This window comes from Oncorhynchus kisutch, linkage group LG27 (assembly GCF_002021735.2).
Source record: "Oncorhynchus kisutch isolate 150728-3 linkage group LG27, Okis_V2, whole genome shotgun sequence".
Lineage (NCBI taxonomy): Eukaryota > Metazoa > Chordata > Actinopteri > Salmoniformes > Salmonidae > Oncorhynchus > Oncorhynchus kisutch.
In genome coordinates this window covers 9,434,957-9,540,315 of record NC_034200.2, presented here as the reverse complement: position 1 = coordinate 9,540,315, position 105,359 = coordinate 9,434,957, and the positions used below count along the sequence as shown (strand labels likewise).

Below are 105,359 nucleotides of genomic sequence, written 5' to 3'. Positions count from 1 at the left end.
GTGTTTGTAGAGAGAGTTAGTGTTTGTAGAGAGAGTTAGTGTTTGTAGAGAGAGTTAGTGTTTGTAGAGAGAGTTGGTGTTTGTAGAGAGAGTTAGTGTTTGTAGAGAGAGTTAGTGTTTGTAGAGAGAGTTGGTGTTTGTAGAGAGAGTTAGTGTTTGTAGAGAGAGTTAGTGTTTGTAGAGAGAGTTAGTGTTTGTAGAGAGAGTTGGTGTTTGTAGAGAGAGTTGGTGTTTGTAGAAAGAGTTAGTGTTTGTAGAGAGAGTTGGTGTTTGTAGAGAGAGTTAGTGTTTGTAGAGAGAGTTAGTGTTTGTAGAGAGAGTTGGTTTTTTTGCATTTTTAAATGTAGAGTTGGTATTTAAATGAACAAAATGTGGTTCTGAGCAGAAAATGAACTATTTGGCTAATTGTGTGATGTTGATGTGTTGCTGTGTTATGAGTTTAGAAAAAGCATCTTAAAGTATAGCTAAACACTTGTTAGCAATTGTAAAATAAAAAATCTAATAAAAACTAAGACACTTTTATGTTGGTGTTTCCTTAATTTTGGCAGATAAATGTGCTTTTTGATCGTCTGTCGCTAAATGATGCTCTCTGGTGCATTTTGAATATTGAGAGCAGGCTCCTGTAGTTGTATTTAAAAAATATATATACATTTTTAAAAAATGGCTATTATTGGATTACTGCTTCAGGGTTTCCAGTCTACCAGGTTGAGTGAGTTTCAGTCTCAGAGAGAGCCTACAGGTCTTTAAATAATTGGTTGATGTATAGCCTATAGGTCTATGCATGCAGAATACACCTGGTTTATTATTCTTTTTCCCAAACTCAAAATGATGTGTGGCCAGGTTCATTGGTCAAATGATCTGGATTGTGGTTAGTGAGTTGGTCTGTTTTCAGGCTCCGATTTCAAACCTGTGCAAAAAGACGTATCCTTACAACATCTACGGAATGCTCAAACCATGGAATGTTGGCACCCGATTACTACAGCTAACACACCTTTTTTTAACAAAAAAAAGACAGATGGGACACACTGCACTAGACTAGCGGGTTTGTTGCAATCGTCTCAAATTGCACCGGAGCTCGCTTTTTGAAATGATTTGGAATTCTCCAGTGAAAGCGTTTGCGCCAGCGACTATACGTGACGTCAAAACCACTATGGCGTTCGAGGTGACTTCGGCATTGCTTGCTTTACGTTTATAGAAATAGTTTTTAATGTAGTCTACGTGCTTTATCTGTTTCGTTGTACATAGTTTCTGGGATAATTTGACTGCGCTAACGCCCGGTCTCTGGCCTTGAATGAACAGCCACAAACCAGTTGGCGATAGGGCTAGCAGCTGTATCTTTTGATTATCATTGCAATATTACAGCTAACTGGCAATATTGGGCAATAATGACAACCGCATCACTCAACTGCCCACTCGTCTGATCTATTCTTTGCGGTTTTAAACCCAACGAGTCATTGGAATGGTTTGTGTCTTCATCGGAGTGGAGTAGATAGCTATAAGAATAGCAACACAACTTGGAAACAGTTAACTACTGTCGTTAGTTAGAAACACTGTTTTTCATGGTCAACTCGCCTACACAGTAATAGCTTGTGTGATGTTTTTTTTCTCCATTAGCATTCGTTTTGACAAGTAATTGTCGGTCTCGTATTATCGCAATCTTTCAAGTCCTCTGCCTGCTTTTGAAATATTTTAATTTGTTATTTCTAATTGCAAGGACACAACCTCAAGGCATTCCAGTTTTATCCAATTGTCACCAGCTAGATAATATTTATTACTGATAACGTTAGTTGTCATCAACCAAAACTGCTGATCTGTTTGCATTCAGCTATATAAATACGTTCACTGTGTTTTCGCTGCACAACGTCATATGATGCGTTAATACAGCGTTTCCCAAACTCGGTGCATGTTTTATTTATTTCCTTAACACTACACAGCTGATTCAAATGATCAAAGCTAGATGATTCGTTGATTATTTCAATCTGCTGTGTGGCAAGAACCAAAACGTGCACCGAGTTTGGGAAACGTTACCTTAACGTTATACTATTATTCGTATTGCTTGGCAGGTGCAATCCACCAAACGAGCGGACCCGAACGAGCTGAATGTTATTTTTCAGAAGGTAAGAACATCTCTGGTTGTCCTTCACCTTTACGCCTGCTGTAGAGTTCATTTCATTGTGGAAAGATTTTGGGCTAGGGTCAACTAATTAGAGGTCTGACATCATTTAGCTTGCGGGTGTCATGTGAGGTACTGTGTGACTGAATCCCCTACCACGCACTGTGCTTGATTTGGGCAGAAGTTCGCTGGATTTGAATACCGGAATCTCACAATGTTCTGCTGCTTGAACTCCTGATCTTCTTACAGAATTATTAGCTCAAAAGTATTGTGGAGCGCCTAAACCTAACTATAAACCCACAATGAGTACCGACACCCATTTCAGTCCAAGTCGAGCACCGCACACACACACACTACAGTGCCACACACTTAATTCAATGGTTACTTATTTAGACTATTTTCTACATTGTAGAATAATAGTGAAGACAAACTATGAAATGACACATGGAATCATGTAGTAACCTGGAAATATTTTAGATTTATCAGAGTAGCCACCCTTTGCACAATCTTGGCATTCTCTCAACTAGCTTCATCAGGAATGCTTGAGAATGCCAAGTGTGTGCAACAGCTTTCAAGGTGGCTATTTTGAAGGATCTCAAATATTATTTTCATTTGTCTAACAATTTTTTGGGGTTACTACATGAGTCCATATGTGTTATTTTGTTGTTGTTTTTTTACCCTGGAATGAGGTAGGTGTGTCCAAACTGTATGTCTCACCTTGCAAGATGAGTGTGGGGCAGCAGATTGTACATTAGGCTCTACAGTGAGGTCCTGAGCGGGAACCTGAGCGAAGACTCTTCTATAGTGTATTCTCTGTTGTGTACTGTAGTTTCATGATGATGTGCTTCAACGACACGCCCTCGCACTTTTGATAGCACACAGTGCCTCGTGTGGGTTAACAAAGCTGGTGAAGACAGGTGGGCTTTACACAAATGTCTAAATATGTCTCTCAATGTGTTGGAGAGGTTACATAAAGAGACGAGACAAATATTCTGCAAAATTCCTTGTCTGAGGGATTGGACACGGAACCCTTTATAAATAACAATCCACCGTGAGCTGTCAGCAGGACCAGTCATTCATAATTACCTTTTTTTTTGGGGGGGGGGGGTTATATTTAGAATGATGGCCTATTTTATTGATTGTTCATGGCTTGTTTGTAGATACAAAATCAATGCCACATTACCTCATCACACTCAACCACTTTAGCATGCCAGTGTGATGGGTGAGGTCAAGGACCCTTTCTGTCCTAATCCACCTTTTAGTATGTCAGTGTTTAGCAGGAAACCCAAAGTGACACTATTTCTGTTTTAACCCCCCCCCCCCCCCCCCCCACCCCCAGCATGCCAGTGTTGTGGATGCAGATGGCGAGAAGTTGATGACCCCAGGGGACTTTGTGCAGAAGTACCTGGGCCTGCACACACAGATCCACCACAACCCCAAAACTGTCCAGCTCATCGCCGGTGTAGCCGACACAACCAAGGACGGGTGAAGAGCTGCCTACGTTGACCCTCTCTCTCATCCGTCTCTTTCGCCATCTTTCTCTCTCCCTTATCCTGTCTCCACCAAGTACATGGTTAACAGTTGATTATGCTTCGACTGCTGTCTCCCTCCTTCTATTTGTCTCCTGTTGTGCTCCCTCTCCACATCAACCATGGGAGATTGTTTTCATTGTGCAGAAGGCTCCTGCAGTATTGAATGATAGAGGTTTCATACCCACACATATACAATGGTGATGCTTAGATCAGTTAATTAGGATGTTATTTGGTCTAAGAACAGAAGCTGCCTTAATGGGTGCTTATAGATTAGATTATACACACTGCACAAGCCCTTTCAATACACTTAATCCACTCTTATGAGAGAGGCTTAAATGGTTCATGATTCTGACAACATTTACTCCTTCAAGGTCAAATGTCTCAAAGTAACAGGTGTGCCTTTTTTAATGGTTAGGATTCAGCGCTCTCACCGCCGCGGCCTGGGTTTGATTCCTGGTCAGGGAACTAATGTTTTGAGTGGCAGGTAGCCTAGTGGTTAGAGCATTGGGCCAGTAACCAAAAGGTTGCCGGATCGAATCCCCGAGCTGACAAGGTAAAAATCTGTCGTTCTGACCCTGAACAAGGCCTACCGGGGAACAGTGGGGTACCTGCCAACATTGTAAATAAGAATTTGTTCTTAACTGACTTGCCTAGCTAAATAAAGGTTAAAAATACTAAGTAAAGTTTGTAACCTAGGTCAGTCATGTAATGGATACAAGTGTGTGTGTCTTGCAGGGGGATGAAGCACATGTCTGTCATTCAGCGCTGTTTTAAAAGTAACAACCTACAAGCAGCGAGTCTTTTCACTTAAGTCTCTAGAGAAATGACCTGAAATCCATTACAATTGGTTTACACTATTTGAAATGCATGGAGTCATTTTGAAGAAGTAGTGCATGGCCTAATTTCTCCCTACATCACTGCTGACATTTTATTATGTTTCAGTAAAAACTGAACCTTTCTCCCTCTGATTCGATCTGTATCTGAAGCGTTGTCCTTCATGGCATCGTGCATAGTTTTAATGTTGATTCTCTCTCTTTCTCTTTTGCTCTCTCTCTTTCTCTCAACACACAGACTGATCTCATTCCAGGAGTTCTTGGCATTTGAGTCAGCGCTGTGTGTTCCAGACGCTCTCTTTATCGTAGTCTTCCAGTTGTTTAACAAGACCGGCACTGGAGACATATCCTTTGGTACGTATGTGACTGTTGGTGGTGGCGTTACCTGCTTTCAACTGTTTTCAGCCCCCAAAAGAATGCACATATGTGACGTAGTATGCAAATTTCGGGGACCACTGTTGGCTCATGAGCAGCGCTTCTTTCAGAACTACTGGCTAAAAAGTAGACAAGTACCAGAGAATCTTTATCTGACTTTTTTTTTTTTATAGGATTATTCTTTGAGACTTGGCACACTCATATGCTCTCTTATATACACTCACATTCAAACACTTTTTAGTGCGCGTACGCATATGGCACGCCTAATTAAAGGGAACCAATTATGGTTCGTTAGTACAGTCACTCAGCCTGAAGGCCACTGTTTTAATCTGATGTCTGAATATAGGTTAACGCTGGTCTGTCATAGACTGAGCAGAACCGATTATTGTCCCGGTGTTCACAGATGAACAGAAAGAAAGTGCGAGATGATGCGAAGACGTTTTTAAAATGGCACAACTAATATGGCCGCCATTCCTCCCCGTCACATAATGTTGCATTGAATGGGAATGTCCATTCTGCTCATTCTAATTCTATGGTTCTCTCGATCTGTCCATCCCTCAAACAGAGAATGTGCGGGACATCTTCAGCCAGACCACTGTGCACCACCACATCCCCTTTAACTGGGACTGTGAGTTCATCTGCCTGCACTTTGGACACGACCGCAAGAAATGCCTCGGCTACCTCGAGTTCACCCAGTTTCTACAGGTATACACTCGCACACTCAGTCATGCATGCACACGCTCCATGGCGCTCACGCGGTGACATATTGCACGTGTGAAATTCCCATAGCATAACAACACGGCATGAACGTGTGTAATTGCAAGAAATTTGCTTTAAAACTGTGTTCTCTCCGCCCTGTGGCAAATGTGTAGAAAATGTAGCCCCGTTTTGTCTCCGGGCCAAGAGGAGGGCATCTAAAACTATGCCAGTGGCCTCGCCCGCTACCACAGCCCACGTGAACTTTGCCACCACTGTTGAAAAATATCCTAGGGGAAGCACTGCACACTCTTCTCTACCTACAGGAGTTGCAGTTGGAGCATGCGCGCCAGGCCTTTGCCCAGAAGGACAAGAACAAGAGCGGCACCATCTCTGCCATGGACTTCAGTGACATCATGGCCACAATCCGACACCACATGCTTACAGTGTTTGTGGAGGAAAACCTGGTTTCGGTAAGAGCGAGTGTATGATTGTGTGTGTGATAAGAGAGTCTGCGTGTTAACAGGGGGAGTAATGGAGAGGGCGTCCCTGTTCTAACGCCTTCCTCTGTGCGATTGTCCTCCCAGGCTGCGGGGGGCAGCACCTCTCACATGGTCAGCTTCTCCTACTTCAACGCCTTCAACGCTCTGCTCAACAACATGGAGCTGATCCGCAAGATCTATAGCACGCTGGCCGGGACCCGCAAGGACACACAGGTCACTCAAGGTAACATGCGTGCACCTTAAGCTATACAGGCCCTTGCGTAAACCCACACACACATTCCCATCGTATACCCCCCCCCCTCCCACACACAGACGTGTGAGAGGAGTAGCGTGATCCCACTTTGCCAGTCTGTCAGCAGGAGAACTGTCATTGGCAAGCTCTCTCAATCTCTCTGCAGTATGTGTGGATGCACAGCGTGTGTTATGCAGACTATTAACCCATCTCTCTCTAGAGGAGTTTGCCCATGCTGCAAACAAGTTTGGCCAGGTCTCTCCCATGGAGATTGACATCCTGTACCAGCTTTCAGGCCTACACTCCCACTCTGGGTAAACATGCACTGCTCTAAAAGCCTCGTACTGTATACACACCTGTTCAGAGTGTTGTGGTATTGACGCGGTGTTGTCTCAGGCGCCTGAACTTTGCTGACATTGAGAGGATAGCCCCGCTGGAGGAGGGAGCGCTGCCCTATCACCTGGCCGAGTTACAGAAACGGGTAAGAGACATGCATTTGTGTGTGACTGCGCGTGAGTGAGTGTGCATGTGAGTAAAACTCTCCTCTCTCTGTGTAGCAGAGCCAGGGTGATGGTTCTAGGTCCGTACTGCTGCAGGCCGCAGAGTCGGCCTACCGGTTCAGCTTGGGCTCCATTGCTGGAGGTGAGGGACTGGGGGTGAGGTGAGGGACTGGGGGTGAGGTGAGGGACTGGGGGTGAGGTGAGGGACTGGGGGTGAGGTGAGGTAAGGAATATATCCACCTCCACCCCCCAAATACAAATTGACTTGGTTAAAAAATATTTTAAAAAATTGCCTAGTTTCAATAGCACTTAGGTGTGTGTCTCCTAGCTATGGGAGCTACGGCAGTGTATCCGATAGACTTGGTGAAGACCAGGATGCAGAACCAGAGGAGTACAGGCTCGTTCTTAGGAGAACTGATGTACAAGAACAGTTTTGACTGTGCCAAGAAGGTGCTGCGCTATGAAGGCTTCTTTGGATTCTACAGAGGTACGGACGGACACTGCATTCTTGGTTGCTCTCCTGCTCGCTTTTCCTCCCCTCTTGGCTGCTGGTTTCCTCCCCTCTTGGCTGCTGGTTTCCTCCCCTCTTGGCTGCTGGTTTCCTCCCCTCTTGGCTGCTGGTTTTCTCCCCATCCTTCTTCTGCGCTTTACCTCTCTTTCCATCCTTCCCGTCGCTATTTTTTTAAATGTATTTCTCCTGGTCCTCTTTTTAAAAAGAATTGCCTGCTATTTTGCCTTTCTGCACTGCCCTTGTGTTTCTGCTGTCTCTTCTGTTGATGGAAAAGGGACTGCAAGACTGCCATTTATTGTTGGCTCACCCACACTGCATCACTCAACCGGCCTCCATCCATTCACTTCTTCCTTTGTTCTTTAATTCTTACCTTTTCCTTCATTACTCGTACTCTTTTTCTCCTCCCTTTCTCCCCTAAGAAACTGTTGTCGTCATGACGACGTGGTTCATGTCACATGTGGACTTAATCTCCCATGCTGCCCTGCAGGTCTTCTTCCCCAGCTCATAGGCGTGGCTCCAGAGAAGGCAATCAAACTGACGGTGAGTCTCAGTCCTCCCCCTCCACTCAGCCAATCATGATGGACGTGCACCTTAAGATAACGCAACACGTATTTTGTTGAAGACATGCCTGACTGCTCTCTCTGTAGTACTTATTTGCTCATTTATCCCTTCGCTCTCTGTTCTCCCTGTAGATGAATGACTTTGTGAGAGATAAGTTCACTGGTAAAGACGACACCATTCCCTTCGCTGCTGAGGTGCTGGCCGGAGCCTGTGTGAGTATGACCCGACGACCAAACCTGTTCCTGTCAAACTTCCCAACTCTAAACGCGTCCCATTCTGTTCTACCTGAATGGGAAGCTGTGGTAGCCTCCCCTCCCTCCATGTCTTTCGCACTCATTTCACCTTATGTCTCTCTCTCTGCAGGCAGGGGGTTCCCAAGTGGTCTTTACGAACCCGCTGGAGATTGTCAAGATCAGACTGCAGGTGGCAGGAGAGATCACGACAGGACCCAGAATTGGCGCCCTCAGTGTCATCCGAGACCTTGGCTTGTTCGGCCTCTACAAGGTAGGCGTGTGTGGCCATTACGTCTGGTGCCATTGTTCTTGTATTTTGGTAAACGAAAGCCCTTTTGATTGAATGCAATGTCTTTTTATTTACTTGTGTATGTAGGGTGCTAAAGCATGTTTATTGCGAGACATCCCGTTCTCAGCCATCTTCTTTCCAGTGTATGCCCACACCAAGGCTCAGTTTGCCGACGAGCAGGGTAGACTAGGCCCGTTACAGCTGCTAGCTTCTGGAGCCATCGGAGGTACACACGCTTCACAGACCTATTCACACTTTCTATTCTACTTGATTTGATTGTCAAAAACAGTCATGGCCTCAAGTGACACCCTTTCTAACTCCATTTCCCAGGTATCCCTGCTGCCTCCCTGGTGACACCTGCTGATGTCATCAAGACACGCCTGCAGGTAGCGGCGAGGGCGGGACATACCACCTACACTGGAGTCATGGACTGTTTCAGGAAAATCACGCAGGAGGAGGGATTCGGAGCACTGTGGAAGGGAGCTGGAGGTGTGTGTTGTGGTGTTTGTCTGTCAAAGTGACTACACAAATAGGAATTCACTTTCTCTGTCTCGCTCTCTTTCTCCCCCCCCCCCCCCCCCCAGCTCGTATATGTCGATCCTCTCCTCAGTTTGGAGTAACTCTGGTGACCTATGAGCTTCTACAGCGGTGGTTATATGTGGACTTCGGAGGACAGTGAGTACATTGCGCGCACACACACTGTTATAACCCAAGATACCACTGTTAGTTAAGCTCCAATGTCTCATTTCCTTCTATCTTTCCCCAGTCGTCCGGCGGGGTCTGAGCCCACTCCTAAATCTCGTGTCTCTGAGCTTCCTCCGGTCAGTGCTGACCACGTGGGAGGCTACCGTCTGGCCGTGGCCACCTTCGCTGGCGTGGAGAACAAGTTTGGCCTGCCCAAGTTGAAGTCCTCTGGAGTGCTCGCCATTCACCCTGACCCCTCTTCTGCCCCCCCCCCTCAAGAGGGGGCTGCCGCCCCCCTAAAGACTAGCCTCTAACTGCCTGCCACCACCACTCCACTAAGGGCTATGCACTTAGACAGACATGCATACTGATCAACACACACATTTTGAGGGGCCATGTACACCGATATGCACACACGTACAGTCCTAGGGGCCATGTGCACAGCTATAAACACCAACACCCCAGGGTCTAGTCTACTCTAGTGCTCTAACCCTGGTTCTGGAGACATGACTGTAGGTCCATTGTTGAAGCAGGCATTAACCTGAACACTACTGTTGGATCTCCAGTGGCTCTCCTTTTCTTTCCATTCTGCTTTTCATATGAAATCAGTGGTTTGAAAGGAGCATTCTCTTTCTCTCTTATGAATAACTGATTATATTTTTTTTTGGGGGGGGGGCTACTATGATTGGACAGTGTGTGGGAGATATTTGATTGGACGGCATGTGGAAGGCTTTACTCTGAGTGGGCCTTGCACAGGAAGTTGCTGTACAGAGATGTGACACAGCTGGAAAGGAACATTACTGATGTTAGAGCAATATTAATGTAACATTGGAGAACAATTATGGTAATGTTAGCGCAGCGTTTCGGTTACAGAAATGTTGCGGTAATGTTAAAAAGCAACATAACTCCAACATGAGTCATGTTAGATTGACGTTGGGCCTCTTGAGAATCACTCTTACTGATCTACAGACCTTTTCAAACTGTTTGAGAATCATCGGCAAAGGATTAGGTAACTTAAATTCATTTGTATTTTATTGAAATAAACAATTGATTTAATTTCACACCTGAAAATATTTTATATCGAGGAGAATGAACAGCAAAAATGGCCAAGCAAAAGCTAACCAATAGTTTTGGTGGAAAACTAGATAAAAAGTAATTAGATGCACAACATATCTATACAGAGTTTGGTAAACTCCAACAAAGAATTATAATGGACAATGTTGTGACAAAAGTCTTGTTGGAATACTAACTAGAATTTGGTACCCAACGTGGAGGATAGTTTCAGAAGGCACTGTACATGGAGTTTGGCAAAGTGTTCATACCCCTTATGTTATAGCCTTATTCTAAAATTGTTAAATAGTCACCCCACCCCCCTCAATCTACACACAATACCTCCATGACAAAGCAAAAATGAATTTGAATACATTTTTGCTAATTTATTAATGAAAATATGACATTTACATAAGTATTCAGACCCTTTGTAGAAGCACCTTTGGCAGTGATTACAGCATCAAGTCTTTGGTATCACGCTACAAGTTTGGCACATCTGTATTCGGAGTCTATTCCATTTTTCTCTGCAGATCCTCTCAAGCTCTGTCAGGTTGGATGGGGAGCACAGCTATTTTCAGGTCTCTCCATAGATGCTCTGGCTGGGCCACTCAAGGACATTCAGAGACTTGTTCCGAAGCCACTTCTACATTGTCTTGGCTGTGTGCTTAGGGTTGTTGTCCTGTTGGTTGGTGAACCTTCGCCCCTGTCTGAGGTCCCTGAGTGCTCTGGAGCAGGTTTTCGTTAAGGATCTCTCTGTACTTTGCTCAGTTCATCTTTCCCTTGATCTTCCTGTCACTGAAAAACATCCCAACAGGATGATGCTGCCACCCACATGCTTCACCGTAGGGATGATGCCAAGTTTCCTCCAGACATTCCTCCAGTGCTTGGCATTCAGGCAAAAGAGTTCAATCTTGGTTTTATCAGACCAGAGAATCTGCTCCCCCCAATTGCTCAGTTTGGCCGGGTGGCCAGCTCTAGGAAGAGTCTTGGTGGTTCCAAACATCCATTTAAGAATGACGGAGGCCACTGTGTTTTTGGGGACCTTCAATGCTGCAGACATTTTTTTTGGTACTCTTTCCCCAGATCTGTACCTCGATTACAATCCTGTCTCGGCGCTCTACGGACAATTCCTTCGAGCTCCATGGCTTGGTCAACCGTGGGACGTTTATATAGACAGGCGTGTGCCTTTCCAAATCATTTTCCAATCAATTGAATTTACCACAGGTGGACTTCAAGTTGTAGAAGCATCTCAAGGATGATAAATGGAAACAGGATGCACCTGAGCTCAATTTCGAGTCTCATAGGAAAGGGTCTGAATACTAATGTAATTTAAGGTATTTCTGTTTTATTTTTGCAACAATATCTAAACCTGTTTTTGCTTGTCGCTTGCTGAGGATATGCATTTATTTAATGTTTTAAAATAATGCTGTAACAAAATGTAGATAAAGTCAAGGGGTCTGAATACTTTCCGGAGGCACTGTACTGTATCTATGGCTCTGCTTGGGTCCACATCTTCGTATGAGGGAAGACTTCATTATTCATGCTTTCAGGAAGGAGACCGAAACTGTTTTCCTATTAAGAGATCTACAGGTACATTACATTTTCAAAGAAAAAGTAAAACTTTGGTTCATAACTTGCCATGAAGAATATTTTTAGTTAATTTAAAAAGCCTTTTTTTTTTGTCTTGGATATTAGTAACGCTATCTGCAGAAATATGTAATATGTGCAACCGAATGTGATAAAATTGTTGCTATTAAAAGCATGGATAAATAAAATTGTTGCTAAAATCTGAGGACATGGCTGTCCTTGTCTATGAAGGTTGGAATGCGCATAGCATGGGTGATATTCTTCTGTTCTTCACCATCAGTTAAACACACATCGTCAACCCATAGGGAACATACATACGTCTGGAAAATGTACAAATACAAAGTAGTGAAAAGGTACGTTTTTGCATATTTAGAAAAGGACTGGAGTTGGAAGAGCTGTGGCCAGAACTGTCGACGTTCTAGAACCCTGAGGGATAGACATCACGCCTGCTCCAACCAGAGGAAGGATTTGGAAGCAACAGGGGCGTGGTCCCCAAAGTAACCCTGTTACCATGGTGATCAGGCGAGTAGGCGCTGCGCGGCGAGTTCATCTCCTTCGTCTCGGTTCTCGTTGATCTCCACGAGCGTGCGCACAAAACGGGTCCACTCATCTGCCTTGGGCACACAGATTTGCTGTGGAAACGAGAGAATATACACACACATGAGTTACACATATAGGTATGACATGTACAGTATATCAAGAGCTGTAGTATAAGGGATGAATCTCTCGCCTCTCCTACGTCGTAGACCAGCACCTGCCCGTCTGAGTCTCCTGTAGCGATTTCTCTCCCTGAGTGAGCCCACCGCACACGGTTCAGAGCAGGAGACCCATCCAAAACCACACTGGCACTGGGCACCTAGGACACGCACAATGTTGCATTGCTCATATGCATATCTGTTGTTTTGCACCGTGTGTAGAAATGTGTGTGTACCTCTGTGTCGTTGTTGAGGTTCCACAGGTCCAGCCGTCCTGATCCATCCACACAGGCGAAGAGGGCGGGGTGAATGGGAGACCACATGACATCATACACATAGTCACAGCTGTCCTCAAACAAATACAGAGGACGGGTACTCTACAGAGAGACAATTGGGAGAAAGGGTAAGTGTGTGTCGCCGCAAAGCACAGTAACCGGTGCCAGTAACAACACAGAACGAACCATTCCTGCCCCCACTGCCACAGAAGCTGCAGATCACGGCTCAACCTGCCCAGCCACCCCCGGGCCCATGGTCAGCCAGACCCACACAACAACCGGGACCCGCGACACCTGGAGGGAGATCATACTCCACTACGAGGGCTCCCAGAAGAAGACGTGTGTGTGTTACCTTGGTGGTCCACAGCTTAACGGTCCAGTCGAAGGAAGCAGAGATGAAGAGATGGGAGAAATCCACGGGACCCCCGGCACTGTGACAGCTCAGTCCAGTGACTGGACCGTGGTGTCCCTCAAACACATCACTGATGCCTGCCTTACTGTAGCCCACACAGACACACAAACACAATGTTAGAACACACACACACATATTGGTGTTGGCCACAAAGCAAAGTTCTGAACACACACACCTCCCGTGGCGGCAGGCGGTGTAGACTGATCCATCTTCACTCCCAACCACAAAGTTGTTGACATCGCCCAGAGGGAATGCCATGGAGGTCACTGATACTGCCTTAGACTGCTTAAACACCAGCTCCAGACTGTCCTGTATCTCTCACACACACACACACACACACACAGCAATAAGACTGCCAAAACACGAACTTCGCAATGTCCTAGAACACAAACGCACACTTGCAGTCGTACCTGTGGTTGAGACAGCATGTCTAGGTTCCAAGAGCACATCTTTCCGTCAGTAGAGATGCTGATGAGGTTGTGAGCGTTTTGGGTCCCGACCACGTTCACACAGTACACCGGGTGCTGAATATCACAGGACACCGTTAGAAATGGGTGAAATTAGCTGATAGTAGCTTGTACCCGTAAAAGAATATCTAAACATTTTCACAATTTGAAAGCTATTGAGCACTCAATGTTGATTACGTGGCCAAAAGTATATGAACATCTCCTTCCAAAATCATGGGCATTAGTATGGAGTTGATCCACCCTTTACTGCTGTAACAGCCTCCACTCTTCTGGGAAGGCTTTCCACTAGATGTTGGAACATCACTGCGGGGACTTGCTTCCATTCAGCCACAAGAGCATTAGTGAGGTTGGGCACTGATGTTTGGCGATTAGGCTCGCAGTCGGCGTTCCAGTTCATCCCAAAGGTGTTTGATGGGGTTGAGGTCAGGGCTCTGTGCAGACCAGTTAAGTTCTTCCACACCAATATCTGGCCACTTTAGTTGTGATACAAACCTTATCAAAACATATAGGCCTATGGGCTAGGCTACATGAGGTGTGATACTAACCTTATTAAAACATATAGGCCTATGGGCTAGGATACATGAGGTGTGATACTAACCTTATTAAAACATATAGGCCTATGGGCTAGGATACATGAGGTGTGATACTAACCTTATTAAAACATATAGGCCTATGGGCTAGGCTACATGAGGTGTGATACTAACCTTATTAAAACATATAGGCCTATGGGCTAGGCTACATGAGGTGTGATACTAACCTTATTAAAACATATAGGCCTATGGGCTAGGCTACATGAGGTGTGCGACTATGATTAAACAAAAGGCCTTGATTCTTGCCTTAAACAGGACATCATTCACAAGTGATATATCATTCAGAAGTGATAGGCTAATATTGTCACCCATAAGACTATTCTTGATTTAATCTCGTCTTTGCATGTACTAAATAATATGTGTGTGAAATTTGCTTTGATTTAGAATGGACCATTATATTGTCTCAACAGGGGCAGGGGGAAAAATACATGTAATCTCTACACTTAAATAGGGAATGGAGGAAGCTTTTCCTGTGGTTAATTGTCATGCCAGGTAGGCTATACTCCTGTTGTAAAGATAAGCAATGTGCTAAATATTATGAAAGTTGAGAAAAATATATAATAGGCCTAGTCTATAGAAAACTGATAGAATCCTCTTTTTAATAGAGGCCATCACTCTCTTTTTTTAGCCTTTAGAAATGTGTGCAACATGAGCTCATGGGTTCTCATGAAGTGTTTGATTTGATTTTCGAACACATTTGCATTGATGTCAGAGTGATTAGAGGGACAATAGAGGGCTGAGTACCAGGCAGTTAGCACGTTTTGTAGGCTACTGATGACCATCAGAGCTTGGAGGAGACTAAATTGTCATGTGTAATTTGACTGCCTTCATGATTCGTGACCGCTGGTGTAGCAGTAATACGGTCACCACGACAGCCCTCGGTGCAACCGAGGACAGATGATTTTTACACACTTTGTCCTTTAGCACTGGCTGGTCTCGTTCTGTGAGCTTGTGTGGCTTACTACTTTGCAGCTGAGCCGTTGTTGCTCCTAGACGTTTCCACTTCACAATAACAGCACTTACAGTTGACTGGGGCAACACTAGCAGGGCCGAAATTTGACGAACTGACTTGTTTGCAAGGTGGCATCCTATGAAGGTGCCATGTTGAAAGTCACTGAGTTCTTCAGTAAGGTTATTCTACTGCCAATGTTTGTCTATGGAGATTGCACGGCGGTGTACTTGATTTTATACACCTGTCAGCAACGTTCCTTTGTAGTGTATATGAGTTACCGTGTGAGCGGATGCAGACAGGGGAGTTCTCTGTACAGATGTTCTTTTGTTGCTCCTGTTGTCCCATAGGACGATCTGGCCTGAGTAAGTCCCACCCACAATCAGGTTAGGATGGAACCTGGCGAACGCCGCTGACATCACCGCAGACTGGGGAAGAGACACAGAGAAGAGAATTATATTCACAGAGAGGTGGTGTGTGTGTGTGTGTGTGTGTGTGTGTGTGTGTGTGTGTGTGTGTGTGTGTGTGTGTGTGTGTGTGTGTGTGTGTGTGTGTGTGTGTGTGTGTGTGTGTGTGTGTGTGTGTGTGTGTGTGTGTGTGTGTGTGTGTACCTGGCAGTGGAAGGTGTATTCAGGTGTGGTCTTCTTATACTTCATATTCCAGACCAGAGCCACTCCGTCCGGCTCATGAGGAGCATCTTCATTGTTGTTGTAGGAGGCCAGCAGCAGCTCAGGGTACTGAAACAGACAACAGTCAACAGGGGTAAAACAGAATTGTATCAGGAATCAAATACACAGATTTGCATGACTCTAACAGAGTCCAACACAAGAGATTATGTAACTCTTTAAAAGATAGGCCCTAATCCGAATCATCACACACACACTCCTACCTGAGGAGACCAGTCCAGACAGGTGACCACTCTGTTCTTGGACCAGCGCTCGTCAGAGAACACCCTACTCAGAGACATCTTAGCCCCCGCCTGCATCTCACTGGAAAGGAAGAAAGAAATATTGAGAGAGAGACAGAAATAAGAACACACACCCGAACACACAACTATAGAGAGTGTGTGTCTCACCCCTCCTTGTCCTCCAGGTCTCGGCCACTGTAGTCGAAGCAGACGTCCACTCGCTCAGAGAGAACCCGCTCTACAATCCTGCTCCCTCGATCGAAGAAGGCCATGAACTCCTCAGTGTTGAGCAGGTGCATCTTCTCCTCTTCAGTCAGCTCCTTGGGAGGGACTACACACACACACACACACACACACACGCACGAATATCAGAAGTGGTGTAGGCCAGGGATAGTCAACTTACAGAGGCAGAAGGGTAAAGTCAAGCTCACCTTCTTCCTGCTTCTCCTCCTCATCAGCTTTCTCCTCCTGGGAGTCCTCTGCTGGCTTGGGATCGACCATTTCCTCCTCTTCTTCCTCCTCCTCCTCCTCTGCTACACACGCACGCACACACACCCACAACATCATGCTCACAACAACACAACGTACATTAAAACATTCAAATTGCCCGCTAACCCATAAAACACAAAGTTTACCTGGTTTAGCCTGGGTGTGTGTTTGTGTATCGGCGGGGGTCTGTGTCTCCTTGGAGTAGGACACCATCTCTTTTGGAGGGAAATCCACCTGGGTCACCTTTGCCATGCCAAGCCTAAAACCTCGCCTGGACAGGAGACACACACATAGTCAGAGAGACTAAAAACACAGCCACACCATTATACAAACACTCACACTCCACATCCAAACACACCATTACAAACACAAACACTCTACATGTGCTAGCAGACAGCAATGTGTATGATGCTAACAAGGGCCATTCAGGCACACCAAAGAAATGACCAAGAGGAACAGAAGAGAGGAGCAAAACCACAGCCCAAGTAGGGGAATGTGTCTTATAGAGTAAGAAAGAGAAGAACCCCAGTAGTTCAGAGTCAGAGTACAGCTGCAGAGTAGAGGGGTCAGGATCCCAGGGTAATGTCCTGATACAGCCACAACACACCACCAGGGGGCAGCAGAGAGAGAGAGAGAGAGAGAGAGAGAGAGAGAGAGAGAGAGAGAGAGAGAGAGAGAGAGAGAGAGAGAGAGAGAGAGAGAGAGAGAGAGAGAGAGAGAGAGAGAGAGAGAGAGAGAGAGAGAGAGAGCAGGAAGAGAGAGTGAGTAACACAGAAGAAAGAGAGAAAGCTGGCAGGTTAATAATATACACTGAGCATACAAGTACTTCATCACAAATACACAAACACACATACAGACCTAGAGTTTCCATCTCCAGAGTCCTGGCTTCCAGACTCGCTGCCCACTGACTTGGCTGAGGGAGACATAAGGGTAGTGACTAGATAGTGAAACAGACACGTTATTACCCTCAGAGGCTGGGCTGTGTGTGGTGGGGGTCAAATAATGAGGGAGTGAATAATTGAGTGAATGAGTGTGTGAATGAGAGAGTCAGTTGGTTAGTAGTAAATGATGGGAGAGAAGAAAAGAGAAGAAAAAGTAGGGGACAAGTGGCACGCTGAGGCTTCATGCAAAAATGCTTGTTAAAAAACAGAAGAGTGTGTACGTGTACGTGAGTGTGTGTACGTGTGTGTGTGTGCATGTGTGTGTCTTTACTGTTGGGTATATCAGGGGTGATCCCCATGCTCTGCAGCAGAGCCTCAGCCTCTCTCCTCTTCTTCTCCAGGTCAGAAGAGTCATCTGCTGCACCCCCTTCCCGCTTCGAGTCAGACCCCTACAGGGGGAGAGAGTGGAAGCAGGGAAGAGGGAGAATGGGTAGAAAAGGAGAGGCAGCGTGAGAGGGATCCGTTGAATTGGAGAGACAGGGAAAAAGATCACGTAATAAATACAATATAACCATGTATAAATACTGCATAGGCTATTACATGACACTAATAATAATAATATACTATTTATTTTACTTGTATTTATTCAGGGGAGCCCAATTGAGGGTCTCATTCTCAATAGTGCCCTGAGAACAAACAATTCACAAATCAACATGATGATACAATTGTCACGCCCTGGTCTAAGTATTTTGTGTTTTTCTTCATGTATTGGGCAGGCCAGGGTGTGGCATGGAGTTTTTGTATTGTGGTGTGTTTTGTCTCGGGGTTTTGGTGTGTATGTATTCGGGATTGTAGCTAGTGGGGTTATCTAGCAAAGTCTATGGCTGTCTGGAGTGGTTCTCAATCAGAGGCAGGTGCTTATCGTTGTCTCTGATTGGGAACCATATTTAGGCAGCCATATTCTTTGAGTTTGTCGTGGGTGATTGTCCTTAGTGTCCTTGTTCCTGGCTCTATGTTAGTTTACACTAGTATAGGCTGTTTTGGTTTTCATTACGTTAAGTTTGTTGTTTTGTAGTGCATTTGTATTGATTCGAGTTTTACGTTTTCATTAAACATGGATCGCAATCTACACGCTGCGTTTTGGTCCGACTCTCCTTCACCACACTTAGAAAACCGTTACAACAATAAAAGAGCGCCAAGATACAGAAGATACAGTACGTTTCACAACACAAAAATGATTACAATCAACCAAAAAAAACGTGCAAACGTCAGTGGATTTATTCCTCATCAGCGTTCTAAAGTGCCCTATTGTCACCAGGGATTCAAGACGTAACGTGGATTGTAAATTATTCCAAACATAGGGGGTGTTAAAACTAAATGCTGATTTTCCTAGGTTAGTAGAGACACGAGGGACTTCAAGTGTTAACTAACCCTGTAAGTGGGATTGGGGACTCTTGTTTTTATACATTACCAGAGAAGTGAGATTAATTAGAAGCTTGTGCAGCAGAGCTTATGTAAACAAAAAGGGGGAAATTAAGTTACAGTGCCTTGCGAAAGTATTCGGCCCCCTTGAACTTTGCGACCTTTTGCCACATTTCAGGCTTCAAACATAGAGATATAAAACTGTATTTTTTTGTGAAGAATCAACAACAAGTGGGACACAATCATGAAGTGGAACGACATTTATTGGATATTTCAAACTTTTTTAACAAATCAAAAACTGGAAAATTGGGCGTGCAAAATTATTCAGCCCCTTTACTTTCAGTGCAGCAAACTCTCTCCAGAAGTTCAGTGAGGATCTCTGAATGATCCAATGTTGACCTAAATTACTAATGATGATAAATACAATCCACCTGTGTGTAATCAAGTCTCCGTATAAATGCACCTGCACTGTGATAGTCTCAGAGGTCCGTTAAAAGCGCAGAGAGCATCATGAAGAACAAGGAACACACCAGGCAGGTCCGAGATACTGTTGTGAAGAAGTTTAAAGCCGGATTTGGATACAAAAAGATTTCCCAAGCTTTAAACATCCCAAGGAGCACTGTGCAAGCGATAATATTGAAATGGAAGGAGTATCAGACCACTGCAAATCTACCAAGACCTGGCCGTCCCTCTAAACTTTCAGCTCATACAAGGAGAAGACTGATCAGAGATGCAGCCAAGAGGCCCATGATCACTCTGGATGAACTGCAGAGATCTACAGCTGAGGTGGGAGACTCTGTCCATAGGACAACAATCAGTCGTATATTGCACAAATCTGGCCATTTCTTAAAGATATCCATAAAAAGTGTTGTTTAAAGTTTGCCACAAGCCACCTGGGAGACACACCAAACATGTGGAAGAAGGTGCTCTGGTCAGATGAAACCAAAATTGAACTTTTTGGCAACAATGCAAAACGTTATGTTTGGCGTAAAAGCAACACAGCTCATCACCCTGAACACACCATCCCCACTGTCAAACATGGTGGTGGCAGCATCATGGTTTGGGCCTGCTTTTCTTCAGCAGGGACAGGGAAGATGGTTAAAATTGATGGGAAGATGGATGGAGCCAAATACAGGACCATTCTGGAAGAAAACCTGATGGAGTCTGCAAAAGACCTGAGACTGGGACGGAGATTTGTCTTCCAACAAGACAATGATCCAAAACATAAAGCAAAATCTACAATGGAATGGTTCAAAAATAAACATATCCAGGTGTTAGAATGGCCAAGTCAAAGTCCAGACCTGAATCCAATCGAGAATCTGTGGAAAGAACTGAAAACTGCTGTTCACAAATGCTCTCCATCCAACCTCACTGAGCTCGAGCTGTTTTGCAAGGAGGAATGGGAAAAAATGTCAGTCTCTCGATGTGCAAAACTGATAGAGACATACCCCAAGCGACATACAGCTGTAATCGCAGCAAAAGGTGGCGCTACAAAGTATTAACTTAAGGGGGCTGAATAATTTTGCACGCCCAATTTTTCAGTTTTTGATTTGTTAAAAAAGTTTGAAATATCCAATAAATGTCGTTCCACTTCATGATGGTGTCCCACTTGTTGTTGATTCTTCACAAAAAAATACAGTTTTATATCTTTATGTTTGAAGCCTGAAATGTGGCAAAAGGTCGCAAAGTTCAAGGGGGCCGAATACTTTCGCAAGGCACTGTATCTATGGGAATTTAGAGAGGTCCAGCTGACCTTCTGATCAAGGACGTGGCGGTGATTATTAAACCTGTCAACTGTGGTTTAAAGCGATGCACGCTACACTGCACCCAAGGGTTTTAGAGTAGTGGCTGCTGCATTCGGATGAATGGTGTCACCATAATCAAGAACTGGCAGGAAGGTTGCCTGTACAACCTGCTTCCTGCTGTTTAAGGAGAGGCATGATCTAAACTCAACAAAAAAAGAAACGTCCCCTTTTCAGGACCCTGTCTTTCAAAGATAATTTGTAAAAATCCAAATAACTTCACAGATCTTCATTGTAAACACTTTTTCCCATGCTTGTTCAATGAACCTTAAACAATTAATGAACATGCACCTGTGGAACGGTCGTTAAGACACTAACAGCTTACAGACGGTAGGCAATTAAGGTCACAGTTATGAAAACTTAGGACACTAAAGAGGCATTTCTACTGACTCTGAAAAACACCAAAAGAAAGATGCCCAGAGTCCCTGCTCATCTGTGTAAATGTGTCTTAGGCATGCTGCAAGGAGGCATAAGGACTGCAGATGTGGCCAGGGCAATAAATTGCAATGTCCGTACTGTGAGACGCCTAAGACAACGCTACAGGGAGACAGGACGGATCATCCTCGCAGTGGCAGACCCAGTGTAACAACACCAGCACAGGATCGGTACATCCGAACCTCAAACTTGCAGGACAGGTACAGGATGGCAACAACAACTACCCGAGTTACACCAGGAACGCACAATCCCTCCATCAGTGCTCAGACTTTCCGCAATAGGCTGAGAGAGGCTGGACTGAGGGCTTGTAGGCCTGTTGTAAGGCAGGTCCTCATCAGACATCACTGGCAACAACGTCGCCTATTGGCACAAACCCACCGTCACTGAACCAGACAGGACTGGCAAAAAGTGCTCTTCACTGACGAGTCGCGGTTTTGTCTCATCAGGGGTGATGGTCCGATTTGCGTTTATCGTCGAAGGATTGAGCGTTATACCGAGGCCTGTACTGGAGCGAGATCGATTTGGAGGTGGAGGGTCCGTCATGGTCTGGAGCGGTGTGCCACAGCATCATTGGACTGAACTTGTTGTCATTGCAGGCAATCTCAACACTGTGCATGACAGGGAAAACATCCTCCTACCTCATGTGGTACCCTTCCTGCAGGCTCATCCTGACATGATCCTCCAGCATGACAATGCCACCAGCCACACTCCTTGTTCTGTGAGTGATTTCCTGCAAGAAAGCAATGTCAGTGTTCTGCCATGGCCAGCGAAGAGCCCGGATCTCAATCCCATTGAGCACGTCTGGGACCTGTTGGATCAGAGGGTGAGGTCTAGGGCTATTCCCCCAGAAATGTCTGGGAACTTGCAGGTGCCTTGGTGGAAGAGTGGGGTAACATCTCACAGCAAGAACTGGCAAATCTGGTGCAGTCCATGAGGAGGAGATGCACTGCAGTACTTAATGCAGCTGGTGGCCACACCGGATACTGACTGTTACTTTTGATTTTGACCCTCCCCTTTGTTCATGGACACATTATTCAATTTCTGTTAGTCACATGTCTGTGGAACTTGTTCAGTTTATGTCTCAGTTGTTGAATCTTGTTATGTTCATACAAATATTTACACATGTTAGGTTTGCTGAAAATAAACGCAGTTGACAGTGAGAGGACGTTTCTTTTTTTGATGAGTTTATTTCTATAAAAGAAGTCTACTTTAAATCTCAGCTTCTTAACTACCCACTAGGTACAAACGTCAATTCAACATCAATTTCATGTTGGTTCAAAGTAATTTCATTGAAATGACATTGATTCAACCAATGTGTGCGCCCAGTGGGTAGCTAGCTCATCCATATGTTTTTTAACATAACATTTGTGGAAATCCAAATACCCTGATATTTATAGGCGGCAACCTGCTCGACGAGAGAACCATCCAATGCATAAATGTGTAAACCATCTGAAATATTCCTATGAGAATTAGAAAACAACACACATTTAGTTTTTGCAGCAATAACTAACCATTTGAAATCAACAAGGGCTTTCTGCAAGGCGACTAAATCAGACTGAATCTCTAGCATAGCCTGGTCAGCAGTAGGGGCAATAGAATACATGCATTTAATCTACATACAGAGGAATGTTACAGGGATGTGAGCCCCCACAACTCCTCCGCATCAAGCCAGCCATTAGCATGTTCTACTTCTCTTCTCTCTACTTACATCCTTCTTCTTGTTCTTCTCCTCCTCCTTTCTCTTCTTTTCCTCTCTGATTTGGGCCAGGCGTTGTTTCTTCCTCTCTAGCTCTGCTTTCAGCTCACTCTTATCCTGTTTATCCGCCATGCTACAAGAGAGAGGGAACAAGAGAAGTCAATATGAGTTTTGAAGATATAACTGCTAGCGTGTGTGTGTGATGGTAGCTGCTGGTGGTATCACACTGTAATCATGTGAACACAATGAGATAACTGTTCATGACAATGTGTCCTTTATCTGAGTGTGACATGGAAAATAATATGCTACGCCTATGTTTAGCTGGGTTGTTATGTTGAACAAACGATTTCGGTCAGATCTTATCATGGGCACAGCGCGGGATAGAAATAACCCATACATTTCATATTGATTAATGTAGGCCTACTTTTTGTCTGTTGATTCATGCAGCAGATAGAATCATGAAATTACAACATTAATCAACGGTTTGTTATTAACAGTTCACTGAACACCAAATTAATTAGGTGGTTTATCGGAAACGGGTTGAGTGGGACGTTGAATGATTGGTCACATCACATTTCAGTATGACCATCTGATTCTGCGAGAGCAGGGGCTTGGTCTCTGGCAAACAGTCGTCATCTGAGTCCTGATCGATGCCAAGCTAGCCAGCAACAGAGCACACTGACTGTATTGAAAGACGTCGCTACATTGTACAATAGTAATCTATTTATCCACAAGGCAATGATCTCCTTGTCATTGTTGCAAGGGAATGGCGTTACAGCTAACTGGCGATAAATCTGAGAGTGACACTGACAGCTAACCGTAGCAGGGTTGGGTAGGTTACTTTCTAAATGTAATCTGTTACGTTTACTAGTTACCTGTCCAAAACTGTAATCAGTAACGTAACTTTTGGATTACCCAAACTCAGTAACGTAATCTCATTACATTCAGTTACTTTCAGATTACTTTCCCCTTAAAGAGGCATTAGAAAAATACAAAAAATGTATGTTACCAATTGAACGACATCTATTGCAGGATAAATATGACTTATAAATCTGGAAGTATAGATTAGCCAAATGGCTTTACCTTACCATAACCCTAAAACTAAGGACTTATTAGCCAGCCCTACTCTGTTGTTTATGATTTTGTTGTCATGGAGGACTGATTGGGCTCGTTGAATCGAGATGAAAAAAAAATGCTGCACTCATGGAATGGCATGTTTTGAGCACTACTGAAAAGTGCTATTTACATGTGAAAGATAGTTTTTTTGCTATAGGCCTATTGTTTAACTTTTGTTGGTGACACTTTGATATTTTGATAATATACAGCTGTTTAAAGGGCAAATCCACAGATGAAACAAATACAAAACGGCTGCCTGGAGAAATGTAACCACTCTCAGATTAATAGACAGCTATGGATGCAAGGACTGACCATCCATGATATCAACACTATTGCTTTAACCATGTTATGAGGCTATAGAGTGTTTGTTTACATTTACAAACATTGGAAAAAAACAAGTTGACATTTTGGGTTCTTGTGGAGTTGAACTAAGTTCATGAGGCATTTATAAGTTATATTCTTCAAGAATCAATGGATATATATATCTTAGCACAGCTGAAAAATGTTGTCCTAATTGAAGAAGCAATAAAACTGGCCTTCTTTAGACTAGTTGAGTGTCTGGAGCATCAGCATTTGTGGGTTCGATTACAGGCTCAAAATGTCCAGAAACAAAGTACTTTCTTCTGAAACTTAAATTCTCACATGGAATACCCTTCAATTCTCAGAACAAAAATAGACAGGAGTTTCAGAAGAAAGTACTTTGTTTCTGGACATTTTGAGCCTGTAATCATATATATATATACCACCGTATATATTGTAATGACCTGACTACTAGATCATAAAGGAACAAGGGGAACCACTACTTCAAGGTCTCAGAGCAAAGAGCAAGTGACGTCACCGATTGAAATGCCAATATCGCGCACCACCGCTAACTAGCTAGCATTTTCACATCGGCTACATTGACACGGGCTACTGTTTGGCCGTAGCCCATAAACCAATCGTGACCTTCTCTTGTGAAGCCCATAAGTAGAGAGAACAAAGGCTAAACCTGGTCTTAACTTCCAATGCTCCACCCCCTGCCCAACCCCCTTCCACGCCTCTCCGCCAACCGCCAGGATGCGCGGCATCAGAACATTCCAGGCATTCCCGTGATTGGCAGAGGGCAGGTTGATTGGCATGTCGGACCCCGCGAACACTGGGTACTGGTAAGTACAACACAACCACCTACTAGCCTAACACATAACACACAGCTGTCTGTGCGGGTCGCTACTTTATATGTATAATTTCCAAAAATGAATGCAACTACCGATTTCCCCTTTAAATCTATCAAAAGTGTGCGAGTTTGAGCATGTGTCCATTAGGCCAATGGATTATTTATTTTTTATCAGCATGAATGAGATTGTGCAATAAAATACTAATTTTTAGGCTGGGATCCGCACTATGCTGCTGTTGCAAGATAGCATTTTTCACTGGCTGTCCACTGGTTTCAAAAACAACAATTGATAGGCAGTTTAAACTTCTTGAATTCATCCATTATTGGTTTCAAATACACATTTAGATTTGTGAACAGCCATCCACATCAACCACAATCCGTAAGGCGCAAAAAGTTAAATGAGAGAGCAGCAGTGTGATTCACATCAATGCGCGATGTAGATATCAATAATAAGTGATATCCTTATTGCCGTGGACAACACCACCATTGTCATCCTTACCTCCAAGCGTTCATTCAAATTGGATAATCTTTGGATGCCAACATCAGTCGCTCCATTGGAAGACATAGCTTGGACAGTAGCCTATAAAAGCCTATTCCTGCACTTTTCCCGCGATCCATCAAACACATTAGTTGTGTCATTATAGTGGTCGCCACACATGAGTTGTGGTCAGACTCGCTCACGTTGAACAAATTTAAAACGGTGCCTTTTTTCGATGCTGATTTGAATGTCATTGAGAAAACAAAGAAGTGTCAAATATTTTTTCCTTTATTTGTTCCTTTCTGAATTTAAAATGTATCCTCAAAGTAATAATGTAATTTTTCAAAAGTATCTGTAATCTGATTACAATATATTTGCTGGTAATGTAACAGATTACAATTACAGTTTTTTGTCTCCCATTACTCCCCAACCCTGCTAGCAAGCTAGCTAAATGCGAACAAACAGTCAGTATGTTTTAAGGTGACCATCAAACATGATCAACTCGCGTATCACGTTTTTAAACCAATAAAACATGAAAGTAGCTAGTATTGCATAAACTTTATATAAACAATGCTTTAAATGAACTCCAAATCGCGTGGTTACAGTAGATCGCTAGCTAACAGTACAGTACTAGGTAGGTGGAACTGACAGCTCCCCAGGTCCAAACAATGATGATGAATGGATGATGTCAACATACTATAACGACCCTGGGTCGTTACTAATAAGTAAGGAATACTTTCCACACAGACGCTAATCTAAGGTCAGTTTTGTGTTTATCCCATCCTGGTTGAATTTGGAATTCGGGTGGATAATCTGATTCTAGATCTGTGAACAACTTCCACACATATTAGTGCTACCCTAGGATCATAACCAAATCCGCCTTAACACTAACCGTAACCATTTTTAAGGGACGTCCCAAAGACCCATAATAGCAAGAACCATTTAGCTACAAGGATGGAAAACTTGCATTTGAATAGCCTCATGTACCGCTAGATGGAGCCAATGGTTAATATAAAATAGCAGATTGACCCTGGCTTTGTCTCATCAAGGAGTTAAGAGAGTCATTCCCTGTAAACCCTGGCTCTCATCAACATTAAACGTCTGGGATAAACATTATATTCCAAGGTAGATCAGGTTACAGACATCTGTACTTTGGGGTCATCATGCTCTCTTTCTGATGTTACATGTCTTTGAGTTTGTGTACATTTGTTATAACACGTGATTGATATGTAAAATAAGGAATTAGTGGATACACATTGGACCTCAACTGTTGTTCAGTTCATTGCTTTGTACTTCTGCTAGAATGGCTAAACTGTTATATCAAGAGAACTGTTGAGCAAGTATATGAGCTATTTGTTTACAGTTAAGGGTAGTGGGTTGGGGTAAGAGTTAAAGGTTGAAATTATGTTGGTTTGAAAGCGTTGTACTTTGATCTTCCACTCAAGCGTGGCCAGATACTGATGACCCCACGTTCCCTATTCACTTGCTCAATGCAGCTGCTTTTCAAAATGGCTGCCACCTCTCTCTATGCCTTTCTTATAGACTGGCGGATATTTGATGCTCTTGGAATGCCCTGGCTCTGGTTCTCATCACATGGCAGCAAGCAGTAGTCTAGGATCTCTCTCTCTCTCTCTCTCTCTCTCTCTCTCTCTCTCTCTCTCTCTCTCTCTCTCTCTCTCTCTCTCTCTCTCTCTTGATCTCTCAACATTAGTGAGCTAAATTTCTATAGGGAATGACTGTCATGTTTATACAGCATAAACTGTAATGTTCTTTCGGGCTCTTTGTGTGTGGATGGGAAGAGAAAGAGCGTGTGCGCTTCTGTTCAATATACTGTATTTATTCAATCTTCCTCTGTAACAATGACTGTAAAGGGTTATCATTCTGTTACCATGGAAACTCATCTCATGATTTAAAAATCAGGTTACCATGACTGAGCAGGTGCATATCGGTTGTGTGTGTGTGTGTGTGTGTGTGTGTGTGTGTGTGTGTGTGTGTGTGTGTGTGTGTGTGTGTGTGTGTGTGTGTGTGTGTGTGTGTGTGTGTGTGTGTGTGTGTGTGTGTGTGTGTGCATATGTGTGTGTGCATATGTGTGTCTGTGCCTCACTCACTTTCTCCACCAAATATAACCCGTTTCAATATGTAACTTGCAACTGAAACAAGTGGTAAAATACCCGCCCCCCCAACATACACACTCTCTCCCCCAAACTTAAAAAACAAGCTCTCATTCAGAGGAAAAAAAACATGAAATATTCACACGTTTCATTCAAGCCTGTTGATATGTATTCACAGATAGAAAACAGTGAGTTCAGTGAGTGTGAATCTTGTGCTTTTCCTCTACTCCCAGACCTACTGTAGGCTCTCACACACTAACACACACCACCACAAGAGTGAGTCTTTAGTTAGGCAGGTGTGTGTGTGCATGTGTGTGATGATCCTTTCTCTATGATAACTTTGTGCTGTCAGAATCAGAAACGGCCCGTCTGTTTTTGTTACAGAGACAGACCTCGGCAGCGGAACCCACTGTGAGTTTCTTATTGTTCAGTCAGTGCCATTGATCTGCCTTCACCTGGTCGGCTCCATTAGGGTGTAAAGGATTCAGTCATTCACCCAGTAAACAACACAAACAAGTCCAAAGATAATGTGTGTGTGCATGTGTCCCTTTGTGCGTGAATTCCACAGTGATGTCACAAAAGCTTCACCACAACATAACATATAGGCCTAGCTGCAGGCTGATGCATTGCACCAGATTTGGAACAAAGCATTTTCTCCATCGAGATCATATCATTGTCTTCCTGCTACATTCATGTTCACCTCTTTCATTTTATAGGATGCCTTAGAACATGTTTCAATACAACACAACTCATGTTTTCAACTCACCATGTGTAGTAGCAGAATTCAAGCATCGACACACACACACACACACACAGCCATTTTGCTACACCCCGCAATAACATCTGCTAAACACGTGTATGTGACCAATAAAATTTGATTTGACACACACACACACACACACACACACACAAAGCGATTGAATATTTATAAATGGTGTAATACACATGGTAAGAATCATGTAAGAAACAATACATTTCTAGCTATTCATTCAAATACTGCTTTATCTCTGACAGCCTGTGTAGCTAAACAAATGCTAACATCTGAAAATGCATTCATGCCTTAATACTTAATGTGTAGCCTATACTTAAAGGCATTCATCTATCTCTATGTATAAAATAATAAGGAAAACCTATTGTGGTCATATTGAATTTAGTTTTTAGCCTATACTATTTAATTATATATTCTGTATGTGGGAGGAGGAGAGAAACTTGTGACTTTCGGCCATTTTTGGGGTGTCGTTTCATTGTTTCGCATCATCACATCCACAGCACGAGCTAGGTGTGCGCCAATCATAGATATAGGTTTAGAAGAACTTTTGTCCCACACAGTTTTGGGTGGTGCACTTTTGTTAGCTGATCAACTCATATCTGTATATTTATATAATATGACCAATATAAATTGTCATTTAAATACACATAATTCAACATATGGCACAGAATATTCAGATAATGGCTATACATACATTCTTCAAACGTTCTAACTGGAATTCTATATTCCACCATGGAGCATTGCTTTGAGCATATCAGTTCTACTAATTGTAATTCTATGCTGCTAACCTCGCGATAGCCACTTCAATGACTGGAGAGTTACCGTTCTCTTAGCAGCAGGATATTATGCTGGCACCACGATCACAGATTTCTTTGTTTTCAAAATAAGAGTTCCCCTACAAAGACATGCCAGACTTTGGGAATATAGATTTTTTTAAAGCACTAAGTGCAGTACAACTGTTTTTCAAAGCATTGCAACCACCTTTTAAAAAAGTATTTTATTACAATAATATTGTATTATTTATACCAGAATTTATTTTGAAAGTTTACACAAATACTGGTAGGTTGAAAGCTACGGTGTAGGCTATATATATATATATATATATATATATATATATATATATGATACAATATTGAAATTGGGGGGGGGGGGGGGAAGGGGGTAAAATACACAAAGAAATACACTTTTAATATATATATATAATTTTCTCCCCAATTTCGAAGCACTGTTAGGCATGTCATGTTTTGGAGGACGCATGACTCGACCTTCGCCTCTCGAGCCCGTTGGGGAGTTGTAGCAAAATGTTTGCTGCAACTCCCCAACGGGCTTGGGAGGCGAAGGTCGAGTCATGCGCTCTCCAAAACATGACATGCCTAACAGTGCTTCTTAACACCTGTCCACTTAACCTGGTTGCCAGCCGCACCAATATGTCGGAGGAAACACCGTTCAACTGACGACTGAGCTCAGCCTGCAAGCGCCCGGCCCGCTACAAGGAGTCGCTCGAGTTGCTAGAGCGTGATGAGCCAAGTAAATCCCCCCCGGCCAAACCCTCCCCTAACCTGGACGATGCTGGGACAATTGTACGTCGCTCTATGGGACTCCCGATCACGGCTGGTTGTGATACAGACCGTAGCACCACTCGGGGCGCCAAGAAATAACATTTTGATAAAATACAAATATATTGTCATGACTGTCCTGTGAGAATCCAAATAGGTCAGATCAGGTTTACAATTAATGACTTCAATCAGACCCCCTCTCACCCGCAGAGGGGGGAGGAAAGAACTGGTGGTGGTTAACAACTCACACCCTGTTGTTAATCAGGGACAGAACATTCAGCTCTCTCTCTTCAATGTTCACAAGAGGAATGTATTTTGTTTCCACAGACTTTTCCCGCTGAAACTCTAACACATTCTAATGCAACTACTGGAACAATATTTCTAACATAGAATGTGGGGAATGGTTAGAGGGGATCTAAAGAACACTAATGTTGTTTTGTTTGTTATTTTGTGATGTCATTAAACATGTTATAAAGGAAACTCTAACTTTACAAAGTACAAAGTTTCCATCCTATGCGTTAAGCATGAAATATGACAAATTATGAAAGTGGTTTTGTTAAGAGAGGGTTGATTTTAGGAGCCATAAGAGATAATTGTTTTACATGAACTTTGCACAGTGACATGTCCCGGCCCTGAGAAGTGGTGTAAAGTACTTAAGTAAAAATACTTTAAAGCACTACTTAAGTATCAGACCTCAGAATAAGACCCAGATGCAGACAGTTCGAAGTAACACAAGTATATTACAAAAACAGGGGGCAGGCAAATGACAGGTCAAGGGCAGGCAGAAGTCAGTAATCCAGAGCAGAGTCCGAAAGTTACAGAACGGCAGGCAGGCTCAGGGTCAGGGCAGGCAGAGGTCAGTAATCCAGGGCAGTGTCACAAGGTACAGAACGACTGGCAGGGTCAGGGCAGGCAGAATGGTAAAAACCGGGAAAACTAGAAAACAGGGACTAGAGAGAAAAACAGGAGTATGGTAAAAACACTGGTAGGCTTGACGAGACAAGACGAACTGGCAACAGACCAACAGAAAACACAGGTATAAATGCACAGGGGTAATGGGGGAAATGGGCAACACCTGAAGCACAAGACACGTGAAACAGATCAGTGTGTGACACAATAGGGTCTCTACAAACCAAATATGTATTGTTTCGGAGTTGTCGTACATACCCAGAGGCACTTCATTCTCCACCCCTTCCTTAGCCCCTGATGCAATACATTGTAATAGACTGTACATGGGATACATATTGTCTTGTAGAGAGAACCTTTCTACCCATCTCAGCTAAAGTGAGGTGGGAAATAGGGATTTATATTTTCCCAAAAACCAACCAAGTTTCAATAGCGGGAATAATTAATATATTTATCCAGAGAGTCCCGGGAATAACCGCAAAAATCACAAGTACCCATTTAAAGGTTTAAAACCAAGATATGGTCACTATTCCAGGGTTCTCCCAAAATAAGATTGTCGCTGCGACACATTGTAAAGATTTCACAGCAAGTCAAATGAACATTTAGTAATGATCAACTAACTTTGATCGCCAATGACATGGTTGTGAATTGTGAAACAGGCCGTTCTTAAATTCGAAGCGTTATCATGATCCTCAATTCATTCAGCGCATTTCAGCAGTAGGCCTAGTCTAATCTCTCATGGACGGATTCACGTGTAAATGGCGAGGATCTGTCAAAAGGGTCATGTAGAATTATGTGATTACGAGCTAGAGTAGTTCCTGGTTTTGGGTTCTCTTCATTGATTATTTGAACAGATCAGGAATAGGCGAAGGTGGTGCTGTAGTTATTGTACTCCCTGGGAAACACTAAAGACGGACCATTCGTTCCACATTAACATTTTCATTAAATGCAATGTTTCACATTGGCACCCGCCAAACAATTGTCTCATGCAGGAATTCCCAAACTGGGGTACGCATACCCCTGGCCGTTTGGGGTATGCCAAATAAAAAAAGTGATTCACAATTTTTTTTTAAATAATAAATAACTACAAAAAATATATATATATATTTGTATTTATTTATTATTATTTATTATTTATTACTGTGAATGATTAATTTCTTTCATACAAATCCTAACCTTCTGACCCATTCCACACATCTGCTGTTTGTCATGTAGACTAAGAGGGTGTATCTTTACTATAAAATATCTTTCTATTCTTTGTATGTCAGAGCTCTCAGCCCAACTCGACCAGCCTCATTATCAAATCAAATCAAATCACATTTTATTTGTCACATACACATGGTTAGCAGATGTTAATGCGAGTGTAGCGAAATGCAGAGCACTCACTCTATTCACTTGTGTGTGTGGTGTGACCTGCTCCTTATTAATATGTTTTGAATAAAGTAATATCTCAACTACATTTTTGACGACGAGGATGGGATTTGCAACTTCACCTGTTGACTGCTCCTGAAGATCTAGATAAACTGTGCACAGGGGATCTGAAATTGGGCTCTCAGGGAAACCACGATCATGAAAGAGCAGCTGGGCCCGCCTAAGATCTGAGAGGAAGTGGGCGCCGGTGGATGCCAGATCCCGAACATAGTACTGAGAGAGTTGAGCTTGGACAATCTACCAATAGGTTAAGAAGCCCCTTTTGAGGGTACGCTCAGAGCGAGGTCTTCCTCAGAGGGCCACAGCTGAGGTGACTAGCAGGACTGAGTTGAGTTGAGTTGATAAGAGTGTTCTTAAGTGAGGTATCCTTGGGCATAATTGTTAATTAGCCAGTTACGGGCAACCAAAAGTCCAGATCCGTGATACTGGTTTGATCACAGTAGGACTGGTGAGGTTAATGTGTAGAGCAAGGGACTAAAGCGTGACGCCTTACAAGGGCACCTGGCTTGGTGAAGTTCAAATTATAACGTGCAATGTTTTGATGAAATGTTTTGATAAATGAGGTAAACAGGTATGCCCTGGGTTACTATTTTTTTATGCTATTGTGAGTGTTTGGTTATTCCTGGTACTTCACCTGAGGTGGAGGTCAAATATACGAGGAAAGATTGGATTTTTGGGACAGTGTTACGCAATTAGATAGAAGACATGGGTACTCTGTTGGTAGTTCTGCACATTTGGATAGACATAAGATAATCTATACCACAGTAATCGCAGTAGGCAATATCCTAGTGTGGAGACTACACCCCATTTTACGACCACCAATTAGGAAATATTTTGGTATGGGTTTCCCTGCTCAGGGATTGAAATCTCAAAAAAGCGTTAACCGGTTTTCCTCTCATTTGTCTCATTCCCCTGTGTGTCCTGTGTTTGTGAATGTAATGTGAGAGTTGTGTGAGTGTAGAAATAAGTGTTCTTCTGAAGTTTGGATAATAACATATAGAAATATGTATAATAAGCTGATTTAAATTGGGTTAATAAGTTTCGATATAAAGTTATCTTGGGGATCTGTCCATCACTGCCCATCATAGAATATCACAGGGTGGTATTGAGCGCGGGACCTTATTTTAGATAGTAGCGGCAAGTCTATAATTTCTGGAAGTCTAGAAAACCATTGAGGTGTCACGTCTTGACCTTAGTTCCTTTTTATGTCTCTATTTTGGTTTGGTCAGGGTGTGAGTTGCGGTGGGCATTCTATGTTTTTCATTCTATGTTTTGTTCTGTGTGTTGTATTTCTATGTGTATGGCCTGGCATGGTTCCCAATCAGAGGCAGCTGTCAGTCGTTGTCTCTGATTGAGTACCATACTTAGGTAGCCTGTTCCCACCTGTGTTTGTGGGTAGTTGTTTTCGGTTTTGTACCTTGAGGAACTGTTCGTGGGTTGTTTTTTGTTCTTGTCTTTGTATTTAAAAAAAAATGTATTATGAATACTTACCACGCTGCACCTTGGTCCTCCACTCCTTCCAACAGCCGTTACATGAGGATACGTGTGGAGCATTATTTCCATGACCGACTGGGCAGTGTCCGGGAAACCAACATTTTTTGGTTCTGCTGGGAGAATGTTTGAAGAGCTGCTTTCTAGCGATGGAGAGTACATGGAGTGGTGGCTGTGAGTACCTAAGATTTCTAACGTTATATATTGATTCTGTGAATATATGAAAATTTGACAAATTGTGTGTGTATAATCAGATTTGATGAAGTCATAATGGAATGAATAATGATAATATACCAACTTGTGCACCCATACGTAGACATATGTAAGTAAAGGGTGTACAAAGTATTCTGAGGTTCAGAGTGGTCTGTTTTTAAAGATAGAGATTGCTTGGCGTATGTCCACTTGGTTGAAGTATGGGAAATTGACTTACCCTAACCGGTGTAACTATAAAATGCTTATGGGATTTTCTTTTTGCAGTATGAGAGGAGTTGCTATATTTATCGAATAATCCCTATTTCCACACATTTACAGCGAATTAAGATGGAATCTCAATGTAACTTGTAATGTGGTACATAGCCAAATGAATCTTTGCAAAGAAACACTTGGATGAATTGTAAGGCTATTTTCTGTTAATTGTGTCTTATGTGCCAGATGTTAAGAATTCAAACCATTATAATTGGGTTATTTGTGGGATTTACTTGTCATTTCAATAGGCATAGGTTCTATGTTACTGACTAAAATCTGGGATTCTGATTGTAATTCAACTATTGGTATGTTTTGCTTAGATATAGAAGCCAGTGTTTGTTTTTAAGATGTCAACTGGACGTTTTAGAAGCTTGCTTAGTTCAAATTGAAACACATTTATTCAACACGAATGGAGAAACCGACTGAGAATTTTGTTAAGTTCAATCACTAAATTGAATATTAATACTATGGATATGAATTGAATATATACTTGTCAGCAACACCCAGTGTTTTATTACCTGTGGTCTAATCAGAAGGGACTGTTAGCTAAATCTAATGCATTATAATAATAACGGATGGGCAATTGCGCTAGAGCTGTGACCATGATCTTAATTGATAACTAAACATGGGTATTAATTATTGCATGATAAAACAAGGCTACAACAGCAAGTTGTGGGCAGAAAGAGGCTCTAGTATTGCGAACTATTTGGATGTATTTTGTGGATTTGGCACATTGTGTGTTAATCTTAAAATAATAGACATTTTAATACGTGTAAAGCAGACAGAGAAGAGGAAGTTGTTAAGTTTGTTTTTAACCTTAACATATACTGGTAAGAATAGAAGAGTTTCCATGTTAGTCTGTGGGTGTACGCGACTGGTGCTCGCTGAAATTTTAGCGGACTGTAAGGGACGAAGTGGGTTAAGTTTGGTGTAGAGATATGACTAAGTTGAATGCGGAGATGTTCTTTGACTATTTCTAATTGTTATTACTCAATTCTATAGTTTTGGTAACACCAGTGATTTATTAAGCAACCAGTTCCTGTATTCTCCAATAATAATCTGTTTCCATTACGTGGAACAGTGTCAAGTAATTGAAGTGGATTGCAGTTTTGACTATTATGCTGATGAGACGGCACCAACCTTTTGAAGGTTCTAGATTTGTTAAACAGTTATTTTTTACAAAATCACTGCAACATGTTGTAATGATAAGATTACCGGAAAGGGGTTCTGGGTTTGTTTACTTTAGGTGGGTTTGTTTACTCTGTGATTTAAATCTACCAAATGGTTTGCAAATTCCCCCACACACCTCTCCTATTATGAATATTTGTTAATGTTTTTAACTTAAGTATAGGGGGCAGCATTTTCACTTTTGGATAAATAGCGTGCCCAATTTCAACTTCCTGCTACTCATGCCAAGAATATAAGATATGCGTATTAGTAGTAGATTTGGATAGAAAACACTCTGAAGTTTCTAAAACTGTTTGAATCATGTCTGTGAGTAACAGAACTTATGTAGCAGGCAAAACCCAGAGGACTAACCTTTCAGAGTCTTTTTAATTTTTTTTAATTTTTAATTTTTAGATCTCTGTCTGTTCAGTGAGTTCTCATTGGGAAACGATATTTCTTAGGCACTATTTTTCAGTTCCTTCCACCTCCACTGGATGTTACCAGTCTTTGGAATTTGGTTGAGGTTATTCCTTTGTGCAATGAAGTACGGCCATCTAGGAAATAGGTAACACTGAGTTGCGCAAGACTTGAAAAGTAGCGTTAGTTTCCTCTCGTCCTCTATTTTAAACAGATAGACCCGTCTTCAATTTGATCGTTTATTAACGTTTAAAAATACCTGAAGTTGTATTACAAAAGTAGTTTGAAATGTTTTGGCAAAGTTTACAGGTATCTTTTGATATGTTTTGTAGTGACTTTGCGCAATTTGGAAGCAGTTTTTTGGGGGGTGATCAAACGTGCCGAATAAATTTTATATAATAAACATTTTGGATATATGGACTGAATTAATCGAACAAAAGGACCATGTGTGATGTTTATGGGACATATTGGAGTGCCAACAAAAGAAGCTTGTCAAAGGTAAGGCATGTTTTATATTTTATTTGTGTTTTGTGTAGCGCCTGCACGGTTGAAATATGCTACTCTCTCTTTGTTTACTGTTGTGCTATCATCAGATAATAGTTTCTTATGCTTTCGCCGAAAAGTTTTTTTTAAAATCTGACATGTTGGCTGGATTCACGAGTCTAGCTTTAATTTAGTATCTTACATGTTTGTTTTTTTATATAATTTTATTTGAAATTGCCGCGCTGCATTTTCCCTGGCTTTTGGCCAAGTGGGACGCAAATGTCCCCTATACCATAAGAAGTTAATAATATGTCTGATGGCCATATTGTGAGTGGGCTTTCATTTGGTTTTAGTGGGTTTTTCACTGGTTAGAGCTGTGGTATCTTAAAGTTTTTATTTTCTGAGTTTAAATTAAACACGTGAATTTTGATAAATGTACTGAGAAATTACTGTAAACCTGGGATATGAAATGTTTGACTGTTTTTAAATTATTAGTCTAATATAGAAATAAACACTTATTTGAAGGACCTCTGTCCTGACTTTCTAGTGTTGATTGATCACCCTCTATCAGAATTCAGGATAAGACCGAGACTGCTAGAGTCATAGATGTTTATTGATCCAAATAGAGGGCAGGAAAAATACAGGTCAAAGGCAGGCAGATGTCTGTAATCCAGGGCAGAGTCAATAAGGTACAGAACAGCAGGCAGGCTCAGGTCAGGACAGGCAGAGGTTCATAAATGGGTGAGTCAGGCAGGTACAGAATGGCAGGCAGGCTCGAGGTCAAGGTAGGCAGGATGATCAGAACCGGGGAAACTAGGAAACAGAACTTGAAAGCAGGGAGATGGAAAACAAGCTGGTAAGAACTGACAAGATGAACTGGCACAAACAGGACACCGGTATAAATACACTGGAGATAATGAGGAAGATGGGTGACACCTGGAGAGGGGTGGAGCCGAGCACAAAGACTGTGAAACAGATCAGGGTGTGACAGCCCTCACTGGAAAGCTGAAAGATATTGGGTGATTTTAAAGGTAATATGTAATACTGATTTGAAGGCCATTTGTAATAATAATAATTATGAAGAAGTTTATAGTTCATATCCCTATTTGTGATTTGGACCACGGGAGAAAGAGAGGGCGTTGCCCTTGAATAAGGGGAGGTTGTCTCAAGTCTATTTTCCTACGGGGTAAACTGTTTCTTTACGGTGTTATTGAGGGTAGTGATTCTAATTCGATTTGGTATTTTAAATAGTTTTATTTGACCAGTGTTTTTTACACCGTTGTGTGAAAATGGGGGAATTACCAGTCCGCTGAGGGGTTTTGGATTTAAGTTTTAAACACATAGAATGATATAGAAGTGTATTGGGTGATATATGAAGGAGTATTGTGTGGTTTGTTCTATTTCTTCAGTATAAATCTCACCAGATTGCGTCTGCTGGATGATCGCGATTACTCCCTAAGGATTAGCAGTCTAACTTCCTGATCCTGTGACTCAGCGGTGAGGTTGACAGTGTAATAGGGGAGTAAGCCAATTTGAAAGAATTGTTTCAACAGCATGTGTTTTGTTTGTTTTAGGATTTTGTATCAAGAACATTGGTAAAAGTAATCATTTGTCATACAGTCAATGCTTGTCTGGATTTCCTGAATCAGAAATGCACTGAACTGTTCTGATCTGTCATCTCTCGAGGTTATGGTGAAGGTGCAGATAATTCAGCCAAGAACATTGTGAACCTCAACCCTTCTAACCGGCTGAAGAAATGGCCTTCCATACAGCCCTGTCTTGCACCACTTTTACCGAGAGACTTGAGTCTGAGCCAGCAACCTGTACACCGCATCCAATCGAAGCTCTCAACTGCCTTTTCTCTCAGGAGTGCGACAGGGGTGCACGTGGAGTGAGCATGGAGAGATCGTTCCAAAACCTCTCATGTTGCTGGTGTCATGACGTTGGCCTGGGGGGGTAGGTTTATGACAGTCATAAATACCTAATTCCCACCCCCCTTTCCTCTCTACGCTACTGGGGTTACATTTGAAAACCCTTGGTTAACATAGAGATTCTAGGAACATCAGTAGGTGGGGGGGGATTAACTATATTCTGGTAATCCGAACAATTGAACATATGCGGTGGTACTTAATGAATATGATGTCAGTTCGGTTGTCGTCAGACATTCGCATCAATGATAAGATGACAAACTCTACAGTGGAAAGTCTACACATCAGTTATGGGATTCACATGGAATTGTTCAATTTAAATGTTTGAATATGAAATTATTCGTGATGGGATAAAATGTCATTTTAGCTTCTAAAATGTGAGATTTGGCTTTTCATAAGACTGGGCTCTGCTCAATCAGTGGCCCGCCCCTGTGACGGGACATGGGTATAACTTTTCAAACACGCCCTCCTCTCCTTTCCTATATAAGCCCTTGACGACAATATAACCTCCTGTTCTGAGGACGGGAGGATGACGGTCCGATGTATGGTTCAGATAATAACTACAGAACAAAGCCAAAATCAGCGTGAGCTTTGGTTGTGACTGGTATGAACTTTGAACTCTTATTCACTACACAAGTGATACCTCCTAGCCTTTGAGTTAGCAACAGCAGATGCAAACGAGGGTTAGGAAGGAACAGACAGTGTCCCTTCTATCACCCAACAACGTTACTACAACGTATCCAATTGACAACCAGAGACATTCTTCAAAGGACTCAGTTGGGCAACACGGCCTTCCATCTACCACCAACCTACCGAAGAGCAGCTCCGAGTAAATATTTATTGCATTTTCCTTTTCCAAATGGGTGGTAATTTAGAATGCATAAGATGCTGTATTTACAATAGCGCAGCTTCTTCCCTTTGTTCCTCAGTCTTCCTGCTCTTTCACTCAAACCCAGCCCCTCTTCTTTTGTGTAACAAGCATATCTGTTCCACCCGCTAGGGACGTTTTCCTTTATGACATAATTAAATCATAACTTGATTACAAATTATGTGTGTAATTCTGTGATTAGTTAGGTATTTAGTAAGTAAATAATCAAACCCAATTTTTGTATTGCTGATTCAACTTGTTAGCCAGGGTTTGTGCAGATAACTAAGAATTTACAACTTTCAGATGTGACTGAATTAAGATGACAATTAATATTGACTGCTATTGATGTAAAATATTACTAGGTCTTTAAGAGTTTATTCAGGAAGATAACAGCTCTATTAAATATTATTTAGTGGTGCCCGACTCTAGTTAATTACATTTACATGATTAACTCAATCAGGTAATATTAATTATTTTATAGAATAGCATGTCATCACTTAATCCCGCATAGCCAAAGACACGACACTGGTTGGCAAATGGACAAGACATAATAGGTGGTAAAGTTGGTGGCGGCCCAGGGGAGACATTGAAATTGGAACCTATCATGGGCCATCCACTTTGAACTGTAAAGCTATCTGAAGAGAATTAAGAAAATATTGAGTGCCGGGAAGGAGGGGATTGGTCAACTGTGCCCGTAATTTATTTAGACTTGTCTAAAAAAATATATATATATATATATTTTTTGGGGGGGGTTATCTGGGTGATTGTGGAGGTCTACATACTGCTACATTCATAGTAATTTAGACTAAGAATGCATTAAGATACTGATCTGTAATTATAACCTTGATGAGAACGTTAATACTAGAATTATGGATAAATGTACAGTCTGTCAGTGACGTGTGCTAAATTAAGGGTTTTACCTTTGAGTGATAGGACCAATGTGAATCACTGAAGAATGTAATTCTAAATTGGGGAGTTATTCTGTCAAGTGTCTGTTCTTTTGCCGATCTTAATCTTATCTTTTTATTGGCCAGTCTGAGATGGCTTTTTAATTGCAACTCTGCCTAGAAGGCCACATCCCAGAGTTGCCTCTTCACTGTTGACATTGTGTTTGCAGACAGGTGTTTTGCAGGTGCTATTTAATGAAGCTGCCAGTTGAGGACTTGTGAGGCGTCTGTTTCTCAAACTAGACACTAATGTACTTGTCCTCTTGCTCAGTTATGCCCCAGGGCCTCCCACTCTTTCTATTCTGGCTATAGCCAGTTTGCACTGTTCTGTGAAGGGAGTAGTACACATCATTGTACGAGATCTTCAGTTTCTTGGCAGTTTCTCGCATGGAATAGCCTTCATCTCTCAGAACAAAAATAGACTGAGTTTCAGAAGAAAGTTCTTTTGTTTTTGGCCATTTTGAGCCTGTAATCGAACCCACAAATGCTGATACTCCAGATACTCAACAAGTCTAAAGAAGGCCAGCTTTATTGCTTCTTTAACCAGGACAACCGTTTTCAGCTGTGCTAACATAATTGCAAAAGGGTTTTCTAATGATCAATTAGCCTTTTACAATGATCAACTTGGAATAGTTAACACAATGTGCCATTGGAACACAAGAGTGATGGTTGCTGATAATGGGCCTCTGTATGCCTATGTAGATATTCCATAAAAAGTCTGCCATGTCCAGCTACAATAGTAATTTACAACATTAACAATATCTACATTATATTTCTGATCAATTTGATGTTATTTTAATGGACAAAAAAAATAGATTTTCTTTCAAAAACAAGGGAATTTCTAAGTGACCCCAAACTTTTGAACGGTAGTGTATATCCATGACCAAATGACATTTTTAATGATACTACTCAGGAAATATAGCAGTTTTATGCTAATGGTACATAGGCGTTGCCTTATAAATAGTGGGATCATAATGCTTGTACTGGGTCATGTTCATTAGGCACTAAACGGAAGACATTTTACTTAAACCGTTAGTCTACCCGGATTTGTCCAACAAGATATGACAATTTTAGTTTCTACAGATGCTTTAGGAATGGAAATAATTATTTCCACCATGTTGACCCATTGTGGTATGCTCAGTTTATATATTTTTTTCACCTTTATTTAACCAGGTAGGCTAGTTGAGAACAAGTTCTCATTTACAACTGCGACCTGGCCAAGATAAAGCATAGCAGTGTGAACAGACAGCACAGTTACACATGGAGTAAACTATTAACAAGTCAATAACACAGTAGAAAAAAAGTCTATACATTGTGTGCAAAAGGCATGAGGTAGGTGAATAATTACAATTTAGCAGATTAACACGAGTGATAAATTATCAGATGGTCATGTACAGGTAGAGATATTGGTGTGCAAAAGAGCAGAAAAGTAAATAAATATAAACAGTATGGGGATGAGGTAGGTAAAATTGGGTGGGCTATTTACAGATGGACTATGTACAGCTGCAGCGATCGGTTAGCTTCTCAGATAGCAGATGTTTGAAGTTGGTGAGGGAGATAAAAGTCTCCAAGTTCAGCTTCTTTTTTTTTTTTTTGCACAATTTGTTCTGGTCACAGGCAGCAGAGAACTGGAACGAAAGGCGGCCAAATGAGGTGTTGGCTTTAGGGATGATCAGTGAGACACCTGCTGGAGCGCGTGCTACGGGTGGGTGTTGCCATCGTGACCAGTGAACTGAGATAAGGCGGAGCTTTACCTAGCGTGGACTTGTAGATTACCTGGAGCCAGTGGGTCTGGCGACGAATATGTAGCGAGGGCCAGCCGACTAGAGCATACAGGTCGCAGTGGTGGGTGGTATAAGGTGCTTTAGTAACAAAATGGATGGCACTGTGATAAACTGCATCCAGTTTGCTGAGTAGAGTATTGGAAGCTATTTTGTAGATGACATCGCCGAAGTCGAGGATCTGTAGGATAGTCAGTTTTACTAGGGTAAGTTTAGCGGCGTGAGTGAAGGAGGCTTTGTTGCGGAATAGAAAGCCGACTCTAGATTTGATTTTAGATTGGAGATGTTTGATATGAGTCTGGAAGGAGAGTTTACAGTCTAGCCAGACACCTAGGTACTTACAGATGTCCACATATTCTAGGTCGGAACCATCCAGGGTGGTGATGCTAGTCGGGAGTGCGGGTGCAGGCAGCGAACGGTTGAAAAACATGCATTTGGTTTTTACTAGCATTTTAAGAGCAGTTGGAGGCCACGGAAGGAGTGTTTGGAGGTTAGATACTTCCTTGGATAATGTGCTATCAAGATTTTGTTTTGTACTGATGAAAAAATGTATTTAGATTTTTATATGAAGGATAATTTATGTTAATTTTGAAAACTAAATGAACCAACAGATGGTCATTTACAATGATAAAATAATGGTGCAAGGATTTTATTTTTATTTTTTATGCTTAAATTAAGTTGTTTAATTCCTTATATGGTTTTCTACATGTGTATTAATGCATTTCTAAACCTTGTAATTTTCTTTGAAGTAGAGATGAGTCTCAAAATGGGGGATTGTGATAGAAAATGTTAAAGATTATGTTTAATACTGTTTATGCATCAATTGGTGGTTTTATGCAATATAATTGGGTTCTTAGAACTCTCATTTGTGTCTGTGTGAACTGAGGAGCTTCTGGAGCTTGGGCTGGCAACTGATTAAGTGATGGCTAGATGATAAAACCAGCCACGTTCCATTTTATGATTAGTGGTGCATGTGAGAGATGTCCCTGGTCTGACTGATGCTGCATTTCATAGCCTGAATTGGTGTCTGTAAGGTACCAGGGACAAGATCTTTTATGAGTAGCTGATAAGAAGAACCTCGTCTTGGGGGCCAAACCCTGGTTTCCATACATGAGAACAGTCTTTACAGCATATACTGTCTGCTGTGAATGATTAATTTCTTTCATACAAATCCTAACCTTTTAACCCATTCCACACATCTGCTGTTTGTCATGTAGACTGAGGGTGTATCTTTACTATAAAATATATTTCTATTCTTTATGTCCGAGCTCTCAGCCCAACACTCAAGAGTGTTGGGTCGACCAGCCTCATTATTGCAGAGCACTCACTCTATTCACACGCGTGTGCTGTGACCTGCTTCTTATTAATACGTTTTGAATAAAGTAATATCCTGATTGGTGATTGACCTTGCCTCTCCTTATTGATTATAATTTCCATGACTCATATTTTTTTAAATCCGCTCTATTGATGTAATTTAGACATGAATCCTAAATGCAGGTAACATTTTCTTTTGTTAATCTCTGCAGGTTTCTCATCTGATTTCTTGGAGCCTGGTGGAGCTGGATGCCACCATAGAGCCCCACAGTATAAAACCATGTAATTCTCAGACAAGGTGAGTTTTATATATATATATATATTTACTCAATTTGAAATGCTAAATTAGCAACAGAGAAGACCTCAGCAAGACTGCAAAGTCCTGCAGGAAGCTCCTGCACATCCCCTCTAGCCGATACCGTTCAACAGCGCAATCAGAGACTTGTGCCCAATCCAAGATGAATCTATGTGCAGTATTGGAAAAGAATAGACGTGTTGAACTTCTTCCGTCACCAGCAGAGTAGTAGATCAAAAAATTATTTTGTATTACTTAGCCTAGATAATTGTTTGTACAGCATGTCGACTTTGGTGTCTATTTCAGACCTGTCATTTTTCAAGGATGAGCATTTAAAAGGGGAGAAGACCACTAAGTCTGGCCATGTGGAGAGGGGCAACTCGTCAGGGCGAGCATGAGGGATACAGTTTATCCTGTGTCGGTGAGTGTCTCGAAGTTACGTTTGAGCGTCTTAGAAATACAATGTGTTCAATACAGTTTAGTGTGAACCCATTTTTACTCCATCCAACACAGGATCAATGTTCTCCAGTGTAACCTACTTCATATAGCCACCCAGAAGAAAGGCACACTTCAGGTTCATCTGCAGTAAAAGATATCAAACAGTGATGATAGGCATTGACAGGATGTTCACTGCTCTCAAAATATCTCTCTCAGACTTAATGCACAAAGTGATCGTATAGTATAAATGCGTTGTGTTTAGAAATACCTGCAGTAAAAGATGTCAAACAGCGATGACAGGACGGTCACAGCCACACGTTCACTGATTAGGTAGGCGCAGCAGTAATGATCTCATGTCCTATCTAAAAGATATGTACCCTCCATGTGAAGTGAAATCAATCCATAAAGCGCACAAGTTCAACACTTTTTATATGAACCTTAAGGTAACTTTCATTAATGTGACTGTTTATAGAATCATTACCTACTATGTTACCAGATTCAATTAATCATGTAACAATTAACTCATTTGGAATTTGGGGCACCACGGAAGAAGTTTAACGAGTTACCATCTCCTGAAATAAACTCTAGAAGTTTATTATAAGTCTGTTATATTGATAACAGTCACTTATTAATCATTATTTTCTGAACAGTCGTAACCTTCCTGGATCTGCAAGAACCCCAGCCCTTTCTGATTATTCAGAACTACACAAATGTATTTAATTATTTACTAACTAAATAATAACAGTACACATACACACAATGGAGAGGGGGTGGGGAAAAAGAGAGCTAGAGAGACATTTATCGTGGAGACATTGTATAACTATTCTCATATTAATCAAATACCTTGCACATGAACCACTGCCCATCTGGGTAAGAAATGTAATGTATTTATGTGTAGATGTCTTTGTCCATCTCTCTGTTGCAATCAATCCTTCTATGGGAAAGGCTTGATGTGTGTAAGGCTCTGGTTGTCCACCAGAGGTCACGATGTCCGTAGTTGTCTTGGTCTTGTAGTGGAGTGTTTTCAGAGCAGCTACTTAGATGCACTCATGATTGTCTGAGGTGAACTTCTTGCCTCTTTTCTTGAGTAGATAGTCAAAGTTCTAGATCACGTTACACACACACACAGCTGCAGACTGTCAAATGTTCTGGTCTAGTGAATTTCTCTTCACCTCGTTTTGAGTTTCAGAGTTTCCAACCATTTCAATGTGTAGCCACAGCTGCACGCTTTATGGTCTGGGAGTTTCAACCATTTGTAACGTTTAGCTTATCCTTCACGTCTACTGGTCTGCATGTTAATTCTTAGCAGTCCTTTTAAGCACTCTGGTTGAAAAGACCAGTACTATCACACTGACATGTTCTTCTGACCTCATTCGGGGAGTGGCTTAGTTAATGTGCAACGGACATGAAAACTATGATCTCGTTAGAAAACAATCACATTCTTAACTTTACAAAAATAGTTCAATAGTTCATTCTTCATATTGTATTAACATCATATTGGATGGAAACATAAAAGCCAAAGGGGGTTTCCTTCCTAAGTTACAGTATTTGGTTCATACAGTTTTTAAAAACATCCCAAAATGACAAGTAGGATGATGTGATTATTCCTTAGATCCCCACTGATCATTTTTAACGTTCCTGTCTTAGAAATATTCTTCCAAAGTTCACTCTTGGGATGTTAGTTTTTTGGGTGGCAAAATATCTCCAAAGACATTCCAATCTTGATACTAGAGAGCAGGAGAGGGTTCTCTGATGCATAAGATTTACGATTGGCGTGAGGTGTCAGTTTTATGAGGCCTTGGCTCCTCGACCACGAGAGTCATGACAGTAGTACAAAAATAACATTCACTTAATATTTAATTAAAGAAGTAATATTTAGCGTGACATTACAGTGCACTGACTGACGCTTCTAATTAGCTCGTCATTAACATGGCTAGCTAAGACAGCAAACACTTTAACTTGCTGAAATAGGCTTGAAATATATACGGCAACACAAATATTCACATTCACTATTGACTTTGGGATATATGAACCCGTTTTCAAAAGACACTTGTGTTATACAGTTTTTATGTACAGAGGAAGGAAACACTAACCTGCTCTCAGAATATTTCTCTCAGACTGAAGAACAGGTTGACCAACTTTCCAAATAAACGAGAAGCACTCAAATCCCACTACTTGTTCTTTCAAGAAAAATAATTAAAGTTAAGTCTGAAGACCTCTCATATTGCCAACCTTACTACAATGGCAGTAAATATTTGTATGAATTCGATAACACAAAATGAGAACTTTATTAATATCATTTCTGAAGTGAATGGTTTCACCCACTACTCTGCTCACGAACTGCGGTGTTCTGTGACATTTACATTGTGCCCAGCGCAAGTGAGGTTGAATGGAAACTCTACATTTTCACTTTGTAACGCCAACACAGAAGACCAGGACATGGGAGTATGCTCACGGTACGTTTTATTTTAACATCTGATCGGACGGGTTTCCCCACCTCCCACAGCAGACTGCATGATTTTCCAGACTGTCAACACAATAGAGCCTCCCCTCAGGTAGGTTAACCTCCCCTAACTCCCTCAGGTAAATATATCGGGCATGCAAAAGTGACACTGCACACTGAATTATTACAAGATAATTATTCTAACAAAAGGCACTACAAACAATATGGTGAAAGGCACTACAATCGTGCTCTGGTGCTTCACATCATATGGGACCCACCCTTGGCCCTGCTCTAATCCTGTAACACTCTACTGCTATGTGGTGAATTAGGGAGGGGGAATGCCAGACAACATATAGAAAAAAATGTATATTTATTCAAAGAGAATAAATCAGAATTGTTGCAAAGTGGATGGTAGATTTGAATTCTTCCCTGTTCTCGTTGTTTCTCCACTGAACAAAGACAGGATGTAGTTTATATCAAAACCTAGCCTGTGGTTGACCAATTAGAATTCCTTGCAGTAAAATTGGGCCAATGGCCAAATACCAAGTATCCCGTTTCATGCTCAATGTATAGACAATTTGGACCAATGAGAACTTGCCACATGTAGCTATGAGTCCTGGACTGGAACACCTACCCAGATTCTAAACTGATGTTTAACTGAAAAACAACTAGTTCCATTGCTCTTTAGTTATCTGCGTTGTGTATTTATCTTTAAATATTCCTACATTTCCCCCTCGACCATTTAAAAAATAAATATGCTTAAAATGTATTATCGAAAACATGAAACTAGACAGTATAAAAACCGTAGTAGTGAGGAATTCTTCTTCCGTTCCACTGTTTGTTAATGACTTCTCTAAAGAACACTTCACTGGTGATCTTGTATCGTTTCAGGTACAGGCCTTGTGTCAGGGGATATTGCTGCATGGTAGATTCTCATAACCTGTAATGGAGGGGGGAAAAAAGCAAATGTCCTGGTTCCAAGAAATTTATATTTCAATTATCTCCCTAAGAAAGAATGTCCCGATTTTCAGGAAAACGTGGACATTTGTCATGTCCCCCATCGGCAGTTATTGCCCACGCCTCTTGTCTGCTTTCCCCTACTGCATTAGAAAGTTGTATGCAATAGTTAAGCATTGTCACTTATGTGTACGTCTGCCTTTCTCAAATTGAATGTGCCTGGTAGTTACATGGGTCGACCTGTGACTACCTCAAATGGACTCAATCCTATGGGTTTGTTATAAGTGGCCCGTATACTACATAAGACCGTAGGCAATGCATCTCTGCTCAATAATACCTTGTAATATTACTATGATGGGCAGTGACTAGCGGAACCCCTCGAACATTCCGCTTAAAAGGCAGCGTGCGAAATAAAAAAATATATTTTTCAAATATGTAACTTTCATACATTCACAAGTGCAGTGCAATACACCAAATTAAACTTCTTGTTAATCTACCCATCGTGTCCGATTTCAAAAAGGCTTTACAGCGAAAGCACAACATGATTGTTAGGTCAGAGCCTAGTCACAAATACATCCATTTTCCAGCCAAAGAGAGGAAAAAGTCATCCCTAACCTTTGATCTTCATCAGATGACACTCATAGGACTTCATGTTACACAATACATGTATTTTTTTTGTGCATATTTATATCCAAAAATCTCAGTTTACATTGGCGCGTTACGTTCAGTAATGTTTTGTTTCCAAAACATCCAGTGATTATGCAGAGAGCCACATCAATTTACAGAGTCATCATAAACTTTAATATAAGATACAAGTGTTATGCACAGAATTAGAGATACTTCTGAATGCAACAGCTGTGTCAGATTTCAAAAACTTTATGGAAAAAGCAAACCATGCAATCTGAGTACGGTGCTCAGACAACAAATCAAGCCATACAGATATCCGCCATGTTGGAGTCAACAGAAGTCAGAAATGGCGTTAAATATTCACTTACCTTTTGATGAGCTTCATCAGAATGCACTCCCTGGAATCCCAGTTCTACAATAAATGTTTAATAAAGTCCATGTCAAAATATATCCTTTTGTTAGTGCGCTCAGTTCAACAACAAAAAAATAACGCCGCGCGTGCAGGTCCAGGCAAAAGTTCAGAAAAGTCATTACAGTTCGTAGAAACATGTCAAACGATGTATAGAATCAATCTTTAGGATGTTTTTATCAAATCTTCAATGTTCCAACCGGAGAATTCCTTTGTCTTCAGAAACGCAAGCTAACGCTCACGTGAACGCGCTCATGGCACTCTGGCAGACTCATTCAACTCCCTTTCCCCCCTCCTTCACAGTAGAAGCATCAAACAACGTTCTAAAGACTGACATCTAGTGGAATCCTTAGGAAGTGCAATTTAACCCCACAGACACTGTATATTCGATAGGCAATGAGTTAAACTACAAACCTCAGATTTCCCACTTCCTGGTAGGATTTCTCTCAGGTTTCCGCCAGCCATATGAGTTCTGTTATACTCACAGGCATCATTAAAACTGTTTTAGAAACTTCAGTGTTTTCTATCCAGATCTACTAATATACATATATTAGCAACTGGGCCTGAGTAGCAGGCAGTTTACTCTGGGCACGCTTTCCATCCAAATGTGAAAATGCTGCCCCCTATCCCAGGATTTAATAGGATAACTGTTAAATATAGCAACTTATTATCCAAATTTCAATCAGATTATTATGCAAATTTCAATATCTTATTATCCAAATTTCTAATTCTCTCATCACATTCACCACAGTACTGTTCCCAAAACACACCAATTAGTAGTTTTCTACAATATTTTTTTATAACCTGCAGGAATATTCCCAACTCAGTTAGTTCCTGGGATACCATAACTCATACATTTACATCTTACTATACTAACCCAGGGCATTACCTATATTTGATTTACATACTATATTTTCACTGATTTCACTAGTGGTAGGCGTCCCTTTTTCTGAACTCCACAGCCTAGACTTTTAACCAGTCCTATTTTCACTAGTCATAGGTGTCTCTTTTTGTCAGAAGGAGAGTGTAGCTGGTGCATGAAGTCAGGTGCAGGAGAGCAGAATGAGTGAGCAACGTACTTTACTCAACAAGGCACAAGGCAACAATTACACTTCACCAAAAGAAGACGGTAAAGATCACCCGTCAAAAAAACGGCCATCAAAATAAACCTAACTGAACATGTAATAATCCCGCACAACACTATGGGGGAAACAGAGGGTTTAAATACAGGAACAAATAATTGTGAAATGGAAAATGGGTGTGTGCAAACAAAAACCAAAGGAAAAAGAAAAGTGGATCGGCAAGTGGCTGGGAGAGCGCCGCCCGAACAAGGACAGGCACAGACTTCCGTGGAGGTCGTGACACTTTTTCAGAACCCCGTGTCCTAGTCCCTTTTGCCAGTACCCCTTATGTCAGCAATCAAAATAATTGTTTCCAAGAAATATCAGTCACTCACTGTCTGTTCGGGATCCCGTATTCACCCTCCAACGCCCCTCTCCTTGAACCTTAGGCAGGTATCAGCTTCTCCTCAGTGGAGTGTGAGTTTCCTCCAGTCACTTTGGTGTAACCCAGGTTAGAATGTAGTGGAAATTCGAATCAAGAAAGGGAGATGAGACTTTCAATTTCTTCAAACAATCATACTTTAATATCAATTTATTATTGCAATAATGGAGCTGGTCAACGACCACCCGTAGATGATCATTGAGAGCCTGAATAATACAGAAAAAGCAAGGGGGTTATATAGAAATCCCAAAACTGCTTAGTCATGGTTGGTTCCACCCCTTCCCGGCAGATCAAGCTACTTTGTTTTCTTCTTGTGGCTATATGTATTGGGTGTGAGGTCATACCGCACAAAGAAGTGATAACGTCAGTTCCGTTACTCCTATCTCTACCAAGTTTGTCTCTATTCTCTTCATATCTCCACACAGCTGTGCCCGTGGAAGATAGTACAAGAAAAGGATGAACTGTGGTCACTCAGAGGCTCTTTGTCTTATGCCGTGTGACCAAGTTACTCGGAAGCAAAGATGAGGAACAGAATAGACCTGTATTGTTTCCAATCAAGTTTATCTCTATCCCATGTACTTGACTACATGCCTAGACCAGCTGCTTTCTCAGAAGCACAACATTGGTAGAATAGAAATGTCTTACTATTGTTAAGTATATAATTGTTAACTATTAATCTTGTTTTACCAAGATGGCGTAGCAGTAAGTCGTCCTGTCGTGTCCCTGTATATATCGTTTATTTTTCGTTTTTTACATTTTTCTCCGCATATCTCTTAAACATTTTGCTAAACCTAAGCTTCCAAATACTCTCCTGCAACCCGCCTCACCCAATGTAGCTATTTTTCCTAAAGTATTTATATTTACTTCGGAACCCCTCAACTGAAGCTAGCCAGCTAACCACCAGCTATGCTAGCGGTCTTCAGCTAACCTTTAGTTCGGAAAGCTCTCGCCAGTTCGAACAACGCGACTCTAACCAGAGCATAACGGACCTACTTATTTTTCATCCCCGGATTCCCACCGCAAACGGAATTTTTCAGCTGGATTTTTCAGCTGGATCTTCACAACTAGCTATCTAGCTAAACCGCAACCCCGGATTACTCCTGGCTAGCGTTTCCACCCACTTAGCTTGAAGCTAGCCCGGCCTGCGCACCTGTGCTACCACCGTAGCATACTCCTGAGCTACAATACCCAGGCCCACGACCGGTCTATCGATGTCACCGCATGAAGAGGAATAAACAGACTCCCCCCATCGCGACGTCCCCCAAAGGCTAACTCTCTAGCCCTCGCTATCTCCCTGCTTGCTAATTCGGCCTGCTAACTGCTAGCTTGTCCAGCTCCGGTCCGCTAACTGCTACCTTGTCTAGCCCGGGCCTACAAACTGTTAGCTTGTTAGCACAGGCCTGCTAACCGCCTGAATCGCCGCGTCCCAAAACTCTCACTGGACCCATTTACTTTCTATCTCTTTGGACTTTTAATTTGTTTATACCTTCCGGAAACCTGCCTCACCCAATGTGATACGGAATCGCTATTCTTTTTTATTTTTAGAACACACTCAAGAACCACCAGAAGCTAACCAGCTAACTAGCTACAAGCTATTTAGTCATTGTTAGTTTTTTTTTAACCTGGATAACACTCGCCAGTCCAGCTTCCCTGCCCCATCCACCGCTGCCCCCTGGACACTGATCTCTTGGCTACATAGCTGATGCACGCTGGACTGTCCATTAATCACGGTACTCCATTCTGCTTGTTTGTTCTATCTGTTGGCCCCGTTGCCTAGTCAACGGCATTTTTACCTGCTGTTGTGCTAGCTGATTAGCTGTTGTCTCACCTACTGTTTTAGCTAGCTTTCCCAATTCAACACCTGTGATTACTGTATGCCTCGCTGTATGTCTCAAATGTCAATATGCCTTGTATACTGTTGTTCAGGTTAGTTATCATTGTTTTAGTTTACAATGGAGCCCCTAGTTCCACTCTTCATACCCCTGATACCTCCTTTGTCCCACCTCCCACACATGCGGTGACCTCACCCATTACAACCAGCATGTCCAGAGATACAACCTCATCACCCAGTGCCTGGGCTTACCTCCGCTGTACCCGCACCCCACCATACCCCTGTCTGCGCATTATGCCCTGAATATATATTCTACCATGAACAGAAACCTGCTCCCCTTATTCTCTGTCCCCAACGCTCTAGGCGACCAGTTTTGATAGCCTTTAGCCGCACCCTCATACTACTCCTTCTCTGTTCCGCGGGTGATGTGGAGGTAAACCCAGGCCCTGCATGTCCCCAGGCACCCTCATTTGTTGACTTCTGTGATCGAAAAAGCCTTGGTTTCATGCATGTCAACATCAGAAGCCTCCTACCTAAGTTTGTTTTACTCACTGCTTTAGCACACTCTGCTAACCCTGATGTCCTTGCTGTGTCTGAATCCTGGCTCAGGAAGGCCACCAAAAATTCAGAGATTTCCATACCCAACTATAACATCTTCCGTCAAGATAGAACTGCCAAAGGGGGAGGAGTTAGCCTGCAAAGTAATGTCATACTTTCCAGGTCCATACCCAAACAGTTCGAACTACTAATTTTGAAAATTACTCTCTCCAGAAAAGTCTCTCACGGTTGCCGCCTGCTACCGACCCCCCTCAGCTCCCAGCTGTGCCCTGGACACCATTTGTGAATTGATCGCCCCCCCATCTAGCTTCAGTTTGTTCTGTTAGGTGACCTAAACTGGGATATGCTTAACACCCCGCCAGTCCTACAATCTAAGCTAGATGCCCTCAATCTCACACAAATCATCAAGGAACCCACCAGGTACAACCCTAACTCTGTAAACAAGGGCACCCTCATAGACGTCATCCTGACCAACTGGCCCTCCAAATACACCTCCGCTGTCTTCAACCAGGATCTCAGCGATCATTGCCTGTATCCGCTACGGAGCCGCAGTCAAACGACCACCCCTCATCACTGTCAAACGCTCCCTAAAACACTTCTGTGAGCAGGCCTTTCTAATCGACCTGGCCCGGGTATCCTGGAAGGACATTGACCTCATCCCATCAGTTGAGGACGCCTGGTCATTCTTTAAAAAAGTAACTTCCTCACCATTTTAGATAAGCATGCTCCGTTCAAAAAATGCAGAACTAAGAACAGATACAGCCCTTGGTTCACCCCAGACCTGACTGCCCTCGACCAGCACAAAAACATCCTGTGGCGGACTGCAATAGCATCGAATAGTCCCCGTGATATGCAACTGTTCAGGGAAGTCCGGAACCAATACACGCAGTCAGTCAGGAAAGCTAAGGCCAGCTTCTTCAGGCAGAAGTTTGCATCCTGTAGCTCCAACTCCAAAAAGTTCTGGGACACTGAAGTCCATGGAGAACAAGAGCACCTCCTCCCAGCTGCCCACTGCACTGAGGCTAGGTAACACGGTCACCACCGACAAATCCATGATTATCAAACTTCAATAAGCATTTCTCAACGGCTGGCCATGCCTTCCGGCTGGCTACTTCAACCTCTGCCAACAGCCCCGCCCCCCCCCGCAGCTCCTCGCCCAAGCCTCTCCAGGTTCTCCTTTACCCAAATCCAGATAGCAGATGTTCTGAAAGAGCTGCAAAACCTGGACCTGTACAAATCAGCTGGGCTTGGCAATCTGGACCCTCTATTTCTGAAACTATCTGCCACCATTGTCGCAACCCCTATTACCAGCCTGTTCAACCTCTCTTTCATATCGTCTGAGATCCCCAAGGATTGGAAAGCTGCTGCAGTCATCCCCCTCTTCAAAGGGGGAGACACCCTGGACCCAAACTGTTACAGGCAGGGCAGGATGGATATAGGTCTATCTAAGGTCTTCGAAAGCCAAGTCAACAAACAGGTCACTGACCATCTCGAATCCCACCGTACCTTCTCCGCTGTGCAATCTGGTTTCCGAGCCGGTCACGGGTGCACCTCAGCCACACTCAAGGTACTAAACGATATCATAACCGCCATCGATAAAAGACAGTACTGTGCAGCCGTCTTCATCGACCTTGTCAAGGCTTTCGACTCTGTCAATCACCATATTCTTATCGGCAGACTCAGTAGCCTCGGTTTTTCGGATGACTGCCTTGCCTGGTTCACCAATTACTTTGCAGACAGAGTTCAGTGTGTCAAATCGGAGGGCATGCTGTCCGGTCCTCTGGCAGTCTCTATGGGGGTGCCACAGGGTTCAATTCTCGGGCCGACTCTTTTCTCTGTGTATATCAATGATGTTGCTCTTGCTGCGGGCGACTCCCTGATCCACCTCTACGCAGACGACACCATTCTATATACTTTCGGCCCGTCTTTGGAAACTGTGCTATCTAACCTCCAAACAAGCTTCAATGCCATACAACACTCCTTCCGTGGCTTCCAACTGCTCTTAAACGCTAGTAAAACCAAATGCATGCTTTTCAACCGGTCGCTGCTTGCACCCGCATGCCCGACTAGCATCACCACCCTGGATGGTTCCGACCTAGAATATGTGGACGTCTATAAGTACCTAGGTGTCTGGCTAGACTGCAAATTCTCCTTCCAGACTCATATCAAACATCTCCAATCGAAAATCAAATCAAGAGTCGGCTTTCTATTCCGCAACAAAGCCTCCTTCACTCACGCCGCCAAGCTTACCCTAGTAAAACTGACTATCCTACTGATCCTCGACTTCGGCGATGTCATCTACAAAATGGCTTCCAACACTCTACTCAGCAAACTGGATGCAGTCTATCACAGTGCCATCCGTTTTGGCACTAAAGCACCTTATACCACCCACCACTGCGACTTGTATGCTCTAGTCGGCTGGCCCTCGCTACATATTCGTCGCCAGACCCACTGGCTCCAGGTCATCTACAAGTCCATGCTAGGTAAAGCTCCGCCTTATCTCAGCTCACTGGTCACGATGGCAACACCCATCCGTAGCACGCGCTCCAGCAGGTGTATCTCACTGATCATCCCTAAAGCCAACACCTCATTTGGCCGCCTTTCGTTCCAGTACTCTGCTGCCTGTGACTGGAACGAATTGCAAAAATCGCTGAAGTTTGAGACTTTTCTCCCTCACCAACTTCAAACATCTGCGATCTGAGCAGCTAACCGATCGCTGCAGCTGTACATAGTCTATTGGTAAATAGCCCACCCTTTTTCACCTACCTCATCCCCATACTGTTTATATTTATTTACTTTTCTGCTCTTTTGCACACCAATATCTCTACCTGTACATGACCATCTGATCATTCATCACTCCAGTGTTAATCTGCAAAAATGTAGTTATTTGCCTACCTCATGCCTTTTGCACACATTGTATATAGACTCCCCCTTTGTTTTCTGTGTTATTGACTTGTTAATTGTTTACTCCATGTGTAACTCTGTGTTGTCTGCTCACACTGCTATGCTTTATCTTGGCCAGGTCGCAGTTGCAAATGAGAACTTGTTCTCAACTAGCCTACCTGGTTAAATAAAGGTGAAAAAAAAAAAAAAATATGAAACAAATCTGGTAAATTTGCCATTTTGCTTCCGGGTGTAAGAGTACAGTGCCTTGCGAAAGTATTCGGCCCCCTTGAACTTTGCGACCTTTTGCCACATTTCAGGCTTCAAACATAAAGATATAAAACTATTTTTTTTTGTTTGAAGAATCAACAAGTGGGACACAATCATGAAGTGGGGTGCTCCTTGGGATGTTTAAAGCTTGGGAAATATTTTTGTATCCAAATCTGGCTTTAAACTTCTTCACAACAGTATCTCGGACCTGCCTGGTGTTCCTTGTTCTTCATGATGCTCTCTGCGCTTTTAACGGACCTCAGACTATCACAGTGCAGGTGCATTTATACGGAGACTTGATTACACACAGGTGGATTGTATTCATCATTAGTCATTTAGGTCAACATTGGATCATTCAGAGATCCTCACTGAACTTCTGGAGAGTTTGCTGCACTGAAAGTATAGGGGCTGAATAATTTTGCACGCCCAATTTTCCAGTTTTTGATTTGTTAAAGTTTGAAATATCCAATAAATGTCGTTCCACTTCATGATTGTGTCCCACTTGTTGCTGATTCTTCACAAAAAAATAGTTTATCTTTATGTTTGAAGCCTGAAATGTGGCAAAAGGTCGCAAAGTTCAAGGGGGCCGGATACTTTCGCAAGGCACTGTACCTACCAGAACCCATTAGACATTAATGACAGAACACAGAGTGCGCAGGTGATGAGGAAAAAATGGTTAAGGAGTTAGTGTCGTGGTAATTTCCTGTATTACTAAACATTGAGAGAGCAAACCACACAGAAGTCAGAGTTATATTATAAAGTCCATCTTTAATTATATGAGCTTCACCATAGCCCTTTTTGACTCTCAGATCAATTCAGTAGCTATAAATTATCGTTCAGTTTGGTCTCCTAAACAAAGTTCTTAACTCGTTCTTGGTACAACATAGTACCAAAACATTACCTCATCCAATGGCATATATCAATTGTCAATTCTAGATACTCCCATCTCAAATACACCCCCTCCTAGACAAGATCAGAAAAGACAGTGAGCTTCTTAGGTCTTATACTAGGTCAAGATAAGGGCAACCTCAGAGGGGACATACAATAGTTAGACGCATTCCCATAAGAAGACAAGCCTTGATTCTGTCCTCCTCCCCTTCTGATATTCTTCATAGCATCACATGGTTTAACAGATACATTGACATATGAAGACAAGCCTGACCTCTCCCCCCTCTGGGCCCCTAGTGACTAAGAGAAGGGATAACTGCAAACTGACAACAGTATTATCCAAAAGAAAACATCCTAATGACATCTCACATCAACATTATGTAAATAAAACATCTTATCAATGTTACCTTTCTGATTCTGCTACCAGTTAGCCACCAGTGGAGTGAGCTTGGAGATGGCTTCATTTGCATTCCTGTAGTCCACTGTCACCTGCCAGTCACAATTTGATTTCCTCACAGGCCATACTTGACTGTTAGAGGCAGAGTGTGTCTTTTCAACAATACCCATTTCACATAGATCTCTAATCACTACTTTAGTAGCGGCCATAGCTTTCTTGCTGATGGGATATTGTGTTGTGCAAGGTAGGGCAACACCTGCGCACTGGTTCTATGTCCAAAGTTCCACACTTATTTCTCTTCGTAGTGTAAATAGGATGGTTCTGAACTGTAGAGCCCTGCAGTTGTCTTAATTTGCCACGTCACCATTCCTTCAGAGATGTTCAGTGAGGTCAAGTTGCGTTATGTGTGAGCGCCCCATTTTTGGAGGAGGTGAGTGCATTTTCACCTATGTTTTCGTCAAGTACACCATGTTCACGGTTGTTCAAAAGAAATGCTAAAAAATTTAACCCATAAGGATGTAGATTGTAGAGTTGTTTTTTTATCGCTTTAAATGGTCCCATGTGGGTAAGAGGACATCTCATGGACGCTTCGTAGTCTTTGACCATTTATCCAACTCTTTTGGAGATTCTGATTTATGTGTAATTACTTTCACTGGGGGTTTATCTTTACTTCCTTCTAAATGGCCTGTGTTCTGGTCAGCCTAAGACATCGTTCGTCACCGCTGTCAGAATCTGTTGACTCAAAGCCAGGAAGTGCTGACCAGATGTTTGAAACCCGAGCTGCCTTGTGCAACTCGGCATGAGGGTAGATTGAGGGAACAGAGAGCCCACAGGTGGGGGCCAAGTCTGCCTTATCCACCCTTGCATCCTGCAATTGTTCAATATTGCCTTTTAATGTTTTTAACTGTTCACCAAGAGCCCTCAAACTATCTTTATGCAATGTCCTATGATTATCTTGAAGGAATTTTTTGTTTTCTCACTTTGGCTAAATAAGGTTAAAGACTATTGGGTCTGTCAGTGAGTCAGACATTCTCTGTATTTTTCTCCAAGCTTTTTGTATCAGACAGATTCCATCTTCTGTCCTTGTCAACAATGACAGAATATTTATTATCTCCTGCCTACGCTCCTCTACTTTGAAATGGTTCTTCATATCACTAGACGGTGAATTTTATATATTTCTCATGTTCACATGCGGAGCACCTGTCCCGTCCATTTCAAGAGTTTTCCTCACTTGAAAATGCCATTACATTAACTTAAAAAGTTGTATAATATTTATATACTTATTTACCATACACCCTATTTTTAACCCCTTGAGGACTAACCTATCTATAGATCACAAATTGTTTCTGCATGGCCTGGTTACCCCTAAAACTGTTTACTTCAAAAGCTTCTACAAGGCTTACATAACCTTCATGTGTAAAAATTGCTACTCAACTAGCAACTTCTGTTTCACACCGTGATCAATTATGGCTTATTTTAACTGAAGGCTTTAACAGAGGACCCCTATATGTCCCAGACACGTAACTCATTGCATGCACTTAAATTAACCTGATTTAGTTTTAAATTATATAGTTCTAGACTCACCCAGCAATGTGTTAGCAGTTGATGTTGTTCTTCAATAGCACAGACCCCAAAGCAAATTAGGGAGGGAAAAATATATGGTTGACCAATTAAAATTCCTTGCAGTAAAATTGGGCCAAATGCAAAGTATCCCATTTCAGGCTCAATGTATAGACAATTTGGACGAATGAGAATTTGCCACATGTAGCTATGAGTCCCAGACTGGAACCTCTACCCAGATTCTAAATAGGTTTTGAACTGAAACTAGTTCCATTGATCTTTAGTTCTCTGCATTGTGTATTTATCTTCAAATATTCTTACTAAAGGTTGGATAGGTTCTCGATGTCTAGGGCCCGACGAGAAAGAAAAATAAAATTGTCTCTCTGGCGATATCCAGATCTGGACAGCTCCCTCTCCTGGAACGAGCCCAGTCTGAGACTCTGCTTGGCGACGTCACCGATGGCCCTGTCTCCGGTGTTAAACGACAGGAATACAGACAGCAGGAAAACCTGCCAACAATAGTGGCTTTCAGTGGCGTGGCAAAACAGCCCAGAGAGCGAGGGAAAGAGTAATGTAAGGGGAACACAGGAAGAATCACGTCCCTTACTTGGCGGTGCTAAAGCTCCTGGATGTGTGTTGTACCAATGCCTCTCTCGGTCCTCTGCTTTCAGATCACCACACAACTCCACAGTCCCAATTCCTTGTTAGCACAGCCACTCACTTCCTCACTCAAATTCACCAGTAAGACTTCTGGTCCCGCGCAATCACCCAAAATAGACCAGACATGAACACCCACGGAGAGACATTCTCACCTCAACGCCCAGGCCCAAACACCAGGCTTTTAAAAATTACAGCCAATCCCCTGCTACCTGTCTGATTAGCCAACTCGCTGTAGGTGCGTCTGATCACACCAGCCCGCCACCCACTTCTCCATCTTGTGACATCAACATTCTACAAGGAAAGAGCATTAACCAGATTATACCAGACTTAGATGAGTGATAACTCCGTTCTAGAATTTTGTCATTGATGAGAATTAATGTAAAAATCTATTGACATTCAGAATGTACTTTTAGACATCCAGCCTGTATTGTAGTTTCATGACTAGAGACAAATCTTCAAAGGCACAGTAAGTATTTATTCGGAGTGGTACATGCATTCACAGTCTTGATTTATAGGATCCTTCCCACTATGATTTATATATCAAGTGATAAAATCCCAAGTTATCATTAGACGTTCATGGAAAAACTGCACTTGTACTCATTTGAAAGTACAGTTTATTAAATGTTCTACGGCTGTTATGTCATCAATCAAATCAAACTTCATTTATATAGCACGTTTCTTACAACTAATGTATTTGAAGGTGTTCAAAGTCATGCATTGAAAGGCATGTGGCACTTAACATCCTTCCTGTAGCCTATTTTGTAGTTTCATAATATCGGCCGCAAGGATGTGAAATGCGAGTGGAGGAAGCCACCAGTGCCCAACCAAGTGCAGTAATGAATAATGTAAATCATGCAAATATGACTTGTCTGTGTAAGCAGTATATAAGAGAACTAACGGGACTGCCCCGGAGGAGCTCCCAACTGACGTTTACTATGGTGCATTAAGTTTGTTGGAACCTCTCCAGCTTGCTGATAATAAAGAATGATTAATTTAATATTGACTTCAGGTGTCCCTGGAGGTAATTTCTAATACAATTTCTATTTCAGGGAGGGTCTTACCAACTCTTTGAAGACCATCCTTACTGGCAATATCCAGTGTGATGACCTCTGACAGACTCCTATTGCTCATTCTGTCAGTGCCTGTTTTCAGGGGAGTCAAAGGTCCAAAAATATTACACATACTGTAGGTTGTACAAGTTTTGCTCAAAAGCAGCCAACTAAATAAAAGTAGTTAACTTTATCATGGGCACAGTGGGAATTTTTAAATCTGATGTTCAAATGATTTCTCTACCCCTTTTGTCTTACTTGCTAAAGGCCCCAGTCATCCCTACCATCCCTAAACAAGTGAACAATGAATAAAGATCATACACAAACAATAGGTTATGTTACGTTCAAGTTTTGGTCAAAGCAGCCAACTTAAGTAATCTAGTTAACGTACGTTCAATCAAAAAGGCTTGTCTGAGTGCATCTCCTCACAGTTTCATTCAGTAGTACAACGCAATTTACATTGCATTTTTATCATGGGCACAGTGAGCATTTATGTATGTTCTGTTTAAGTTATGAGAGGGAGAGGTACATCCAGCAGTTCTCCTTGCTGAGGGTGGTGTTGGACATGCACGGCTTCTTGTGGGGTGAGCCTGATGTTCCGCATGTCACGCCTTAGGTCTAAAACATGGGGAAAGGGGACAAAGCCAGAAATGACCAGGACAGTCTAGGGTACTATTTACATGAAGAGGTGAAGTATTGTGATGAGTTATGACTCTACTTCTGATTCTAATTCTCTAAAGGAAAGCCTCAGCTGTGAGGTCACTGAGAAAGACCAATATTGATATGGGGGATCATCTGAAAGGGACTGACATGCAGGGATGGAACATATGGATTTTGGGCACTTGCCAGCAGATCACAATTTCTACTAGCCTGGGTAACATTCAAGTTCTAAATCTTTGGCGTGCAATGTTTGTAAAGGCAAAATTTCACTGCTGTCAGGCTAGTTTGGCACATTGTCTACTAGCTCTATCTAAAAAGTACTAGCCTCTGGTTAGCTTAATTTCCAACCCTGCTGACATGTATAACTGACTTCACAGGTCATTTGTTTAGTCATGTACAACAGATGCACTTGTGGAACAAAACCGTTTGTGTTTTGTATGGGAAAATATTGAGCCCACAAGTCCTTTTATGAGCTAGCTAGTTAATATTAGCTCACCGTTCGTGTAGTCAAACTTTTCCATGCTATCTAATTTTAGCCCACTAGGGCAGGGATATTTATCTAACGTTGAGTTCGCTAGATAAGTTAGCTCATCGTTAGTGTATTCAACCTTTTCCCCAGACCCCACTGTTGGTGACATGCTAACTAGTCCACCAGGGCATGGATATTTAACGTTAGTTAGCACTAATCACTAACGTGAGTCACATTCACGTCTGACTACATCAAATCAAAGTTTATTTGTCACGTGCGCCGAATACAACAGGTATATACCAAAGGCTATATACAGACACCTTACAGTGAAATGCTAACTTACAGGCTCTAACCAATGGTGCGAAAAAAAAGTGTGTGTAAAGAAACAAAACAGTAAAAAGACATTTGAAAAAAGAGTAGCAAGGCTATATACAGACACCTGTTAGTCAGGCTTATTGAGGTAGTATGTACATGTAGGTATCGTTAAAGTGACTGCCTATAAGATAAACAGAGAGTAGCAGCAGCGTAAAAGAGGGGTTGGGGGGGCACACAATGCAAATAGTCCGTGTAACCATTTGGTTACCTGTTCAGGAGTCTTATGGCTTGGGGGTAAAAACTGTTGAGAAGCCTTTTTGTCCTAGACTTGGCACTCTGGTACCGCTTGCCATGCGGTAGTAGAGAGAACAGTCTGACTGGGGTGGTTTCTTGGGTACAGGAACTATGGTGGTCTGCTTGAAACATGTAGGTATTACGGACTCGTGCAGGGAGAGGTTGAAATGTCAGTGAAGACACTTGCCAGTTGAGTACACATCCTGGTAATCCATCTGGCCCTGCGGCCTTGTGAATGTTGACCTGTTTAAAGGTCTTGCTCACAACTGCTTTGGAGAGCGTGATCATACAGTCGTGTGGAGCAGCTGGTGCTCTCATGTATGATTCAGTGTTGCTTGCCTCGAAGCGAGCATAAAAGGCATTTAGCTTGTCTGGTAAGTTCACGTCACTGGGCAGCTCGCGGCTGGGGTTCCCTTTGTAGTCTGCCCTGTAGCACTCACTTCTGTCATCATGAAGTGCTTTGAGACTAGTCAAGGATCATATCACCTCCACCCCACCTGATACCCTAGACCCACTCCAATTTGCTTTCCACCCCAATAGGTCCACAGATGACGCAATCGCCATTACGCTGCACATTGCCCAATCCCATTTGGACAAGAGGAATACCTAATGTGAGAACGCTGTTCATTGACTACAGCTCAGCATTTAACACCACAGTACCCTCCAAACCCGTCATTAAGCTCGAGACCCTGGGTCCTGGACTTTCTGACAGGCCGCCCCCAGGTGGTAAGGATAGAAAACAACATCATCCACACCGCTGATCCTCAACACTGGGGCCCCAAAAGGGCACATTCTCAACCCTCTCCCGTACTCCCTGTTCACCCATGACTGCGTGGCTCGCCTCCAACTCAATCATCAAGTTTGCAGACACTACAGTGGTAGGCTTGATTACCAACAACAATGAGACTGCCTACAGGGAGGAGGTGAGGGCCCTCTGAGTGTGGTGTCAGGAAAATAACTTCTCACTCAACGTCAACAAAACAAAGGAGATGATCGTGGACTTCAGGAAACAGCAGAGGGAGCATCCCCCCCCATCCACATCGACGGGAGAGTAGTGAAGGTGAAAAGTTAAGTTTCTCTGCGTACACATCATGGACAAACAACAGCGCCTCTTCAACCTCAGGAGGCTGAAGAAATTTGGCTTGTCACCTACAACACTCACAAACTTTTACAGATGCACAATCGAGAGCATCCTGTCGGGCTGTATCACCGCCTGGTATGGCAACTGCTCTGGCCCACAACTGCAAGGCTCTCCAGAGGGTAGTGCGGTCTGCACAATGCATCCCCGGGGGCAAACTACCTGCCCTCCAGGACACCTACAGCACCCAATGTCACAGGAAGGCCAAAAAGATCATCGACAACAACCACCTGAGCCACTGCCTTTTCACCCCGTTATCATCCAGAAGGCGAGGTCAGTACAGGTGCATCAAAGCAGGGACCGAGAGACTGAAAAACAGCTAAAAAAGGCCATCAGACTGTTAAACAGCCACCACTAACAGAGTGGCTGCTGCAAACAGACTCAAATCTCTTGCCACTTTAATACATTTATTACATCCATTCATTAATTTATCACTAGTCACTTTAAATTACGCCACTTTAATAATGTCTCCATATCCTACATTACTCATCTCATATGTATATACTGTATTCTATACCATCTACTGCATCTTGACTATGCCGCACGGCCATCGCTCATCCATATTTATTCATCCCTTTACATTTGTGTCTATAAGGTAGTTGTTGTGAATTTGTTAGATTACTTGTGAGATATTACTGCACTGTCGGAACTAGAAGCACAAGCTTTTCACTGCACTCGCATTAACAGCTGCTAACCATGTGAATATGACCAATAACATTTGATTAGAATAGTTTATATGCCCTGCCACATCCGACGAGCGTCAGAGCCAGTGTAGTAGGATTCGATCTTAGTCCAGTATTGACGCTTTGCCTGTTTGATGGATCATCTAAGGGCATAGTGGGATTTCTTAAGTGTCTGGATTAGTGTCCCACTCCTTGAAAGTGGCAGCTCTAGCCTTTAGCTCGGTGCGGATGTTGCCTGTATTCCATGGCTTCTGGTTGGGATATGTACGTACAGTCACTTTGGGGATAACGTTGTCGATACCCTTATTGATATAGGTGGTATACTTCTCAATGCCATTGGATAAATCCCAGAACATATTCTAGTTTGTGCTAGCAAAACAAGGTAAGAAAAAAAGTGTTAAAGTATTTTGTCTTTACAACTGATATTCAACACAACAACAGTGCATTTATGTATTGTTTTGGAATGAATATAACGTGCAGCATTAAATGCATATGTATTTAACACAGTGCCCCTCCAAAATGACATTTGGTTAGTAGAGACCCTACTGAGCATTTCCCACCCCACATTAGCTGAGACAGCTTTTCTACCTGTCTCTACAAGCCAATATGTATCCCACGTACAGTCTATTACAGTGTATTGCATTGGGGGCTATGGAGGAGTCGGTATCAAAAGCCAGCAGACCCTAATGAGTATTTTCCACCAGGTAGAAAAGTTCTCTCTACAGCTCAATATTCTCAACATACCAGTGTCAACATTGTATTTTTTAATTATTGGTATAAACACATTTTTAAACCTTTTTTTATATTTTTTTATTCATAGATCACTCGTATTTTATTGTTATCACAATAGAAACGCCCATTGATTAAAATTATATATATTTTGAATGATTTATCCACATTCCCACAATGTTGTGAAATGCGGGGTTTTATTTTGAAGGCTTCGCCATTACCATACGAACGTGACGTCATTGTCTGTGCTGCTGGCAGAATTACTCGTGGGTACTAGTGACTGAAGCCCTGTTCGGGAACTGATGCTTACAGCCGCGCGATCGATGCAAAGGTTACATTTTATCCTAGCATGTTACTACCCAGCTGAATAATATGTTTACAAAATGTGCAAAATTAGATTGACTGCTGTGGCTATGTAGCAGGTGGCTGCTGGTGTATGCAAGTTTGGGTTTTCGGATTTACACGGACGCCCGTGTGTCTGCTTGATCTCTAGCTTGTAAAGTGGCTTAATGAGTGTCCAAAGTAACAGTGGAAGTGGTGGTGGAAGTTTGGAGGCGACGCCATCTTGGTCGCAGCAGCTATCCTCGTCCCCAACGATTTCTCAACAACACATAACGGCGACCGCCAAGAAGGAAGGTAATTCATCAACAATGGCATTCGTCGAAGTCTGTTCGATGGGAAATGCGCACTGTTTCCACTTATATCGCCCCAATTCGACGGATTTATGGATGTCAATTGATGGCCGAACAGTTAGTCAGTACAGTAGCTAGCCAGCGTTAGCTACTAGCTAGCTTCAATGGGTGTCAGCGCTCAGTTACAGTAGAGCAATGGAGAGCATTAGCAATGGAATATTCAGACAGGAGCAGACCGGTTGAGTGGAAAATAAGTAGGAACAGGCTAGACCATACATAACGTTAGATGACCAAGGAGTTGTCATTTATGTAACTACTTATAGTAGCTAGGTTAGCAATGTTGCAGAGACTAGTCATCACTTGTAGCGAAACAGCTGTGGGTAGTTGAATGCCTTTTGGCCTTCTGTCAAACAGCAGGGCTACTACAAGTCTAAACGAATCCAGTGAGTTATGATGCATTCAAACGACTTCTAATCATCAACTAGGAACAACACTTTCCGTTGTCAAAGTTTCTATTCTGATCACTTCAACATCTGAACAAGAACAGACTGTTGTCGGCATCAGAACTAAAGCCCGTGACTCTGTCATCCTGAGAACGGAAGTTTGTCACACAAAGACTACTTAGCGTGTCACATTTCTTAGTGTTGCTAACTATTCCAATTGGGATGGAAATAACCATGTAGCTAATTATGCTTTGGACCGGGATCAAGATCAGGCCTGGATGTGGTATTCCCGTGGCCATATTTACAGTGCTTGTCAATGTTTTATTACTGCTGTCTGGTTTCTCTTTACTTGAACCTCATAAGGCTGGGGTTGTGTGTCAGACATTCCATGTTTTGGTGATTGATGGGGACAAAGTTCACACCCGCAGCTCAGCTGTTGAATCAGAAACTCTTGCTTGTCCAGTAGTGGTCTTACAGCCTAACATTCAGTTTTGACACCTGATACATGCATGCGAAAGCTTGGTGCTGTCCATAAGGTGTTCACTAAATACATATTATAGAGCATGCAGATAGACACAGACTAAGTAACTGTTGATGTGGGAGTGGTGAAATGCACTGCACTCACAGTTTGCACTTATCCAATGTGCTCTTATCAGAAGTGGGCGGTAGTGTGATGTATCTGATGCAGTTTGCTGTATCCGTACATAGCCATATATAGCTTTATCTTATGTTGTGTAGGCCCCATGGAGGAGCTGCACAGCCTGGACCCTCGCAGGCAGGAGCTTCTGGAGGCCAGGTTCATGGGCGGGGTCAGCGGCAACACAGTAGGGAGCACAGGCAGCACCAGCGGGGGGGCCAAGGTGAAACACACACAACGCGAAACTATCTCAATCATCAATACACACATGCATGGTTTTACTCATACCAGACACACTTAAAACGTTTTTGAAAGGCACACACAAAAAGAACACAGCACACTATAACAACTGTGCTTGATTTCTCTGTATATCTAGGGTCTGGCCAACGAGTGCTCCAACAACAGCTATGGCAGTTTGGGCTCCTCCAGTGACAAGGAGTCAGAGGTGAGACACACACGCTATGCAGAGGCGCTGGCAGTGAGGGAGGCCGCTGTCCTAGTTTCAATGATTAGATGTCACACCATATTACGGACATAGGTGGCTAATTATCTGGTTTAAGAAAATACACCATTTTGTTTGTGTGGAGACAGAGGGCAGGCATTTTATCTATATATCCATTTTTATTTTTGGAACAATGGACCGTTAATCAGGAGAATTAGATTATCTTTGTTTGTACTTGCATGACCCGCCTGAATCTCTCGCTTTCCTCCCTTTTCTCACCCCCTCCTGACTCTTTCTATGGTATCTTTCTCTCCCTAGAACTCTGATATGAAGAGAGGGAGTTCTCCTGCATACTCTGTACGTACTCTTCCTACTGTTCTGTCCCTCCCCCCCACCCACAAACGCACTCTTTCTTATTGGACACGCAAGTGTCAGAAAAGTGATTTAGTGTTTGTTTATTCTCAGAGCCCTGAGAAGAAGCCCTCTGAGTCGTCCAGAGGAAGGAAAAGGAAAGCTGACACCCATTCTGAGAGCAGCCAAGGTATGACGCATACCCAACATAATAACACTCATGAACTGAGAGGAAGGATCTGGTCAGGTTTTGAAAGGATTTTTGATTCTGCTTGATTTCACTCCCTCGCATCCTCCCTATCCCTATTTCCCCCCCCCCCCCCCCCGTGTTAATGTCACGGGTTATCACTCCGTTCAAGAAGGTGACACAGTGCTGTTATTTCATTTTGTTGTGAGGTCCCTGATGGGAATGTGACAAATGTATAATATTTTTCTTCGTGTTTAAATGACCATGTTTTTATCGGTTTTCCGTTAAAAGGTTTAGAATATTTATGAAATGCCACCTGAATTCACAATGCCGCTGCCAGCAACGGTTTGGGTCTCACAGTGCGTTCCCCTTCAGATGGTTAAGCATTGCACCTTTACTACCATTACTGCATCTCAATTCCACCTCAAAGTTCCTTCATACTGGACACAGACATAAAAATGGTATCCACGAGTTCATCTGACTCTGGGGAAGTAGATAAATTGCCTTTGCCAAAATCCCGAAGTAACCCTTCTCAAACTATTGCCATGCAGAGCTTTGGTGCTACCCCTTGCCTTTCTCTGCCATTTTTCCAACTGTTAACAACGATGACGTGGTGGAGAGTCGACTCCAAAGCAATTGATTCCTCGACTTTCATGACGACTCCCGGTGCCAACTCCTATTTCTGAGTGTCAAGAGTCGATTCCAATTGGAATCGACTCCTAAGATTCAGTCATTTTGGAACGGCGGGGACTGATTAGTTGCCGCACTTCCGAGAACACAAACACTCACATCTTTAATTACCGAGCTAGTGGGGGACAGAAAGAGCGAGGCGGGGCACAGTATAGGCAGGTCGGCCAGCAGACCGTCAGAACAGTGCACTAGGCCTATCTATCGGCAATCAAAAGCTGTATCCTGCTATTGTTTTGTCTGCGCATGTGCCTGTGTTCGCTTCACGCTGTTCACAGCATGGTAGACAGGGCACCAAACAATACGGTGGAGAAGTTGAGCATCGCGCTTCATCGCTCTTAGTTTTTGCGGAAATTGATCCACTATGCTGTTTACTTTCTGCATCTACTTCATATTGCTGAGTCTACCTTTAAATGACACAACTTTCCCCAGACCTTTATGGCCTATCTTCTAGTTCGGTTATAACACGGAAAATAACATGTTGTAATAACTGCCCTGTCATTTTAATTTTGTAGGGGGCGGGGAAAACATTTGTTGGTTTTCACACCCCTATTCCCTGAGTTGTTCTAACCTCTATCTGCTATGCTGTGTTATGCATTGCTAACCCAGGCTATCGGCTTTCCTCTCCTACAGGGAAGACTTCCACACGGGGGCCCAAGATCAGTGACTACTTTGATGTGAGTGTCCTATAATGTAATTGTTTCAGTCTCCTTGTTCAAATGTAACTCTGAGGTCTCCGTGGCGGTGATAAGCTGATTGGGTTGGGGGGAGTTTAATGATTGATTAAGCAGATTGTGATTGACTGACAGTCTGAATTTCCCTTCTTGGGGCACTCTGCTATTGCTGGGCTATATGTAGATGTCACTTCCCTTTCCTCACCCTGCTATTTCCTGTGTGTAGTTCCATGGGGGGAATGGCTCCAGTCCAGTGAGGGCTCTACCACAGGTCCTCCGCTCACCGCAGAACTCACACCACGGAGCTCACTCTGCACCAGGCTCTATCGTATGTATACACCACGCTGTAGAAGATTTGTAGGCTTCGGCGTTCTATCACATTGTTTAGAACAATGTTGTATGTGTTGTCTATAGATCCGACAGAACAGTTCCTCTCCCACCGGTCTGTGTTTTGGCGATCCCCTGATGAACTACAAAGCTTGCGCCAGCAAGTGTGTGCAGGTAAGAAAGGGAAAGGGGGTATACCTAGTCAGTTGTACAACTGAATGCATTCAACTGAAATGTGTCTTCAGCATTTAACCCAACCCCTCTGAATCAGAGAGGTGGGGGGGGGGGGGGGGCTGCCGCCATAAGCGACATCCACGTCTTCCTCGACCAGGGAACAAGACTCTTTCTTTCCTCATACTCTTCTCACATCTACTTTGCTTGCTCCTCACATGTCAAACACCTTCCTCTTACTTTCTCTACCCAGACGGAGTTGACAGGTCTGAAGCTTGCTGCTCTGGAGAGCAACAAGAGTCTGGACCTGGAGAAGAAAGAGGGACGTATCGATGACCTGCTCAGGGTGAGTTTACGTGCTAGTTAGGGTACTACAGGGGATACTTATAGGTTGTGTATTGATCATCTATTGTCATTGACTGTTTTTCTTGTAGGCTAACTGTGACCTGAGGCGACAGATTGATGAACAGCAGAAACTACTGGAGAAATACAAGGAGAGACTGAACAAATGTATCACCATGAGCAAGAAGCTGCTCATCGAGAAGGTACACAGTTTGTGTTTGCGCTTGTTACTGACGTGTCGGGATGAACTTGCATGTTAACCTGTTTATTTTTTTTGTAGAGCACCCAGGAGAAACAGTCGTGCAGAGAGAAGAGCATGCAGGACCGTCTGAGACTGGGTCACTTCACCACCGTAAGACACGGAGCCTCCTACACTGAACAGTGGACCGACGGATACGCATTCCAGAACCTTGTCAAGTGAGAACACGCACACTTCACGAAGCAACATGTATTTACATTAGGGATGCACATTTAGGTCAATTTTGCTGCCGTCTAACCAACCCTCTTTAACCGGTTAACAGGCGGTTAAATTTGTTCCAAATAGTATGAGGTGACCAACAAAAAATACTTTAGTTCATATAAGGAACAGACATTTTTTTCATTTAAAGCTTCATTGAAACATGCAACAGTAGCAAGACAATCGACTCACATTCAAACGGCTATGTCATTGAACATACTACTTCTGTAATGAAGCAGCCAATGTGAAACATTTCAGACATTTGCCAAAATGCAATTAGCATGAAAACACTGTTCTAAACAGTGCACCTTATGCGAGCGGTTCCAAATCTGGCAGCGATGAACATCTGTTCTTGGCTCCGTACTGTGACCAATACAGTCGCATTTGAGACCGTTTGACTTGGCAGTGTGACAAGTGTTTTATTGGTTGTAAAGGTCGTAAAAAAATATATATTTTGGGAAAATGTTCTCTCCGTTCTCTCTGTTGCAAGGTTGGAGTTTGTTACTATGTCGATAAATGACCATATCCACCTAGGTGGCTGGACCTGTGTGACTGGGACCTTCACAAATAGTACTTGAGTACCGATGGTGTAGTAGAATTGTATGAAATGTGTTTCTATAAGGCCAGGGAATGTATCTGAGGTAGCCTTGGCCAATTCTACGCCACTACACGCTCAGCCATGCATTGAACTGTATTTTCTTGCGAACAGTCATTGAGTTATATTATTATATATATCAATCTACTCATCATGTTAGGAATAGTAGGCCATCTTAAATAAACCCACAAATGCGATGATGCATGGAATGCAAAAAAAATGTCATTAGCTTCCCCAAACTTGAAACCTATGGCTACAGAAACGCTGCTAGCCGAACACAAGAGTCTGGCTGGTGCGCACCTACATTAAAGGGTAAATGCACAAAAAATGGTCCCCTGATTAAGCAAGCAGAGTGTCAAGAAGCAGTTTGGCTTGGCAGGGTCGTGTTTCGGAGGACGCATGGCTCTCGACCTTCCTCTCCCAAGTCCGTAAGGGAGTTGCAGCGATGGGAGAAGACTAACTACCAATTGGATATGACGAAATTGAGTGGGGGGAGGGTGAAGAACTGGGGGAAATAACTGTTCTCCCCACTTTGTTTTTGCCGTGGTATCGTTTTGCAATTTTTTTTATTTTACCTTTATTTAACCAGGCAATTCAGTTAAGAACACGTTCTTATTTTCAATGACGCCCTAGGAACAGTGGGTTAACTGCCTGTTCAGGGGCAGAACGACAGATTTGTACCTTGTCAGCTCGGGTTTGAACTCGCAACCTTCCGGTTACTAGTCCAACTCTCTAACCACTAGGCCACCCTGCCGCTATGAAGTGTATATATTTTTTTCTAATTCTACCCTCTAGAGCAGGGGTGTTCATCACTTACCCCGCGACAGGGATCATCAACTGGATTCCGCTGCGGGACAATTTATTTATTGAGCAGGGGGACTGAAAACGAAAGTACAGAAAATTTGTAGACTGCAAGAAGCCCAAACAGATTTAATATTTAACTAAAACACTTCAGACACACATCACTCTATTATGCGTGGGAATACTGAATAACAGATTTCTGAAATTAAAATCACTTGGAGATGACTTACTGGTGTTTTTATGTTCTTTAAATTATTATTTTCCTCAGAACTTTGGGGACCAAATAAAATCACTTGCCCATTGGGAGCCTGTTGGATTGCTGTTCTACCTGATTAATTAATTGCACCCACCTGGTGTCCCAGGTCTAAGTCAGTCCGTGATTAGAGTGGAACAATGAAAACAAGCAGTGGAACTGGCTTTGCTGTTAGAGTAAATCTATCCAAATCAATTTAAGAACACGGCATGCTAATTTAAAAGATGGCTAGTCATTATTAGCCTGGTTCTGTATGGAATGCAGGCAGGCACCTTATGGGACAGGCCAGGCCATGATCAATTATCCATATTTTTTCCGAAACAAATTGGTGCGACCAAATCGTCTGGAAAAAGTTAGCATCAGTGCCACCATTAGAAAAAGTTAGTGTAGAACCCTTTCTGTTTAGAAACTTTGAAAGAGGGGGAATCTCGGGTTAGGATTGTGCATTTGGCTTCTTGACAAGCGAAACAACGTTGATATGCAAACAAATAGAACAGTGGAGGAATGCTGTTTTCAATGTCTTTATAAAATAATTGTATGGTGTGTACGTGTGATAAGATGCATATTTAATTACGTTATTTCAAATGTATTTTCAGCGGCTAACCAATTAACGGTTAAAATTCCCCAAAATATTTGGGGGGTTGCTCTCCAGAGCATAATGAAACGATCCACGCTTTTATTCGTGGATTGACCTTATTACCTTCTAAAAAGCTTAATAACCCTCTTCTCCGTATAGGCAGCAGGAGGGTATCAACCAGCAGAGAGAGGAGATGGAGCGTCAGAGGAAGCTGCTGGCCAAGAGGAAGCCCCCCAATCCCTCCTCCCCCTCCCTCTCCCTAGCAACCACCTCTGAACCCAAACAACGCAAGACCAAGGTCGTCAACGGCAATGACCCCGACCCCTTCCTCAAACCCTCCCTGCCCCAGATGTAAGTGTACACACACACACTAGTACATACATGTGTATGGACAGATGCATACACACCAGTGGTGTAATGTACTTAGGTACTCACTAAACACGTTTCATTTGTAAATGTCAGTGTTGGGGCGTGCCCCTGGCTATCTAACTTTTTATTTTTAAAGAAAGATTGTGCCGTCTGGTTTGCTTAATATAAGGAATTTGAAATGATTTATACTTCTAATACTTAAGTATATTTTAGCAATTGCATTTACTTTTGATACTTAAGTATATTTAAAACCAAATTCTTTTAGACTTTTTCTCAAGTAGGATTTCACTGGGTGACTTTTACTTGAGTCATTTTCTATTAAGGTACCTTTTTTACTTTTACTCAAGTATGACAATTGTCTACTTTTTCCACCACTGATACACACTCACACTGTTGCGATGTTGGTGCAGTGACTTTAAATCAACCATTTGTTAGGTTGACTCTGGCTGAGTATCACGAGCAGGAGGAGATCTTCAAGCTTCGCCTGGGACACCTGAAGAAGGTCCGAGTCAATATGAACACAAACACGTTTATTTAAAAAACCCACTATGGTCCGAATCCCAAAATGAATACGATTGACTGAGTGACTGTCTCTCAGGAGGAGGCTGAGATCCAGGCAGAGCTGGAACGGTTAGAGCGGGTGAGGAACCTCCACATCAGAGAGCTGAAGAGGATCAACAACGAGGACAGCTCATCGTAAGTACAGGACAGGAAGACACAATCGTATAGGAACACCTAACCGCTCCACTGTGCCCCGGTGCAAAATCCACCCTGGGACCTACCTACCCGTGGGCCAGTAGCTATAGTGTTGCTAACTGGCCAGTTCATAGACTACTTTCTAGGCATTTGTAAGATGATGTTCTTGTAGGGGTCATTTGGCTAAATAAACCCTATATGTTGTAGGAAGGAAATGGTTCAGCTTGTGCTGTATGTCTGTCAGGTTTAAAGACCACCCCACTCTGAACGAGAGGTACCTGCTGCTGTATCTGCTGGGCAGAGGAGGCTTCAGTGAGGTCTATAAGGTACGGATTGACTACCCATATGTGCTTGGGAATGATTATTAACAGATTCTAGATCCATACGGTACCTGTGCTTCTGATGTCTCTTCAGGCCTTTGACCTGTTTGAGCAGCGCTACGCAGCTGTTAAAATCCACCAGCTCAACAAGAACTGGAGAGAGGAGAAGAAGGAGAACTACCACAAGTATGTCCCATCTGCTCTGACGAGGCACTGTTATGAGACGCAGGGATTCACAACCCACATTGTACCATTTTGGTAAACATTTATTTGACCAGACTTAGAAACACACATTGTTTCCTGTCCCAGACATGCCTGTCGAGAGTATCGGATACACAAACAGCTGGACCATCCCAGAATAGTCAAACTCTACGACTACTTCTCCCTGGATACAGACACGTAAGTTTCTTTTTACCCCAAACCTAGTTCAGTTCTTTCACATCAGTGCAGATAAAGGAATTTTAGTCCATTGAGATGTCTTTTTAGTTTATTGTTAATGGAGTCTTTTGTCCTCTTCTTTTTCTGTCTCTTTCTCTCCTCTTTCTTCCCCCCCCAGGTTCTGTACGGTTTTAGAGTTCTGTGAGGGGAACGACCTGGACTTCTATCTGAAACAGAACAAGCTGATGTCCGAGAAGGAGGCGCGGTCAATCGTCATGCAGATAGTCAATGCCCTGCGATACCTCAACGAGATCAAACCCCCCATCATACACTATGACCTCAAACCAGGTACACACACACACACAGACTCATGTTTGTGTATGTAACACAGACACACGCTCAACTCACACACTGCCGTTTGTGCAGGTAACATCTTGCTGGTGGATGGGACCGCTTGTGGCGAGATAAAGATCACAGACTTTGGGCTGTCTAAGATCATGGATGATGACAACTATGGAGTCGACGGCATGGACCTCACCTCACAGGGAGCTGGCACATACTGGTGAGACTCATCACACAAACCGTTATATTAAGTGTTTTCTTGGGTATATTGCCTTCCATGTTTTCCCATTCCTCTTGTCCAGGTACCTTCCCCCAGAGTGTTTTGTGGTGGGCAAGGAGCCTCCTAAGATCTCTAACAAGGTGGACGTCTGGTCGGTCGGGGTCATCTTCTTCCAGTGCCTCTATGGACGGAAGGTAAGCCCACTTTTGAAGTGACACTTCTGAAGGTGCGAACATCTGACCCTATTAGACTATGTTGTGTTTTTTGTCTAACATTGGTTTCTGTGTGTTCCTGCAGCCGTTTGGCCACAACCAGTCTCAGCAGGATATTCTTCAGGAGAACACCATCCTCAAAGCCACTGAGGTTCAGTTCCCTGCCAAGCCCCAGGCCAGCACAGAGGCCAAGGTGAGACTAGGGCTGTTGCGGTGACCGTATTACCGCCACACCGGCGGTCACGAGTCATGAATGCAGTCAAACTCCACGTGACAGTTTTAGTCAAGGTAATTAGGCTTCTCCAAGCTCTGATGCTGCTGATGGTCATTAGTAGCCTCCCAAACTGGCTAACTGCCTGGTTCTCGGCACTCTGTTGTCCCTCTAATCACTCTGATATCAATACAAATGTAAGCAGCGTGAGTTTCAAGTTTAGGGAAGATCATTTTCACCATAAAAATGAATCTTAATAATAAAAGCATTATATGCATAATCGCATTTGCGTTCACTTTTGATAATGTTTTCCGCTAATGGAACATTTGCGCTTAGAGCCTTCTACCATGTGTGCATTGCTGCACTTATAATGTGAAGAAATAGCCTAATAGTTTATCAACATTTGAAGCTAAACGTTCTGATCTGTTGCGTCAGCCTCATTGCATTAAAAGTATTTTTTTTGATGCTAGTGGTTGTATTAATTTGCGATCTATCGCATCCCACAACTGTCCCAGTCAGTTTGGAATATTTATTTCTCGTACCGAATAGAATACGTCAACTTTTGTACCATGGGGGATAGTGGATTGACATAGGCTAGTGCTTTTGCTGTTCGTTAGGCCTACTCATCTTGTTGGCTGACTAAAAGTAAATGTGGACAGTTCACCCAATATCTTCAATATGCACCTCGGAATTGGATAAGGACGTGCACAGTTGTATCCCCGATGTGTTTGTCTTCACTTGTAGCCTTTGAGAGACCCGATCATGTGTCGGAGAGCTGATTGAGGATTGCGCAGCACACTTGGGGAGAAGGGCACAACGCAGCACTATAGGGTTCATTATGGCCACAAAGGGGATGCCGCTGTAAAATTCGAGGCATTTACAAGCTTGTCAAATTGTGAATGAGACTGATGTAGTGTGTACAGCCTGCGCCAAAAAAAGCTGAGCTCATGCCTTTCAAGTGACTTTTTTCAAGTCATCGTTAGTCTCATCATGCAGCCTTACAATGTATAAAAAATCCAAACATATAGCCCAACGTTTGTAGAACAACTAAAGTTACATTAACCGCCCAACACAGAATAACCGCATGTGTGCACTCAAGTCGTTTAGAGAAAATATCCTGTCTATTTTATTCAGCTGTTTTCAATTGTGTTCTTCATACTGTAAAATAATGCCACGGAATTCTAAACGAATCTTGTCTGCTAAATGAACTAGTGTAGCCCACAGCCATTTGGCATAGCCAGATCAGGGCCTAACATGGGGACAACTGTTCTTCTGTAATAGACTACATTTTCTTCATCGTGCTTCTTTTGACCGGTCTAAAATAAATACTGGATTTATTGTGACGGTGTAGGCCATATTACATAGATTTATTAGACTTTTTTAAATGGTTTGTAGTCTGTGGAAGCCAGGAGATGCTAAATGTGTTTGTTGATTAACGGTCAATTACCGTGAGACTGACCAGTTATGTGCTTGACAATCACCGGCTGATGAAATTTCGTGACCGCCACAGCCCTAGGTGAGACAGCACCTAGCAAGCCAAGGAGAATAATACTCAGTGTTCCTCTGAATTGTACACATATTGGTTGACTTTGAAATGTACAATCGTCAGGACATGTCAATGTGACTAGTACAGACAAAGCTTGAAAAGCAGATCCGAATTCCATAAACTAACATCCTTCTCTCTCTCTCTCTGTGTATCAGGCGTTTATCCGACGCTGTCTGGCCTACCGTAAGGAGGATCGATTTGACGTTCACCAGCTGGGCACTGACACGTACCTTCTCCCTCACATGAGACGCTCCAACTCCTCTGGCTCTCTTCAGCCTGCCTCCTCAATCTCCTCCTACTGACGGGCTGATGAACATGACTGACAGGCCCGCTGGCCAATCCTGGAGCAGAATTGATCCGAATATGGGAAATGGAGTGGTGTTGGGTATTCTAAATTGCCCGGCCACTGTGAAAGGATCAGGAACGTGAATTTGTTTGGCTGAATAGAATGAAATGGATTGCACGTTGTGAGACATGGAAAGAGATAGAGGGGGGGCGGAAGTGGATACACTTTCCACGTTGCCAAGTAGCTTTGCAGAAACGTTACTGTGTTGTGAACCTAGTTTTGAGTGAGAGATGGGGAGAGAGGTGAGAAAGTTCTACCCATTGTGCATGCCATTGGACAGGCTGTGCCTGTTACTGTGAGGACTTAATAGAGTGGGGCTAGGCCACATCCCTTGCTTGTGCTGGACTGGGCTTTTATTGGTAGAGCTGTTGTTAATTGGAATCCCCTCCAGCAACATTTTAAACAGCCTCGCTGCAAGGGACAGAATCCCATTCCCAAATAGACCCCTAGTCTCTTCTATAGAAGGTAGAGGTACATTTGGGATGTGGCTTAAGTGGCCAAAGCAGATCAGTTGGTTTCACTGACCCACGTTAAACCCTACCATTGGACTAAATTGCACTCGAGATGATTTGGTTTCATGGCCATAACTTCTTGAAATTGTCCTGGACTTAACTCCGCTTCAGTCTCAGACTGTTGGCCAGAAGTATGCCATCTATGTTCATGAAGTCACATTTTTAGATCTTGAATGAATAATTAAACCTACTCCTGGATGAATATAATCTGGCTGTGTGAAAGAGGTTGGTTTTGGCATGTTCTGATCCTCCATGGATCCATCCCTCAAGGCGCTGAGTGTTAGGCTTGTTCAGGCATGGAAGTCTGTTTGGTCAGAACAAAATGTAACCATATGAGGATCAACTGTATCGTAAAGATTGTTTCCATACAGGAATCATCTGGGGAAACTCAATGTACATTTCATGTGTAGGAGTGACATATCTGCAGTCTGTCTGTACAGAGGGTCAACACACAGGATTAACTGAACTCTCACCAGTGCCCGTTTGCACCTGTTGTTTTCAAAGAAATAAAAGACAAATGCCTAGAAACATGAAATTATTGAACCTCATTTTTTTTTGTAATATTATCGTTCTCGTATTCTTTGTTTTACCTTCTGTTCACCCTTAATGTTTTCTATTATCTGTGGGAAATAACAGGTGCAAACTTTGAGCACATGCAATGGTCTAGTACGTCCGACCGTTGGTTTCCTCACGTCTCCTTGTTTGTGCTCCGAAAAGGCTTTTTTTTTTTTTTGCTGCTATGTAGATGTCGCTTGTAGTTAGTTAAAATCTGTATGATCTGCCTCAGGTACAGATAGTGCAGACCTGTGTGAAGAGGAACACTAGGGCCCCTGAAGTGGATAGCCTACTCTTCAGGGGCCCTACGAAGTGCTTCTGTTAGCCAGGTGAACCAATAACTTTGAACTGTTTTACGACCGCAATGTTTATAGTCTGGAAACCATGTGTCATATATATAAAAGGTTGTATGAAACTGTTCATTTGTGAAGGAAAAGCCCAGGTTGATCAGGCTCTGTTCTGTTCAGTAACACTTTGCTTGAACCTCAGTCATAAGGCCTGTGTAACACTGTCATAACACTGACATATGAGGTGTCATGAGTTATTGCAGCTGGTTTTAGTCTATGGTATGGCACAGTCATATTGGTCATCTACCGAATGTAAAGTGCTTTAAGTAGAGTGTTACCTAGTATTCTTTATATTGGAAGACTGAGGAGCTTTCAACAGACAACACGTATGCTACAAAAGGGGTTTATATTGAACATCATGGCAGACTAACAGAGGAGCCCCGCAGATCAACGCCATGTACTGTAAACTGGTTTTATCACTGTCTTATACACAGCACAGATACATGTCAAAATTGAAGGGAGGCAATGTCAGGTCCTGTCATTCATATGCAATAAAGATTGCCTTACAAGTCCAACCAAGGCCACCTTTGGTTTGTGCATATCTCTCACTCAACACACGTTTATGTATAACTAGGGCCAGGAGTTCTTCCGGACCCAAGGTCAGATAGTTGTCAGTTATACCCGAGGAGAGAATGGCAGACAGATGCCATTTGTCAAAAGGCTGAGAGACTGAAAAGGGCTTCACCATGTTGCATACGACCCTCTATCCCACTGCTGGCTTGCTTCTGAAGGTAAGCAGGGTTGTTCCCTGGATGGGAGACCAGGTGCTGCTGGAAGTAGTGTTGGGAGGGCCAGTAGGAGGCACCCTTTCCTCTGCTCTAAAAACAAATATTCCAATGCCCCAGGGCAGTGATTGGGAACTTTGCCCTGTGTAGGGTGCTGTCTTTCGGATGGGACGTTAAACCGGTGTCCTGACTAAATTCCCAATCTGGCCCCCATACCATCCCGGTCATCCCCAGCTTACAATTGGCTCATTCATCCCCCCTCTCCCCTGTAACTATTCCCCGGGGTATTACTGTAAATGATGTGTTCTCAGTCAACTTACCTCGTAAAATAAAGATACCCTCGTCAAATCTAAATCTGTCACGTGCCGGACAGGCGTGCCGGACTTATTTATTTTACCTTTTATTTTATCAGGGAAGACATTGAGATCTAGGTCTCTTTCAAGTGTGTTCTGCACAATACAACACAAATATACACTTTGTACACAAAATATACATATGTGTACTTCGTGCATTCGGAAAGTATTCAGACCTTTTCTAAAATTTTGTTAGGTTCCAGCCTTATTCAACAACAAATTCCCTCAATCTACACACAATACCCCATAATGACAAAGCAAAAAAACGTTTTTTAGAAATTGTAGCTAATTTATTAAAAAATAAAGAACTGAAGTATCACATTCACATAAATATTCAGACCCTTTACTAAGTACTTTGTTTACTAAGTACCCTTTACTAAGCACCTTTGGCAGCGATCACAGCCTCGAGTCTTCTTGGGTATGACGCTACATGCTTGGCACACCTGTATTTGGGGAGTTTCTCCCATTCTCTTCAGATCCTCTCAAGCTCTGTCAAGTTGGATGGGGAACAACACTGAACCGCTATTTTCAGGTTCCTCCAGAGATGTTCGATTGGGTTCAAGTCCGGGCTCTGGCTGCCACTCAAGGACATTCCGAGACTTGTCCCAAAGCCACTTCTGCGTTGTCTTGGCTGTGTGCTTAGGGTTGTTGTCCTATTGGAAGGTGAACCTTTCCCCAGTCAGTTTTTGAGCACTCTGAAGCAGGTTTTCATCAAGGATCTCTACTTTGTTCCGTTCATCTTTCCCTCGATCCTGACTAGTCTCCCAGTACATGCCCCTGAAAAACATTCTCACAGCATGATGCTGCCACCACCATGCTTCACCATAGGGATGGTGCCAGGTTTCCTCCAGACGTGATGCTTGACATTCAGGCCAAAGAGTTCAATCTTGGTTCCGTCAGACCAGAGAATCTTGTTTCTCATGGTCTGAGAGTCTTTAGGTGCCTTTTGGCTAACGCCAAGCCGGCTGTCATGTTACTTTTACTGAGTAGTGGCTTCCGTCTGGCCATTCTACCATAACTCAACGGATTATTCGTTTGACCTCATGGCTTGGTTTTTGCTCTGACATGCAGTGTCAACTGTGGGACCTTTATATAGACAGGTGTGTGCCTTTTCCAAATCATGTCCAATCAATTGAATTTACCACAGGTGGACTGCAATCAAGTTGTCAAAACGTCTCAAGAATGATCAATGGAAACTAGATGCACCTAAGCTCAATTTCGAGTATCATACCAAAGGGTCTGAATACTTATGTAAATAAGGTATTTCTATTTTTATCTGTAATGTGAGTTATTTTTATTTTACGGTTTTCGCTTTGTCATTATGGGATATTGTGTGTAGATTGCTGAGGATTTGTATTTTAACAAATCCATTTTAGAATTAGGCTGTAATGTAACAAAATGTGGGAAAAGTCAATGGGTCTGAATACTTTGGAACACACTATGTATACACATTAAATACAGAAACACAGTCATGAGAAGCACACGCATCAGAAATCACCCCCACCCTCCATAAACAAGTCCCCAATCAATACTTTACCATGAAATGCTTGCTTAAGAACCCTTCCCAATGATGCAGAGTTAAAAGGATTGTTCACACAAATTACAAAATGACACAGACTGCTTACAGGGAAAGGAAATCAATGTCCAACGTATGACAGCAATCCATGCTTTAGTTTAGTTTCCAAATGCAAAAAATGTTGCATGTTCAAATCGTCTGTATGTGACTTTGGTGAGCTACAAAATAAATGTGGATTCTTTCAGAATGCTTATATCGTTACCATGACTTGATAAGGATTTGTGTCCCAAATGCTAAAACATTAGCATTTGGAAACAATGCCAGGGAAACTAAACCAAAGCATGGATTGCTGTCATACCGTGTCCATAGACTTCCAGCAGGGGTGTCAAACTCATTCCAAGGAGGGCTGAGTGTCTGTGGGTTTTTAGTTTTTCCTTTCAATTAAGACAACCAGGCGAGGAGACTTCCTTACTAATCAGTGACCTTAATTCATCAATCAACTGCAAGGGAGGAGCGAAAACCTTCAAACACTTGGCCCTCCGTGGAATGAGTTTGACGTGGCTTACAGGGTAAGGAAACCAATATGTAATATGTAATTTGGGAGAACTACTAAGAATAAGACAAATGTAATAGAAACATGAGGAATAAAATACACAAGAATGAAGCTACATACAGGGAGTACCAGTACCAAATCACTTCAGGGGTAAAAGGTATTTAAGGTATATATGTACAGTGCCTTCAGAAGGTACCGTATTCACATCCCTTGACTTTTTCCACATTTTGTTGTGATACAAAGTGTGATCATTTTTTTGTTGTCAATGATCTACACAAAATACACTAATGTAAATGTTTAATTCATGGAAAATAAAACTAATACTCTATATATACAAAAGTATGGGGAGACCCTTTCAAATCAGTGGATTTGGCTATTTCAGCCACACCCATTGCTGACGGGCGTATAAAACCGAGCACACAGCCATGCAATCTCCAAAGACAAACATTGGCAGTAGAATGGCCTTACTGAAGAGCTCAGTGACTTTCAATGTGGCACTATCATAGGGATGCCACCTTTCCAACAAGTCAGTTCATCAAATTTCTACCCTGCTAGAGCTGCCCTGTCATTGTGAAGTGGAACCGTCAAAGAGCAACAACGGCTCAGCTGTGAAGTGGTAGGCCATACAAGTTCACAGAATGGAACTGCAGAGTGCTGAAGCTTGTAGGACGTAAAACTTGTCTGTCCTCGGTTGCAACACTCACTACCGAGTTCCAAATTGCCTCCGGTAACAACTTCAGCACAATAACTGTTTGTTGGGAGCTATATGAAATGGGTTTCCATGGCAGAGCAGCCACACACAAGCATAAGATCACCATGCACAATGTAAAACGTCAGAGTGGTGTAAAGCTAGCCACCATTGGACTCAGGAGCAGTGGAAACGCGTATTTTGGAGTGATAAATCACGCTTCACCATTTGGCAGTCCGACGGACGAATCTGGCAGTCCGACTGGCCTGTACAGAGCCCTGACCTCAATCCCATCGAACACCTTTGGGATGAATTGGAACGTCGACTGCGAGCCAGGCCTATTCGTCCAACACCAGAGCCTAATCTCACTAATGCTCTTGTGGCTGAATGGAAACAAGTCCCAGTAGCAATGCTCCAACATCTAGTGGGAAACCTTCCCAGAAGAGTGGAGGCTGTTATAGCAGCCAAGGGGGGGCCAACTCCATATGTTTGCCCCTGATTTTGTAATGAGATGTTCGACGAGCAGGTGTCCACATACTTTTGCTCATGTAGCGTTTTTCTTGATTAGAAAACTATTCAACCTCCTGAGTCAATACATGTTACAATGACCTTTGGCAATGACTACAGCTGTGAGTCTTTCTGGGTAAATCTCTTAGAGCGTTGCACATCTGGATTGTACATTATTTGCCCATTATTATTTAAAACATTCTTGGTTTGTTGTTGATCATTGCTTGACAGCCATTTTCATGTCTTGCCATCGATTTTCAAGCCAATTTAAGTCAAAATTGTACCTAGGCCACTCAGGAACATTCAATGTCGTCTTGGTAAGCAACTCCAGTGTAGATTTTGCCTTTGGTTTTAGGTTATTGTCCTGCTGAAAGGTGAATTTGACTGTTGGAAAGTAGACTGAACCAAGTTCTCCTCTAGGATTTTGCCTCTGCTTAGCTCTATTCCGTTTCTTTTTACCCCCCCCCCCCCCCCCCCCAGAAGAAATTGCTAGTCCTTGCCGATAATGAGCATACCCACGCCATGATGCAGCCCCCACCATGCTTGAAAATATGAAGAGTGGTACTCAGCGATATATTGTGTTGAATTTGGCCCAAACATAACGCTTTGTATTCAGGGACAAAACGTTTGCCCAGTATTACTTTAGTACATTATTGCAAACAGGATGCATGTTTTGGAATATTTTTATTCTGTACAGGTTTCCTTCTTTTCTCTCTGACGTTTAGGTAAGTATTGTGGAGTAACTACAATGTTGCTGATCCATCCTCGGTTATCACCTATCACAGCCACTAAACTCTGTGACTGTTTTAAAATCACCACTCCCTGAGTGGTGATTGACTGAGGGACCTTGACTGAGGGACCTTACAGATCCTTGTACTGTATGTGTGGGGTACAGAGGTGGGGTATTCATATAAAAATCATGTTAAACACTATTATTGAGTCCGTGTAACTTATTATGTGACTTAAGGACATTTTTACTCCTGAACGTATTCACTCAAGATATTTGAGCTTTTAATTAATTTGTCAACATTTCTAAAAACATAACTCCACTTTGACATTATTGTGACACAAAATCTCAATTTAGTCGATTTCCAGCTGTGACAACAAAATATGGAAAAGGTCGAAGGGTGTGAATACTTTCTGAAGGCACTGTACATAAAGGCAGGGTAAAGTGAATAGACATCAAGGTAGATAATAATAAGAGTAAAATAAAGAACAGAGTAGCAGCAGCATATGATGTGTGAAAGTGTGTGTATATAATGTGTGTGTGTGTATGCATATGTAGTATGTGTGTGTGTGTGTGTGTGTGTGTGTGTGTGGGGGGGGGGGGGGGGACTTTTAGTTTTTGTGTGTGAGGGTATTTATAGTATTGGCCTTCGTCTGACACTGCCTGAGTGATAAACAGAAGAGAAACGAAAGCCAGAATAGAAGTGTACCTGGTAGTTGATGTCCTGGCGTCCAGCCCTCCTGTTCATAGTGCTGCTACTGCCGGGAATGTGGATGAGGAGTCAGGACAGTCTGGGGCTAGACAACTCCGCTCTCCCCGTTCACTTCACTCTCCTCCTTTTTTCCCTCTCCTACCTGTCTCTCCTCAGAGGACCACATGAGGCACTTCTAAAGACTTTCTCTCTTTTCGGCTCACAAACAACAGCATCATTGACCAAAAACACGCAAGAACAAGAACAACCGCTCATCAAGAAGGCTGTGACATCCTCATATGGTAAAGTATGATAATTGGGTTCAACCTTCAGCGTGTCTTTTTTGGCCCAATGTCTGTCCACCCTGCTCAGACGACAGTTTGCCCTTCTCGCTCCTCCTAACACGCACACACACGCACACACACACACATGCATACACACACAACATCCTGACATGGTGAGCACACAGCAAAGACAAGCGTCACATTTTTCCTTAGTCATAATTTCCATCGTAGAAAATATATTCCAATTCAAGGCACCGCTTTGTGTCAAATGCTGCACCTATCTCTCTCTGTGGCTGTACTGTCATGCTGGGGAGAATGAGGCTTGATGGGTAAGGGTTGTGACCCCGGAGTGTCTTCTACACTGTTCTCTTCTCCTCCTCTCTTCTCCCCCCTATCATCTACTCTCCTGCTTTCCTCTCCTCTCCTCTTTTCCTGGATCCTCCCTGTTGTACTCTTCCACACGGCGCAGAGCTGGTGTCTGACACAGAGAGAGATGTTGTTTGTGTGTATAATGTTTGGTGTGTTTGTTGATGTGTATGTGTGTGTGTGTGTCATACCTACCTGCCGCCTCTGATGGGTGAGGGCGTGGCTCTACAGGACAGAGCTGTAGGAGTAGGATACACTGGGAGAGACACTGGCTGGGGAAGAGGGGATGTGGGGGAGGGGTGAGAGAAATGGAGGGGAGGCAGGGGAAGGAAGGGTGAGGCACGCTGGTGTCTGGGAGTGAGGTGGAGCTAGTCTGGGATCTGTTAGAATCTGGGGGAACCACGGAACCAGCCGGAGCAGCAGACAGCGAGTACAGAACGCTCAGCTCCTCTATACGGGCCGGGCCCTCTGGACAATGGGGCATGTTGCTATTTTAGAGCTCAGGGATTCTTGAAGGACAAGACAATCTCAACTTTTATCGCATATGTGATGTAAGTAGGTTTGGAGGGTTGCATTTTCAAAATGATTCAGTAAAAATGCTTATAGACCATTACATAGATAGTGGAGTAGTTGGAACACTGACCTGTTCACCGGACGTGCTACCTTGTCCCAGACCTGATGTTTCGACTCTCTCTCGCCCTCTATCTACTGCATCTGCTGTCTTGACCTCTGAATGCTCGGCCATGAAAAGCCAACTGACATTTACAGTGCATTGTGGAAGTATTTAGACCCCTTGACTTTTTCCACAATTTGTTAAGTTACAGCCTTATTCTAAAAATGAATTTTAAAAAGTCACAAAAAAAAATACAAAAAATACATAATAAAGTAAGGGAAAGGGAAAGGGAAAGGGGGATACCTAGTCAGTTGTCCAACTCAATGTCTTCAACTGAAATGTGTAACGGTTCTCTTGTGGTGAAGGAGAGTCGGACCAAAATGCAGCGTTATGATGATTCATGTTATTTTAATGAAGGAAAACCTATACATGAAAAAACTACCAAAATAATGACAATGTGAAAACCGAAACAGTCCTATCTGGTGCAAACACAGAGACAGGAACAATCACCCACAAACACACAGTGAAACCCAGGCTACCTAAATATGGTTCCCAATCAGAGACAATGACTAACACCTGCCTCTGATTGAGAACCATATCAGGCCAGACATAGAAATAGACAAACTAGACATGAAACATAGAATGCCCACTCAGCTCACACCCTGACCAACCAAAACATAGAAACATACAAAGCAAACTATGGTCAGGGTGTGACAAAATGTGTCTTCTGCATTTAACCCAACCCCTCTGAATCAAATATCACATTTTCACAAGTATTCAGACCCTTGAATCAGTACTTGGATGAAGCACCTTTGGCAGCGATTACAGCCTCAAGTCTTCTTGGGTACGACGCTACAAGCTTGGCACACCTGTATTTGGGGAGTTTCTCCCGTTCTTCTCTGCAGATCCTCTCAAGCTCTGTCAGGTTGGATGGGGAGCGTCACTGCACAGCTATTTTCAGGTCTCCAGAGATGTTCGGGTTCAAGTCCGGCGTCTGGCTGGGTCACTCAAGGACATTCAGAGACTTGTCCCAAAGCCAATCCTGCGTTGTCTTGACTGTGTGCTTAGGGTCGTTGTCCTTTTGGAAGGTCAACCTTCGCCCCAGTCTGAGGTCCTGAGAGCTCTGGAACAGGTTTTCATCAAGGATCTCTCTGTACTTTGCTCTGCTCATCTTTCCCTCAATCCTGACAAGTCTCTCAGTCCCTGCCTCTGAAAAACATCCCCATAGCATGATGCTGCCACCAGCATGCTTCACCGTAGGGATGGTGCCAGATTTCCTCCAGACGTGATACTCAGCATTCAGGCCAAAGAGTTCAAACTTGGTTTTCATCAGACCAGATCATCTTGTTTCTCATGGTCTGAGAGTCTTTAGGTGCCTTTTGGCAAACTCCTAGCTGGCTGTCATGTGCCTTTTACTGAGGAGTGGTTTCCGTCTGGCCACTCTACAATAAAGGCATAATTGGTGAATGCTGCAGGGATGGTTGTCCTTCTGGATGGTTCTCCCATCTCCACAGAGGAACTCTAGAGCTCTATGAGAGTGACCATCGGGCCCATCTCCCCCGATTGCTCAGTTTGGCCAGGCGGCCAGCTCTAGGAAGTCTTGTTGGTTCCAAACTTCTTCCATTTAAGAATGATGGAGCCCACTGTGTTCTTGGGGACCTTCAATGCTGCAGACATTTTTTGGTAACCCTTCCCCAGATCTGTGACTCTAATCAATTCTGTCTCTGAACTCTACGGACAATTCCTTCAAACTCATGGCTTGCTTTTTGCTCTGGCATGCACTGACAGGTGTGTGCCTATCCAAATCATGTCCAACCAATTAAATTTACCACAGGTGAAACCCAATCAAGTTGTAGAAACATCTCAAAGATGATCAATGGAAACAGGATGCAGCTGAGCTCATTTTCGAGCCTCATAGCAAAGGGTCTAATTTAATCAATTTTAGAATAAGGCTGTAACATAACAAAACAGTCTGGGGGGGGGGGGGGGTCTGAATACTTTACGAATGCACTGTACTCCTGAGAAGCTGACCTGTTGCACCTTCTATAACCACTGCTATTATTATTTGACCCTGCTGGTTTGAACATGTTGATGAATGATCTGGCCTCAATGGCCATGTACTATTGTAATCTCCACCTGGCGCAGTCAGAAGAGGACTGGCCACCCTCTAGGTTTCTTCTTAGGTTCCTGCCACTGTGCTTCTTCATCTGTATCACTTGCTGTTTGGGGTTTTAGGCTGGGTTTCTGTATAAGCACTTTGTGACAAATGCTGATGTAAAATACAGTTGACTGATTGAGTAAGACATAAATACATTGAGTTTGCTGACAAAATTTTTGAAATAAATGTCATTATGGGATAAATGTCATTATTATGTGTGAGATGTATGTGTATTTTCAAAATATTTGAAACAGCAATATGGGATATATATTATGGAATATGAGATGAAACTAACCCAGTAATTACTTGCATTGGAAACTGTTTGAATGATCTTTTAAATTAAAGTCATAACCAGTTAAATATTATACATGATCATATTTGACAATAGGTTCTAATCATTATATAAATCCAACCACGACTTTATTTAACATAATATGATTTTAATCAGATCTGTGCCTTTATAAAGTGCTGAGATGTTTCTTTGCTGCAAGACTGCATTTCTGCCCTATTTCATGACATCCATATGTAGTCCTGGTTATGTGGAATCTCAATCACTGAAGAGGTTCTAACCGAACCACCGCCTGGGAGGCATGTGCTTCCCCCGTATGATGCGTGTTGCTAGCGAACCGACACAAAACAAGTGTGAATAAAGTCAATACAATTAGCTTTTTTTCTGAAGCTACTGGGTATAAACATATCACATAATCAGAACACAGTTCACTGGCGACAGTATATTTGTTTTAGAAGAGGTTCAGAGATCAGAGCTTCTCTCTAGAACAGCCTGCGAGGCAACAACCGTGTCCTCCTCGAGAACCCCCTGCCGAACTGCCCTCTTTGTCCAAGAAGATGGCTAAAATAATATAGTAGAAGAAATAACTTTACTACATTTATTCACTTGTGGCAGTTATTTCAAGAAATGTGTAGGCCAACACTACAGGTGAGGTGTTTAACAATCAAATCAAATCAATACTAATGTGGGTTACTTAACCAGTTGGACATGGTTTAGTGAACTTAAGTTTACATAAAACGTTCTTATTCAACGAAAAGCATAACCTCCACAGCAGTAGCCTAGATTCAATTAGGTCAAGCATTAACCACCCACGTAGCTTAAAACAATTATTTTACCAGGTAAGTCAACAGAACACATCCTAAATTACAGCAACTACCTGGGGAATAGTTACAGGGGAGATGAATGAGCCAATTTCAAACTGGGGATGTTTAGGTGACCAGATTGGGAATTTAGCCAGGACACCAGGGTTAACACCCCAACTCTTACAATAAGTGTCATGGGATCTTTAGTGACCACAGAGAATCAGTACACCCATTTAACATCCCATCTGAAAGACAGCACCCTACACAGGGCAATATCCCCAATCACTGCCCTGGGATATTATTGGGTGCCTCCTACTGGCCCTCTGACACCACCTCCAGCGGCATCTGGTCTCCCATCCAGGGCCCAACCCTGCTTACCTTCAGAAACAAGCCAGCAGTGGAATGCAGGGTGGTATGCTGCTGGGTAGCTGATGCCTTTGTGTTGTTGGAGGTGTAACAATGAGCTGTCAAATCTGATGTCTTTGTGGTGTTGGAGGTGTAACAGTGAGATGTCAAATCTGACGTTTTTGTGGTAGGGCCCAGGGGTCTCAAACCCTGTTCCTGGAGAGCTACTATCCTGCTCCAACCCCAATTTTAACTAACCTGGTTCAGTTTATCAACCAGCTAATTAGGATGGGCTATTAGAATCATGTGTGCTAGACTAGGGTTGGAGGGAAAACCTACAGGATGATAGCTCATTGGGAACAGGATTTGAGAGCCCTGGTTTAGGCTGTATAGAAATAATGATGCGCAAATTCATTGGCGACGTGTCATTCAGGGCAGGTGGGCAGCCACACCTGTTTTGAGCCCCACCTGTTTAGCAAAAAAAATAATGTTTTTGGGGGGGCCTGTTTTGCATGTTATTTTGGCATTAGTGACATATCAGTTTGCAAACAATGTAAAAAAATATATAGAATTATAAAGCCGCATACAAATGTGGTCTCTTTTTTGCTTTCTTGAGTAAGGTAGCTCCAAAATGCAGGTGTTTCAGCCTAGCTCAGTACTTTCTGTGGTGGTGGGGCAGCCAGCGGAAAATACGGAGCGTAGGGGTTGGTAATGTTCTCTAGTTGCTCTGTGATTGGCTCAGAGTTCTGTCACTCGTGGGGACACTACATCACTGCAAAATCTATGGGTAGAGCTAAAAAATTCAAGCCCCTTGGGTGCTGCCATCGACTTACATTATAAGTGCCCGTTCAAGAAGGCTCAAGGTCATTGGCCACAGATAAAATGACATCAGATCACATTATATTTACCGTAGCTTTGATTGGACTGATCATGTCAACATTATACTTTCAAAATCTTAGCTAGCAAGCTAGACAAGCACTCGTCATCATGAATCAAGTCGTCAATCTATTGGTAAATCCTTTTCAATCCTTGTCATATGAAGATAATTTATAGATAAAACGTGTCTGTGCTCATCGGCCTTTGGACATAAACATGACACAACAAGTTGGAAATCTCAAATTCAACAATGAGTGCGGAGGTGCGACTGCAGCCTCTGGTTCCATCCTAGGCTGTGTCACAGGTTTGGCCGGCCGGGATTTCCTTGTCTTGTCATGCTCTAGTGACTCCTTGTGGTGAGCCGGGTGCCTGTAAGCTGACTTCAGTTGTCAGTTAGACTGTGTTTCCTCTGACACATTGGTGCGTCCGGCTTCCGGGTTAAGCGAGCAGCGTGTCAAAAAGCAGTGTGGCTTGGTTCTCGACCTTTGCCCAGTCCATAGGGGAGTTGCAGCGATGAGACAAGATCGTAATTTCTGGCCCATACACGTCACATGTGAATGTTTATCCTGTTTTTTTTAACACCTTTCTGCCGAATTTCGTGATATCCAATTGGTAAAGTGCTTTCAATCCAGCATGACTTCTGCTGCATTCAAAACAACTAGAAACTCTGAACTAGGAAATCTCAGACTTCAGTGAGTTCAAGACAAATCGTAACTCTGGGAAAAAAAACTAGTTCAGACTGGGAAAATCATTTTTAACGGTAATCCAACTCAGAATTCCAAATCGGGAACTCGGGCCTCTTTCTAGAGCCCACAAGAAGGACCGCCACACCACCTTCCTGTTCAAGTGAGCAGAGTTTGCTTGGCATGCAAAGCCACTACACAACCAGATCCGGGTGAAGGCTGCATTGGATTTCTCTTCATGCAACTCCGTGCATCCAATGGAAATGGACCTGCTTGTGGACTTGAGAGCTAACAGAGTTCCACCTCCGGCACAATCAAAACATCTGCAATGCGGATGTCGGCTAAAGCGTATCTGATTGAATCGGGCCCTGGGTGTGAGTCCCACACCCATCCAATGAGGTATACCATCACAGCTGAGTGAGTTCCAAGTCAGTGTCTTCATACCTGTCTGGGACGCATGCGAGTCAAGGTTCGAATCCAAGGACTTGGGCCCGGTTTCACAAAAGTATCTTAAGGCTAAGTTTAAGGTTCTAACTTCTAACAATGAACGTATCCTTACGATGCCTTTGGGAAATTGGCCCTTGCTCGGTGTCTGTGCTGGCGACCACTTATCTCCCAACAACAGCTGTCTTTTGATGTTATTTTACTACTCTACCATAAGCCATGTTGTCTTGTCTTGACCTAAATCTAATGGAACGCAGACAGGGAGGTACACTCGGTTCATGCGTCAATATCTTGCAATAATACAGATAAAGTTGTAGTTTCTTCATGAGTTTTTAGGCTATACTTATTCAAATGCAATGGCTCGTTTAGTTGTTCTTGTGTAGCTACACCAAACAAAAAAACGAAACGCAACATACAACAATTTTAAAGATTTTACTGAGTTACAGGTCATATAAAGAAATCAATCAATTGAAATAAATTCATTAATCTATGAATTTCACATGACTGGGAATACAGATATGCATCTGTTGGTCACAGATACATTTAAAAAAAGGTAGGGGCATGGATCAGCAAATCAGTCAGTATCTGGTATGACCACCATTTGCCTCATGCACCGCAACATCTCCTTCACATAGTGTTGATCAGGCTGTTGATTGTGGAATGTTGTCCCGCTCCTCTTCAATGGCTGTGCGAAGTTGCTGGATATTGATGGGAACTGGAACACACTGTCGTACACGTCAATCCGGAGCATCCCAAACATGCTCAACGGGTTACATGTCTGGCGAGTATGCAGGCCATGGAAGAACTGGGACATTTTCAGATTCCAGGAATTGTGTACAGATCTTTGCGACATGGGGCCGTGCATTATCATGCTGAAACATGAAGTGATGGCGGTGGATGAATGGCACGACAATGGGCCTCAGGATCTCGTCACGGTATATCTTGAGAACAGCAAACTGCTCGCACGCACGACGCCAAACAAGCTGTCTGCAAACTGTCTGGTCCAGTTCAAAACGGGATTCATCAATGAAGAGCACACTTCTCCAGAGTGCCAGTGGCCATCAAAAGGGAGCATTTGCCCACTGAAATCTGTTACGACGCCGAACTGCAGTCAGGTCAAGACCTTGAATGAGCATCCCCGAAATTCTTCAGTTGTGCAAACCCACAGTTTCATCAGCTGTCCGACTGGCTGGTCTCAGACGATCCCGCAGGAGAAAAAAATGGTTGTGGAGGTCCTGGCCTGGTGTGGTTTCAATGGTCTGCGGTTGTGAGGCCAGTTGAACGTACTGACAAAATCTCTAAAACGACGTTGGAAGCAGCTTATGGTAGAGAACATTAAATTCTCGGGCAACAGCTCTGGTGGACGTTCCTGCAGTCTGCATGCCAATTGCACTCTCACACAAAACGTAAGACATCTATGGCATTGTGTTGTGACAAAACTGCACATTTTAGTAGCCTTTTGTCCCCAGCACAAGGTGCACCTGTGTAATGGTCATGCTTTTTATTGAGCATCTTGATATGCCACACCTGTCAGGTGGATTGATTATCTTGGCAAAGACAAAATGCTCACAAACAGGGATATAAATAATTTTGTGCACAAAATTTGAGAAATAAGCTTTTTTTTCATGTATGGAACATTACTGGGTTGTTTTATTTCAGCTCATGAAACATGCAACCAACACTTTACATGTTGCGTTCATATTTTTCTTCAGGGTACATTTTAAGCAGACAATGGAACATGCAAGGCCACAAACTTAACAAGTAGGCTATTCTATAAAATGTTAAACATTTTTAAAGTCAACAAAAGTGCATCTTTTTTTTAAACAATATAAAAAAACACACAAATAAAATGTGTAAAATTCCATTGGCTTTATTGCTAGAGTATGTATGCACAGGACGTTAACATAAAGTTGGAACACAGTGCCCTCATTTGGTTGAACAGCCCCACTGCGCCTTCCATTTCCAACCATCTGGCCATGCCAGAGGACGGTACCAAACACTTTATAAACTGGGTGGTTCGAGCCCTGAATGCTGATTGGCTGAAAGCCGTGGTATATCAGACCATATACCATGGGTATGACAAAACATTATGTTAGTAATCAGTTCATAACAGCAATAAGGCAACTTGGGGATTTGTGGTATAAAGGCCAATATACCAGGGCTAAGGGCTGTATCCAGGCACTCCGCGTTGCATCGTACTTAAGAACAGCCCTTAGCCGTGGTATATTGTCAAAATATATCACACTCCCTCATGCCTTATTGTTTGAATAACTAAACCCAAGAGACCACAACCTGTCATTTCCAATGGGAGCAAATTAATCATAGTGGGCAGAGCCAAGCAAGAGCTAGAAAGATCCTATTGGTGTGTTCTAGCATGTTTTTGCATATTACCATTAAGGAACGTCTACTCTGAAGTGTGTGTGTGCAATAACTCAATTCGTCCTTGCACTCCTTGAACTACTACTATTTTTTAAAACTTTTGCAAAGGGTAGTTAGTCCACTCTGTAACATATTCGAGTTTTGGGAACAGAACTGTATTGATAAAATGTTTAAAAATCGATGAGAAAAATGTCAGAAGCCAGAATCCATCTCGGGCCATCTTCTCTCACTGCTGGACACTCGGCTTCCTCTCATCACCATATTTGGAGGTGAGAGGAAATGCCAACTGGATGCTTCCGATTTATACATACCGTGAAACATTTGGCTCATTGTTCTATCCCGGATGGTACTACAGCACGTAACAGATATGATTTTAACCAGATACCCTACCCCAGCCACAAATGGTTCATGTTCATAGTTCTGACGATATCTCAATTTTGGTCACATCTGGTATAGACATCTAGTGATTAGCACCCTCAAGGGTTTAGAGTTTTGTTTAAACTAACAATGCATAGAAATGTATTATATAGGTACAAGCATGCATGCATACCTGATGATTTCAACACACAAATGTGGCATAAAATAATGCCGATTTCATTCTTTAAAGCAGCAATCAGCAGTTGAAACAAACCGTACTCCCTGCCCCGGTTTCGGTAAAAAGCTTAGGGATGGGGATGGAGAAATGCAAGGACTGAACATTCATGATATCAAAATGAAAGTTAGTTTTAGGCATGTTTTGTGTTTGTTCACATCTACTTTGTTTACCAACATTGGCATAAAACAAGCTTATATCTTGGGGTAGAATGGGGCTCAAGAATGAATTGGTACAGATAATTAATTTATAAGAAATGCAGATTGCCCCTTTAACAGAAACAATCTAAGCAATTTAACAGAAATGAATATATGAAGAAATTTCTAACTAAAGACATTTCTGGGTTTACTAAAGGGTTGGGAGGTTATAAAAAAAAGCTGATGTACAGAAGAGAATTCAAATTTTGTATGAAACTGAGGCCGGGTGGGACAGACAGACTGGTAGGGCTACTCTGCTTCTAGCCACTGCTACTCCTTCATCCCATCTGTCCATCATTCATTCCTCTGCTCCACGTTTCCAACTGACTGCCTTCTGAGTGTGCCAGCCTCACTGCTGGAAATATGCTTCTCTCCCTCCTGGCTAAATAAATAGAGGGTGAAAGAGAGAGAGAAGGAGACAGAGAAACTGGTAGGTTTGGTTCTGGGTCTGAGACTATTCCTGTGTTACGACGACGTGGTCTCCGTGGAAGCCTGTGATTCCGTGGGGGCGGTTCCCGAGGCGACAGCTGATTCGGTGGCAGTAGAGGGAACTGTGGCATCAGGGAGGGTCTGCTTCTCTGGGGAGACTGTTGGAAGGGTGAGGGAAGAGAGGTTGACCGGGGGAAAAGATGTTACCCCAGGGGGCAGGAGTGGTAGCTGGGACAGCATGTTGAGCATGGGGGGGAGGGGGGCGAGACCAGGCAGGTTCAGAGGAGGGAGGGGGGCGAGTGGAGGGAAACCTGCAATGGAGCGGGGAGAAGAGAGAGATCTGTTAGTGAACACAGGAACATGTACACTAATACATAATGTTAACATTGGGTTACTGCCCCCAGGGCTTAACAATAGCTGCTAACATTAGCTGCTGGTAGTACAAACCCGCTGTTCCAGGTGGCGGTAGCCCATTAATACCTGCTAACGACACAGCGCTGAGGTCTGGTAGTGCGCCGAGGTTGAGGTTGGTGAGGTTTGGAAGTAGGGAGAAGCTGCCCGGGAGAGGCATCAGACCTACAATAGTACACGAATAAACATATATAGTCAGTGTAGAAAAGTGCATGATTTGATCGTTTCAATTTGATCATAAAACAAAATTCTGAGGAGAAACATGTGCTGACCTGGTAGCGTGGTGGCGGGGTTGAAGGTCGTGGAGGCAGGGTTTAGGGGGCTCAGGGAGGGGCTGATAGAGGTGGGCAGCAGGGGAACAGTGGGGAGACCTGGGAGAGAAAGACGAGCCGTCAGCAGGGTTGGGGTCAATTCCATTTAAATTCCAGTGAATTCCAAACACTGAAACTCCAATTTTCTTCAATGCTTTCAATTAGGAAAGTAGAATTGGGTTTACTTTCTGAATTTAAATGGAATTGACCTCAACCCTAGCCATCAGAACAAAAATGCATTGGAGAGAGAGGATATTTTTTGACCATCCATAGCATTGACTGAGATCATTCATTTCCAATGGGAGTTTGATAGGAACAGGGAGGCCATCTGGAGCAAAGTGAAAAATTATAAGTTTAACCCTGGTGTCACATTCCATTTCATAACACTTTGTTACCATATTATGTTGTGAGACAGCGAAAGAGTAAGAGAGATGAGGTACCTGTCTGAAACTCGCTTGGAATAGTGGGCGGGGCTGAGCTGATTGACAGGCCGGACAGCGAATCCTCGAGCCCCGTGGGGACAGAAGGCATGGCAGGCGGAGGGGTTACAGCTGACAGCTGAACCTGAGCGGGGGAGAGAAATAAGACAAGAAAAAAAAAAGAGATGAGAGAGGGGGGGGGGAGAATAGAGAAATTAGAGAGGGGGGGAGAATAGAGAAATGAGAGAGGGGCGGTTGATGAACAGGTAAGGTCAAGTGCATTTAATCAAGTAATTACTCATTTGAATGAACATCTTTCCTCTCTGACGTGCCTGTCTGCATCTGACATAATGAGCCTCTCATAGCCTTCCCTGATGAGGAGGTGGAGGGGAAGCATGCAAATAAGCAAAGGACACTTCAAATCGATGGGATACTATTATGAGGCTGAGACTAAAGCTAGTGTGGCTACTGTAGACTTGGTCTGGTCATTTCAGCCCTCTAGTTCCAAAAGAAAAGGATGAAAAAAAAAGCATAAAGTGACTGATTGTCTACTGACTGTCCAGGCAGTTCTAGTTGTTCTGATTCTTGGGTCAAGTTCTGGGTTGATACTAACCTGAGTAAATCCATCCTTGAGCGGGCTGATGGGCTCACCACTGGGAATAGGACCTGGAAAACAGATCTTCTTCCCCTCTTCAAATGGTCGGGTGGGAATTCTGTGCAGGTATCCGTATCCTATCCCACATCCCAGACTGGAACAAGAGAACAGGAGATGATGTCACTCGTCAGACTGAGGTGTGTGTGTGTGTGTGTGTGTGTACTGTATGTTTGTTACCTGCCCTCCCCTCCCCAGGCGCTGTTCGGGGTGATGACCACCTCTCTGCAGTTGTCTGTGTCTGTGTTATAGACATACAGCTTCAGCCCCTTCCCTTCATGGGTCTCTATCAGAGAAAACAGGTCCTCCGACTGAGAGAGAGAGAGAGAAGTGGAAGGGAGGAAGAGGTCAACTTCAATGAATTATATCCAAATGCTTATTGGCTAGTTTGTGAAGCGCGCAGTCTTTACTAGAATGCATGGTGTTGTTTTGTCACTATACGCACCTCGTTCATAACGGTGTCGGCTCCTATGATGTAATCAGTGTGGGGCCGCAAGCCAGCCAGGGCTGCTGGAGAGTTAGGCTCCACCTCCTGAGAAAGAGAGCGATACCAAGAATTACACCTGCCTGGTATGACATAAATTGGGCACACCTTTTTTGGCTACTGGCTACTCACCAGCACGTGCCAGATGTTCTCATTGGCTCCCTCGAAGCTGCAGAAGCGTATGGAGACTCCCAGCAGGCCCTGGCCACCCCAGAGGTTGCTAGGGATAACAGTGGACTCCCTGAGCTCCAGGGTCTTAGAGGAGTAGACCAGCATCCTGACCGGCTTCTCCACACTGGCCTTCAATAGGTCCTTCAGGGTGTCATTGTCCTTGTTCTGAAACAGAGACAGGATAAATTATACAATTAGAATGAGTAGAACGGACATCCATTAGAGCCAGGATGGGCAATTGGCGGCACTCTCCTTTTCTAGGCCCGCGGACCAATTAAAACTTACCGTTGAGAGGTAGAATAATACAATACACAAGGTGCAACTTAGAAATGTGGTTTTGCATCAGCACATTGGTAAATTCATCTATCGGGGTGGGGCCAATTGATCATCAGTTATTATCATATTTAAAAAATTAAGACATTTGTGTCCACCCTATGGCAAAATGTGTAGAATTGCAGGAAGTGAACTTTAAAATGTTTTTTTCTTTCTATTTCGCTGTCACAAGGGGGCCGCTAAAATAAAATAAAAATGTGTGGGGGGGGGGGTTATGATTTTTTTGTTGAAGCACACAACCCAATCGAAGTTTCCCCATCCCTGCATTTGAGCTATATATTATACACCAGCATCCTCACCATCAGTGGGGGTTTGTGTATGTGCCTACAGTTAGTGTGTGTTGAACATGCTTATTCAACAGCATGTCTACGCATACCAGTCTTTCATTGTTGATGGAGACAATGAAGTCAAAGAAAGGCTCCAGTCCTGCCCGGTGTCCCGGAGAGTTCTCCTGAACCTTGGGAGAAGACAGAGATATCATGACTTGTAACAACTGTATTTTGAGATTGACAGGGAGCAGCTGGAGCAAGGCTTGAACAAGGAGCAGTTACTGGGTATTCACACTACTGCCTGTGCCATGAGGTCCAGTCTTCTTAGCAGAGGTTATAGGGAGCTTCACATCACCTTTGAACATTCAGTAGTAGCCTTAGAATTAAACAGGTATTTATTACGAGCTTCACCTGTAATACCCGAAGGTTGTCTATCTCAAGACCAAATAGATACTTGTCACATCAACATATTGATGTGAACGTCTGAACATGGAGGTCTATACATGCAGGTGTTCAGACAAATGTGTAGAAAGAGGCATGATACTGTGATGCTGAGGATTCTGTCAGCAACGTGGCTGCCCCTATAAAAGCTATTGTTTTGACAACTAGCTAGCGTTGAGGTGGCTAGCTCATTCAAACCCCATTCGTGTCTGTCTGGTTGTTTTTACAGCTAACCTTGTTTGCTAAACAATATATGCAACCAATAAAAAAATACCTTTCAAATGTTTGACTTGCACAATTCCAAAATGCCCCTGTAGCAAATACTGGGGAAAATAGCGTTAACACTGCTTATTAGTATTTGCTACATGTAGGCCAGAATGTGATCCCCGGCCTCTATTTGACCGTGAGCCAACAATTGCAGTAGGTCCTGCAGAGGGACCACTACTGCGGATTCTTGCTAGCGAGCTAACATTCTTTGCAGACATAAAAAACAAACACATAGCTACCCGAAGAACATGGTAGCCTTCGGATCCTCCTCCCGGTATCTCGACACTCTGCAATCCCCCCATGACACCCCTAGTATATTTAGTATTTATTGTGAGATATTTTCCTGCTTCGGTAATATTGCTACCCGCTACACGTCACCCACTCTGCCAGCTGAGCGCTTGTGTTGTTACGTGGCAGACCACCAGGAAACAAGGCTGATGGGAGTTTTCCCTAGCCACAGATCTGGAATCAGTTTATCCACCCCAAATTCGAACCTGTTCACTAGTGGCGGGAAAATGCAAAACTGACATAAGATCAGTGTGTTGGGGCAAGTGTAGGCTGGTGACGTGCGCAGGTGTAGTTCTTCAGGTGCTGCTTTTTAATTGTGATATATTTATTTTATTTTATTTTATTTTATTTTATTTCACCTTTATTTAACCAGGTAGGCTAGTTGAGAACAAGTTCTCATTTGCAACTGCGACCTGGCCAAGATAAAGCATAGCAGTGTGAGCATACAACAAAGAGTTACACATGGAGTAAACAATTAACAAGTCAATAACACAGTAGAAAACGAAGGGGGGGTCTATATACAATGTGTGCAAATATATGATAATGGTATAAATATACTGATATTATTATACTGATATATTACATTATATTGATATGAATCATAGAAAATAACAAGTATATATGCTGTGAAATGTTCACCTTTTAGATTAATAGTGAATCTAAACTGTCACCGATAAAATACACTACAACAGTGTAATATTATAAACCTTTAATCATTTCATGGTTCTACAACTAGACTATGCTACCAGTGTAATCATTCACTTAGTCACTTTCTGGTGTGTTAACATGTAATTTTTGGAAATTCTCTCAGGGTCGTTCCACCTTGAAAAGCACAAGAAAGATTTCGACACCTACCATCTTAGATTGTTCTGAAATCAATTTTGTAGTTATCTGTAGTAACATTTGATTAGCATTCCTAAAACATTACTTTGTTGAAATCTAATGTTATATCTGAGAAATTAAGCTAATTAATTGCACCCAAATTGGTGTTTTTAATTTATAGGATTCAGATAATATTGAATAAATATAGAACCCAACATGAGGAATCCCCCAAAAATATCAAAAGCCACCCTCGGACTCCCCACATCCCACCCCAACAATCAGTATACCATATCAGTTCTCTATGTCTGACAAGAAGTATGAAGCTGCGGTTTGGAGTATTGCTTCTTCACACTATGTAATGTATTCCCTGTGAATCTGGTGATGTTTTCCCCCCCAGTTCAGAGAAATTAGTCATTGAAGTCGCTTGCATTATTTACCATGAATCAGTGCAAGATGACACTGTTCCTGATATAGTGTCACTCTCTTTTATCCATTTTCCTGGTATTTTCTGTTTATTAAATTATAGAGAAGGCTGTTGCGCAGCAACTCACTGCCTTCCTGAAGACAAACAATGTATACGAAATGCTTCAGTCTGGTTTTAGACCCCATCATAGCACTGAGACGGCACTTGTGAAGGTGGTAAATGACATTTTAATGGCATCGGACCGAGGCTCTGCATCTGTCCTCGTGCTCCTAGACCTTAGTGCTGCTTTTGATACCATCGATCACCACATTCTTTTGGAGAGATTGGAAACCCAAATTGGTCTACACGGACATGTTCTGGCCTGGTTTAGATCTTATCTGTCGGAAAGATATCAGTTTGTCTCTGTGAATGGTTTGTCCTCTGACAAATCAACTGTAAATTTCGGTGTTCCTCAAGGTTCCGTTTTAGGACCACTATTGTTTTCACTATATATTTTACCTCTTGGGGATGTTATTCGAAAACATAATGTAAACTTTCACTGCTATGCGGATGACACACAGCTGTACATTTCAATGAAACATGGTGAAGCCCCAAAATTGCCCTCGCTAGAAGCATGTGTTTCAGACATAAGGAAGTGGATGGCTGCAAACTTTCTACTATTAAACTCGGACAAAACAGAGATGCTTGTTCTAGGTCCCAAGAAACAAAGAGATCTTCTGTTGAATCTGACAATTAATCTTAATGGTTGTACAGTCGTCTCAAATAAAACTGTGAAGGACCTCGGCGTTACTCTGGACCCTGATCTCTCTTTTGAAGAACATATCAAGACTGTTTCAAGGACAGCTTTTTTCCATCTACGTAACATTGCAAAAATCAGAAACTTTCTGTCCAAAAATGATGCAGAAAAATTTATCCATGCTTTTGTCACTTCTAGGTTAGACTACTGCAATGCTCTATTTTCCGGCTACCCGGATAAAGCACAAAATAAACTTCAGTTAGTGCTAAATACGGCTGCTAGAATCCTGACTAGAACCAAAAAATTTGATCATATTACTCCAGTGCTAGCCTCTCTACACTGGCTTCCTGTCAAAGCAAGGGCTGATTTCAAGGTTTTACTGCTAACCTACAAAGCATTACATGGGCTTGCTCCTACCTATCTCTCTGATTTGGTCCTGCCGTACATACCTACACGTACGCTACGGTCACAAGACGCAGGCCTCCTAATTGTCCCTAGAATTTCTAAGCAAACAGCTGGAGGCAGGGCTTTCTCCTATAGAGCTCCATTTTTATGGAACGGTCTGCCTACCCATGTCAGAGACGCAAACTCGGTCTCAACCTTTAAGTCTTTACTGAAGACTCATCTCTTCAGTGGGTCATATGATTGAGTGTAGTCTGGCCCAGGAGTGGGAAGGTGAACGGAAAGGCTGGAGCAACGAACCGCCCTTGCTGTCTCTGCCTGGCCGGTTCCCCTCTTTCCACTGGGATTCTCTGCCTCTAACCCTATTACAGGGGCTGAGTCACTGGCTTGCTGGGGCTCTCTCATGCCGTCCCTGGAGGAGGTGCGTCACCTGAGTGGGTTGATTCACTGTTGTGGTCATCCTGTCTGGGTTGGCGCCCCCCCCTTGGGTTGTGCCGTGGCGGAGATCTTTGTGGGCTATACTCAGCCTTGTCTCAGGATGGTAAGTTGGTGGTTGAAGATATCCCTCTAGTGGTGTGGGGGCTGTGCTTTGGCAAAGTGGGTGGGGTTATATCCTTCCTGTTTGGCCCTGTCCGGGGGTGTCCTCGGATGGGGCCACAGTGTCTCCTGACCCCTCCTGTCTCAGCCTCCAGTATTTATGCTGCAGTAGTTTATGTGTCGGGGGGCTGGGGTCAGTTTGTTATATCTGGAGTACTTCTCCTGTCCTATTCGGTGTCCTGTGTGAATCTAAGTGTGCGTTCTCTAATTCTCTCCTTCTCTCTTTCTTTCTCTCTCTCGGAGGACCTGAGCCCTAGGACCATGCCCCAGGACTACCTGACATGATGACTCCTTGCTGTCCCCAGTCCACCTGGCCATGCTGCTGTTCCAGTTTCAACTGACCTGAGCCCTAGGACCATGCCCCAGGACTACCTGACATGATGACTCCTTGCTGTCCCCAGTCCACCTGGCCATGCTGCTGCTCCAGTTTCAACTTCCACCTGACTGTGCTGCTGCTCCAGTTTCAACTGTTCTGCCTTATTATTATTCAGCTGATGTACGAAGGGCTATATAAATACATTTGATTTGATTACTTAGATCACAGCATTTCCTTTCAACTTTGGGTAGAAAACCAATAGCTTTTGCACATGATGAAAATAAATTGAGTGGTTGTCCTGACAGTTAAAGCCAATAAATTCCCAAACACACACTGTATACTGTTTTGCAATGGTAATGGTATTGGGTTGGTTGGGTTTAATGGTAACTGTCACTAATCACACTATATATAGAGCTGTTTTCAAAAAATATTGTTGAAAAACACATTGCAATGGTTTATAATTGTATTATTTTATTAGGATTTTCACCACATTTGAATCCCTAGCCCATCTCTCCATCAAATGTTTTCATATGAGAATTGTACCATAGGGATAGTCCTCTCAGAGAGCTGACACCTTTTGGACTATTCAAGGAGAGTTGGGTTGAAGCAGTTGGTTGCTAAGAGAAGTACAAACTACATTTATTTTTAAATGGAGTACTTTTCTACACAAAGTTGCAAAGGAAATGTTGTAATCTATACTGAACAAAAATATAAACACCAAATATAAAGTGTTGGTCCCAAGTTTCATGAGCTGAAACAAAATATCCTAAACATTTTTATGAGCAAGAAAATCTTATTTTTCTCAGATATTGTGCACAAATTTGTTTACATCTCTATTGGTGAGCATTTATCCTTTGCCTAGATAATCCATCCACCTGACAGGTGTGGCATATCAAGAAGCTGATTAAACAGCATGATCATTACACAGGTGCACCTTGTGCTGGGGACAATAAAAAGGTCACTCTAAAATGTGCAGTTTTATCACACAACACAATGCCACAGATGTCTCAAGTTTAGAGGGAGCGTGCAATTAGCATGCCGATTGCAGGAATGTCCACCAGAGCTGTTGCCAGATAATTTAATGTTAATTTCTCTACTATAAGCCACCTCCAATGTTGTTTGAGAGAATTTGGCAGTACGTCCAACCCACAGGGGTTGGTGGCACCTTAATTGGGGAGGACGGGTTTGTGGTAATGGCTGGAGTGGAATAGGTGGAATGCATCAAACACATGGTTTCGACAAGTTTGGTGCCATTCCATTAACTCTGTTCCAGCCATTATTATGAGCCGTTCTCCCCTCAGCAGCCACCACTGGACCAACAGGCCTCCACGTGTTGGCAGTACGTCCAACCACAGACCACGTGTATGGCGTCCGTGATGAGATCCTGAGGCCCATTGTCGTGCCATTCATCCACCGCCATCACCTCATGTTTCAGTATGATAATGCATGGCCCCATGTCGCAAGGATCTGTACACAATTCCTGGAAGCTGAAAATGTCCCAGTTCCTCCATGGCCTGCATACTCACCAGACATGTAACCCATTGAGCACGTCTGGGATGTTCTGGATCGACATGCACGACAGCGGGTTCCAGTTCCCATCAATATCCAACAACTTCGCACAGCCATTGAAGAGGAGTGGGACAACATTCCACAGGCCACAATCAACAGCCTGATCAACTCTATGGGAAGGAAATATGTCTCGCTACATGAGGCAAATGGTGGTCACACCAGATACTGACAGATTTTCTGACCCACACCCCTTTTTATTAAGGTATCTGTGACCAGTATATTCATATCTGTATTCCCAGTCATGTGCAATCCATAGATTAGGGCATAATTTATTGATTTGATTTGACTGATGTCCTTATATGAACTGTAACTCAGTAGTCTTTGAAATTGTTGCATGTTGCATTTATATTTTTTGTTCAGTATATTTAACATACACAAGAGACCAGCTAAATGGATAAAAGAGTGTGACAGTATAGCAGGAAAAGTGGCATCTAGAGGTTAAAAACAGGTACTTTCACACTAATTTATGGTAAGTAATGCAAGCGACTTCAATAATTTATCTGAAGTATGAAGAAGTAATACTCCAAACAAACCGCATATAAAAAAATTGAGAACCGATATTGTATACTGGTTGTTGGGGTGAGATTGGTGTGGTGTGCGTGTGTGTGGGGGGGTCCATCGGTTGACAATTTATTTTGGATTCCTCATGTCTCTGTAGGAAGAAGTTTAATCCAAATCGGATGTTGGGTACTATAGTTATTGAATATTGCCTGAATCCTATAAATTAAAATGGCCAATTTGGGTGCAATCAATCAGTTACATTTATCCAAGATCAAATTATATTTCAACAAAATAATGTTTCAGGAATGCTAATCTTACCTGTTTCTAACTACACAAACGATTTCGAAACAATCTGAGATGGTGGGTGAATTGGCTTACTGAAATGACCTGGAAGGTGTTCGTGAATGTGTTAAGTGTTATTATCGGAGTCAGAGAATGACAGCTTACCACAGGAGGTTGGTGGCACCTTAATTGTGGAGGACGGGCTCGTGGTAATGGCTGTAGCAGAATCTGTCGAATGGTATCAAATACATCAAGCACATGGTTTCCATGTGTTTGATGCCATTCCATTCTCTCCATTCCGGCCATTGTTATGAGCCATTTGACCCTAAGCAGCCTCTGGTGCAGCTTATATACCCATTTCAGACAGAAGTATATTTTACCTGTAAAAATGGTAACTTTCAAACAGCCTATTATTTACCACTTTCTTGCAGGCAGGTATCCTGCCTGTTTGGCCCTGTCCGGGGGTATCATCGGACGAAGCCACAGTGTCTCCCGACCCCTCCTGTCTCAGCCTCCAGTATTTATGCTGCAATAGTTTATGTGTCATGGGGCTAGGGTCAGTCTGTTATATCTGGAGTATTTCTCCTGTCTTATCTGGTGTCCTGTGTGAATTTAAGTATGCTCTCTCTAATTCTCTCTTTCTTTCTTTTTCTCGGAGGACCTGAGCCCTAGGGCCATGCCTCAGGACTACCTGGCCTGATGACTCCTTGCTGTCCCCAGTCCACCTGGTCATGCTGCTGCTCCAGTTTCAACTGTTCTGCTGCGGCTATGGAACCCTGACCTGTTCACCGGGTGTGCTACCTTGTCCCAGACCTGCTGTTTTCAACTCTCTAGAGACAACAAGAGCGGTAGCGATACTCTGAATGATCGGCTATGAAAAGCCAACTGACATTTACTCCTGAGGTGCTGACCTGTTGCACCCTCTACAACCACTGTGATTATTATTATTTGACTCTGCTGGTCATCTATGAACATTTGAACATCTTGGCCATGTTCTGTTATAATCTCCACCCGGCAAAGCCAGAAGAGGACTGGCCACCCCTCATAGCCTGGATCCTCTCTATGTTTCTTCCTAGGTTCCGGCCATTCTAGGGAGTTTTTCCTAGCCACCGTGCTTCTACACCTGCATTTCTTGCTGTTTGGGGTATTAGGCTGGATTTCTGTACAGCACTTAGTGACATCAGCTGATGTAAGAAGGGCTTTTTAAATACATTTGATTTATATACCCTTTTCATACATATTAGAGGGTAACTGGCAAATTGGGAAGGGTGGGGGTGGGCGTGTTGTTAAACCACAGAAATATACCACATCCATGTTCTCCTTTTGGTAGGTAATTTCATTATTAAACATGCAATGAACTACACGGAGGGTAAAAGTACACTGTGCATTCAGTACCACGGACAGAACTCTTGTTATGCACAAAAACACAGCAAAGAGAGAGAGCTCAACATTACATTTAAACTACTCAATTAGTGTGAGGAGTGAAGTCTCTGATGGGCATTGATTAGGGCAGTGAAGTCAGGTATAGTCAGGTCAGGTTTCTGACATCGCTATGCGCAGGATTGCTGAGAGGTGAGAGTCAGTAAGAGATGATCTGTGCCTTGACTTGTTATATTTCATCACTGAAAATGTCTGTTCACATACATAGGTTGACCCAAAC

General features: G+C 42.9%; 4 protein-coding genes across 13 annotated transcripts; 2 read left to right on the top strand and 2 right to left on the bottom strand.

Moving 5' to 3' along the window:
* The first annotated feature begins 901 nt into the window (after window positions 1-901).
* On the top strand, window positions 902-11,904 carry LOC109872232 (calcium-binding mitochondrial carrier protein Aralar1-like). The gene is made up of 18 exons (XM_020463395.2): window positions 902-1,162; window positions 2,064-2,117; window positions 3,453-3,598; window positions 4,717-4,832; window positions 5,419-5,558; window positions 5,876-6,022; window positions 6,137-6,275; window positions 6,505-6,598; window positions 6,681-6,765; window positions 6,842-6,926; window positions 7,113-7,271; window positions 7,783-7,835; window positions 7,988-8,068; window positions 8,220-8,360; window positions 8,466-8,604; window positions 8,709-8,867; window positions 8,963-9,053; window positions 9,145-11,904. The coding sequence occupies exons 1-18, from the start codon at window positions 1,088-1,090 to the stop codon at window positions 9,374-9,376; spliced, it is 2,136 nt and encodes a 711-aa protein (XP_020318984.1). The 5' UTR covers window positions 902-1,087; the 3' UTR covers window positions 9,377-11,904.
* LOC109872006 (cytoplasmic dynein 1 intermediate chain 2-like) lies at window positions 11,890-28,417 on the bottom strand. 2 transcript variants are annotated; one of them, XM_031807180.1, is made up of 17 exons: window positions 28,344-28,417; window positions 22,732-22,852; window positions 17,696-17,813; window positions 17,342-17,396; window positions 17,008-17,070; window positions 16,630-16,754; window positions 16,426-16,527; window positions 16,163-16,325; window positions 15,977-16,076; window positions 15,699-15,824; window positions 15,369-15,515; window positions 13,492-13,605; window positions 13,257-13,390; window positions 13,022-13,166; window positions 12,631-12,771; window positions 12,430-12,555; window positions 11,890-12,331 (listed from the first exon to the last, which is right to left on the bottom strand). In XM_031807180.1, exons 1-17 carry the CDS (start codon window positions 28,367-28,369, stop codon window positions 12,218-12,220), a joined length of 1,920 nt encoding a protein of 639 aa, XP_031663040.1. In that variant the 5' UTR covers window positions 28,370-28,417; the 3' UTR covers window positions 11,890-12,217. The 2 variants fall into 2 exon arrangements, with proteins under 2 accessions (XP_031663040.1, XP_020318664.1); XM_020463075.2 differs by lacking the exon at window positions 17,008-17,070.
* Window positions 28,418-33,630: 5,213 nt separating this feature from the next.
* On the top strand, window positions 33,631-78,305 carry LOC109871676 (serine/threonine-protein kinase tousled-like 1-B). Of its 8 annotated transcripts, XM_031806805.1 has the most exons (24): window positions 33,674-33,904; window positions 43,313-43,398; window positions 43,702-43,816; window positions 65,970-66,091; window positions 66,245-66,313; window positions 66,629-66,667; window positions 66,776-66,851; window positions 68,169-68,212; window positions 68,436-68,537; window positions 68,624-68,710; window positions 68,961-69,053; window positions 69,142-69,252; window positions 69,330-69,466; window positions 71,892-72,083; window positions 72,537-72,603; window positions 72,700-72,797; window positions 73,042-73,123; window positions 73,212-73,303; window positions 73,427-73,516; window positions 73,674-73,843; window positions 73,922-74,057; window positions 74,140-74,251; window positions 74,355-74,462; window positions 76,182-78,305. In XM_031806805.1, the coding sequence occupies exons 3-24, from the start codon at window positions 43,759-43,761 to the stop codon at window positions 76,326-76,328; spliced, it is 2,232 nt and encodes a 743-aa protein (XP_031662665.1). In that variant the 5' UTR covers window positions 33,674-33,904; window positions 43,313-43,398; window positions 43,702-43,758; the 3' UTR covers window positions 76,329-78,305. The 8 variants fall into 8 exon arrangements, with proteins under 8 accessions (XP_031662666.1, XP_031662665.1, XP_031662667.1 ...); XM_031806806.1 differs by lacking the exon at window positions 66,629-66,667 and having other exon boundaries at window positions 33,631-33,904; XM_031806807.1 differs by lacking the exon at window positions 43,702-43,816 and having other exon boundaries at window positions 33,676-33,904.
* A 13,952-nt stretch (window positions 78,306-92,257) lies between these two features.
* LOC109871949 (Golgi reassembly-stacking protein 2-like) lies at window positions 92,258-98,195 on the bottom strand. 2 transcript variants are annotated; one of them, XM_020462990.2, is made up of 10 exons: window positions 98,002-98,195; window positions 97,162-97,242; window positions 96,414-96,617; window positions 96,243-96,329; window positions 95,978-96,108; window positions 95,759-95,894; window positions 95,167-95,290; window positions 94,688-94,786; window positions 94,452-94,580; window positions 92,258-94,315 (listed from the first exon to the last, which is right to left on the bottom strand). In XM_020462990.2, the coding sequence occupies exons 1-10, from the start codon at window positions 98,062-98,064 to the stop codon at window positions 94,041-94,043; spliced, it is 1,329 nt and encodes a 442-aa protein (XP_020318579.1). In that variant the 5' UTR covers window positions 98,065-98,195; the 3' UTR covers window positions 92,258-94,040. The 2 variants fall into 2 exon arrangements, with proteins under 2 accessions (XP_020318579.1, XP_020318580.1); XM_020462991.2 differs by having other exon boundaries at window positions 94,485-94,580; window positions 98,002-98,187.
* Window positions 98,196-105,359: the final 7,164 nt, after the last annotated feature.

Bases quoted from the DNA above. Each gene is read 5' to 3' on its own strand.
- LOC109872232 (XM_020463395.2), top strand. From the start codon at position 1,088: ATGATTTGGAATTCTCCAGTGAAAGCGTTTGCGCCAGCGACTATACGT. The intron at 4,833-5,418 runs GTACGTATGTGA...TCCCTCAAACAG, and splicing joins CACTGGAGACATATCCTTTG to AGAATGTGCGGGACATCTTC. The intron at 8,069-8,219 runs GTGAGTATGACC...CTCTCTCTGCAG, and splicing joins AGGTGCTGGCCGGAGCCTGT to GCAGGGGGTTCCCAAGTGGT.
- LOC109872006 (XM_031807180.1), bottom strand. From the start codon at position 28,369: ATGCTTGAATTCTGCTACTACACATG. The intron at 17,397-17,695 runs GTAAAGACACAC...TGTCTCCCTCAG, and splicing joins CACCCCTGATATACCCAACA to CCAAGTCAGTGGGCAGCGAG. The intron at 17,071-17,341 runs GTCTGTATGTGT...TGGCTGTATCAG, and splicing joins TCTGGAGATGGAAACTCTAG to GACATTACCCTGGGATCCTG.
- LOC109871676 (XM_020462631.2), top strand. From the start codon at position 64,666: ATGAGTGTCCAAAGTAACAGTGGAAGTGGTGGTGGAAGTTTGGAGGCG. The intron at 64,793-65,969 runs GTAATTCATCAA...TATGTTGTGTAG, and splicing joins GGCGACCGCCAAGAAGGAAG to GCCCCATGGAGGAGCTGCAC. The intron at 72,604-72,699 runs GTCCGAGTCAAT...ACTGTCTCTCAG, and splicing joins GCCTGGGACACCTGAAGAAG to GAGGAGGCTGAGATCCAGGC.
- LOC109871949 (XM_020462990.2), bottom strand. From the start codon at position 98,064: ATGGGGGGATTGCAGAGTGTCGAGATACCGGGAGGAGGATCCGAAGGC. The intron at 97,243-98,001 runs GTAGCTATGTGT...TCTTCTCCCAAG, and splicing joins AAGGCTACCATGTTCTTCGG to GTTCAGGAGAACTCTCCGGG. The intron at 94,787-95,166 runs GTACCTCATCTC...TTTCTCTCCCAG, and splicing joins TCCAAGCGAGTTTCAGACAG to GTCTCCCCACTGTTCCCCTG.